Genomic DNA, 144,179 nt, shown 5'->3' with positions numbered 1-144,179 from the left:
TAGGGAAGTTAAGGGAGGAATGACTCCCGCTGGCTGAAAACTGCACATTCAGCAGGGCTTATTTGAGACACCTTAATGGGACACAAACAGCCTCAAAAATACTTTTTCAGTCCCAAACTCGATTTCAAGCTTCAGGCTAAGGCCCTAGAAAGCAAAATCAGGTCTGAGGGATCCAAAGCCAACCAACAGGCCCAGTGTAAATGAGCAGGACCAATTCCTGCCGACTAAAACCCCACCCCAAGGAAGGAGACCATGCGACATAAAACAGGCCCAGGAAACTCAAAAGTTTGTTGACAGCAGGGAGCAAGGGAGGCACAGGTGATGCTGGTTAATTCCTATTCTCCAGGTTTTCCCTGCTTCATGGGTGCATACATCAGTACCTATAGCCGGCACCGGCCAAGGTCGCCCGGGCTCAGGGATAAGAGGTGAAAGGTGAAGAGAGGACGCTCACTTCTTCTCTCCATCACACCCTGAATTTTCACTGTAAGAAGGAAGGGAATGAGGAATGCCTCTATTTCCTGTCTTTCAGAATGGGCAGCCAGTTCTCTTCACCACCCCCAGCTTATATTCTGCTGGAGTGTGTCCTGAACCATTGGGACTGCTTCGATCCTCTGAATCTGGTGGAAGAGTGCCTCACAACCGTCTGCACAGAGGTTTGGCTAAATTATGCTTTACAGCAAGGACTGGCTTGGCCACAGGAAGGGACTATTCATTTCAATACCATCTGGCCGTTGGAACTTTTCTGTAGACGTGAGGATAGATAACCTCAGGCCCCATATGTGAAAGCTTTCTATACCTTGCAAGGCAATCAAGAACTTTGTCAATAACATAGGATTCATCTAGTCCTCTTGTTTGCTGTCTTAGGGAAGGCTGCAAGGAGCAAGCCCAGGGAATTAAATATACAAATCCCAGACGTGCCCCCAGCAGAGAAGCTAACTCCCTCAAGCCCTGCTCCTATAGGTCCACCCCAACCTCCCTGTCCAGCATCAGCCTCTCACTTGCTTCCTCCTAGAAATTGTCACCCTAAACAAGCCCCAGTCTCATCTTGCCCCTCCAACAGGTGCCCAGCGAATTTGGGCCCAGTAAGGTCCAGGTCCCCTTCTCCCTACAAGACTTAAAGCAAATTAAGGGGGATCTTGGCAAGTTTTCAGATGACCCTGAAAAATATATAGAGGCTTTCCAGAAATTCACCCAAATATTTGAACTGTCCTGGAGAAACATTATGTTACTTTTGAATCAGACCCTGACAGACACTGAGAAACAGGCAGCCCTGCAAGCAGCAGACAGATTTGTGGATGAGCTTTGCATCACATATAGCATCCAGGAAGGGGGTGAATATTATCCAACTGGAAGAGAAGAAGTACCAGTGGATGACCCTAAATGAGATCTTGGTGATGAGTTGGAAGACTGGAAGAGGAGAGACTTTCAGGTGTGCATAATGGAGGAGTTATGTAGGATTAAGACCAAACCTCTCAATTACATTAAGTTGTCCGTGATCAACCAGGGATTTGATGAAAATCCCACCACCTTCCTGGAGAGGCTAAGAGAGGCCTTGGTAAATCACACCTCTCTATCTCCTGATTCTGTCGAGGGACAGCTAATCCTAAAGGATACATTTATTACTCAGGCAACTGCTAACGTCAGGAGGAAGCTACAGAAATGGGCCCTGGGACCATATAGTACATTAAAGACCTCCTGAAAGTGGCCACCTTGGTCTTTTATAATAGAGACAGGGAGCCCCAGGAAAGAGAAAGAAGCATTAGTGGCCACCAGGCAAGCCCACAAACCCCAGAATTCCCTGGTTACACTTGTTAACTGCAAACATATGGTAAGAACATCTCATTCTAAACGTTTATGCGCTCCCATACAAGGTTTAAGTTCTTTCACCAGAGTGAAACAGCTAAGAGTACATTGTTGTTTTTAGTATATTTCACTTCTTATCTTTTTAATCTTTAGCACTAAATTCTTTTCTTGTATAATACATGTATTTAGCCTAGGCATACTTAACCTTATAAAACTTTTTTTTTTCTCTCATGCCTAGAAGCCGTCATACTCCAAATGGTCAGGCAACTGGAGCCTTGGGCGATGGCTCCTGTTTGCTAGGAACCCTTATGGGCAATGGCTCCTCTTTGCTAGGAACCCTTAGAGACCTCCGGGAGGAATCTGACTGCCATTTTCCTCAGAACAATGCCACCTGTCAGCAGGAAGCAGCTAAGACTGCTCATCATCATATTCTTTTATTTTTTTTTTTGAGACAGAGTCTCGCTCTGTCGCCCAGGCTGGAGTGCAGTGGCACGATTTTGGCTCACTGCAAGCTCCGCCTCCTGGGTTCACGCCATTCTCCTGCCTCAGCCTCCCGAGTAAATTTTTTGTATTTTTAGTAGAGACGGGATTTCACCTTGTTAGTGAGGATGGTCTCGATCTCCTGACCTCATGATCCGCCCGCCTCGGCCTCCCAAAGTGCTGGGATTACAGGCCTGGGCCACCGCGCCCGGCCGTCCATATTCTAACAGCAGTTACATGTACCAGTTCAGAGGGGGGAAATGATACTGGAGGGGGGTACAGGGAAGTGCTGGGAAATGGAGGGCGTGGTCCCTGGCTAGGGCTCCACCCCCAGGTCTGTGCCCACAGACCTAGGTGAAGACAGTCATTTCTGTTTTCCTGCCCAAATGTTGCATTTCCCAAGACTACCCTGACCCACCATGACCCCATCCTGAGCCTATAAAAACCCCGAGACACTGACAGGCAGAGACACAACTGGCTGGATGTCGAGAGGAACACATCAGTGGAAGAAGACACAGCACTGGACATCAAGAGGATATCTCAACAAGCACTGTCCAGCCCAGCACATTCTGGTCAATAAAGGAGTTATCTTTGAGTTTGAAGAGACTTGTTGAGGTTATCCACCTGAATGAGACAGAAGAGGTCTTCTATTTGCCAGGGCCTGAAATTGTTTTCCTAGGATTAGGGTAATCTCTATTGGTAATCTTAAATAACAAAGAAAAATTTACTTATTAGAAACATTGTTCTTGATGGAGAGGGAAAATATCTTGCCGAAAACAAAACAAAAAAAATTAACTGTAAACAGACAGAACCTCTTTACCTATGCTGTCTATGCTTCTGCTACCAAGTGGCTCTACAGTTGTGGCTCCTGTTTTTAGCTATGATTGTAGGGTTAGTATGTTTATCATGGCATTCTTTTTTATTAGAAAATGGAGAGATGAAAGCAATATTTTTCAATATATTTCTTTTGAATATTTAGATTTTACCAAGGCTTGGAGAAATATAAATCTGAGAAATGAAAAATTTGTGGAGCAGCATACTTGCAGAATTCATTGCTTCTGATTGGTCATGGCTTTTGAAGTTACGGACGTAGAAAGAGTAACAAAATACATTACCATTTAAACCAGAGCAATTCTGAGAGTAAAATAGGGTGCTATTTGTAATTACTTGGAATAGCGTATGTAAATGTATCTCTCCTAGAAAACTGAGAGATGTGGTCATCTGAGTTATCTGAAGAGCATAGTAGATAAAAATCTTGGATTGCTTCCAGAGTTGAAAATTCCAGTGTAGCATCAATTGCCACTGACATCTGAGTTCTCCTACTTGAGCATCAACTCAGAAATCATACACTGTGTAACTAGTACTGACTCACTGCCATCCTGGTAAGGCTAATTTTGTATTTTTAGTAGAAATGGGGTTTCACCATATTTGTCAGGCTGGTCTCGAACTCCTAAGCTCAAGTTATTCACCCATTTCGGCCTCCCAAAGTGATGAGATTACAGGCATAAGCCACCGCACCCGCCCAGCCTATTCATTTGTTTCTAATTCTAGATCTTGAGTCAGTTGGAGTAGTCTTCCTACCTCCAAGGTTTACAATTTTACACATTTTGACATACTTTTATGGCATATATTTTTTCATTTACTTAATAAGATTAGATTTTTAAATTTTTAGATTTTTGAAATTTTGTATAGCATAATATGTGGAGATGAGAGAGAGAGAGAGAGACAGAGAAAGAAAAATAAAAAGATATATTACCCTGGGATCTTAAAAACATAATGAATAGACTTTTATCAAAAGATTAGAGAGGTGCCACTACCATGCCGCATATTATTATTTATATGTGGCTTGATCACTGGATTCCCTTTCCATTAATTTTTCTTTCTTGTCCATTCATATCCCAGATTCAAATTGCTCTGTTAAACCTTAATAATATATTTTGGTATTTCAAGGACTAGTCTCCCCATGTTTACTCGTTTTTCTTTTCCTTCAGTGTTTCCCTTTTATGCTTCTTTTTTCTTTCTTTTTTTTTTTTATTATACTTTAGGTTTTAGGGTACATGTGCACAATGTGCAGGTTTGTTACATATGTATCCATGTGCCATGTTGATTTCCTGCACCCATTAACTCCTCATTTAGCATTAGGTATATCTCCTAATGCTGTCCCTCCCCCCTCCCCCACCCCCACAACAGTCCCCGGAATGTGATGTTCCCCTTCCTGTGTCCATGAGTTCTCATTGTTCAATTCCCACCTATGAGTGAGAACATGCGGTGTTTGGTTTTTTGTCCTTGCGATAGTTTACTGAGAATGATGTTTTCCAGTTTCATCCATGTCCCTACAAAGGACACGAACTCATCATTTTTTATGGCTGCATAGTATTCCATGGTGTATATGTGCCACATTTTCTTAATCCACTCTATCGTTGTTGGACATTTGGGTTGGTTCCAACTCTTTGCTATTGTGAATAGTGCTGCAATAAACATATGTGTGCATGTGTCTTTATAGCAGCATGATTTATAGTCCTTTGGGTATATACCCAGTAATGGGATGGCTGGGTCAAATGGTATTTCTAGTTCTAGATCCCTGAGGAATCCCACACTGACTTCCACAATGGTTGAACTAGTTTACAGTCCCACCAACAGTGTAAAAGTGTTCCTATTTCTCCACATCCTCTCCAGCACCTGTTGTTTCCTGTTTTTTAATGATGGCCATTCTAACTGGTGTGAGATGGTATCTCACTGTGGTTTTGATTTGCATTTCTCTGATGGCCAGTGATGATGAGCATTTCTTCATGTGTTTTTTGGCTGCATAAATGTCTTCTTTTGAGAAGTGTCTGTTAATGTCCTTTGCCCACTTTTTGATGGGGTTGTTTGTTTTTTTCTTGTAAATTTGTTGGAGTTCATTGTAGATTCTGGATATTAGCCCTTTGTCAGATGAGTAGGTTGCAAAAATTTTCTCCCATTCTGTAGGTTGCCTGTTCACTCTGATGGTAGTTTCTTTTGCTGTGCAGAAGCTCTTTAGTTTAATTAGATCCCATTTGTCAATTTTGGCTTTTGTTGCCATTGCTTTTGGTGTTTTAGACCGCTCCTATTCAACATAGTGCTGGAAGTTCTGGCCAGGGCAATCAGGCAGGAGAAGGAAATAAAGGGTATTCAATTAGGAAAAGAGAAAGTCAAACTGTCCCTGTTTGCAGATGACATGATTGTATATCTAGAAAATCCCATTGTCTCAGCCCAAAATCTCCTTAAGCTGATTAGCAACTTCAGCAAAGTCTCAGGATACAAAATCAATGTACAAAAATCACAAGCATTCTTGTACACCAATCACAGACAAACAGAGCCAAATCATGAGTGAACTCCCATTCACAATTGCTTCAAAGAGGATAAAATACCTAGGAATCCAACTTACAAGGGATGTGAAGGACCTCTTCAAGGAGAACTACAAACCACTGCTCAATGAAATAAAAGAGGATACAAACAAATGGAAGAACATTCCATGCTCATGGGTTGGAAGAATCAATATCGTGAAAATGGCCATACTGCCCAAGGTAATTTATAGATTCAATGCCATCCCCATCAAGCTACCAATGACTTTCTTCACAGAATTGGAAAAAACTACTTTAAAGTTCATATGGAACCAAAAAAAAGCCCGCATCGCCAAGTCAATCCTAAGCCAAAAGAACAAAGCTGGAGGCATCACGCTACCTGACTTCAAACTATACTACAAGGCTACAGTAACCAAAACAGCATGGTACTGGTACCACAACAGAGATATAGATCAATGGAACAGAACAGAGCCCTCAGAAATGATGCCGCATATCTACAACTATCTGATCTTTGACAAACCTGACAAAAACAAGAAATGGGGAAAGGATTCCCTATTTAATAAATGGTGCTGGGAAAACTGGCTAGCCATATGTAGAAAGCTGAAACTGGATCCCTTCCTTACACCTTATACAAAAATTAATTCAAGATGGATTAAAGACTTAAATGTTAGACCTAAAACCATTAAAATCCTACAAGAAAACCTAGGCAATACCATTCAGGACATAGGCGTGGGCAAGGACTTCATGTCTATGCTTCTTTTTTCATATGCATATTAGAACCAGTCATTTGAGACACAGTATGTAAAATAACATTAAAAAGTAAAAAGTAAATTAAGGAGAATTGATGTTTTCATGATGTTGAATATAATTACACACAATCTTAGTATGCCTTTTCATTTATTAAAGCCCAACTTTTATGTTTTAAATTTCCTTACATAGGATCTGCACATTTCTTGTTATGTTTATTCCCATGTAATGTTATTTTGCATTACTACTGTCAAAATGTTTATGTAGAAGTTGATTTTATGTTTAGTATCATCCTGATAGAAAATACCGTGAATGATAAAACATTTCTCCCTTTGTCTGTATTTCTCCTAGTACTCTGGTTTCCTCCCACATGCCAAAGTTAGGTGAATGAGCATGTATAGACTGTCTCAGTGGGAGTGACTGTGTGTGTGTGTGTCTGTGTGTGTGTGACTGTGTGTGTGTGTGTGTGTTTGTGAATGTGCTCTACAATGGGATGGTGACCTGTCCAGGGCTGGTGCCCATCTTGCACCCTGAGCTGCCTGGATGGCTTCCAGCACCTGCCACCCTGAACTGGAATAAGCACGAAAATAATTACCTAATTTCGAAATGGTTATTTTTTACATCTATGTATAGCTAAAGTTTATTTTAATGTTGAACATTAGGAGTGTTTGGTTTTGTTTGTTTGTTTGTTTGTTTGTTTGTTTTGAGATGGAGGCTCACTCTGTCACCCAGGCTGGAGTGCAGTGGCGCTATGTTTGGTCTTTGTTTAGAAATGTAGTGATGTTTTTGTGACCAGAAATATGCCTAGGAACTTACCTCTTATTTATATCATTAGCCTATGGTAAAACTTGTTTCACATTGAAGTTGCAGTTTCCAAGAACCTATGGACTAGGATAAGAGAGGCCCTATTGTACTTCGAATATGTGCATTGAGAGATTTTAAGATTATTGAGAAAAAAAATTAGTTTTGTTGTTGTTATTGTTGTTGTTGTCATTACAAGACCTCCTTCTGTTGCCCAGGCTGACATACAGTGTTTCTATACCATAGGCCACTGCAGCCTCCAATGCCTGAACTCAGCTGATCCTCCTGCCTCAGCCTCCAGAGTAGCTGGTACTACAGACACACACCACCCCACCCAGCTTCCTTTTCTTTTAAAAACATCACAATCACAGACATACCTGCACACACTCGTGTTGTCTTAACCGTTTTCTTCTTCTTTTTAAAAATTTAGCTGTTTCATTGCATTTTGTTTCATTGTAATCTGATGTTCTTTCAGCAGCAAAATAATAATTATCTCACTTTTTAAAATCTGGAAATATATTACCCACAAGTAAAGTAAGAATCACAGATTTAGGAAATCTGTTAAAAGCATGTGGAAGAACATAAAATATTCACATTGCCAATGGAATAAAAGGTAATTTATTTCTATTTGATCTTGACAAATAGATACATCTAAATTTCAGAATTCTTTAAACATTTGTTTCCATTTTCCCCCGAATTAGATGAAGACAAGGTAATGAAACTTATCCCAATTTTTCTTAAACTTTACATCTAGAAAATGAGTCAACACCTGTCTCTCAAAAGGAAAAAAAAATGCTCTTTTTAAAAAGAATTAATAGAATAATAAATAATGGTACCAGTTGCCTATTTTTCTATTTTCCCAGTCTTAAAATCAGGGCAAATTCATTTTCCAGTGAACATAATTGACAGTGCATACTGGCACTTTTGGACTGTGGCTTAATCATTATTAGATATCAAAGCTGTGTCTTTTGAGCAGAGGTGGGAGCCAATGGGTTGAACTGCAGCTCAATAAAGCCATTATACAATCAAGCAGTCTACATTCCATAGCACTCCCCCTAGACCAGGAGTCAATTCTTCTGCATTTCTCCTAGCCTGCACTGCTCCCTTTGCTCTAAGGTTGTTAATATAAGGGATGTGGTTTTATGTTTGTACGGACTGACTTTTACATAAGATCTAGTTATTAAAAGTAGCTACCCAATTCTTATTAACTCCATCACTTTAATTTGCAGAGAGAATATCTCCTAATCCTTGGATGAATAATGTCTAATACAGCATGGTTATTGTTTGCTACCCAGAACTTTTGTCACACAGCAGAAAACTGACATCTGCTCTTGTGCCACTCTTATTCCTATATCAGAGTGTTCATTGGCAACTCATTAAAATATCTTTTAAAATTTAAGGTGAAATAAAGACTCTGCCTTTTTTCTTTCTTTCTTTTTTTAACAGGCACAAACTGAGAGAATTTTTTTTTTACCAGCAGATATGCACTGAAAGAAATGTTAAGGAAGATCTGAAGCAGATGTATTACACTATTTCACAGAAACAGGGATCTACACAAAAATACAAAAATGGAATAAATAAAGGTAAAAATGCAACTTGTATCTCTTCATTTTAATTGCTCCAAAAGGAAACTGACTTTTTAAAGCAAAAGAGTAGCAATATCTTTATAGCACATGTAAAAATAAAATGGATGAAAAAACAGCATAAAGGATGAAAGAAAGCATTGTGAATCTATACAATTGTAAGATATTTAACTCCACACACGAAATGGAATACTATTTGAAGGAAGATTCTAATTGTTTAAAGATGTACATGATAAGCCTTAGAACGATATTTAAAACATTTAAAGCGATGAATAAGTCAACGGTATAAGATACATTGAATCTTGAAAAACCTTATTAACCAAAAAAGGGCAGAAAAGAGGAAAAACAGAAAAAAAACAGGAATTAACTACTGAAGTGATATTTTAATACAACTATATCAATAATAACATTGAGCATTAACAGTCTAATAACCAATTAAAAGACAGAAACTGTCAAATTGGATAAAAAAGCAAGACTCAACTATGGGCTACCCACAGAACAAGCCTAATTTAAAAACAAAGGCATAAATTCGTTAAAAGAAAACTGATAAAAACATATATAACATTCAAATAGCAAATTTCAGAAAAAGAACTAAAACTGTTACATTAATTTCAGACAAAGTAAACTTTAGAACGAGAAATTTACCAGGACTGAAAAGAAATACTATACAATGATAAAAGGATCAGCTCTCTAAGAAACATAAAAACCTGAAATGTAAATGAACTAATCACAGAACTTCACAATATATACAGCAAAATTTGACAGAACTGAAAGGAGAAATAGATCTTTCCACATATAATAGGAGACATCAACACCTCTCTCATAGTAATTGATAGAACAAGTATACAGAAAATCAATCTCTCTGCCAATGAAGATTTTTTTCTCATTTACTCAGACATAAAATGTCATGTTATCTTCAATTCCTCCATTCCAATACCTCGTCTCTACCCAAGACTTAAATATTATGTCAGCCTGTTACTTCTCATTGATGGGAATATATGTGACCTCTAAGACTCATGGAAAGTTGGAAATCATATCTTGGGATGATAATAGTACTCATATTTATAAGGGATAAACCACTAACAGATAAATTAATTAGCAATTATTAGAAAACAATGGTTTAATTTTTAAAATAGGACGTTACTCCTCAGTTCATTTCATCAAAATCATTATGGGGACATTGCTATCTATGAAAATATTACTAGGTCTTCCTCATGGAACAGTTGCTTGTGTCCGAAGAAAACTTCACAGAAATTGCATTGACACTAACATTTAAAAAGTTGCCTAAATTTCAAGTCACTTTAAATTGCTCTGTTGACACCAGCAATGTGTTCACATAAGATATGTGAAGGTTCCTCAGCTATCTTTAATAGCATGTCTTGCCAGAGAATAACATTGTCACTTTATTTTTCTTAACTGTATATATCATAAGAGACAGAGCGAAATATTAGATGAAGCTGTTTTTCATTAAACATTTCATTGATGACTCTTGTGGTTTTTTAAGATTTTTTCTTTGTGTGTGTGTGTGTGTGTTTACCTTTTGAAAACAAACTACTAATATAGTACTTTTATTTTGGGAATATGATTTTCTGACGTTTTATGCTTGGAAACAGGTGATAAGTGAGGTAACATCTCTCAGAAATTATTTGTAACTAAAAATTCTAATGATATATCTGTCAAAACAAATTTGAAGAAAATAAAGAACTAACCATATTTTACAGATTTTTAAATATGTGATAAAAATAGTTTATTTCTGAAAGTAGATTTATAGAGTGGTTAAAAATAGAAGAGTTCATAAAACCCAAATCTATTGTTAACCTGGATAGTAGGGAGCAATGGGATAGGTCTTCTCATGGTCTGCCTGAGACTAAGGGAGTTGGTAAGTTCCATGATTCAAGAAAGAGTGCAGGGCAGTCAATTAAGGAAATGAGAATTAAGCAAATGCCTGCCAAATGTGATAGTCCAAATCTACTATGAACGTTTCTAACAATTTGAATGAGAGACGAGCGTGCCTGCATTGGCATGGACAGATATAGAGATGGAGATTAGTGTATAAAGATTGAATTTTTTAGGGGAATCATGCAGAGTGATCTTCCCTGTCAAATGTACTTCTGAGTTTGCTACAGCTGGAAGGGGGAGAATATTGTTCGAGTTTGTAAGATAAAATATCATGGTAAATCAACATTTATTCACATTGCTTAAAAAATCCATCTGTGATTCCAACTCTGCCTTCTCTTCCTACACCTCACTTCATTCTCCAATTATCCTCTCTTGGTCTACTTGAACCCTATGTTCCAACCATTGTCATTATTCACTGTACTTTTATATTATTGCTTAGCAAATACATAGTCATTGTGCAATATTTGGCTTAAGTTTCACACTCACTCCGTGGCCCCTAATTCAGATATAATTGAAAACTCCATGTTCAGTGGCTGCATATATCTAATAAAACTGTTAGGAAAATTATCACACTCATTTATCTGTGTCAAAATCTATTCCTTTTCAAATTTAAGCTGTTTATAATCTAGATATTTAGAAATTGATGTATTTCCTGATTCTGGAGCAATGCCTGGCATATAATAGGTATTTAAATAATACCTGTTGTATACATATATATAGGGCCAAATAAGCAAATTGTTTCTTTATGCTTGGAAACAGAAGCATTGTGAGACTGATAGATGACCTTGGACTAACAGGCAAGTGCCAATGGCTTCAATTTAATTGAAAACTGAAAGAGCTGGCATTTACGGTCTTTAGAGCTCTAAAGTTTCAGGCCCATGTTTTTTCTTATATTTAAATATTTACCTGGTAACATTAACTTAAAAAATTTAAAAAAATAATTAAATATTTTAAAATTACAGTGTAAATATATCAAAACAATACAGTATATATATATATAAATAAAAACTTGCCATTTCCACATGTATAGTACCAATTCTGTTTTATGTTAAGATTAAATTGAATTTTATTTCATTCAATAAACGGTTCTCTTTTACCCAGAAGAGAGCATTAGCTATAAAGTAACCTGTAACTTTTACCTACATCTATGAAGATCTCTACCTTTATAAGTAAAAAAACCATAGTGCTATTTAAATTATTTTATTTCCACAGGTAGAGCAAAGCTAATGTTTAAACTTAATGATACTTCATATCATGATATTGTAAAGGTTTACATTTCACATTATGGGAATCACTAATATATGATTCTCAGTCTCTATTATTATAATGGTTAAGATCCACGATTACTTAAAATAATAGGCTGCAGTTCCCTTGCCTCATTTTGCATAAAAGTTTATCTAACATATTATATTTTTAACTACCAGCATTATATATTTTATGTGCACCTACAGAGATATTATGCATGCATTACCACATTAATGTTCATAAGAGAAGTAGAAATTGTTCAGACACAACTTTTTATACTTGTGTGTTTGAGTGAATGCTGGATATTAAGAAACCTGATACAGCAGGATAAAGTATAATCTGTTGTGTTGCCTTGCACTAATTTGGTCAATTGTGAATATCCAGTGACTTTAGTCAATAGTAAGTATTCAACAGAGTAACAAAAGATTTCCTGTTCTAGAATATAAATTTTATTGTGTATAATTAAGGCAAACCACATGATCTTATGAAATCATATATTATATATATATATATACACACACACATTATATGTATTTTATGTATCATATATTTTATGTGTATATATAATACATGAAATCCATATATATATAATATATAATATATAATATATATATATATATATATATATATATATATATATATATATATATATATATATATATATATATATATAGTTGATATCCTTTGGTTTTTTGATACTTAAACGTTAACAGAATTGGTTTTCATTTTTTGGGGAGCAGTTTCAGAGACATTGTAAGCCTTTGAAAAATAAAAAAAAAAATGGGTCTAGACATATAATATTCCATCCTCTTTGGCTCCTATTTTCTATCCCATCCTCATTTTAAATTATCTGATGCCTATTCTAAATTTTAAAATGTTTGGCTAAACATTACACTAAATATGACTCTTTTGTCATGTTAAGTGTTTACCTTTCATTATTTTAAAGTTATCATTTAACTTTAGTTAAATGGTAGTGGTAGTTTCAAAAATGCAACAGTAACTTTATTTAGAAATTATTTTTAAAGGTCAATTAATAATGAAATCCCTGCTGTTATGAAATAACGTTCTTACCAAAAGGATTTTGTTTTTAATAATAACAGCAACGACACATCCTATGAGTAGGCACTCTTCTAAGCACTTTATATATTGTTAATAATCTTTACAAAACCTATGAGGTATGTACTATTACTGTCTCCATTTCATCTATGAGAAACCTAAGGCATGGAGAAGTTAATTACTTGTGCTAGATTACCCAGCTGCACATCCATGAGCCATACTCTTATTGAAATATGATATCAAAAGTTGATGACTACATAACAGTTTTCATGACACTAAAAAGTATCCCTAACGCATTAAAGACTTAATGGATAACTCAAAACTCTAAAAATTACTAGAAGAAAAAATAGGGGAAAAGCTGCTTGACATTGGTCTTGGCAAATATTTTTTTGGATAGGATCCCCAAATTACAAGGAACTAAAGCAAAACTAAACAAATGAGACTACACCAAACTCAAAACCTTCTACACAGCAAAGGAAACAATTAACAGAGAAGAGACAACCTGCAGTATAGGAGAGAATATCCACAAACCATACACCCGATAAGGGGTGAATATACAAAATATATAAAGAACTCAACTCAATAACAAGAAAACAAGAACTTGATCAGAAAATGGGCAAAGGACCTGAATAGACTCTTCTCAAAAGAAGACACAAATGGCCGTGGGTACCTGGAAAGATGTTCAACATCACTAATCATCAGGTAAATGCAAATCAAAACTGCAATGAGATCTCACTCATGCCTATTAGAACCATTATTATAAAAAAGGCAAGAGATACCACGTGTTGATGAAGATATGAAGAAAAGGTAACCCTTATATACCGTTGACAGGAATGTAAAGTGTTGTGGCTGCTATGGAAAACAGTATGGAAGCTGCTTAAAAACTTAACAAATAGAATTACCATAGGATCCAGCAATTTCACTTCTGCTACACATCTAAAGGAAATTACATCAGTATGCCAAAGAGATGTCTGCACTCTCATGTTTATTGCAGCATCATTCACAATAACCAAGATATAGAATCAATCTGTGTCTATCAACAGATAAATGAACAACATATTACACACACACATCCACACACACACAGGTACACACATGCACATACATAATGGAATAGTATTCAGCCTTAAAAAATGATGATCCCATCATTTACAACAACAGTAACAAATTTGGAAGAAATTATGTTCTGTTAAATGAGCCCAGCACAGAAGGAAAAGTTCTGCATGATCTTATTTATACATGGAAGCTAAAAAGTTGAACTCACAGGAGTAGAGAGCAGAATGGTGGTTACCAGGGCTGGCAAGAGGTAGGGGTGGGGAAGGGGAGTTGTTGGGCAAAGGACACATAACTTCAGTTAGACAGGAGGAATAAGTTCTGGAAATCTATTGTACAGCATTGTGACTATATTCAATAACAACGTAATGTATATAATACTTGAAAATTGCGAAGACAGTAGACCTCAAATGTTTTCACACATACAAAAAAAATGATGTGTGTATGGTGACAAATATATGTTAATTATCTTCATTTAATCATTCTGTGATGCACACATATGTCAAAACATCATATATACCTCATAAATGTATACAGCAAATATAAATAATAACCACTTCTTGACATGTATTTTGGTGAGATTGGCATATCCATTCACTGAACTAACACTGTTGAAGTAGCACTACTTTATTTCATTATAGCTTCAAACTTTTATTTTTGATTCAGGATTTGTTCCGTGGGTATAGTGCATGATGCTGAGGTTCGGGGTATGAATGACTTTGTCACTCAGGTAGTGAGCATAGTACCCAGTAGTTTTTCAATCCTTGACCCACCTCCTTTTCTCCCCATCTAGTAGTCCCCAGTGTTTATTGTTTATATCTTTATGTCCATGTGTACCCAATGTTTAGCTCCCACTTACAAGTAAGAACATGTTATATTTGGTTTTCTGTTACTGAGTTAATTCACTTATGATAATGGCCTCCAGCTGCATCCATGTTGCTGCAAAGGAAATGATTTTATTCTTTTTTATGACTGTGCAGTATTCTATGGTGTATATATATCACATTTTCTCTAAATTCTCCAAGGAAGGACACCTAGGTTGATTCCATGTCTTTGCTATTGTGAATAGTGCTGTGATGAACATGTGAGGGCAGGTGTCTTTTTGCTAGAATGATTTGTTTTCCTTTGGATAATATACCCAGTAATGGGATTGCTGAGTCGAATGGTAGTTCTGTTTTTAGTTCTTTGAGAAATCCCCAAAACGGTTCCCACAGTGGCTGAACTAATTTACATTCCCAGCAGTGTACAAGCATTCCCTTTTCTCTGAAGCCTCACCAGCATCTGTTATTTTTGACTTTTTAATAGCAGCCATTTCAATTGGTGTGAGATGGTATCTCGTTGTAGTTTCGATTTGCATTTATCTAATGATTAGCAATCTTCGGCATTACTTCATGATTGTTGGTCGCTTGTATGTCTTCTTTTGAGGAGTGTGTGTGTGATCATGTTTTTTACCTACTTTTAATGGGGATATTTGGTTTTTGCTCGTTGAATTGTTCAAGTTCCTTATAGATTCAGGATATCAGACCTTTGACAGATTCATAGTTTGTGAATATTTTCTCCTGTTCTGTGGGTTGCCTGTTTACTCTGTTGATAGTCTCTTTTGCTGAAGTAGCACTCTTAAAAATGTCTTTTATACATATATCTTTAAACACTATACTACAGGTGTTACAGCGTGGTCCGTACATCCATTTACTTATAAAAAGACATTCTCAAGCTGTGTTTTGTGAGCCATCTTAATGTTACAATCACCTTTTTTTTTCTATCTGAAACTATCTTCTGTTTATGATGAGAGTTTCTGTTATGCCTATGGATGGTTACTTTTATGTGTCAATCTGGCTAACCCAGTTCTTTGGTAAAACACTAGTCTGGATGTTGCTGTAAAAGTATTTTGTAGACATGATTACCATTTCCAATCAGTTGACTTTACTCTTTATAATGAGGACTATTCTTCATAACATAGGTGTGCCTTATCCAATCAGTTGAAGATTGTGAGAGCAAATTTAAGGTTTGCCAGAAAAGGAGGTGTCCAGCTTCAAGACTGTAATAGAAACACTTCCTGAGCTTCCAGTACTGGCCTGTCCTACAAATCTTCGATTCATCAGCCTCCAGAATCATGTAAGTTAATTGCTTAAAATAATTGCTTAAAATTTCTCTCTCTCTCTGTCTGTCTCTCTGTCTCTCTTTCTCTCTGTCTCTCTGTCTCTCTGTCTCTCTGTCCCTCTCTCTCTCTCTCTTTCAACCACTTCCAGGGTTGAAGCAGTACATTATAAAGATAAAATGAGAACATTATTGAACATTTACTTAGTAATTTTATAGATACAGTATGAAAATAAAACATTTCTCATTTTGAAATCTTGAATTTAGTTTTAGAATTTAACAAACTCATAAAGTTAGAAAAATTGTCTTAAATATTTAAAATAGTGATTGCATTAAGACAATTGCTTTAATTCTGAAGTCTACTATTTTTGAAAGTGGTTCGAGTGGCTTTATCTCTTCCTCAAATTTATTTCCTCTGTATGCAATGTCTTATAAAAGTGACGAGGAAGGGAGTAATTACTGGCACCCAACATTTTGGGGTCCATTAAACTTTTGTCTGTCTCTTCATTCATCTTCTGATCTTATCATTAACATCTCCATGAAGTAAGCTTGACTTAGATTTACTTTCTGGTTTGATTATCTTTTTATTTTATATAGATACCTTTTTCATTAAGAGTTGAAAGTGTTATTGCAGAAAAAAAATACCTGTAGGACTGAAAAGACAAGCATAGCCAACTATATTGATCTTTTAATAAAATTTTACTTAGGTATGCAGGCTCAGAAATTTTTAATGTATTGAATTTCCCTTAACAAGTAGCATTCTATATTTTCATGCCTTGCTCTTCTTTTCTGTTTCTGGCCATGAGGGGAGATTTTAAATCCAGTCAGAAAAAATTTAAATTCCTTCTTAATAACATGAGTCTACTCTATGTGCATTAATTTCAGGGGACACTGGCATTAGTGTTCTCTTAAGGATTAGTAGTCTCTATTTTCCATAATTGAGTTATCCAAAATTGCATTCAAGCAGAAGCAATATTATATCCATCCATGGTAATGTAGGTCTTTTAAGCCATCAAGATATTTTTTAGAGACAAAGCAGAAGAAAAAAACCACCTTAGGTACATTGACATTCTCCTAAGGATAACCAGTATATTTTAAATTGCATCATTGGCTCTATAATTCCATTATTTTAAATAAATATTGCATGTGAAAATGAAACTGGCATAAGATATTACAAGGATATATCACTCAAGGTTTATTCAGGAAACAAATATATGTTTTCTTGTTAACAAGGGTTTAAATGAAATTATGACTTTTGGCAACTGTTAGAAGAACTGGAGAAGAGAAAATTAAGAAAGATACTCCTGCAGATCTGGGTAGTTGCTTCCCAAAGTCTACACTCATGTAGGTCTACATATGTGTAGATCTTGGACCAGACTAGGACAGCTTTAGGAGTATGGCTTGTCTCTGTTTTGCATGGACCAAGAGTGCATGTGAGACAAAAGGAGTTCATGGGAAAATCTGAAATGCTCTCCACAAGGCAGACTGGAAGCTAGGAGATAGTCTGAGAAGCTGCTGACTTTGCATTAAGGGAATTTGTGGAATAAACATCAAAGTTAAACCACTGATGAAGCTTCTGGGTCTAACACCCATGGCCTTACAGGAGTTAAGTTTTACTTCTACCTTCCAAATCTCCAGGAAATTCCCGTCATTGGAAATATCTAACTCAGAACTAAACAGGGAAGAGTGTCCAGGCGTGGATGGAAATGGTGGTCAGAGTGCCATCCTAATCACAGATAACCCATCAAACACAAAAAATGTAGCTGTCTCTTTATATTGTGGTGCACAGAGTTATGAAATATCTAACACAAATGTGAAACCTGGATAATTCTGCCAAAAAGATCTGGAAGTCAGGCTAATTGGGAAATCACAAATAACATCACACTGAGGGAGTTTGTACAGAAGGAATTAAATGAAGCAGAAACCAAGAAAAGCAGATATGAAAAAACAATAATAACCTAGAGAGAAAGTGAAAGAGTGGGAATCAGTCACTTGCGGGACTTGCGTGAAAACTGTGCTCTGGTATCAGGTAAATTTGGTTAGACATTTGGGGCACATTTCTTTTCTTGTCTTATCTGGCAAATGTGGATTTTTGGTTCTTGCAACAAAAAGTGCCCCGACCAGAGAAACTTCCCAGCTAAAATATGCTAATCAATATAAACATTTAAAAATAACATAATTAACTGTTATCCTTATAAAATGAACTGATAAATCAGCATAGCATAGTAAATGCAGACTGTGGAGATAGGATATCTGGATTCAAATTTTATCTCTGTCACTTATTAGCTGTGTGATCCAGATTAGCTGTGTTTTATAAGAGAGTTACCCTATCTATCTGTGCCTCAGCTTCTCCTGTATCAATTTAGGATGCCATTATTGTGAGGTATTAAGAGGATTAAATGAATTACTGTCTGTAGAGCTCTTACAAATGTTCCTAGTAAGTAGTAAGTATATGTTAATGCTTGTTAAGTTAATAATGATGGATAAAGGGATGAACCTTAAAATAGAAAATTATTTTTAAAAATTCTCTCTCTCAATATAACAGAGACCAAGATCCTTACCACAAGTATTCCAGAAAAGACAATCGAAAAAATAATGAATAGTAGGAGATTTCATGGCCACTATCTGTAAATTTCCTTTGCTCTATTGATTCTTCTTTCAATTCTAATGAGTGTGCCATTTAGAAGTAGGCTGCTAAAAGAGGTCTTGGTCAATAAGATTTCTCCCTTCCGTTAATCAATATGGACTATCCAGTTAGAAGTGTTATCAAAATAATAACTGATCTCAACATCGGAAAATCTGGGCTCTTAAATGAAATGATAGTGGAGGTAGTTAAAAAGATCCCATGGACTAATGAGTTCCACAATATGTAATTATTTTCTGTTATTTATCATGAAATTCTAGGTTCTAACTGGATAATACTGATGTCAGTGGACCCTTAGGTGTACTCTGATTAATAATAAAAACAATTGTGTACAACAAATGATTAAATAAATGAACAATAATTCAACATATTCTATGTTCAACAAATGATACCATTCAGTATAAGGCCTTACTTTGTTACTAGATTATAAACGTTTTCCTAAAAGTGAAATTTTAAAGATGTTTTGCGTAGGATTTTGGGTTGTTTTCAGTGGAAGATCTGCCCATGTACCTATCTCACATATTATAGGAACTGACCTACTTTATTATATCTGTTTTTCCTCCTTTCTTTCCTTCTTCCTTTCCTTTCCTTCTTTTCTTTCTTCCTTTCCTCTTCTCTTTCTTCCTTTATTTTTCTTTTCCTTCTTGATTTGTAAGATTGTTAGAGATGCACTCATGTTTCCCAATGAGTAAAGCTACTAATAAATTCGAATAAAATCAGCAGCTTTTGCTCTGTATATTTCATTTTGTTAGTTGAACTGTTTACAAGGTCATTTTTGTTATCGAGTGTTTTTGTTGTGATTCTTTTACTTTATTTCTAATCTTCACTTTAAGTTTCATATTATGATATCAGCATTGCTATACTGGCTTTCATTTTTATTTGCCAATTTTAAAAAATTCCCTATTTTAATTTGTATGTTTTATGTATTTTTTAGATGTTGCCCTTGCAAAGAACATAAAACTAAATTTTTCACTAAGCTAGTTTATATTCAATATCATAGACTACATGGGGGCAGTATCTGCTACATCTACATTGCCACAGTGTTGGGCACCAAAGAAATAATTGAGAAACCTTTGTGGCTTAACCTTTGTTCATTTACCAGAACTACTACCTTCAAATGCAGTCTGTTTTAATCCTTTCATATTCTTTATTAAACTGAAATCTGGCTTCTCTATGGTAAGCGTTTCTCTCTCAAGTGGAGCTACTTTTTTTTTTTAATCTCTCTTGTATATTGACAGTGTGAGCTTAACACACATGAATACTTTTTATACAACAAACACTTTTAGGTATCTATTCTGGGCCTATAGTTATGATAGGTATTATACATTTTAAGTTAAACAAAATCAAAACAGACATTCCTGCTAGAGAGTTGCAATACACCAGGGGAAGGAGACTAAAATAAATCACTACAGTTTGGAATTAATTTTACAGTAAAAGAATCAACAAGGCACTTTATGGGCAGCAGAAAAAAAGGCATCTAGCATCTCCATGCTGTTTTGAATTCTGAATGAGGGTAGGGGATAAAATGGTTAGAGAAGGCTTCACAAAGGAGGTATCACTTATGCTGATTTATAAATAATTAGTGAAATTCCAAAGGACAGACAAAAAGAAGGTATCCCAGAGAAAAAGCCAGTGTATTCAAAGAACATGAGAGACCAGGGAAAGATGTATGAACTGCAGTTGCCAACTTAGAGTTAGATTAAAGACAGTCTTAAAAGCCACATCACTAGGAATGGAATTTGTCTAGCAGTTTGCTTGTACCAGCTTGTGAAATTCAACTCTGTGCATGTCTTTCCAAATTGGCCTTTAATTAGGTAGCTTGAAATTCAACATAACTGGAGTAATTATACTACAAGAATTGGCAAACACTACAAACCAGGGCTTTTTAGCCCAGAGATCCAATTGTTATGTGTCTAATAGCACTCTACTTCCTTAATCATATGTGAAATGAGGAGCCATTAAAAAAATTTAAATCAGGGTATGACACATAGATTTGCATTTCTATTAGTTTCCTATTGCTGCTGTATCAAATTACCACAAATCTAGTGGTTTGAAACACCATACATTTATTTATTGTATTGTCCTGGAGATCTGAATTCTGAAATGGGTCTCAAATGGCTAAAAGCAAGGTGTTGCCAGGGCTGCATTCCTTCTGAAAGCTTTAAGGGAGAATCTTCTTCTATTTTTATTTATTTATTTATTTATTTACCTTTTTCAGCTTCTACAGGCTGACTACATTTCTTGACTCATGTGCTCTTTATTATTCAAAGTCAAAAATGGCTGAAAGAGTCTTTTACATAGCACAGCACTCTGACACTATTCCTTATTCCTTGCACTTACAAGGGCCCTTGTGATTATGTTGGGACCAGCTGAATAATCTGAGATATCTCCCCCATCTCAAGGTCAGCTGATTAGCAAACTCAATTGCATTTGCAAACGTAATTCCTCTTTGCCACATAACACGTATTCACAGGTTCCAGGGATTAGGAGGTGGACATCTTTTGGGGGACAATTATTCTGCCTACTGTCACACTCAGTAACATTTGTTCTGGAAGTGCTATGGAACATGAGGCTTCAAGACCCTAGGTTAAGATATGGCAATACCTACTTGAGACAAGATGAGAGTTTGAACTAAGTTAGTGAAAGTTAAAAAAAAAAAAAAAGGTAATGATAAGTGATGACTTCATCACTGAACATAATAGTATCCGGAAAATAAATGAGCCAAAAGCCTTAATACAATGCAAAACTATATCAACGATGAATGATTGTATTTTCATTTCCATTAAGAGTAAATGTAAAAGTTACGGAGTTTACATTTCGGTAAAATTGCCTATTTTTTATTAGTCAGACTGCAAATCAAAACTGCGGTGCAATAGAGACTTCAAGCAATTTATCAAATCCTAGCAAGTAAAAAGCAGTTATTTCAATTCTTGAAATTTTTCTTTTGTCTATCCTTTTGTTCTAAACATTCTTTGCACAGCTTTGAAATAAGTAACGGTTGATGGGAGAGACAAATATTGCTATGTCTTTATATCTTGACTGTAAAGCCCACTGTTAAGAAGAATTCATACTAGCCTTCACTGGCATCTAGAGCTTGCATAATAGCCTACATGTCTTGTATCTCCAACAAAATGCACAAACTGCTAATAAAACTGTTATGGAAATAAAATGTTTGCCATTGATGTAAGAAGACACAATTATATATATTGGTAAAATAATGAGATAAAGTAACTTAGCTCTTGCTAAGAAAACTTGTTGCTAGCTCTCACCAGTAAAAAGAGGAAAGGATTACATTATGCCTATTCCTTATAATCAGTGAAAAACAAATGGTTGCTTTATAGTAAAAAATTTGCCAGTTGTAGTATTGCTGAACTTTGTAAAGTGATTAATGGTGACTATAGCACTGGCACAAAGTAGATGTTCAACAAACTTTTATTGAACAAATAAAACTGGAACAAAGTTTAAATCTTTCTCAAAAATGGAAAGCTAGATAAATGTTTATTGATAACTCTTATAATTCTACACATTCATATTTGTGAACATATACATTCTGCCAGCGCACACTGAAGTGAGCCACAGCTATCTCTACAAGTGCCACAGCGCTTCCAAATTTTCTTCTTACTGCCATTCTTTGCCTCCTTAAATTCAGAGAGTATCACATTATTCCTGGTAAAATCAATATACAATCAATCACTCCTCTACCAAAAACCCTTTAGTGACTTCCTATTTCACTGAGAATAAAGTTCCCTCTCCTTGCTCCCCAGGGCTCAACATGACTGCCACCTGTGTAGATATCTGACGTCAGAGGAGGCTTCCACTCACTGACACCATCTTCCAGTTGTACCAACATTTTTTTTATTATTATTCCTGAGACAATTTACCTTTTCCCCCATCTTTTAGGCCTCGTCACTTGCTGCTACTCCTTCCTGGAACATGCTACCCCGAAATTTTTGCCCTGTCATCTCTGGAGAGAGGCCTTCCCTGACCACCTTGACTAAAGTAATCCTCGTCCTTCCCACCATGCCACGGTATACCCTCAATTCGCACTTGTCATTGAGCTCTTATGTCTACGTACATCTCAATTTCCTGTTTTTGTTTCTCTGCTTTATTGTTCTCACCTTCATTAAAAGCTAAGCACCATAACAGCAAGTTTAATATTTCTTTGTTTTTATTGTGCTATCTCCAATAATTTCACTATGGCATGGCTCAGGGTAAGTCTTCAGTGAATATTTCTTGTACAACTGAAAGCATAGATTACTTTTAAATTTAAGTCCAATATACACAGTGGTATGCATATGCAATTAAATTACATTTTCTGATATGTCTAGGGCTGACAACACACAGTCACCACCCCTAAACTATTACATGAACAACACTCCCATTCACTGTTTGTTCAGACAAAATATAAAGCATTTTTACTCATTTTACTCTCTCCCACAACATCTAAACTTTAGCAAATTCTGTTGGCTCTGCCTTCAAAATATATCGCAAATCTGACAGACCTCATGTTTCACTTCTAGTAACTTAATCCAAGGTGACTCCTTTCTCTTCAAGACTTCCATGAATTTTTTTTTAAGTCAAACATTTAATTTTTAGCCATGTTAGTTTTGAGAGGGCTATAGGACATTTATGTAGACATACCATGTGGGAAAAAATTTATAAAAGACAGGTGCAGGGCAGAATACAGTGAAATATAAAGCTGGGAATTTTCAGCATGTAGATGGTGTTAAAGACATGTCTGGATATATTTGAATAGGGAGTTTAAATGGACACGATACTAGAGTTGAAGGCTGAATGGAAGAGTTTGGAAAGAGAAGGTGGTCTGAGAAAAACAAAAAAAGCATGAGAAGTCAGAGTCAGTGAGATTTGAGGAACACCAACAAAAATGTATTCACCTAGTCACCAAAATTAGGAAGAAGTTCAAAAGGGAGGAATTAATCAACTCTATCACGTGGCACTGAGAGAACAACTAAGATGAGGGCTGAACATTGAGCCTTGGATTTAGCAGCCCTGAAAACAAGCATTTCAATTTAGTGATGAGAGTAAAAGTTTAAGCAGAATGAGTTCAAGAGAACATTAGAGGAGATAAATCACAGCAGATTGTAGGGAAAACCCTTATAAGAACCTTCACATAAATGGGGTCAGAGGTAGGCGGTGGCTTTTGCAGGGTCATATGAATACTTAAAAATATTTAGGTTTGGGTTAGATTTATTCTTCAATCCAGAGAATTCATTTCAGAGGACTTCATGATTGGGGTACACAGCATTGTTCTTTATAAGAGCTTATTAATATTTCTTAATTATAATAGTATGATTTTGAAGTCATATTTTATTTTGAAGAACTATATATTTTTACAGATGGAATAAAGGTTCTATAAAATAATTTTACATATATTTTAAAATTCAACTAAGTCAGACTCCTATCTCTCTCATCCAAATCAAAATGAAAATTAGTACTACAGTAGATAAAAACACAACTCAAATGTATTATATTACCTACTCTATCTTCCCTTTATGGTGATGGGACATTATTATGGGGAAGATGTCTTCACTGTTACCTTCTCCAATTGACTAATGAAGAAATAATCTGTAATTCCCCTATCTACTCATTCCATCTCTTCCTCATGTATTTAATACCCTAAAGTTTAATTGTTCTTGCTTTCTCTGTGTATTTTAGGGTTAAGCACTTTATTAAACAAAAGCTTCATGTTGCTCTTTTAATATTGATAATAATTATGTTTCTCACATCTATATAAGGGGCAAGAATTGCCTTTTTAATAGTCTAACACAATTTGGTAAAGCTCAATTAACCAATAATGCTATTAATCCTAATTAACAATTCATATTAGTCATTTTCAGTAGATTTATTTTTGCAACAAAATTTTTATTGTGATTATCGGATAAAACAGTGATGCCAAAAGGGTTTCTATCATCATCTAATAGTTTAATTAAATGGAGATTTACTAAACCCCTACTGTTAGTAAACTCTCACTGAAGTGAGCCTGAGTCAGCTGAGAGAATCTTCCTTTTTAGGAATATATTGCTCTTATGTTAGTCAGTATAAGCTAGACTGTAATTGATTGAGTGGCGGATTACAAAAATGGCTACACTTTACCACCACTCCCAAACCATGCACCTTTGCACTGTAGTTCTGTAACTCTTTTAATTAAAAAGAGTTCATTTCTCCACTCCTTGGATCTGGGATGACCTTTTGAACTCCTTTGCCAAGAGAATGGTGGCAGATTAACAGTGTTCAAGTTTCACACCTAGATTTCAGGAGGTCTTGGGTTGTTTTATTTTTTCCCCCTTCCTTCTCCTTGAACCCTACCCTGGGGCGGTGTAAATAATCCTATACTGGCTTTCTTAGGTTAGGAGACCATGCAAAACAGAGACAAGCCATACTCCTAAAGCTGTCCTAGTCTAGCCATTTTACACAGCCTAGTGAATGACTAGAAATACGTGAGGGTGCCTAGCCAGTATCAGTGGAGCCTAAGTAACTTCAGATCAGCAGACCTGGTCAGTTGACTCATGGAATCCTAAGCAATGGAAAATTGTTGTTTTAAGCCAATAAGTGTTTGCAGTGTTTGTCAAGCAGAAAAAAGTTAACTGATTCAGGTGGAAATCCAAAATAAAGGGATAAATTACTGAAATCTTATTGAGATGCCTTAAGACATTTTCAAAAATGTCAGTGAGGGCATGTCCTTCAGGAGCTTCTAAAACCAATGATCTGAAGATGTTAGGAATCTTTCTGGGGACTTGGCTTTGCCATTCTCTCTTATGAGACCTGGTGGAAGGACGGTGACTTAGCCAACTTTAATATTTGTCCATTTGTGTACTGGCCAAATAAGGCCAAGAATATATTGTACAAAAGGACTGTTCTTTGAGAACCACCACTAAGGAAGAGAATTGCCAGAAAAAGAGGTTTAGGAAAGACATATTTTCTAAAATTTATTTGCTGTATAAAACCAAGCAAGAGTTAAAAAAAAAATTCCCAATAAGTATCATTCATCAATTTTATATTTAAAAGACAATTATTTGGCAAATTTTGGTTACATGTATACCTACACTTACAGACAAAAATCAAACCTTTAAATCTATTGTCTGTTTCTGAAAAACATCTGAATTAATATTATCACTTGGTGATTTCATCAGTGATAATGGATGGGAGTTGCTTGTGCCAATACAATCCTGGGCAAATTGAGGATGATAATTCTCAAAAAAGTAAGGCTTTATTAGATTTGGTGGTTATGAAAAGATGCATTTTATGTATTTTGAGTTAATTCTGAAATTGTTTGAGTACTAAGTCTAGAAAATAATATGATGAAGTGTAGATACGTATTTATACTTGGGAGAGTTTATTTCATATTTTTTTCAAATGATCAATTTCATCTACTGTCTTTATTTTACAGGATATCTTTATAAATTTATGTGAATTTTGAATCACTTGAAGAGTGGATCCTGACAGGGATGTAACAAAAATTCAAGGCATTTATGTAGTTTAATGCTATAACTAACTTAAGCATATAAATTTATCAAATTAATAGAGACACAATATCACTTAATATTGCTTTCTTCTCCATGAATACTTTTTGTTTATCTCTGTTAATAGTCCAAATATAAAGAAACCATTGAATTGAAGACCAAAACACATATCCATCAAGCAACTGTGGATAAAAAACAAATGCAGTTTTCAAACTAATGGACTTTCTACTCTGTCACTGAGTTTTACATTTTCTTTTTGCTTTGAGCATTATTTGGATTACAAATGAACAAGTATTTCTCGCAAAGTATATTTTAAATATTATATTTAAATAAATGTTAGTTTTTGAAAATAAACCGGTATCATTAATTTAGTGTGACCTCCTAATTAACAGGTGCATATCTAAGTCATTCAATATAAGGAAATAACTGAAGATGCTTCTTTCTTGCAAGAATCATGTTTCATAGATTATGACTCCTAGATATGGAAGTTATCTTGAAATTAATCTGTTTTAACACTCATATTTGAATCACAAGACCATCTTTTCTACTATGTAGTCAAATAGTGGAGTAGAATCAATGATAGGGAACTTAAGATTTCCCAAATCATAATATCGGTTCTCTGAAAAATTGTTAGCTTGTTTTCATATGGAATGCAAATAGGATTTTGTTACACTGACTCATTGATCCTGCTTTTAATCCTAGGTATGTATAATTTATCTTCTCTTGACATTAGACATTACTATTTAAAGACAACTACTATATCCCTGTAAGATTCTTCTTGTCCCACATTAACAATGGTTATTTAATGACATGATTTTGAAGCTAGCTATTGGCTGTATTTACAGTTTTTCTTCACAAATTTTGGAATTTCTGACTTCTAAATGTTGGAATTCCTCAGAGTAACATCCTAGGGACTGCATTCTCCCCACTATATTTTCTTTCCCTTGGGATTTCATTTGTTGTTTTGTGTATTGTGACTCCCAAACATCTATATTTCACCACTATCCTCAAACTTTTAAAATCATATATTGAAAGATTATTTAAAAGCATCGCACATAAATACTTCAGAGCTAATATATACAAAAATGAAAATCATCACCTTGCAAAACAAAAACAAAACAAAATAACTCCCAAATTATCTTTTTGTCTCCAATGTCTTAAAAAATGGAAAAATAATCAACTGTACTGATTTTGGAAGAAAAAAAGGGGGTCACTATGTTTTATTTTTCTTCTTCACTTTTAAAATTAAATCTATCACCAAATAATATCACTACTATACTACTTAGAGTATTTTAAAACCAAATCTATCTATTTACGTGGCTACCACTGTAGTTCATGCTGCCACCATTTTTACCCGTGACTATTGAAATAGTCTTTAAACATATATTTGTGAACCTTCCAATTCACTTTCCCTAAAACAACCCGAGTGATCTCAAGAGGCAGATTTTATCAATTGTTTATCCTGCTCAAAAACCTTTAATGGGATCACATAGTCTCCCTTAACCTGGGCCACAAGGCTTGCCATGATCTTGTAGCTCATCCTTTTTCTCACTAGGTTCAATTCTCAAGGAAGCTTTTTAGATTTCTTGAAAGTGATAGACTGTTTTTTGTTTTGAACATTTATACATTCTATTGCCTCCCTCTGTCTGGAACACTCCTCACCTGCTTAATTTATCTTACTTATTCTTCAGTACTATTTGACACTGAGAACTTCCCTTCTTAGCTTTGAAGACAATTTCTTTGATATTCATGAAACCATTTTCCTACTTTTTTTCCCATTGAGCTTTCAGCAGATGAGAAAACAATGTCCCTACCTCCATGGGTCGTAGATTTTCTTTGTCTCAAGTTCTCTGATATTTTGTAATGAAACACTTTTATTAGGATTTATATTAATTTATCAGCCTGGGGACTTTATGGGGGCTTTTATTATTTACTGTTTTATTTTATTTTATTTTATTTTGAGATGGAGTCTTGCTCCTTCCCCCAGGCTGGAGTGCAATGGCGCGATCTCAGCTCACTGCAACCTCTGCCTCCTGGGTTCAAGCGATTCTCCTGCCTCAGCCTCCCGAGTAGCTGGAATTACAGGCATGCACCACCATGCCTGGCTAATTATTGTATTTTTAGTAGAGACTGGGTTTCTCCATGTTGGCCAGACAGGTCTTGAACTCCTGACCTCAAGTGATTCGCCTGCCTCGGCCTCCCAAAGGGCTGAGATTACAGGCATGAGCCACCATGCCCGGCCTGACAGGGACTTTTAATGTGAAAACTAATGTCATATAGTTCTCAGTGAATTTTTTCACTGATGATTTTTGTCCCTTGATTTTCTCTATTATTTAATGCTGGAAATTCTGTTATCAAGAGAATGGACCTGAAGGACTATTCCTCCTATCTTCTTATCTGTTTGATGCTATTATTCATATCTTAGTTATTTTGTTCTGTTTTCTGAGAGATTTCCTAAACATTACATTTCAAAACTTCTACTGAGTTTTAAATTTCATTTATCACATGTATTCATGACCTCCTCTGTCTTCCGCATAGTTTTTTTCATAGCATTGTTTCTGTTTTATGGAAGCATTATTTACTAATAATTATAATTATGGATACTCATACAAGCTCCCCCACCCCCCGGCCCCAGTTATATGGTTTGGTCATGATATTTTTTGTTACAAGCTTCCCTTAGATGTTTGGTAAGACTTGGTTTTATGTCCATGATCAAAGCTGAAAGACTAAACTACTGATGTTTGAAAGCATTTTTTTCTCTCTCTTTTTATGGATATGTAGGTGGTTTGAAGGTGCCAGTTAAACTTAAGACTCAATGCAGGCAGATCTGGGTAGGAGAATTATTAGGAAATCTCCAGTGTCTATGTCTTTAACTCTTTCCTATTGAGCTGCTAATGTTCCTCAGAAAGTACCCTTTCAATCTCTTGACTGCAGAGTAAAGATTGGGTGTACGTTGTTCCAGAGGCTCAGTGGAGAAAGAAGGCTGCGGAGTAGAAGGAGACTCCATATGCAGCTTATTTAGAGTTCCCTAATTTCCCTACTTTAAGCAGAATATTTATGCCTTCAACTGTGCTGGTGACTCCATTTTAATAGTCTCTGTTTTTTCTCTTCTAAAGAGAAAATGTTCTATTCTTTTGGTATAAGAGAAGGAAAACATTGCAGCAGAGAGCCACAGGGAAAGGTATTTGCATCTGGTGAAAAGCCATAACCACAAATGTAAACATTTTTCTGATTTCTATCAACATAAATTAGCTTTAGCTACACTTGAACTTTAATTACATAAAATTATAAAATGTGCATTTGTGTGGTTCTGGCTTCTTTCACTAAAAATCATGTTCTGAGTTTCACTCAGATTATTATGTCATCAGCCCATTCTTTCTTTACATTTAAGAGTTTTAATTTTTTATTTTCAAATTTTTATTTTACAGCAATTTCAAACTTACATAAAACTGTAAATAGCCTGGGGAGTTCCTATTTACCCTTATCCACCTTTTTTGGTTGTTAACATTCCTCAGAACTGCAGTACAACTTTTGAAACCAACACATTATCATTTGTACGGTATTCTTAAATTACCTACAGATCTTATACAGACCCTACTAGTTGTCTTCTTAGTGTATTCTTGTTGGTCCAGGATCAACTCCATTGTCTTCTGGCCTCCATGGCTTCTGATAAGAAAAGAAGATTGTTGTAATTTTTTTTTTTTCTTTTTTCTTTTGAGACAAGAGTTTTGCTCTTGTCGCCCAGGCTGGAATGCAATGGCTCACTGCAACCTCCATTTCCTGGGTTCAAGCGATTCTCCTGCCTCAGCCTCCCGAGTAGCTGGGATTACAGGCTCCAGCCACCATGCCCGGCTATTTTTTTGTGTTTTTAGTAGAGATGGGGTTTGACCATGTTGGCCAGGCTGGTCTTGAACTCCTGACCTCAGGTGATCCACCGGCCTAGACCCCCCAAAGTGCTGGGATTACAGGTGTGAGCCACTGTGCCTGGCCCAATTGTTGTAATTCTAATCCCTGTTTATCTTCATGTAATTTTTTTCCCTCTGCCTGGCTTCAAAATTGTCTCTACCTTTTGTGTTTGGTAGTTTTAATATAATGTACTTAGGGCTTTGTGGTGGTGGTGGTGGTGATATTTATCTTGCATGGTGTCCTCCGAGCTTTTCAGATCTGTAATATGGTGCCTGACATTATTTCGGAAAATTCTGGCCATTATTTCTTCAAATATTTCTTTAATCCATTCTCTTATTCTCTTTTCCTTTCTTTCCTTTCTTTTTTTTTTCCTTCTTGGATTCTAATTGCAGGCGTGGTAGATCGATTGATACTGTCTTACAACTCTTGGGTGTTCTGTTCTTGTAATTGTTCATCGTTTTTACATTTTATGTTTCAGTTTGGATAATTAATACTGACCTGTCTTCAAGTACACTGATTCTTTCCTAGGTGCCTTAAAGTCTACTGATGAGCCTGTCAGTGGCATGCTTTTTCACTGTATCTTTTGCTATTTCTAGTATTTCCATTGACTCTCTCTCATATTTACCATCTCTCTCCTGAATATTTCATCGATGTATAGAGACTCTCCATCCTTCACACTAGACCCCTTTACATATTAGCCACTATTATTTTTAACATACCTAATATATTCAACATCTGGTTCTTCTCCAAATAAGTGTTTATGTTCTGTCTTTTGACAGTGGGCTGTTCATTTTCTTGCTTTTTTGTGTTTGTCTCGTAGTTGTTTTTTAAATGCTGGACATTGTGTGAAAAACAATGGAGACTGAATTTTGCAGCATTTGTGCATGAAAATGGGTGTATCTCTTCCTCTCCTAGATTTTTAATGTGTGTTACTGAATCAGTCAATTCCAGAGTTGAGCTGGCTTTGATATTTGAGTGGAGATGGTTAACTTCTATGCATCCACTATGAGCTCTTCCAGCATTACCTGTGGCTAGGATGGAGGCTTGATTGCTTCAGATTTTTCCTTCAATGTTATTGTCTCATGGTGAACTTTTAACCTTCCCTGTGTACTGATGCATCCAAGGGAAGCTCCATGTACTTGCCTCTCCACCAGTGATAGACTGCTGCCATGGCATATGGCCACATTTACTAGCATGCTGGGGAGTCACATGGGCTCTCTGTTGTCCTGGTCTAGTCTGGGTCACTGACATGACCCGTATGCCTCAGTCTCAGGGATATGGCTTTTTCAGTGATACTGCCTGATATAGTTTGGATATTTCACCTTCTAAATTTCAGGTTGAAATGTGATTTCCAATGTTGGAGGTGAGGCCTAGTGGGAGGTGTTTGGATCATGGAGGTAGATCTTTCACGAATGGCTTGGTGCCCTTCTACTGATAGTGAGTCTATGTGACAGCTGGTTATTTGAAAAGAGCCTGGCATGTCGCTTGCTCCCTCTCTTGCAATGTGACACACTGGCTCCTGCTTTGCTTTTCACCATGATCGTACTCTTCCTGGGTCCTTCACCAGATGCCGATGCCGGCCCCATCCTTCTTATACAGCCTGCAGAACCATGAGCCAAATAAACCTGTTTTCTTCATAAATTACCCAGTCTCAGGTGTTCCTTGACAGCCATGCACAATGGACTAATACACTGCCCTTCCTCTCATGGGAGTCAAATTTTGCCTTTGTGGTAATTCTGGTGTAGTGGAGGGTTTTTTGCCTTTCCCCCCAGGAGTAGGAAATCTCTAAGGTTACTTACAGAAGATCCTCAGACCAGGATCCTTTCTTGCCTCTCTGCTTGTGGTAACAATGTTCGGTTTTAACTTCTCTCTTGTCTTTAGTTCCCTTCCCCTGGCCACAAGGAATCTTCATGTGTGCTCACAGAGAGTGCTGTCCTTCCTCAGTGGCTTAATGATTTGTTGTGCAGAGAACAACTGTCTTCAGCCATTTGTCTTTCCTTTTGTGGCATCCCCTTCTGTTTTTCAGCCCTGTGCCACAGGAAAGCTTTCTTCAGTTCCCTGCCCTACCTCCAGTCATTCTCCTGAGTCCTGGTAGCAGTCTGTAGAAAAAAAGTCTGCACAGGGGACCTCACTCCTTTTGTATCTGAAGCTTAAACTGGTTCTATATTCTTCTGCTAGGCCACTTTCAACCTTTAGCACATTTTTAATTATTTAGCTAAGTCCTTTTTATCTACTGATAAGGCACTTGTTTCTTTGGCTCATGCTCTGCCAAGGTAAACCAGTGCTTGTGTTTCCCCTCTCCTTGGAGGAGCCAAGCTTTGTGTTTAGAAAAACTGCAGGCTACTTGGCTGTTTTGCAGCCTCGGCAAACTGATGAGTCAAAGAAAATGTATAATTTTGTAGTTTTTCAGCTTTTTTCTGGTTGTTAGGATAGTAATAACTATCTTTCCAGCTTTCTAAATCTTGGTGGAAATAGGAGCCAAAAAGGTAATTTTGTGGCTTACTCCACGTGGTTTCCTAGAGGACCCCAACAGAACTGAGCCCCTGCTCCCCACAGCAATATTCCCGCTCCTCAAAACCCCTGCATTGCCTTTTCTTGTTTTCTTATCTTACTTTCTCTACTCTTCATATCTTCTTCCTGGGATTGTCACCTAAATAAAATTACCACCACTATGGTCCTTTTTAAATACTTTGTTCTAGGGGAAACTCAAAATAAGACATATCTGTTTCACTGCTTTACAAAACTTAGTTTTCTTCAGAACTCAGGTTAAAACAGCACTAAAAAAAATTGTGCTCATAAAAAAAAAAAACCTAAGGTTTTCGTTGCATTTAACTGTTCTCTCTTCCCTGCCCCTACCCTCTCTCTCTCTATTGAAAGAAGGAAATGGAAATTTTTAAAAAAAGTATTTTAATGTGGTATGGGGCATAATATATAATCTCTGCATATAATTTCTACTATTTAAGTAAATAAACCTATCTTTTATTCTCCACATATCTTTCTATATCCCCGATAATTCTAATGCATTTTTTAAAACCATATGAATAAAAAATGTTTGACTTAATACCAGCAATATTTTTAATAAGCTATCATTATAACAATGCTGTAAAGTTGTTTGCTGCATACATTGTCCTGCCTTGTTATTTTTGAACTTGTCTACTGTTTCTTATTTCATTGTCTTTTGAACATTTGTCACCAATTATGTTTTCCTTTGTTTAAAATGAGTCATATGTAAAGAACTTGTAGAACATGTTTCTGGATTAAATAGGGATTTCATTTAGCCATAATGCACATACTTTAAAAACAACCGTTTCCACCAAGTTCTCTCATGAATAGCTAAATCAGAAAAGACTATGCATTAGGACAAACATATATCACTTTTTCTATCATTTCTTGAGATTTTGAGAGCAAGTGAATAAATTTGATTTTAGGCGTTACATTATTAGACAAGGGGCTCAGAACTCAACACTTTATGTGAAGTTCCCTGGTCTTGAAAATATAGTCCTATTTTGTAAGAAAAGAACTTCTCAGAAGGTGATTAATGCATTTTAACTTAAGGTAGATCCTAAAAGCCCCAGGAATAGATTCTGTCTGGGGCTTAATATTCTATTCCTTAACTTAGTTAAAAATAAGCAGTGAGAAATAAACTTAAAGAACTTTCTATAAGATTTTTGGGAATTTTCTCCTTTATATTAACACTCTGATTTCAATCTAAGTTTCCTCAGGAGTGAATATTTTAAGATTTAGAAAATATTCCCACCGATTTCTAATTTAAAATAGTGTATGATCTATAACAATCAATGAAACCTTACCAGATTATGGCTGAATCTTTCATTTGAATATTGCCTTAAATCATAATACAATTTTAATATTAGCCTATTTATAAAAATATTAAAGACAGCACCTTATTTTATTTTGCTTGGTTTAGCTTATGAAGAAAACACAACCATTTTTAGGAATAATATTTGGGGACGGAGGGGCCAAGATGGCTGACTAGAAACAACTGTGGTCAGAGGCTCCTACTGAGAAGAACGAGAATGATTAGTGAATCCCACACTGGCAACTGAGGTATCCAGCTTCTCTCAGTGGCACTGACTAGGCAGTTGGTTCGACCCTCGGAGAGTGAGGAGAAGCAGGGTGGTGCAACGGCCCACCTGGGAGCCACATGAGGCCAGGGGAGCTCCCATCCCCAGCCAAGGGAGGTGGTGAGTGATCGTGCTACCCTGCCCAGGAAAGCATGCTTTTTCCACAGGTCTCTGCAATCTGTGGACCAGGTGAGCCCCCTCATGAGCTCATGCCACCAGGACCTTGAGTCCCAAGCACAGAGCTGTGTGGATTCTGGGCAGCCACTTGGCTGAAGACTGCCGAAGACTACCAAGTTCCTAGGGGGAGGGATGGGCATCATCGCTGTGGTTGCTTCCTGCCTAAGGTGACTGAGCTCCCTGGGGGAGGGGTAGCAGCCATCACTGCAGCTCAAGTCAGCCGTTTTTTTCTCTACCGGTGCTGGGGAGACTGGATGGTTTGGACCCAGGAGGAGTCCCCCACAGCGCAGCACAGCAGCTGTGGAAGATCGTGGCCAGACTGCCTCTTTAGGCCAGACCCTGACCCATCCCCTCCTCACCAGGTGGGGCTTCCCTGCAGGAATTTTAGCAACTCCAGCCAGGGTTTTAGTGATAGAACTCTGAGCTCCCTGGAACCTGAGCCCCTGTTGGGAGGGGCAGCTGCTGTCTCTGCAAATCAGCAGACTTTCCCCGTGCTGGCTCTGAAAAATCCAGGCAGTCCAGATGAATGGGATTCCCCCAGCATAGTGCACCTCCTCCACCAAGGGGCAGCCAGAATCCTTCCTGAAGCAGGTCCCTGATCCTTTGCTTCCTGACTGGGTGAGACCACCTAAAAGGGGTTGCCAGACACCTTATATAGGAATGTTCCCACTGACATCAGGTCGAACTGTTTTTGTTTGCAGATGACATGATCCTATATCTAGAAAACCCCATGTTTTCAGCCCAAAAGCTTCTTAAGCTGATAAGCAACTTCAGCAAAGTTTCAGAACACAAAATCAAGCAAAAATCACAAGCATTTCTATACACCAACAGTAGAAATGCAGACAGCCAAATCATGAATGAACTCCCATTCACAATTGCTACAAAGAAAATAAAATACCTAGGAATACAGCTCTCAAGGGAAGTGAAGAACCTCTTCAAAGAGAACTACAAACCACTCCTCAAGGGAATCAGAGAGGACACAAACAAATAAAAAAAAATCCCATGCTCATAAATAGAAAGAATGAATATCATGAAAATGACCATATTGGCTAAAGTAATTTATAGATTAAATGCTATTTCCATTAAACTACCCTTGACATTCTTCACAAAATTAGAAAAAAACCTACTTTTAAATTCATATGGAACCATAAAATAGGATTGCATAGCCTATGCAATCCTAAGCAAAAAGAAAACAAAGCTTGAGGCATCACGCTACCTGACTTCAAAACATACTACAAGGCAACAGTGGCGAAAAAGCATGGTACTAGTACAAAAACAGACACATAGATAAATGGAACAGAATGAAGATCTCAGAAATAAGACTACACATCTACAACCATCTGATTTTTTTGACAATCCTGGCAAAAACAAGCAATGGGGAAATGATTCCCTATTTAATAAATTGTGCTGGGAAAACTGGCTAGCCATATGCTGAAAATTGAATCTGGACCCCATCCTACACCTTATACAAAAATTAACTCAAAGTGGATAAAAGACTTAAATGTAAGAACCAAAACTATAAAAAACCCTGGAAGACAACCTAGCCAATACCACTCAGGAAATAGGCACTGTCAAAGATTTCAAGATGAAAACACCAAAGCAATTGCAACAAAAGCAAAAATTGACAAATGGGATCTAATTAAACTAAAGAGCTTCTATACAGCAAAAAAAAAAAAAAAAAAAAAAAAAAAAAAAGTAACACTAAATGGAGAGACATCCTACAGAATGAAAGAAAATCTTTTCTACAATCTGTCTATCTGACAAAGGTCTAATATCTAGAATCTACAAGTAACTTAAACAAATTTACAAGAAAAAAAAAACAACCCCATTAAAAAGTGGGCAAAGGACATGAACAGACATTTCTCATAAGAAGACATTTATATGGTCAACAACATATGAAAAAAAGTTTAACATCACTGATCATTAGAAAAATGTAAATCAAAACCAGTCAGAATGGTGATTATTAAAATGTCAAGAAACAACAGATGCTGGTGAGGCTGTGGAGAAATAGGAACCCTTTCACACTGTTGGTGGGAATGTAAATTAGTTCAACCATTGTGGAAGACAGTATGGTGATTCCTAAAAGACTTAGAACCAGAAATACTGTTTGACCCAGCATCCCCATTACTGGGTATATACCCAAATGAATATAAATCATTCTATTCTAAAGATGCATGCATGTGTGTGTTCATTGTAGTGCTATCGTAAATAGCAAAGACATGGAATCAACTCAAATGCCCATCAATCATAGACTGGATAAAGAAACTGTGGTACCTATACACCACAGAATACGATGAAGCCATAAAAAGAAACAAGATCATGTCCTTTGCAGGGATATGAATGGAGCTGGAAGCCATTATCCTCAGCAAACTAATGCCGGAACAGAAAGCCAAACACCACATGAGAACACATAGACATAGGGAGGGGAACAACATACACTGGGGCCTGTTGTGGGGGGAGGTTAGTTGGAGGGAGACGATCAGGATAAATAGCTAATGCGGGTCTGAATACCTAGGTGATGGGTTGACAGGTGCAGCAGACCACCATGGCATAGGTTTACCTATTTAACAAACCTGCACGTCCTGCGTATGTATCCCAGAATTTAAAATAGAAATATCCATTCAATAAGTAAGTGTTCAAAGAACTAAAAGAATGTATTCTTGAATGTGTGAGTCTTTAAAATAGTGATAGGAATATAAATAATTTTAACTGGTATAAGATTAGTCTTACACCAGTCTAATCTCTAGATTAAAATTCCAGATGCTTAATGGATAGCTCTATTGGAATATCTCATAGCTCAAAACCAATAATGATAATGAAGCCTTAAGATTGTATTTATATAAAAAAGAATAGATTTATGACTCCAGAAAAATGTTAAATTATCTTTCTGCTCATACAGTATACAAAGAAGTATTGTTGCCTAACAAATGTGAGTTTTTATAAATATTCAATACAATTTCTCTTTAAAGAAATTTTAGTAGCTCCTTGCCAGTGCTCTAGGAAGTATCTCAATGTTGTATAGTACCTATGAGTTGGGTTTCAAGCCTGGTTCTGTCAAGTGTCCTCTGGAAAGTTGAAGGCCTAGTGCCTATATGGATCTAACATACAATTGTTTTGAGAATTGAGTTATTACATATAAGCCTTCTATATAAATGATTGGAACATATGAAAGTGGTCAACTTATGCTAGCTTTAATAATTTTAATATAATATTAATGCAATTTAAAGTTATGTTATGTGTCTTACATACAGATATCAACAGTGTTTCGGAAAGCAAAATTCATTTTAATGTGTATAGAAAGAACAAGAAAACAGAAAAGTTTATCAACTCCTAAAGAATCCATTCAATTGCTATCGAACAAATATACATTGTGTCTACCATGTGCTTAGGAAAGTGGAAGGTTTCTAATGGCCAAAACACAAAGATCCTGATGGAATCAAGTTTGAATTTGAGCAGGTGAGGCAGACAATGCCAAATAAACATAAGATAATTATCTTATCTGCATGTCAGAAAGGGGCAAGTGTTATAGAAAAGAAAATTAAGGTGTCCGATGGTATGAAGGTTAAGAACTGGGTGTGGGCTCGGGTGAGATTTTTTAAAAGGTGGTCACTACAGATATTTTCAGAAGGGTTTTTTGAGCAAAGAATTGTAGATGGGGAAGGGATTAGCCATGTGGGTATCAGGCAAATTTGCCATGCACAGGAAGAAGCCAGTGCAAAGGCCCTGTGGTAACAGCAAGCATAATATAATAGGAGGCCTACATGGCTGGACTTGAGTGAGTGAAGAGGAATCATGTGGGGCCCTCTCTGACTAGTTTAAACTCCCAAAATCTTTTTCTTAATTGTCAGCAATGAAGGCAGCGGAGGAGCAAGATGGCTGAAGGCTCCACTGATTTTCCCCTCACCAGAAAATGAATGTATCAACTAACTACATAAAAAAAAGCACCATCGTAAGAATAAAAAATCAGAGGAGCATTCAAAGTGCCTGGTTTCAACTTCATATCACTGAAAGAGGCACTGGAAGAAGGTAGGAAAGAGAGTCTTGGGTCACCGACACCACTCCTCCCCGATTCTGCAACAGTGGCTGTATGGCACAGAGAGACAATCTGTGCTCTTGGGAGAGAGAGAACACAGCAATTGTTAGATACTACCTTTGACTCACTGCTATTCTGTCACAGCAGAAAGCAAAACTGGCTGAACTCAGCTGATGTGCACCCACAGAGGAAGTATTTAAACCAGCCTAGAGAGGAATCGCCCATTCCCGCAGTTGGAACTTGAGTTCCAGGAAGCATCATCACCGTGGCCTAAAGTGTTCTGGGGTGCTACAAAACTTGAAAGGTGGTCTAGGAGACAAGGGCTGCAACTCATAGGTAAGTTCAAGTGCTTAAATGGGTTCAGAGTCGGTGGATTTGGGGGGCATAAGACCTACTGAGACAACTGCCAGGGTGCTAAAAAAATGTTACCTATAGATAAACAAGGATAAGAATTACATGCAAGCAAGAAAAGAGTAGAATGAAATATTTAAAGTGTTGAGAAAAAGAAAACACTAACCTAGAATGCTCTATCCAATGAAATCAACCTATAGACATGATGAAAAATACATTGATAGTGGAAACTGAAAATGGCGTAGCACCTGTGGAAAATAGTTTGACAGTGTCCCAAAGAGTTAAACATAGAATCACCGTATATCCCAGCAGTTCTACTTTTAGGTATATACCCAAAGGAATTGAAAGCAAGGTCTCAAAAAATACTTACATACAGTGATTATAGCTGGGGCTGCACAGCTCACAGCTCCAAAAGAGACTCCTTCCTTTTGCTTGTGTAGAGGAGATGGAAGAGTAAAGAGAACTTTGTCTTGCATCTTGGATACTGGCTCAGCCACAGCAGGACAGAACACCAGTCACAGTTGTGAGGCCATCTCTCCAGGCCCTAGCTCCCACATGAAATTTCTAGATACATCCTGATCTAGAAAGGAAACTGCTAACTTGAAGAGAAGAGCCCATTTCAGACAGGAGCCATTACCTGCTGACTAGGGAGCTCTTAGGCCCTGAATAGCCAGCATCAATACCTAAGTAGTAAACTGTGGGCCTTGGGTGAGACTCTGAGACTCGCTGGCTTCATGTGAGACTCAGCATATTCCCAGCTGTGGTGGCTATGAGGTGAGTTCCTTCTGCTTGAGAGAAACAGGGGGAAAAGGATTGAGGACTTTTTATTGCACGTTAGGTACCAGCTTGGCCACAGGTATAGCACCAAGTGGGCTCTTGGAGTTCCTTATTCCAGGCCTTGGGTCTTGGACATTCAGAGGGAAGCTTACTGCTATGAAAGGAGAGTCCCAAGTGAGGTAGCATTTACAAGCTGACTGGAGATTCCTGGGGCCTGAGGAGAACACGGGCAGTAGCATGGCAGTACTCCCTGTGGGTCTGTGGTGGTGGCGGCCATGAGGTGAGGCTCCTTTGCCTGTGAAAAGGAGAGGGAAACGTGGGAAGAACTGCATCTCATGGTTTGAGTGCCAGCTCAGCCACAGTACAACAGGACACCAGGTCAGTACAACAGGATACCAGGTAGACTTCTGAGGCTTTTGACTATAGTCCCTGGCTCCCTTAGGGCAACTCTGGACCCACCTGGGGCCTGGGGAAACTCATCAACCTGAAGGGAAGGACGCGAGCTGATTGTAGATCCGTAGGGCCCTGAATAAATACAGGCAATACCCAAGTTGTGGTTATAGTGGGCCTTGGGCAAGACCCACTGCTATCCTGGCTTTAGGCCTGACACAGCCCAGTCCCAGTGGTGGTGGTCACAGAGCTTCTTGTGTCAACCCATCCCCAGCTTCATGTGTTTCATTACAAAGAGAGAGACTCCACTTGTTTAGGAGAAAAAAGGGAAGAGAACAAGAGTTTCTGCCTGGTTACCCAGATCTTACACACGACCACCAAGGTGGTACCTTTACAAGTCTGCAAAAACCACAGCATTACTGGGCTTGAGATGCCCCCCAGTATGAGTTAGATCACAACATCTAAGCCCTTTCAAATACCTGGAAAGCCTTCCTAAGAAGAACAAGTGCAAATAAGCCAGGACTGTGAAAACTACAATAAATAAATAACTCTTCAGTGCCCAGACACAGATGATCATCCACAAGCATCAAGCTATCCAGGAAAACATGACTTCAACAAATTAGCTAAATAAGGCACCAGTGACCAATCCTGGAGAAACAGAGATATGTGACCTTTCAGACAGAGAATTCAAAATAGCTGCTTTGAGGAAACTCAAAGAAGTTCAAGATAACACAGAGAAGGAATTCAGAATTCTATCAGATAAATGTAACAAATAGAAACAATTAAAAAGAATCAAGTGGAAATTCTGGAACTGAAAAATTCAATTGACATACCACAGATAGCATTCGTTTTTTAATAGCAGGATTGACCAAGCACAAAAAAGCACTAGTGTGCTTGAGGACAGGCCATTTGAAAATACACAGTCAGAGGAGACAAAAGAAAAAAACAATTAAGCACATCTAGAGGATCCAGAAAATAGCCTCAAAAGGGTGAATTTAAGAGTTATTGGCATTAAAGAAAAAGTAGAGAAAAGACGTAAGAGTGGCAAGTTTATCCTAAGGAATAATTACAGAGGACTTTCCAAACCTAGAGAAAGAAATTAATACCCATGTACAAGAAGATGATAGAATACCAAGCAGATTTAACCCAAATAAGACTACCTCAAGGCATTTAATAATAAAATTCCCAGAAGTCAAGGATAAAGAAAAGATTCTAAAAATAGCAAGGAAAAAGAGACAAATAACATACAATGGTCTGGCTGCAAACTTTTCAGTGGAAACCTTATAGACCAGGAGAGAGCAGCATGACATACTTAAAGTACTGAAAGAAAAAAAAAAATGTTTACCCTAGAATAATAAATACATATTTCAAACATGAAGGAGAAATAAAGAATTTCTCAGAGAAATGAAAGCTGAGCTCAACTCCAGACCTGTCATAGAAGAAGTGTTAGAAGGAGTACGTAAATCAGAAAGGAAAGGACGTTAATGAACAATAAGAAACCATTTGAAGGCACAAAACTCACTGCTAAGTACACGAAAAACACAGAATATTATAATGTTGTAACTGTAGTGTATTAACTAGTCTTAAGTAGAAAGACTAAATGATGAACCAATAAAAAATAACTGTAACAACTTTTCAAGATATAGATAGTACAATAGGATATAAACAAAACAATAAAAAGTTAAGAAGTGGAGGTACAATGTTAAAGTACAATGTTAAGGTTTAGAGCTTTTATTAGTTTTCTTTTTGCTTGTTTGTTTCTTTATCCAAACAATGCTAAGTTGTTATCAGCTTAAAATAACGGGTTATAAGATAGTATATACAAGCCTCATGGTAACCTCAAATCAAAAAACATACAATGAATACACACACAAAAAAAGAAGCAAGAAATTAAATACCAGAGGAGAAAAAGACCATAGAACAATCAGAAAAAAATAACAAAATGCCAATAATAACATTGAATGTGAATGGACTAAACTTAAATCAAAAAACACCACGTGGCTGAATCGATGAAATAATAACCAGTGACCAATTGCCTAGAAGAAACACACTTCACCTGTAAAGATACACATAGCCAGAAAATAAATGGATGGAAAAAGATATTACATGCCAGTAGAAACCAAAACAAAGAGTAGTAGTAGTTATACTTCTATCAGGCAAAATAGATTTCAAGACAAAACTATAAGAAGAGACAAATAAGGCCACTATGTAATGACAAAGCAGTCAATTCCGCAAGAAAATATAAAAGTGTACATATATATTTACCCAACCCTGGAGCACCCATTATCAAATAATAATATCTAATAATATTATTAGATAATATCTGGGCAAAATATCTAGTGCAAAATAATGAGAACCCTGAAATATGACTTTATGTAAGAGATGAGCCTGTAAATGTGAGAAAAGTCTTGGGTAGAGAGTTTGGAGGATAAACATAGTTAAGGAGCAAAGGTTGATGTGTTGCCTCCAAAGGTGATGCAAATATTAAAGCAAATATTTTTAGAGCTAAAGCAAGAAATAGACCCCAAAACAATAATAGGGGGAGACTTCAACACCCCACTTTCAGCAATGAACTGATCTTCCAGACAGAAAATCAACAAAGAAACTTGATAGTTAATTCTCACTATAGAACCAATGGATCTAATAGACATTTGCAGAACATTTCGTCTGACGGCTGCAGAATACACTTTCCTCTCCTCAGCAGATTGATCATTTTTAAGGGTTATGTTAAGTCAAAAAAACAAGTTTTAAAACATTCAAAAAAATTAAAATAATATTTAGCATCTCCCTTGACCACAGTGGAATAAAACTAGAAATCAGTAACAAGAGGAATTTTGGTAACTATACAAACACATGCAAATTAAACAATACGATCCTGAATGACCAGTGGGTCAATGAAGACATGAAGAAGAAAATTGAAAATTTTCTTAGTTGTCAGCAAGTTGAGGGAAACATTTTAATAAAAAGAATTAAAGCTGTATATTTTAAAAAATATATTTTAACATTCAGTTTTGCTTGTAAGTCGCATGGAACTTAGAAACCACCGTCTCTACTAAAAATACAAAAAAATTAGCCGGGCGAGGTGGCGGGCGCCCGTGGTCCCAGCTACGCGGGAGGCTGAGGCAGGAGAATGGCGTGAACCCCGGGGGGCAGAGCCTGCAGTGAGCTGAGATCGCGCCACTGCACTCCAGCCTGGGCGACAGCGAGACTCCGTCTCAAAAAAAAAAAAAAGAAACCACCTGCCATTCTTATTTTAAAAAGTCGTATTTCCGTTTTTGTCCCTAAGTGATTAGGGGTTAATAAGATTTGCTTTCTTACCACCATGTCCCTTAATGAATATATATTAAAACAAACTTTCTTCTCTCTCAAACCATGTTTTTTTGGTTTTTGTTTTTGTTTCTGTTTTTTTCAGAATTTCCTATTTGTAATGTCATCACTTTTCTCTCTGGTCCATAAGAATAGAGCAACATACTTGTCTTTTGCTCTTCTGTCTACCTTAATCCTCTTACCTATTTAGTCATTAAGACTCGCCTTTTTCCCTTTAAAAACAGCCTCTTCATTCCTATTGCTAATTACTTGGTTCAAGTTCTTATCCCTTATAATACAACTATATTATAACGTTCATATGACCTCCTGGCTTCCAGCTCCTAATTTATTTTTTATACCACGTTCACATTAATTGGGGTGAGTGATAAATTTCTCCATTAAACTGTTTCAGCAGGATAAATCGGTAACTCTGGAGTATGGGGTTACATCTGCCCTTGAATCTTTTCCTCCATCAACCCCATCTTGTCTGTCCCATATTAATTGAGTAGTAATTTAGCCTAGGCTTCAAATAGGGCTAATTGCATGTTAACATGCACCAGCATGGTATTTTTAGTGGGCTCTCAATACTGTTAAACCAACATGCTCACTTTTTTTATGTGTCTGACAAGCAGCAGCTAAAGTAGTAAGAACCCTGAAATATGACTTTACGTAAGAGATGAGCTTGTAAAGGTGAGAAAAGTCTTAGAGTGGGGAGTTTGCAGGATAACTGTGGTTAAGGAGTGAAGGTTGATGCATTGCCTCCAAAGATGATAAGGTCATCTTTCAGTGAAACAAACAAACAAAACAAACAAACAAAAGTGTGCAAGTGTTTCAGAGTAATAGGGAACATGATTTTTTTCTAACAAAGGCTAAACTACATTTGTTTGCAGTAATTATATGAATAAAATATGTAGAACATCCCATTGCTTTAACTATCAGAGATAAAAACATCAATTCTGTGAAAAGGAAAATCAAGAATAAAAAAGTACAGTTGTATTATTACCATATTTCACGTAAGCTTATCCAAAGTTCGATCATGTGTCTAAAGAAAAAGTAGGAAAGAACTAAAAATCAACTTAATTACAGACAAATTTATTTTCCATTCATGTTAGAGGGAAATTAGGTTAAAACAAATCCAGGATTTTCTCGGTATAACATTTTTTTGCCCCAGGTATTCACTAATTCAGTCCTCTGAAATTTAACAAAGGATTTATAACCATCTAATTGTGTTATATAAGTACAGTTATAAGTTGAATGACTTGGTGAGCCAGAATAACGTCACAGAAGACAAGGTTAAGCCACATGGCCCAGATCCGAGAATCAGCTCAGTGCAATTTTAGGTAAGTCATTTCACCTTGGCAGATTTAACTGACTTTACATTTGAATGATTACGTTAGCTAGTTGATCTCTAGGGCCCAAGTCTATAGAAAGAAAAGTCCTCGAGAACAAAGAAGTAGAAAAAGAAATGTGCATATACATATATATATATATATGTATATACACATACACACACATACACACACACATATACATACACACACGTGTGTATATATATTTATGTACATTATATCCATTCCATTGAAATGCCCCATAATTCAATTTGAAAGTAAATCGTGGCTCACTCATTTCAATTATTTGTATTAGATCAAGAATTTGTGGATATGCGTTCAGAGAAAACATCCCAAGGTCACTCTTGCATGCAATGTTCACTTTATATGAAATCAAAACAATAATTTAAGGAGCTCCAGAGGTATACAAGTTCATTACAAAAATTCACTTCATTGCATTTGTTAGAACTAAAAACAAGAAAAGCCGAAAGTTCCTGCAGAAGCTTAATTTCTGAGATGCTAAATGCACATGCACATCTGTTCTATCTTTTTCCTATCCTATCAACATGCTCATAATTGAGTTACTACCTTAAATTCAGTATGGCATGTATATTCATTCGAAGTCATCTCTTTCTCTCCAACAAAAGAATATAGTATATATCATTGACTTCTGTGTTAATTATTAAGTTAAATACACTAATAATAGACACGTAAAGAGGAGAGTTTTTAAAATTAAGGTAAAAACATGCTCAAATATTGTATTTCTGACTATATCACAAGACCAGAACATTATTTTAAAAATATTTCAATATATGTTTTAAATGCTTCTAGGAATATGTAGCCTAAGACTATCTCAATTTCCCTCTCGGCTCCCTGTGGATAAGATTCAAACAGGAAACGCAGAGTAAATTTAAAATAATTTGGTCCCAAATTTATCCCACTTATGCAAAAGGCAGAATCCCAAGATGGCCCCATTGAACTTCATTCCCTGGTATTATAACCATGATTGGGTTATGTTATGTGACAAATGCATTTTTTCAGATGTAATTAGGGTTACTAATCAATTGACCTTAAAAGCAGAGTTTTCTCTGAATGATAATAAAGGAAATCAGAAATCGATATGCACGAACGATATGCTGAGAGAGAGAGAGAGAGAGAGAGAGAGAGAGAGAGAGGCAGAGACCGAGAGAGATTCCATTGCTGGCTGAAAGATGAAGTTCACATAGAAAGGACCTGAGTGGTCTCTATAAAAGTTGAGGGTGATCCCCAGTTGATACTCAAGAAAAACCTAAGGACCTTGGTTCTACAACAGAGTTTCACTAGATACTGCCAGTTACTTGAATGAGCTGGAAGTACATTCTTCCCCAGTGCTTCCAGATGTGAGTCCTCTTCAGTAACACCTGGTTCTAAACCTTGTGAGACCTTAGATAGTCAGCAATGGCTACACAGACTTTTCATTTAGAGAACAGTGCAATAATAAATGAATGAATTTTTAAGGTCCTAAATTGATGATAATTTGTCATGCAACAATAGAGAATGAATATCATTTCTAACGCCTCAGGGTAATATCACACATGAAAATAAATTTAAAGTGGATTTAAAACCTTAGTGGAGAAACAAAGATCTGGAATTTTTAGAAAAAAAATTATATAAAATATATCTTTAAGAACTCAGACAAAAAGAAGATATATTAAAGAAATAGCTTAGAAAGCAAAAACCACAAATAAAATCACTAGTAAATTTGGCTACATTAAAAATTTCACAGAAATGACCCCTATACAAAGTGAAAAAATCAGTTATGCACAGCAAGAAGATAAAACATACATTACTTCAAAGGATCATTAAAGTATTACTACATGGCAAATAGAAAAAAAAAAGACAAATTCTCAAGAAAATGTCAGTCCAATAGAAAAGTGTAAAAATCATGTAAAAAGAGAAACTAAAAGAAAATGAGATAGCATATATATATATATATATATACACATATACATGTATACACACATATATATGTATATACATACGCATGTTCAATCTCACGAGCAATTAGAGAAAGGCAAATAATTTTAAAGGGTAATATATTATTTCATGCTCATCATATTAACCAGCAAAGTTGAAGGTTTTTGATGCAAAGCATTGGTCTGGATATCAAATAAAGAGAAATTGTATATACTTATTTTGAGCCTAAATTGCTGTAATTATTTTAATATCTAATTTGAGAATAGCTAATAATATTAAAGATGCTGATTCCTCACTTGTCAACAATCTTATTTCTAGATTACTCCCAAGAAATACTTTTGCACATGCTCATGTGGAAAAATGAGAAACACTGCAACTTTATTTCCACTAGTAAAAGCTGCACAGTTTAAATTGTGATCTTCCAGCAGGATGTGTGCCATTGGTGTGATGTTAAGGTACTGGTACTAGAAGTGGTTAATTTTTAGTAACTGAAGTATAAAATTTTGAATTTCTAGATAAATTATTTTTGGTACTATATAAGCTATCCTTTCTCATTTTCTCTTTAACTTCAGTTCCCCTAACAGTAATATGCACGCATGTGCACACATACACACACACACACACACACACACGATACTCTCATTAATTTCTCATTTTCCAGGCAAATAAATTACCTCTGTGACATCAAATAAATGAAATTTAAAAGTGTGTTTTGGGAAAGACTTCCTTTATTATTAATAACTTGTTAAGTTACTACAAATTTATAATAGGGCTTTCTTCTTTCCCTATCTTATACACAAAAGATAAAACATGATAGTAGAAAAGGGTTACATTGGCCATTATTTGGATAATCCTTAAAGTGTTGCAGACTATGATTCATGAGAGTAATAGCAATTTTGGTTTAACAAGCTCCACTTTTTAGCAACTCAAAAATTGTTAGCACAATATTGTTATTGAGTCAGAGACTTACAGAAGAAAAGCAAAGAAAGCATTGAAAAAGAAATATCATTAAATGCAAATAATTAACTCTATTTATCCTGAGAATGTTTTATTAGCTGAATCAGTTTAACTTAGATAAAATTCAGAGATGGAATCTTTATATGCTACTTAATTTTTAAAACTATTTTCATTGGGTGTTGTTTGGTGAGGTACTTAACATTTGTTTTATGAAATTTTCCATTATTGGAAATGATGGAATAGATGTACTTCTTACTATTTCTCCTACTAAGTACAGCTAAAAACCCAGAGTATTATATAAGTTTATATACAAAAGAATCATAAGATGATTTGAATGGTGCTGAAAAAAGTCAGAGACTAGGATTTCAGGCCCTTGCAAATGATATGGTAACCAGTACCCTGAGTTTTTATTAAGACACATGTAAGCCATACTGGGTACTAGAAAAGTCAGGGACATGGAAATACAAAATGACACAGCCCTCAAGCTGTCACTTGAGCTATGTGGGGAGCCTAAACTCTATCCCCATCCAGCATTCTTGAAGCAACTCTCCCCTTCCTAACTTCAGTGGTGTCAGAGGAGACTGAATGAAAAGTTGGAACTCTCATTACCTCTACCAGTAACGATCCCAACTCATACAGTGTCAATGGAGGCAATGGTGGGAGAAGTAAAGAAAGGCCCTTTCTGCTTCAGAGTCAGGGAGGTTTCTAAAAAGGCCTAGAAGAGAGTCTGAAATGTTACCCCAGCTCAGGCTCAGCAGTGATAAGGGCCACCGTTCTTCCCCTTTGGGTATAAATGGAGGCTAAGTGGGAACCCTGGACTTCCACTTTCATCTTGAAATTATGAGGCAGCTTCATGCTTTGAAACAAATTTGTAAAAAACAGACTGTGTCATAAATAGAAAACATTAGCAAAAAAATAGAAGATATAAAGAAGAACCAAATAGAAACTTTAGTACAGAAGACATACAATAATAGAAATTCTACAATCCAATGGATGGATTAAACAGCAGAATGAATGAGACAGAGGAAAGCATCACTGAACAGGAAGATAGAATAATAGGAATTGCTCAGTCTGAACAAGAGAAAATACACTGGAAAAAAATTAACAGAGTCTGAGGGACATGTGAGACTGTAACAAAAAATATGAAATCCCAGAAGGCAAACAGAAAGAGGATGGGGCTCAAAATATACTAAAACTTCTTCAATTTGATAAAGTACATAATCTACGGGTGAAGGAGCTGAGTGAAATCCTAACAGAATAATCAAATGCAAGACACATCATTGTTAAACTTCTGAAAGTTGAAGAAAAAAATGTTACCAGTAGCCAGAAAATATACATTAGTAATAAAGGGAAAATCCAAGATGTGATCAAATGAAGGAAAACTAGGAGAATTTGTTACCAAGTGATATACTCTAAGATAGTAGCTTTAAAAAGTTATTTATTTAAAGAGAGGAAATGATAAAATCATTGGAAAATCAAAAAGAATACTGTAAACAAGCATATGAATAAATTCAATATGACTCATCGAATTTCTAAATTATACTTGCTGGTTAAAGCAGAAAATTATAATATTGCCTAATGGAATTCTAAATGTAAGCAGTAGAAATATTTAAGACAATTATATTATAATGAAAGAGGTTAAAGACACATAAAGGAAAGTAAGCTGTCTATATTTTACTCCAACAGGTAAAATACTGATACCAATACACTGTGATGATATTTTATGTATGTGTGTTTGTGTATAAATGCAATAAGTATATATATATAATACCTAGAGCAACTGCTAAGCAGCTATACAAAAAAATACTCAAAACCAAAATTGTTCAAGTAACCCACAAAAAGGCAAGAATAAGAAAACAATGAGAACAAACAGAAAACAAACAAAAAGTGGCAGATTTAAGTCCTATCAATAATTATATTAAATGTAAATGGTGGAAATATTCAGGTAAAAGAGAATGTCACAGTGATTAATAACATGACTGAACTAAATGCTATCTGTACAGAAAACTCACTTTAAATATAATTATACACCCAGCTTAAAAGTACAAATATGATAAAAAATGGATTGTAAAAATATTAACTCAAATGAAATAGCAATGGTTACATTAATGCCAAACAAAGTAGACACCAAAGAAAATTACAAGACAGAAAGAGACATAAAACCTAGTAAGATCAATTCAAAAAACAGCAATCTTAAATGTGTATGAACCAAAGTGCTGCAAAAATATGTGAAGAAATAACTTATAGAACAGAAATTTTTAAAAAATGACTAATCCACAATTATAACCTAAGATTCCAACATCCTTCTCTCAATAATTATTGGCAAAACTAATCTCTCTGGAATTAAGAAAATCAGTAAGGAGAGAGAAGAATTCAACATTATCATCACCCAACAGTATATAATCAACATTATACAATATTCCAACCACAAATATCAGAATACACATTCTGTTTAAGTATCTATGCAACAAATGCCAAGATATACCATAGCCTAGTGAAGAAAGCAAACCTCAACACTTCTAAAACATTTGAAATCATTCAGAGAATATTCTCCAGCTACAATGGAATCAGGCTAGGAATGAATAATAGAAAACAGGGAAATCCCCAAACACTTAGAAATTAAACCACTTACCCCTAAATAATCCACTAGTCAAAGAGGAAGTCTCAAAGGAAAATTTTTTAAATACATTTAGGTGAACACAAATAAAAATAAAACCTATTCAAATTTTGGGGACACAATGAAAACAGCGCTGAGAAGAAATTTTATAGCACTCAATGCTTACACTAAAAAGAAAACAAGAAAAAAATCTCAAATTGATAATCTAAACTTGCATTTGAAGAAACAAACAAAAGAAGAGGTAAACTAAACCCAAAGCAAGCAGAAAGAACGGAAAAATAAGTATAACAGCAGAAATCAATGAAACTGAAAACTAAAAACAATACAAAAAATAACAAAAAAAAACCCTGGCTTTTTGAAAAGATCAATAAAATTACCAAACATCTAGCAAAACTGACCAAAAAAATGAGAGAAGATGGAAATTAACAATTTCAAGATTGAAACTAGGGCTGTAGAGGTTCTGCAGATAGCAGAAGCATAATAAGGTAATAATACAAACCATCCTATATACTTAGATGAAATAAATGAATTCCTCAAAAACAAAACTATTATCAAGACAGCCAGTATGAAATAGATGTTTTAAATAGCTCTATAACTATTAAATAAATTATTCTAAGGAAAAATAAAACTGCCTCTAATTGAAGACAAGGTAGCTGTGTAGGAAATCCCCAAGAATTTATAAAAGTAAATCCTAAAATTAATAAGTGAGTTATTTGGAGGCCGAGACAGGTGGATCACGAGGTCAGGAGTTCGAGATCAGCCTGACCAACATGGTGAAACCCTGTCTCTAGTAAAAACACAAAAATTAGCCGGGCATGGTGGTGCACGCCTGTAACCCCAGCTACTCAGGAGGCTGAGGCAGGAGAATTGCTTGGACCCGGGAGGCAGAGGTTTCAGTGAGCCGAGATTGCACCACTGCACTCCAGCATGGGTGACAGGGTGAGAGTCCGTCTCAAAAAAAAAGTCAGTTAAACAAGACCACTGGATAAAAGATTAATATCCAAAAGTAAATTGTATTTCTATATATTTCCAGGCAACATTTACAATTATCCAAAAATTAAATACTTATATGTGAATCTAAGAAACAATACAGGAATTATACAAATTTATACAATTGTTTAACTAGATAATGCTCAGGAAAGAGAGCAAAGAAAACATAAATATTGAAGAATTATTGTGTTTATAGATTTGAAGACTCGATAAGTAAAAATGTTAATTTTCTCCAAACTGATTTACAGGCATAAAACAATTTCTAGCAAAACTCTAGCAAGATTTTTAAAGTACAGTCAGATTATTTTAAAATTTATATGAAAAGGGAAAGGAAGTTGATTAGAAAAATATATTTTAAAGAAGGATAAAGTGAAAGAAATCAGTCTACCCAATTTCACTACTTATTAAATAGCCACAGTAATCAAAACTGTCTGGTAATCATGGTGGAATACATACTTAGACCACAGAAACAAAGCAGAGAATTCAGATATAAATCCGTATACATAAAGCGAAGTGATTTTTGACAAAAGTTCAAAAGCAAATTATGGAAGAAAAGATAATCTTTGCAACAAATGGTACTGAAGTAATTGTATGTCCATAAGGGGACAAGTGAGCTTTTACTTAAATCTCAACTTATACAATAGTCCAAAGTAGATTATAAACTTAATATAAAACTTTTAGAACAAAATACAGGATAAAAAGTTCAGAACATAGAGCTCAGTGAAGAATTTTTATTCATAACTCTGAAATCACAATTCATAACATAAAAATATCTGCACGTTCAACTATCAAAATTATCCTTTTTCATTAAAGATTCTGTTAAAAGAATTTTTAAAAAGCTGAAAACAGAGAAAAAATTGCAAACTAACTAATAAGATACTCGTATCTAGGATGTATAAAGAACTCTCAAAACTCAAGAGTAAAAAAAAAAAAATCTAATTATAAAAGTCAGGAAGGGACATTTTACCAATAATGATATATAAATTACAAATAAGCACATGAAAAATCCTTTATTATCAATAGCCATTAATGAAATTCAAATTAAAGCCATAATGAGATATTGCTACATGTATATTCTGACAACTAAAATAAAATATAGATACAATACCAAATGATGTGGAAGATGTAAAGGAACTTGACCTCTAATACATTCTTTGTGGGAATGCAAAATGATACAGCCACTCTGGAAAATGGTTGGGCAGGCTTCTTAAAACCACTGAACATATACTTACCAATGCCCAATGATTATAGTTCTAAACATTTATCCCAGATGAAAGAAAACATAGGTCCCCACAACCTGTACATGAATGCTCATACTAGCTTCATTTGTAGTAGCAAAAATCTGGACACAATCAACGTGTCTTTTAATTGGTGAGTGTTTAAACAAACTATGCTCTATAAATACCATGGAATTTTACTCAGCAGTGTAAAAGAATAGGCAATTGATTCATGCAGTAATTTAGATGGGTCTCAAGGTCATTATAGAAGTTTAAAAAAAACCTCAAAAGGTCACATACTACGTGTTTCCATATATATAACATTCTTGAAATGACAAAATGATGAAAGAAAACATATTAGTGGTGGTTGAGTGTTAGGAATAGTAAGGGTAAGTGAGTAAGAGTGACTATAAACAGGTAGCAGGAGGGAGACATGGTTGTGATGAAATAGCAATAGTTCTGTGTCTTGATTTTGGTGGTGATTATACAAGTCTACACATGTGATCAACTGACATTGAACTATATACACACATTATACCCAGTCTCAGTTTTCTGGTATTCCTATTGTATTTTATGTATACAAGATGAACCCATGAGTGAGGTCCCATACCCGAGAACTCTATGTACTTCTGTGTAACTTTCTGTGACTATATAATCATTTCAAAATAATGTCAGCTATATCTCAAGCCCTCCTCTGGAGTCTAGGGTTACAGAAATAAGTAAATCAATGAATCTTGTTCTCAGTAGGCTTACTCACATTGTAATGAGAGAAACAGACAACAAGCAACGTATAAAATACACACTATATTAGTGAGCAGTATTAAGTAAAAAAATAGAATGGTGGGATAAAGAATTTCAGGGAGTAGTTGATGGGTTAAGCTTTCAAGAAGATCATCCTGAAAAATTTGAAATGAAAGCATTTGCATAAACACTCAAAGGAGAAAGGTATAAGGATATCTAAACTTTGAAGGAACAGCAAGTGCAAAAAGCACTGAGGATGAAGTGTGCCTGGGTTGCTGGAGAAACCGGCCCTGGACTGACTCTAAGGCAGTCATCTGCTTATTCTGCTCCAGCCAGAATCATTTATTGAGTACCATTTGTTTCTAATATAAGAAATCAAGTGATTCAGGTTAAAATACTGCAAATTAGGGAAATGAGGGTATGTTAGGCAAATTATTCAGGCAAAACCCGACCACTCAAATCACTTTCTAGCAGGTTAAAATGTACCTACATTCTCGCACTTTATTTTAGTTAAAATGCAAATAATTATCTTGTAATTTTTAAGACTTACTTTGTTATTTCTTTTTTAAATACAATATCCTTGGATAGTTTGGGGCTCAGTGAAATCAGTTTTGATTAGAGACAGAAGAGACCTTCCACTAAAATAGTGGGCTCTCTGTTCAGCAGGAGATCAGGGGCTTCATGGAGAAACATGGACAAATTGTTCAATTCGCACAGAGCTGGCCTTGACTTATAATATGATTTATTATATCCAGTGGATAGTAGTCTAGTTCTCCAGTTTCCATTGCCTATATAGACATGGTCCTTGAGAAAAACTGTCAAATAGCTTTATTTTTAAAGAAAAATTACTTGAAGAAAACCCACTGAAGCAACAGAATTTGACAATACAAGTACAAACATGGTTTCATAATAGTTATTCTGCTTACGTATTAGGTTGGTGCAAAAGTCATCGCGGTTTTTGTCATTAAAAGTGATGGCAAAAACCGCGATGACTTTTGCACCACAATAAGTTGATTGCCCCCAAACAAAGGTGGTTATGTGAAGGGAACAGATGATTTAAATGGCCCCAGTCAATCCACATTGCATCAATATTACACCTGGTAATAAAATTTATCATCAATTCCATACGTTTCTTCTAAGTTAAACAAGTCATGCTTGCAGCTATAGACTAAGAAGGCATTTCACCTTGAACTTGCGCTGAGGAAGAACTCTAGTGTGTAAACTATAAGACATTGAGATGTAATCTATCTTTTGAGTCACATCAGCTAGTTAATTCCATCACAAGTGAAATGACCTAAACTAATCTCACACCAACATTCCAATGGCAATACAACTTTAATCAGGTCAATTTTTCCATTCCCTATTACTTAGCCCAAACAGCCAAGTTAGTGATTCATGTCACCGTCAGCATCTCCACAAACAATTGCAGCTGCATTCATTTTAACTGGATACTCAAAAAGCCTACTGTGTCCTTATCCATTGTAATTTTTTCCATTTTTATGCCTCTGCTAATTTGAAATAGCCTCCAGTTAAATTTAGGTAAAACACACCTTAAAGACATTGATTGTCTTTTCTGCAAAATCTGCTCTTATTTTAATTGATACCCAGGTTATAGAACTGACACATTATACAAAGCAGCCTGAGCCTGACAGTCAGTACTGGAGAGACTCCCAGGGACCTCCTTACACCTGCTCTGTTCACCTTCCTATGCTTTGGCTGCTCAAAGTTCCAGACTGACTTAGCTTTACAGCTACCCCGTCCTTGATCCGTTTATGCTTGGCCCTAAATTGTTAATTTCTGCACGATGGAACTTCCAGAGTGTGCTTCTATGCACTGAGGGGGTGACTGACTACATCAGATAAGGTGGGTTGGGGGTTATTAAAATGTATATTCTCCAAGACACCAATTCGGAACATTAAAAATCAGAAATCCTAGAGTCTGTGTATCTAAATATGTTCCAGGTGATTTTCAGAATCAGCTGCGCTTGACTTCTGCTGCATAGGGTGTTCAGTATGCTGAACTCCAACTTGCCTACTTGCCTCCATGATTATACTAAATTCAATGCACTTGTTTTCACTCCCCTCCCTTTCCTAGGTTTTACATTTCAAACATCATTGTAAATATCAGTATCTGTGGGTTTTTTTCTTAGACCCAACTTGATATCCTGTTGCTATGTGCTGGCAGAATCTCTATACTTATTCAATGATAGCATTTATTGCATTTTCACTTATTCTGGAATTCGCTTATTTATCTTGTTTAAACGCAGTTAACTATTGTAGGCCGCTAAGCAGCACAGCAATGTGCATTGGACAAATGGAATAAATAATGAATAAACCAATCAGAGCATATATTCTCTCCTGAAATGAAACAGAGTTTTCCTACCTACCTTTGTTGCTCTTTACTTGATCTTTAATCTCTTTGCTGTTCCTACAGTTTCAGTATATAACCATTGTTAGAGGTGACAGCATGCTGGCAGCCCTTACAGCCCTTGCTCGCTCTGGGCACCTCCTCGGCCTTGGCACCCACTCTGGCCGCACTTGAGAAGCCCTTCAGCCCGCCGCTGCACTGTGGTAGCCCCTTTCTGGGCTGGCCAAGGCTAGAGCCGGCTCCCTCAGCTTGCGGGGAGGCGTGGAGGGAGAGGCACCGACGGGAACTGGAGCTGCGCGCGGTGCTTGCGGGCCAGCGCGAGTTCCAGGTGGGCGTGGGCTCGGCGGACTCCGCACTTCGAGCTGCCGGCCAGCCCCGCCGGCCCGGGGCAATGAGAGGCTTAGCACCTGGGATCGCAGCTGCTGTGCTCGACTTCTTGCCGGGCCTTAGCTGCCTCCCAGCGGGGGCAGGGCTCGAGACCTGCAGCCCGCCATGCCTGAGCCTCCCCCCGACCGCCGTGGGCTCTTGCGCCTCCGGAGCCTCCCGGACGAGCGCCGCCCCCTGCTCCAGGGCGCCCAGTCCCATCCACAACCCAAGGGCTGAGGAGTGCCGGCGCACAGCACGGGACTGGCAGGCAGCTCCACCTGCAGCCCCGGTGCAGGATCCACTGGGTGAAGCCAGCTGGGCTCCTGAGTCTGGTGGGGACTTGGAGAACATTTATGTCTAGCTAAGGGATTGTAAATACACCAATTGGCACTCTGAATCTAGCTCAAGGTTTGTAAACACACCAATCAGCACCCTGTGTCTAGCTCAGGGTTTGCGAATGCACCAGTGGACACTCTGTATCTAGCTACTCTGGTGGGGACTTGGAGAACCTTTATGTCTAGCTAAGGGATTGTAAAAACACTAATCTGGCACCCTGTCAAAACGGACCAATCAGCTCTCTGTAAAACAGACCAATCGGCTCTCTGTAAAATGGACCAATCAGCAGGATGTTGGGGGGGCCAGATAAGAATAAAAGCAGGCTGCGGGAGCCAGCAGTGGCAACACGCTCAGGTCCCTTTCCACACTGTGGGAGTGTTGTTCTTTCGCTTTTTGCAATAAATCTTATTGCTGCTCACTCTTTGGGTCCACACTGCCTTTATGAGCTGTAACACTTACCACTAAGGTCTGCAGCTTCTTTCCTGAGGCCAGCGAGACCACGAACCCACAGGGAGGAACGAACAACTTCAGACGTGCTGCCTTAAGAGCTGTAACACTCACTGCGAAGGTCTGCAGCTTCACTCCTGAAGCCAGCAAGACCATGAACCCACCAGAAGGAAGAAACTCCAAACACATCCGAACATCAGAAGGCACAAACTCCAGACACACCGCCTTTAAGACCTGTAACATTCACCACGAGGGTCCACGGCTTCATTCTTGAAGTCAGTGAGACCAAGAACCCACCAATTCTGGACACAGTTCTAGCATCAGTTTCTACCCTGCCAAGTCTAGTAATAATTTTTCTGAGATTTTTACAATTCTTCAACTTCCTCTGTTATAATACCCTTTTTTAGTATTTAATGTTAGCCCTCAGTAGGTTGGGTTTGCTTGGAATTCCCTATTCATTCGGATTTTAAAATCCTGTATTTCTCCAAATGCTAGTTAGAATGTTTCATTTGTAATTCTAGATGCTTAGGATCATTTGATTCGCTGTGTCTTTCAGTGTAACTGATCTCAACACCACAATCCAAACCACATTTCCATTCCAGAGTTGCCAGGAATTTTTGGAACATACTAACGTGGTGCTAACACCATTGCTTTTTCATGAGTCTTTCCTGATCTCCCCAGTATTGATTTGTAAGATATTGTATAACTACTGTGTGTACTTTTCTAGGCTTAATAAAATATGATCTTTCTTCTTTTGGCCATCATAATTCTTTATACATTGCTATGCTATTAACTGAAATATTTTGAATTATTTATGTGCTTGTCAAATTCTCTAACCAAACCAATATAATTTTGTCTCAACCAACAATCTGGGAATTAATGTAAGAACTCTCCGGGTGAAACATAGTAAAGGTAAGTGAAAATAGTATGCAGTATTTTGGGATTGCTTGTGGAGCTGTACAACTATCAATATGCCTGAAGTTTTACTTTTTATCAATTCTAATTTAATTGGCTCGAATCACAGTATTACCACTTCCTAATTATTTAATCCTGAACAACAGCATTAGTTTCTTCTATCTTAATATTTTTACTTTGTAAAATTGAGTTAGTAATAGATCCCTTCATTGGTTTGTTATGTTAAGAAAGTAAAAATATTTAATTAAAATATGATACTAATATATGAGGTACTCAATAAATAGTCCCTGTCATCATCATAATTGCCAGGATTATCACCATTATGTAGATAAAAAGACTCAATTAAATTTTAGTAAATTGGAGTACTATAACTGAACTGGGCAACAGTGATCTCTGGCATGAAGTAGAGGTTTGGCTCTAGGCATTTTCCTGGATTTCTCTATGTTTTGGATTCTTATAATAATTACAATAGAGGCCATTGAAGAAATTGGGTACAACTCCCTCAGATACAGCAACCAAATATGGATAATACACAGAAGAAACAGCAAGACTTTTGCACTAGCACAAGCACACGGTCATGAGGCCATCCACACATTTTAAGGCTTCTAAGCAACAATGTTTGTAAAAGTACAAAACTGGAAATATAAAACCACTAGCACATACATCATAATAAATTATATTTAGGAACTGCATTCTATCGATGTGTAGAAATATTATAAATTCATAAAAAGTAATTTTAAAATTTACATTTCTAACGTGAAACAAATTGTCCTGTATATTTTAGTTAAGTGCTGTAAAGTAATACGTATATTTATGTCCTCATTTCTGGATAAAATTAGGTATTAATGCAAATTATATTACCACATAAATACAATTTCTTGAATAATATACAGTTCATTGATGTATGTAGTTATTTCTGGGAGATGGATGATGAAAGACTTCCACTTTTTAAGGTATATCTTTTATAACATTATATTTTTGCATGAAAAAAGTGTCATTTTTGTACATTTAATAAGAAGATTTAAATGGCCTAAAGGGGAACATTATAATTATATTAATAGAGTGGATGTTTTCCTAGGTGTAACTTTTTAATCAGAGGTGGTAAAATGAGAAGTGGGGGAAAGTTGTTGCAGATCATTTACCTAGGTCATTTCTTAGTTTTTCTCTTCTATGTAATTATGTAATATTTTTGTCTTCTATGTAATATTACAAAATATCCTATGTAATTATGGTATGTCTATACACTAGAGGGAATGTTCTTTCTATGCTTAGAACACATCAAGCTTCTGAAAGCCCAGTGCATTATTTACTGCACTCCATAGCCAATGATCTTCAACAAGGAGCCAAGAACATGCAATGGGAAAAGGATAATCTTTTCAACAAATATTTAGATACTGGATATTCACATGCAAAAGAATAAAATGTGCCCTAATAACTTACACAGAAATAAACTCCAACTGGATTAAAAGATGTAAATGTAAGAGCTGAACTTGCAAAACTCTTAGAAGAAAACAGGGAAAAAGTCTTATGACACTGATTCTGGTAATGACATTCTGGTTACGATCACAAAAGTACGAGAAACAGAGGCAAAAATAGACGAATGGGGCTACTTCAACACTTCAAACTAAAAAGCTTCTGTACACCATAGAAAGCAATCAACAAAGTGAAAAGGCAACCTACAGAATAGAAGAAAATGTATGTAAACAAATATTTGGATATTTGTGTTAATATCCAAAATACACTAAAAATTTCTGCAACTCAATAACAACAAAATAACTTGATTTAAAAATTGGCAAAATATTTGAATAGACATTTCTCTGAAGAATACATACAAATAACCAACAGATATGAGAAAAATGCTCTACATCACTAATTATCAGGGAAATGCAAATCAAAACCACAGTAAGATAACACTTTACATGTGTTATAAAGGCTACTGTTTTAAAAAGATACCAAGTTTTAATGAGGATGAGGAGAAATTGGAATCCTTATACACTGTTGATAGGAATGAAAAATTGTACAGCTGCTATGGAAAATATTATGTAGTTTCCTAAAAATTTTAAATAAAATTACTGCAGGATCCAGTAATCCAACTTTTGGGTATATATCCAAAATAATTAAAAAGAAAATATCAAAGATATATGTACACTCCTGTTTATTGTAGTACTGTTCACAACAGCCAAGATATGGAAACAGCATGAATATCTATCAATAGAATAAGTGGATAAACAAGATATTGTATATACCTACAATAAACTATTATTCAGCTTTAAAAATAAAAGAAATCCTGCCATATGCGACAGCATGGATAAACCTGGAGGACCTCATGTTAAGTAATATAAACCAATCTCCAAACCAGTCTATAAATACTGCATGATTCCTCTTCCATCAGATATGTAAACTAATCCAACTCAGGGAAACGGAGTAATAGGGCAGTTGGCAGTGCTAGGGCTGAGGGGAAATGGTGGAGGGTTGATCTTCAGTGGCTTTCAAGATTCAGCTATGTAAGATGAGCAAGTTCTAGAGATTTGCTGTGCAATCTTGTGCTTGTATTTAACAATACTGTATTGTGTACCTACGAATTTGTTAAGAAGGTAGATCTCAAGTTAAGTGTTCTTACCACCATGACAGCAACAACAGAAGGAAAACATCATTCTCAGTAAACTATCGCAAGGACAAAAAAACCAAACACCGCATGTTCTCACTCATAGGTGGGAATTGAACAATGAGAACTCATGGACACAGGAAGGGGAACAGCACACTCCGGGGACTGTTGTGGGGTGGGGGGAGGGGGGAGGGACAGCATTAGGAGATATACCTAATGCTAAATGACGAGTTAATGGGTGCAGGAAATCAACATGGCACATGGATACATATGTAACAAACCTGCACATTGTGCACATGTACCCTAAAACCTAAAGTATAATAATAAAAAAAAGTGGGTGCTATGGTAGAGGAATAAACCAAAGAAGTTTAAAAATGAAAAAAAAAAAAAAAAAAAAAAAGAAAACAGAAAGCCATTTCCACTCATTCCTGGAAAGGTTTTCATATGATTCTGCCTACCTGATGACTGTTCTCATCACCGTCCCCAGCTCTTCTTACCAATCTGGTCAGAACTGAGGGGATGAAGAGAAAGCTACATTTAGATAAACGGGGTAAAACTGCTCTCTAAAAATTAAATTCAAGAAATAATAAATAACATGGTTAGTCTTGAAAATAGAAACACATCTTAGAAAATAAAGCCATCAATCTTGTCAGATGTAAGAGAGGCAGAAGACCATTGATTTAGTAATGGGGTCAGAATTTATAACTTAATTGTTTAAGTCTGAAGGGCATTTTTGTTATTGTTGTTTGCTTTTATAAAAGCAGTTAAGTTTCCTCTATTGCAGGACTTTCTCCTTAGTTCAGCTAAAAACCAGGTTCTTGTCACATGAGCAGAAAATATTAGTCTTGTGGACAGCTAGAAGGGTGAGAAAAATGGAATTTATTGGACAAAAATGGAAAAAGAGAAAAACTTTCAGCAGAGTGAGAGGGAAGCCTGTTAACTGGCTTCTGCCTCACCATGCAGGAATGCATGAGGCCAGGCTTCTCTCCTCTGCAAACGGTGTGAACTTCCCTGGCTCCACCCCATTCTCCCAGGGCAAGACCAGTCGGAGGTTCTCTGGGGAGCCCTTTTTACTTGGCTGTGTCATTCCCCACTCTAAAGAAGTAAAAGCAAGGATAAGGACAAAGACTAATCTTAACTGCTTCCTGCTTACAAGGGGCACTGTTTTGGGAAAACAGCAGTCATAGTTCTCTAAGAGGCCTATTTAAGGATCTCAGGCAAAAGGGGCCATTGTCCAAAGCTCCAGTTGCATGACCCTTTGGAACCTGATGGCCTGAAAGTCAGAAGTGACTAACTGGATTATTAGAAAACATGGATCAAAATGAAACAAGGGTGAGGTGAGGACAGCTCAAAGATCCCCAGGCCTTTTACCAGTTTACACAGGCAGAGGGAGGCCAAAGGCCCGATTGGTTAAAAAAAAAAAAAAAAAAGAAATAAAAAAAAAAAACAACTTTTATCCTTTTGCTGGCATATCATGCTTCTGGGTTCCCTTCCCCTGAGCCCAATCCTAAGCCAACCAGTTTAAGGTTTGGGAAATTAACCCTTTCTAGATTGGAGGCTGCATCTGAGGAGAATGTCCCTTAGTATGGAGACACAATTACCTATCTGTGAAGAGAAGACAGAAGAGGGAAAGGAAAAAAGAAGGTGTTTTTTCAAAGGAGTCACAGAGGTTCAAGATACATTCAAAAGGGGTACAGACTGGATGAATGGCTACCCATCTAGAAAGAGGAGAACAGGCATCCCTGGTTCCTTTTTTTTTCCCTAACAAATACCTGGGGTATGTGAGGGAGGGAAAGCGAGGCACTCCTTCTTTCCTCCCTCCTTGTCTCCTTGGTTCCTGGCAACCTCGACAGGGTGCCACCCATGGATGTTAAAGCAATTTTCACTCATGTTAACAGGGGTGGGCGTATCTGCTCTTACTCACATACACCCTACCTCACCTGCTGTCAGCAGCCTTGAATTCCCTAGACCTCATTTATGCCATGGGTAGGAGTGTGGCCTTTATCCGTGAAATGAGAAGCTTGGCTTAATTGGCAGGAATCAGCTATGCTCAACTGTGCAATGCCTGTAACTATCATTATCATCTGCCTCTGGATACCTCAGATCCAGTTTTCTTTCCTAGGGCTCTGACCCAAATCTTGGAATTGTGTTTGAGACAAAAATGTGTCTCAGGGGGATTGCATGGACTACTTACCATTAGCCGAATGCTACGGTGAAGCTGTGGAATTGAGTCCTCTTCCAATAAGAGAGAGAAAAGGATGTCTTGTGACACAGAGATAACTGGTGGCTATAGTTATTCTTACTAAGATTTGGGTGCATGGTACTTGACTTTGGTTAGCTCCCTTGGTCTTACTTTCCCAGAAAGGAAACCTCCAGATTATGGCACCCTATTTATTCCCGTCATCTGGCAGGATTTGCAGGATAATTGCTCAGAACAAGAATATTGATCCAGATTTTTACATTACCCATCCCTCTTGTGCCTTCTGAGCTGCAGCCAGAGATTGCTGGTTGGTTCACAGGGATAAGCAGGGTTAGTCTAAAGTGTAGGCAGAAACTTAAAAACAACTAATGAGCTTAGAATTTAATGACACTTGTATAATAAGCTCTGAAACAAAATTTCTCTCTCTCCAGTCCTCATTTTTGCTAAAAAAGATATCATGATAGGACTGAGTTGTTTGCAAAACAGATATTCGTCTTTTACTTGGCCTGATTATTTGCATGAAGTGAAGCAAGAATAATTATCTCTACATAGGCCTTTTAGATTGGCTTTGATGGAACACTGTTCGACAGGGAATCTCAGATAAGACCTCTTAAAGCAGAGCCCAGCCATGGGTTTGTATCCTCCAATACCTGAGAGTTGTGTGATCCTCTCCTCTTCAAATCTCAAGAAAAATTTGGAGTTCCTGACCCTGTTAGAAAGTGACATTCTTGGGTCGGGCGCGGTGGCTCACGCTTGTAATCCCAGCACTTTGGGAGGCCGAGGCGGGCGGATCACGAGGTCAGGAGATCGAGACCACGGTGAAACCCCGTCTCTATTAAAAATACAAAAAATTAGCCGGGCGTGGTGGTGGGCGCCTGTAGTCCCAGCTACTTGGAGAGGCTGAGGCAGGAGAATGGCGTGAACCTGGGAGGCGGAGCTTGCAGTGAGCCGAGATTGCGCCACTGCACTCCAGCCTGGGCGACAGAGCGAGACTCTGTCTCAAAAAAAAAAAAAAAAAAAAAAAAAAAGAAAGTGACATTCTTTACTGACTACGGGTCAGAAACCCTGTATAGGGACTGTACAGGCTAAGGTATGAGGTTGTTTTTTTCTCAAGTGGCTTTTGTCAGCTCTGCAAATTGAGCTTGACTCCTTAAAGGGAAGAATACCCTTCCTGTCATAGCCTTGGTAAAACAATTAGTTCCTCCAATTGTGTCCTGTTGCAAAAGAAAAGTAGATTCTTATTGCACTGTTGGCAAACAACTCTATTGCCGTAAGTTAAGAATACTCACATTTAGTTTTCAAATTCTAGAGGAACCAGGCAGACAGAAAAAACATGACCCAAATTTTGTTCACAGGAGTATAACTTACTTAATTATTAAAGGCCATAAATTGTTCAAAATAAGTTTTTTTGACTCTGAAAAACAAAACAGGATCAATAATGTTCCAAACAAATGTCAAAACGATTGCTTTGGCTTTCTGAGTTCAGTCCATTTAGATAACTCTTATTTTGCTTGATATTCGTGAACATTTCATCTCTTCATGAGTCCTGTACGTTTTTTCTTTATTCCAATGTCATAACCTTCGAAGTTATCAGAAATCCATGTTTGAGAGCACCCGTCAATGTTCTGTAGCTTATTATAAACCACCTTTTTAAAAGGATCCAAACAAGAAAACAATTGTCTATGAATAACAAAATGTCCATGGTAGTTACAGGTAGAAACACAATTGACAAAGAAGTTTGGTTATCTCCGTGGTTTACAATAACCTAACATAACAACCTGAATTATGATTGACAGCATATACTCAGACATTAGAATTTTAGAAATCCCATAAAATTTCAGAACATATATTAATATTATTCACCAAAATAAAGTCTAAAGAATATTGAACACCATTTTGGCAACCCCATGTACCTAAACATGTTATATAATTCTGTTTACCTCTCTTTTCTGGATTCTCCAGGGACCCTTCTCAGGTATCTGAAAAGCCAGGTGTCAGGAAAGACAATTTCGAAACTGAAGTTTTATTTTTGGAAGCCTGTTAAATATGATAGAGTTGTGAAACACTTGATACTATGCAATAAAATTCCAGTTGACTGTAAGTTATTTCTTTTGCCAAAACAATGACTAAGAAATTTTTAAAAAGCAAAAAAACCCTTTGGAAATTTTGCTAAAGAGCAGATCAGGGCCTTAAGAGTACCTTGTGCTTTTATTTTAATGCTCAATTTACAGAAAAAACATGTAATATCCTTTTGAATTTAGTCAATATGTTCACACACAGAATATTTGCAAGATTAATTTTTACAATCCTTCCACCACTTGTTTGAACTTTTAGCTTTATCTTATCTAATTTTACACATTTTTTAAACCCTAGGCAAGTATTTACACTTTTTTTTTTTTTTTTAGATGAAGTCTCGATCTGTCACCCAGGTTTGAGTGCAGTGGTGCAATCTCGGCTCACTGCAACCTCCTCCTCCCAGATTCAAGCGATTCTCCTGCCTCAGCCTCTGGAGTAGCTGGGACTACAGACATGTGCCACCATGTCCAGAAATTTTTTTTATTTTATTTTTAGTAGAGATGGGGTTTCACTGTGTTAGCCACAATGGTCTCGATCTCCTGACCTCGTCATCCACCCTCCTTGGTGTCCCAAAGTGCTGGGATTACAGGCATGAGCCACTGCACCCGGCCAGTATTCACATTTTTATGCCTTCTTATAATCTTTTATTAAAAACACATTTTACTGTTCTTACAGACCTCACATGTAAATCTATTTCCAGGAGTCTCAATTGCATGTCAGAATGGTAACTTTTAGCAATTTTTAACTTTAATGTAAAACATAGTAAGTGTTTTGATTGTGTGCTAGGTGCAGCCAAGGTTTGACTCCTTCCAGCATAATTAAGGTTGTGGTTAATTCCATATGTCCCCAGGCCTTAGCAAGTTGAACAGTTCTCAAAAACCAAAAAGCAGTTTATAACCTCAAAACACTTATAAACTTTGCATCTGACCTGCAAAAATTAGTCCACCTATTTATATTTTGATGACATCTGCATTTTACCAATAATCTTTAAGGCCATTTTTATTTCTTAAGGATTAAAGTCACATGAACTGAAAGGTACCACAGCTTTTATATTCCCCTTAAAAAATATTTGATCCAAGCACTTGTCTTCCTTTATGCCAAATTAATTAGGCCTCTTTTTATAGACATCACATACACAACACATATACAACTACACAGACAGGCAGAAGAATTTAATATAATTTAAAACATTTAAAACAGTTGCCATAAGACGTTTGATCATGGGGAGAGGGCTCTATCTGCTTTTAATTTTAGGGGTTCCATGAGGAAACCAAAGGTCTCTCCCCTCTCATGTGTGCAGTAAAAGTGGCAAGGAAAAATTGAGAAAAATAATACAGTTGACTGAAAAAAAATCCTTTTTCCAGCAAAACAAGGTCCAATAAAAAGAAAAATTAAAGGCTTTTTACATATAACTATTAACTTGGATATCTACTTCTAATTAAGCTGAGAGCTTCTTAAGAAAATCCTTTTATCTCCCTTATTACCCAACAAGTTGTCAATATTTCTGGCTGTTCGTGAAGGGGAAGGAAATCAACAAATAGCAAAAGGTCATGCAGATATCAAATCAGATAGGACTGATTTTCTAAGCCAGAATTGAATCCTGGATGCAAAGAAGCTGACAGGGTTTGGCTGCATCCCTATCCAAATCTCAATTTGAATTGTATCTCCCAGAATTGCCATGTGTTGTGAGAGGGACCCAGGGGGAGGTAATTTAATCATGGGGCCGATCTTTCCAGTGCTATTCTTGTGATAGTGAATAAGTCTCATGAGATCTGATGGGTTTATCAAGGGTTTCTGTTTTTGCCTCTCCTTCATTTTTCTCTAGCCACTGCCATGTAAGAAGTGCCTTTCACCTCCCACCATGATTCTGAGGCCTCCCCAGGCATGTGGAACTGTAAGTCCATTAAATCTCTTTTTCTTCCCAGTCTCAGGTATGCCTTTATCAGCAGCCTGTAAACAGACTAATACAGAGGCTAAACAAAGCCTTGCCACAGGGTTACAGGCCACGCCCCTGGATGTAAAACAAGATGGAGGCCTGCAGCAAATTTTGCTATGGACCATATAGAAAGACATGCAAAGCACAGGAGGTTGGCTACACCTTGAGACCAGCTTCACAAATCCTTTTTCACAATTAAAATTAAAACTCTACAGAGAATATGAACCATGGTCCCAATCATTCTTGGCCCACCAAAATGTCTTCCAAAGGAAAAAACTCATTTAAAAGTTACCTGCTGACAGGGTAGAGAAACAGATTCTTGGAATGAATTTCTTATTCATACGCAAGCGGTTTCTCTACCAGGAAGGAAAGCTTAATTGCTGTGGGATGGAGCTGAATTCCCAGGACTGGGGAGAGGGAGGCCCCCAAGTGTGTGGTGGGAAACACCAGAGAGTTGCAGGGGCCCTTGTGTCATGTGTCCCAGCCCTGGCAGGGAGGGGAGGGTGGTGGAAAGCCACCCATCTGTCCCGAAAAAGGAAGGAAACAGCCGTGGAAAGACTGGGTTGGACTGAGGTCAACATTCATAACCCCCAGGAGCAATGGGCAGTGGCAGCATAGTTTACCCTCAGAAGAAGTCCGAGGGAAAAGAGGCTTAGAAGCAAAAAAGAAAAAGATTTTGTTGGTTTGCATCTCACTAACCCTTTCTCAAGTCCCATGTTGGGTGCCAAAATGTTTCAGGACTTTCTCCTTAGTTCAGTTAAAAACCAGGTTCTTGTCAGATAACGTGGAAAGATTAGGTTCATGGACACATAGAAGGGTGAGAAAAATGGAATTTATTGGGTGAAAATGAAAAAGGAGAAAAATTTTGCTAAAAGTGACAGGGAAACCTGTTAACCAGCTCTCACCCCACCACACAGGAACTCAGAAGGCTGGGCTCCTCCCCTCTGCAAATGGTGTGAACTTCCATAGCTTTTCCCAGTGCACATGCCAGTTGGAGGTTCTCTGGGGAGCCCTTTTTACTTGGCTGTCCCACCTTTCTTTTCCACATTTTGTCTCTAATTCCCAGTTATTTTTAATTACCAGTATCAGTAACTCTAACATAAATTTGCATGGCTATCATTACCTTTTGTTGTCTCTCTCTAGGAATAGTTATGGTGATTTTACCTATGCTTACAGAACACTTACTAATAATAATCTTTTTATTGTTCTTTTGGTTTTGACTTGGTCCTCTTGGAAGATAGCAAAATAGATTTAGAACCAAGAGGTTGATTGGGGATGAGACCTTTTGATAGTTAAGCATTATTGTGGATAATTGTCTGTGATGGTGTTTCATTCAGGATGATATCAACATGGTAAATTTTGAGTAAAGAAGATTGACTTCCAAAATATCAGTGGACCTCATCTAATCAGCTGAAGCCTTTAATAAAACACAGACTGACCTCCCCTGAGAAGGAATTCGGCCAGCAGTGAGCCACTGGATTTGAACTGAGGCATTGGCTCTCAGTTATCCAGACTGCCAGTCCATGCTGCAGATTTTGGGCTTGCTGGACTCCATAATCATGTGAACCAATTCTGTAAAACACCCTACACCCTCCACACATTCTCCCTTTTCCATTGTCCACTCTGAATTCCACTCAACTTATCCTATTACTTCTACTTGTGTCAGTTATTTACTATATGATATGACCCAAAGTTTTTATTTCTGGGGCATCTGTAACCCTGGAACACATGATTTTATCTGACTAGATTTCTTGCACTTGTGCACTTACAGTCACAGCCATGCCAGAGAGTACCAAGAACACCCACTGTTTTCCTCCCTACCGCCACATGTAGCAGTAGCCCTACTTCTTTCTGCGTTCAGGGCTAATTACTTCTTACATGATTGTGACCTTTCAGCAGCCAGAGCTTGTTGTGCAATGAAATCCTGGTTATATTCCCTAATAACAGCTTACCACCTTCTGGTGATCAGGACATGTAACCCTGCAGAACCCAGAACTGTGCAGATGGAAAGCACAAAGTCTCCCATTGGCACATTGTTAATGATGATAACTGGGACCACCCCAGCTTTCACATGTTAGTTCTACTACCTGTGCATTCTTCCCACTGGGGACACAATGCCATAGAGACAATGGCACTCCATTCTTGCTAATGCTTCAGCTGTACCCTCAGAAGATTATTCCAATTCTCTACCAGACTGCAGCTTCTAAATAGTGGAATATGTGATACAAAAAATATCTCATGGTAATGGGCCCACTCCCACACATGCTTCACTATGAACTGAGTCTTTGGTCAGATGTTATGTGGATTCTAATACCTATGGTTCAGTTACCCCTTAAGATCCAGATAATGGTTTTGGCTCAAGCTTTGCAGGCAGAAATGTTAAACTCATTTTATAAATAAGCATCTATTTTTAATAAACCTATCAGGATACAAGATATCCAATATAACAAGCTTGCTACCAAATAGACTGTTGGTCTTTGAGTAAGAGCTAAATATTAGAGGGTCAGTTTTAATCTCTGCTACTGTTAGATTAGAAATCCAGAGTTAGAAGCTTTTTTTTTTTTTTGGAGACGGAGTCTTGCTCTGTCGCCCAGGCTGGAGTGCAGTGGCGCGATCTCGGCTCACTGCAAGCTCCGCCTCCCGGGTTCACGCCATTCTCCTGCCTCAGCCTCTCCGAGTAGCTGGGACTACAGGTGCCCGCCACCACGCCTGGCTAATTTTTTGTATTTTTAATAGAGACGGGGTTTCACCGTGGTCTCGATCTCCTGACCTCGTGATCCGCCCGCCTCGGCCTCCCAAAGTGCTGGGATTACAAGCGTGAGCCACCGCACCCGGCCGAGTTAGAAGCTTTTATGTCAAACTTGGTAAATGAGAGTCTGTGTTTTTGAGCCCATCTGAAGCCTCCACATAGCCAATGTGACCAGCTCTGCTACACTTAGAGTTGAGAAGGTAGTCAATAGAACATGACATTACTAGGCATAATAGATGGACAGTTAATAAGAGTGCCGATGGAAAGAAGGTAAAGAGGTAAACAAGAATCAGAAAGATTTCTAAATCCCAGACCTTGGTTAGTTTGGAATCTTATTACCTATTCAAAGAAGAGGTGGCCAAGACCTCAAGAGGAAGAATTCAGTTATTTCCCAAAAAGACTCAAAGTCATTTTTTAGATCGCTGTACTCTTAACATTTTGAGGATGATTAGGTGCAGGATTGGAATTGGAGATACAGACGTGATATGTCCTGTTAAAGTGGGAGCCAGAAGTCTAAAATCAGTTTGACTGAGAAAGTGTTGGTGGGCTGGTTCTTTCAGGAAGCTCTCGGAATAGAATCTTTTTTCCTGCCTTTTCTTGTTTCTAGATGCTGCTTGAACTCCTTGGCTCATGTTTCTTTTCTCAAATTAGCCCAACTTCTTGCTTCTGTCATTATATCTGGTACTTTCATCAAATCTCTCTTTGTATGGTTCCGGTCAGGACACTGTGATTACATTTAGGGTCTACATTGTTTATTCAACTCTATGAGAGATTACACAATTCACATGTAATCTCTCATCCTGAAGATATTTAACTTAATCACATATGAAAAGTCCTTTTTGCCACAGAAGGTAATATTCATGGGTTCTATGGATTAGAGGATGACTGTATTTGGGTGCCTTTATTCAGCCTACCACAGAATTATTACTTCCCAGGATCCATAGAGTACATCCCCATGACATAGGAATTGACAATTTCACAAAGCACAAAATGTGCAACTTTAAAGGAAATTTTGATACATAGCATTATCTTAAAACTATATGTCCATTTAAGGACATCAACAATAGGTTAGATAAATAAATTGGGATATATTGAAGCAATGTAAAATATACAGCAATTAAGGTAACAATCTGAAACAATAGAAAAGAATAGGGGAATAGGGTGAATCTCAAAAACATAACATTCAACAAACATGCCAAACACGTAAGATTAAATTCAAAAAGGCTATATTTACCTATTGCTCGAAAATAGTCAAAATAATCTACTGAATTAAAAATCAGCAGTAATTTCTAAAGAGTCCACCAAAAAAAACTTCACAAACGATTGCACCTAATAAACAAATTTAGCAAAGATAGAACGTACAAAATCAACACATAAAATTCAGTTGTATGTTTAAACTATAACAATAAAACAATTTGAAAATAACATTGGGAAAAAAATTCCTTTTTCAATTACATCCAAAAGAGTGAAATTTCTAGGAATAAACTTGACCAAGGATGTGCAAAACTATTACACTGAAAATTGCAAAACAACTTTGAAAAGAATTAATGATCTAAATAAGTGGAAAGGCTTACATTTATGGGTTAGAAGATTTATTATTAAGATGGCAATGCTACTTAAAGTGACCTACAGAGTTACTGAAATTCCAATCAAAATCTCAATAAGCTTTTTCTCTTTGCAGAAATGAAAGAGTCAAACCTCAGATTCACATGAAATTGCAAGAAGACCCAAATAGCTAACGAAATATTGAACAAGAAGAACAAAGCTAGAGGACATATTCTTTCTAATATCAACATTCTTATTACAAAGCTACAGAAATTCAAACAGTGTGGTACTTGACTAAGGATGGAAGTACTGTATAGATCAATGGAATAGAATTAAGAGTTCAGAAATATACCCATACATAAATGGCCAATAGATTCTAGCAAATATGCCATGAGAATTCAATGGGGAAAAGATAGTTTCTTCAAAAAATGGTGATGGGACAAACAACTGGATATCCATATATAAAAAATATAGATATATGCCCACACACAATATACAAAATCAACTCAAAATAGGCTGGTAACTTAAATATAGAATCAAATTATATAACATTTAAAAGAAAACATGCAAGTAAACTTTTATGACCTTTGATTTGGTACAAGATTTTCTGATATGACATCAAAAGTACAAACAAAAAAATCACTGAAAAATTGGACTTCATCAAATTTAAAAACTTTGTGAATTCAAGAACATTATCAAGAAAGAGAAAATAGAGCCTACAAAATGGGGAAAATATTTTCATATTATATATCTGATGAGAGACTAGTATCTAGATATATAAAGAACTCTTACAACTATACACAAACAACTTAATTAAAAATAGACAAAAGACTTAAATAGAAATTTCTCCAAAAAACATATGCAAAGGGCAAACAAGCAAATAAAATGATACTCAATGTCATTAGTCATTAGGGAAATGCAAATCAAAACTACAATAAATTAGGACTTTATGCTCTTTAAGATAGCAATAACAACAACCACAAAACTACAGAAAATAAGTGTTGGTTAGTGCGAGGAACTTTAAACACTTGTGCATTGTTGGTAGAAATGTAAAATAATGCAATTACTATGGAAAATAGTTTGACAGTTTTCCAAAAAGTTAAATATAGATTTACCATATAACCCAGCAGTTATATTCATGGATATATACCCAAAAGAACTAGTTACGGAGATTCAAAAAATACTTGCACACAAATGTTTATGGCAGCACCATACCCAATAGCCAAAAGGTGGGAGCAACCTAAATAGCCATCAACAAATAGATAACAATAACAAATAAATAGATAACTACAACAAATAAGTAGATGTGGCATACAGATATATACAGTCTACCCTTGAACAACACGTTTGGACTCCAAGAGTCCATTAATGTGCAGCTATTCTACTGCCTCTGTCACCCATGCAACAAGACCAACCTCTCCTTTTCCTACTCTTACTCAACCTACTCAATGTGAAGATGAGAATAAAGACCTTTATAATAATCCACTTCTATTTAATGAATAATAAATATATTTTCTCTTTCTTATGATTGCCTTAATAGCTTGTCTTCTTTCTAGCTTATTTTATTGTAAGAATACAGTTGTATAATATGTACAATATACAAAGTATGTGTTAATCATCTGTTTATGTTAACAGTAAGCTTTTCAGTTAACAGTAGCTCATTAGTCGTTAATTTGGTGGGGAGTCAAAAGATATATGCAGATTTTTGACTGCACAGGGGGTCAGTGCCCCAACCCCTATGTTGTTCAAGAGTCAACTGTATATATAATAGAATATTATTCAGATATGAAAAGGGAAGACTGCCACACTGATAAATACTACAACATGGATGAATCTCAAAAGCTTCATGCTAAGTGAAAGAAGATAGACACGAAAGGTCACATGGTGTGTGAGTCCATGGGAAATAACCAGAATAGATAAATCCACAAAGAGAGAAAACAGTTTGGAAATATCCAGAATAGATAAATCCACAGAGAGGGAAAACAGAGAGAAATACCCAGAATAGATAAATCCACAGAGAGAGAAACCAGCTTGGAAATATCCAGAATAGATAAATCCACAGAGAGGGAAAACAGAGAGAAATACCCAGAATAGATAAATCCACAGAGAGAGAAAACAGCTTGGAAATATCCAGAATAGATAAATCCACAGACAGAGAAAACAGAGAGAAATACCCAGAATAGATAAATCCACACAGAGAGAAAACAGCTTGGAAATATCCAGAATAGATAAATGCACTGACAGAGAAAACAGAGAGAAATACCCAGAATAGATATATCCACAGAGAGAGAAAACAACTTGGAAATATCCAGAATAGATAAATACACAGTGAGAGAAAACAGTCCCAGTAGTTATCAGGGACTGGAGAGAGGGAAGAATGAGACGTGACTACTTCATGGATACAAGGTTTTCTCTGGGGGTGATGCAAATATTTTGACATCTGATAAAGGGGGTGGTAGCACAGCATTGTGAATGTACTAATTGCCACTGAATTGTGCATTTTAAAGTGATTGATTTTATATGGAGCAAATTTCACTTTAATTATAAAGAGTGAATAAACTTTTAGAAGCTAACCTTGGGAGAAGGTAGAGACTGGAAGGGGTCACAAGAAAGGCTTCTGGGATGTTGGTAAGTACTCTGTTTCTAAAATTGGTTACTGGTTTTTAGAAAAATCAATTCGTAAAATTCTTCAAGTTCTATGCTAATGATATGTGCACTTTTCTATGTAAGTGTTTACCTAAATAAAATAAAATGCTCATTTTTACAAAAAGAAAATATTCTGAAGTATGTATGGCCATTTTTCATTTAAGCAGCATTGTACAGTATACTACAACCAGTAACTGTGGCACATATGCTGTTAAGCCCTGAAATTATTACGGCAAATCCTAAACTCTTTCCATTGCATTATGCCTTAGAGCTCACAACAGACCCCTGAGACTACTTTATCATCCAAAAATTTTATACTGAGCATTTTTCTCAGTCTGACACTAAAAAAACCAAGACAGTTTTTGTTCTTGCAGTTTGCAAATTACTAATAACCGTTGCTTATGAAAAAACTGCATTAACAAATTCATGTCCAAGTGTTGGCTGACGTCAAATATTATGGATGTTAAAAAGAAACAACAGGATACCAACTGATCTTAAGACAATATAAAACAAACTCGGATATTGATTAATGTATTAAATTGCTAATTAGTCTTCTATCCACTGTTTCTGCAGAGCTAGAAAATGTTAAATTTTCTCTCCCTAATGGATTATCACCTTGTCTTGTCTCCAAATGCCTTACGATTATTTTTTGGGTAGCTCAATTATTCTATTATTTTTGTTTGACTTAGAAAACAGAACTAAGCAATATAGCTAATTGAAAATCTAAACATGAAAGGTACATCTTACAAAATACACTGCCACTCTCCCAATTGAGCACCTTGCTTTCTCATTAATGAGGTTGTTTAGATGGATGTGCTATCGGATTAGCAGGACCCTCTTTGTTTCCCTTTGTGTTGATTTTCACAATACCATCTTAGTTGGTAATTTCCCATTTTTCCCCGAGGCTGCTCAGCAAAACAGAAAAGCTGACAACTTTCTTGAAATATTTGTATAAATCCATCTATTTTTTCATTGCACCTGTCACATATCTGCCTAAAGGTATGCAACCGCAACTCTCTTAAAATGTTATGCCTTAGGCCAGCATATTTGTGTGGTGATCAGTGGGGTGTCTCCCAAGAGAGATAGTCACCTAGTTTCTAATTTGTGCTCCTACACAATCAGCTTGTGGGACACAAAGACACACATTCACACACAGTTGATTATATATATATATAAATATTTATGTTTCTGTGATTGTGGAATCTATCCATCCATCCATCCATCATCTCTTTTGAAAATCTTGTACTTTTTATGTGGTATGGATGCCAGTGGAATGCTATGGTGTTTTTACATACTACTCACCTGTTACCCACAAATAGTAGGCATGAAGAAAAAACATCAACTATTACCAGGTGGATTTTAAATGCCATGTCTATGTGGTGATTAAAACAATTCACATTTAGCACTGTTTGAGTAGTATGGCAACCAGATTGCTCGTACAGGTCAATTTTACATTTTTATATATTAATAAAAACTATTAATACTATATGCTAGTGTCTGTAACATTAGATTTTCAAGAACTCAACAATCAAAGTCTCTGAAGACAGAGAGTTTTATTCCCTCTCTTTTATTTTCCACTGTATTCCAAAAGTTTGGAACAGTGCTTGGCAGGTAGTAGGGACTCAATATTATTTGTTTAATATGTAAACAAATCCACACATAATTAAAGTTAAGTGTGAATAATTTTTTAAGTTACATGTTTATCTATATAAACTACTACACAAAAATATAAATCAATGAGTTAAATATAATATTGATGTGAACTGTAAATAATACACACACATCATTAGTATTTAAATATAAAATTGAGAGACTATGTACAAGTACCACTATTCTTTAGGATCCCTGGTCTCTTTACTAACACTTAGAACAGTATCTGAAAATTTTTAACACTCAGCAAATGGATTCTACAAAGACCTGCTACAGCCAAACAAATTATATCCATCTTTATTTCACTAAGCCCACACAAATGTTCTTGCCTCCTTCAGTCTGAAAGATGAAACCTGGTGTGGCAATGCAGGATATCAGATTTGTTTCACTGATGTAATTTTGGGAGATAAAGAGGAATCAAGAAAAAGAAACCAAATTACATCCTAGTTAAAGAAAACTATACATTGAAAATGCTCTCCCATTTTTTATAGCTCCTAATACAGCTATGACTACATTCCAAAGCTATAAAATAAAACAGATATGTTTTATTTTATTCTTTTATTGCGTCTTCAGATTTTTCAATAGAGTGAGTCTCATATCTATATTGAATTTTATTAATGGAAACCAAACACATTTGAAATGCACTGTCTCTGAATGGCTTGCTCCATTCATTCAGCCATATTAACTGAAGATAACACCAAGAACAGCATTATCCACAATAGATTTATTCTCAGTTCAATTTAATAAAAGAGTTACAAAACTTTAAACATACTCATGGATCATCCCTGCTAGAAGCTACAATACTTTGGAGGAAAAATGGATACAAAATAAATATTTGTCATAGTTCATCTCTAAAAAGTTACAACATTTTGGGAAAAATAACACATTGAGTACTTTAAAAATTACAGAAAAATCTAAAAATGCAGCAAGAAAGTATTAACTTGAATATAATTAAATGCTAAAGTATATATCATAAACAAATTCTAAGACTAGCTAGGAGAAAGATAAATGCTACCTGGTGTTGCAGAAGGAAGCTTCTTGAAGGTGGTAGAAAACTATAATGGGCATTTTTAGAAGTTGAAAAACTGAGATGGAGCTGTAAATCCTAAAGGCCTACAAAAGATAAAATAAGCATTTTAGCTGTGAGAAATCATCGCTCTTAAAATACAAACTTTTTGGAATCCTATTGTTACAGGAAAGGGGTCCAGATTCAGACCTCCAATAGAGAGTTCTTGGATCTCACGCAAGAAAGAATTCACAGTGAGTCCATAGAGTAAAGGGAAAGCAAGTCTATTTAGAAAGTAAAGGAATAAAAGAATGGCTACTCCATAGACAGAGAAGCCCCAGGGGCTGTTGGTTGCCCATTTTTATGGTTATTTCTTGATATGCTAAACAAGAGGTGGATTATTCATGCCTCCCTTTTTTAGACCATGTAGCATAACTTTCTGACATTGTCATGCCATTTGTAAACTGTCAAAGTGATGGTCGAGAATGTAGCAGTGAGGACAACCAGAGGTCACTCTCATCACCATCTTGGTTTGGGTGAGTTTTATCTGGCTTCTTTACTGCAAACTGTTTTATCAGCAAGGTCCTTATTACCTGTTCTTGTGCCGACCTCCTGTCTCATCTTGTGACTTACACTGTCTTAACCATCTGGGAATGCAGCCCAGTAGGTCTTAGCCTCATTTTACACAGCCCCTATTCAAGATGTAGTTGCCCTGGTTCAAACAACTCTGACATTATTAAAGCACCAAGTATTTAGCGCTCCCTGGCATGACTTCTCTGTACTGTGCTGTAGAACTCAAAATATAGATAGGTAGAAGGGGAACAACAGTTGTAGGCTATAACCTCTGCATCTAACCAGTGATTCTCATAAACTCTTTCAAAACAAACTAATGAAGAGCTTTATGTTAGCGATGACTTGGTCCATTTTTTGTTGCTATAACAGAATACTTATGATTTGGTAATTTACAAAGAATAGAGGAGGATTTCTTACAGTTTTGGATTCTGGGAAGCGCAAAGTCCAGGGCACTGCTTCTGGCAAGGGACTTCTTTCAATGTCATTCATGGCAGAAGGCAGAAGGGCAAGAAAGTACATTAGAGAGAGCAATATAATTGAACTTGAACTCACTTTCATGACAAGCCCACTCTCAAAATAAGGAACACACTCCCTCAATAACAACTTTAATCCATTCATGAAGGAAGCGCCCTCATGACCTAATCTCCTTTGAACGTCCCACCTCTCAATACTGTTGCATTGGAGATTAAGTTTCCAGCACATGCCTTTTGGCAGGCACATTCAAACAATAGCAGCAGTGTGTTCATAAAGCTATATATGCATCTCACATACTTTATGTATTTGAAGATCTCTGAAAATGCTGACTTTAAAGACCAAGCTATAGATAACATCCATATTAGGAGGCAAAAATCAGGAATCATACAAATTAACATTCTGTATATAATTACAATATGTTGGAGTAGATGCTGATTTATCTATAGAATTTCTTAATTTGATTCCTGTGATTAAATCAAAGATCATGAAATTTAAGCATGCTTGGATAGTTAAAATTTAGTTCCGTATTTACAGTTATCACTGAGCAAAAGTTATGTCAAATCTATCAGCAAAAATTTTGGAAAGTTTCTTATCTTAATAATTCAAATATTTGTGAAGTTTTCTTCCTTCATCAACCATTCCTAGAACATACTAATACAATTACTTACTGTTCCACTGATAATAAGATATAAACTTGCTTTTCTTCTAAAGAGTATTTACTCAAAAAAGCAATCGACAACATTAAAGGTAATGTTTAACAGTGGTCACTTATTATCTCACTATTGTAACAATCACTGATTGCAAATTGTGTAGTCAGCATGTACCTGTGTTGCCTTGAAAAATTCCCTTTTTTCTCCCATTTTAAAAACTACTAATGATAAGCATTTTAAAGATGCTCAGCAGGATTCATAGTAATCAGTGTAACAATGATGACTTAGCTAAATGTATTTTTGTAGATTAATGTGTAGCATTATTGAATTTTAATTTGTCTCCCTTTCTGATTTGTAATATATTTCCATATTATATTTTAAAAATTACCTTATCACAGGTTGATTTCTCTAAGAAGTACATGCTGAAATGAAGTTAAGAGTACAAAATATTTATTGGAGAGTAGTAACACAGAGGAGACACAGGATTTGGCAGAAATACTAAACCATGGTGAAGACCTGCTAAAGTCTGTTTGTCCAAAGGGGAGCTCTAAAGTAAATATGAGCCATGAAGGGAGGCCCACACTGGATGGAAACGGCCAAGCCCTTTTACAACCACCTTCTCCTTCAGACACTGCCTGCAATTCACCCTGGGAAAGCAAAACCTCAACTGTTTCTGCCTCATTCAGTCTTTGTCAGTGCCCTAAGAAGATTGAGATTTGAGCTTGTAACTGTTGAAGCAAAACCTAAAGCGGTTAATAATGGGAATTTGTCACAACTATCTTAACACAAATATAAAATATTTGCATGAACTGTAATAATCTTTTATTTATAAATTAAAAATTTATCGATAAAATACAGATTTCAATAACATTAGTAAAAAATCTTTTCACTTCTCTTAAGTAATTCAGAATAGATCATTTTTCATTTCAGTTCCTACACTTGATCCTTAGAAGAAAAAAAACCTATTTTTTTATATAATGCAAACACTTTAGTTTAACATAAACAAGATGAAAGGAAGACTGGCTGAGAAAAAAAACTCTAAAACCTATCTAGCATATTCAGAAGATAATTCATGCCTTTAAGATCATTTAAGTAGTACATCGCCTTTAGTTATAAAGAGAAATGTGAAACTATTTTTACAATTAATTACATTTGTCAGCAGGAAATAAAATGTATTCAAAATTGACCTGTATATGAGTGATGGTTGTAACAGAGTTATTGATTTTTCCTGTTGGGAAATGCCCTCCAAAACTGGCATCATCTTTTCAAGTAAACTCAAAATCCGGACAATGTCTTCAAAGGTAGGCATGTTGTTAACAATGGTTCCTGCTGTTTTCTATGACTGGGCAGTAATATCCTCTATAACATTAGCCCCTGGAAATTAAAATGTCCTTTATTGAAAACATAGAAGTCTGTCAAAATGCTGTTTTTTGATTACGAACACTGCTAATCCTATAAAACGGCTTCTTCCTCTCACCTAATCACTACAATTACGCCTCTAAACTAACAGAAAGATACCAAATTTAATCTCTGATAAAGTATCACGGTGACTAAAATGGGAATTAATTTACTTGCAAGGGAGTAGAGAGAATATACTGTATTTTGGACATTGCGCATGCTAAATTCTGTCTTAAAGTAATTTAAGAAATAAAATTTATGAAAATTCTTCTGGGAATAAATATTACACAGTGGACTTCAAAGAGAAATTCCTTGCTGTGAGTCATAGGCATATACAAAGGACTATTTGAAACTGCCTTAAATGAATCTTATTTAGGGAGAATTACAGACTAGAAGAAAATACGAGATCAGAATTTGGAGGATGCTTGGAGAACAAATATTTGCATATAAACAGAGGTTCAAATAATTGCAAATCAATTATCTCTGGGAATTGTGAAAACTTCTCTGAGGAAAAGAGTGCTGGCTTGGGTACTAAACTCTGTAGTTTTTCCTTGCTCTATTTGTATTTGTTCATGCCAAAATCACACTGCCTAAGCTAGTGAGGCTTTAAAGTAGGTCTTCATACCTGGTGTCTTTTTCACGATTGGCAGGTTTCCATATACATTTTGGAATTAGCTTTTCAATTTCTAAAAGAGACCTGCCAAGATTTTGATCAATACTTTATTGAATTTATAGATAATGTTTGGGAAAGATGATATCTTTACATGTTGTAGGTTTCCAAACCATGAACACAGCCTGCCTCATAGAGATAATATTATTTTCTTTAATTATTACAGCTGTGTGTGTATGTGTTCTAAACTTAATTTCAGATATATTTCTTAGCATATGAGTTTTCTTATTATTCTAAATTGTATCTCCAAAGACGGGAAGAAAAAGAATTGCAATGACTACTACTAAGAAAGGATATAGTCTAGGGAATGTATAAAGAACTCTTATAAATGAATAAGAAAAAAGCAGCCATGCCTAAGGAAAAATGAGCAATGTACTTGAACAGAAAATCATTAAAAGGATATTCACGTGGTCAGTAAGTACAGGAAAATGTGTTCAACCTCATTAGTCTTAATGGAAATAAAAATTAAAACCATAAATAGATACCACTACATATTTGCCAGATGACACACAATGACAAGTATTTGTAAGCATGTAATGAAAATTCAAATACACTGCTAATCAGTGCAAATTTATATAACAACTTTGGAGAATTACTTGGTCTGACATACTAAAGTTGGTCATGTTCATATGGTTCATTAGCATCCCACATTCCATTGGCAAGGAGGTCAGCAAAAAATCACTAACTTTTTTTGTTTTTTTGTTTGTTTTTGTTTTTGACGGAGTCTCCCTATGTAGCCCAGGCTGGAGTGCAGTGGTGTGATCTCAGCTCACTGCAACCTCCGCCTCCCAGGATCAAGGGATTCTCCTGCCTCAGCGTCCTGAGTAGCTGTGAATACAGGCCCCTGCCACCACGCCCAGCTAATTTTTTGTATTTTTAGTAGAGACGGGGTTTCACCGTGTTAGCCAGGATGGTCTCGATCTCCTGACCTCCTTATCTGCCTGCCTCGGCCTCCCAAACGGCTGGGATTACAGGCATGAGCCACCGTGCCTGGCCGACTAAACTACTTTTAAAGTACCACCTTTTAGAGTTTATCAGGTGATAAACTCTACATACTCTCTCTCATACATAATTCTGCATCAGTTAGAATCCAGCCAGGACACATAAACCATACCAGTAACTTACATATGAAAAATTTTAATACAAAAATATATTAATTGGGAACAGAGGAATAGCTACCAACGGCTGATTATGAAAGGGCTGAGAGAATGCAAGGAAGAAACAAACAAGGGAAAGAGGCTCCTTTCCCAAGGCTGAGACGGAATCCTTCTTGGAGAGGGTGAGTGATAGCACACTGATGCTGGAGACTTTTACTGAGTTGCCAGGACAGAGCTGTTCTGCAGCCCTGGGGCCAACACTGACAAGTAGAAAACCAATGAGATAGTAAAGATGGTACCCTGGGTTGTACCTTGCTAGAGCTGGCTCACGGCTAGCAGATAATGCGAGATGAGCAGGAAGCTTCTACTTGGTTGCTGACAGGCTAAGGCTGGTCAGAAGGAAACCATGGGGCAGATTGTCAAACAAAGGTTGCTGGAGGGCAAACACACACTGGCATACAGGCCACTGGCAGCCACACAGCCTAGCATAAAGGGAATAAGCATCCAGAGCCAGGAGACAAATACCCTTCCTCCAGCATCATTGACTGAGCAAGGTTAACATTGTGCCAGCTGCCCAAAAAGAAATGTTTAATGATTCCTGCTCCAGCATCACAAAACGGGCAAATGAAGGTAGATTTGGAGATCAGGGGCAACAAATCAATACTAGGCTTAATGAGGAGTTGGGTTACTTACCATGAGAATTTCTGAAATAAGCTAATATAATTTAGAGGATCTAAGTCAAGAGGTATGGATGTTGATCTTGAGAGTACTGTACTAAGTTAAATATAGGCCTGGATATTAACTGGGAAACACTCTCCCAGAAAGCAGGATTAAAACCCCTGCTAGGAACACCTGGAATTAGTCTGAAGACCCTGTTACAGTGGCTCCCTTGAAGCTTGAAGGCAATGATGGTCTAATGTACATGAAGACAAGATACCAAAACTGCCTAATAAGAATAATGAGAAAAGGATTGGAAGACTGATGAGGTGATAATGATAACATTAACTTATGACAAGAGCTCAGACAACCTACCTCCTTATAATGTTCTCCAGGTGAAATCAGAGGCAAAAAAAAAAAAAAGGCAACCAGGATGCCTTGATGCACACAGATGTGATGGTAGCTGCTCATAGAAGTGAGACGGAGCTGCCTGGGATGATAGTGCTCACCAAAATGCTAGTATTAGCCAATAAAATAGAAAAGTATAAGCTTTCAGTTATTATCCAGATATTAGCAATCCTACACACAGAGATATTTGAGGAAAAAGCCTCATCCCATGCAATAAAGACCTTGAAAACATCACAGTAATTATATACTACAAACATTCTACAATATTTCCTTAGACGGATCTGTAGAAGTTTAAACTAGAACTTTAGTCTGGAGAATGATAATTATCCAGTCCTGAATATATTTGAATATGTGATCAGAGTTTACCCTGAAAGTTGGTTACCCCAAGTGTCTGCCAACTACGGAAATTAGGTAAGTCCTAAGCCCATCTCACCATGTATACAATGAGTCTGTGTCCACAAACCGTGCTACTTTACACAGTCTCTGAGTGCATATTTTGGCTGGGTAATACCTAATAGCTGGCAAGTGTTCATATTGTTTTCCTGTCCTTTAGAGTAAGAAACAATATAAAACATGCCTGAAAGTGTCAATCCCCCGCTTCCATCTAAGATAGCAAATCAGCAGTAGCTCTACTGAAATTTGGGATAAAATACAGAGAGAGGTTTACACTGCAATCAACTGTTAAAGGATGCAAAGGTAATAGTTTTACTTACATCTCCATTTAATTCACTTGTTTAGACCTTTCAAAAAACTACATGGAATTGACAGGGCTAATGCTGAGCTATTGGGAACTTAGCTAAGACGTATTGCAGCTACTTTTAGCATCAATAGGGAGTTTCAAAAGCATTTAACTTGTATATAAAAAGACAGCAGTGAAAATTCACTGCCTTGTACTCATGGTCATGTTAAATCTTTCCTTTGTCACAATACAGTTTAAAGAGACATTGACCCTCATAATATTCCACAACATCTCATGCTGGTCTAGGTATTAATGAGATGATGATCATGGGACCTGATAAACAGAACATGGCGTGTGTCCTGGATAGCAAAATGTGTGCATTTTTAAGGTTGTGAGAATTGTTGGTATCCTGAGATATTTCTTCCAAAGTTAAGGGCAAAATTATGCATAACACATCTCCTACCCAACATCATTTAGTGAAGAAAGAGGTTCAGAGTTTGGTAGAATAATTTGGAGACAACCTATACGACTCCTGAAAAAACCTATTGTATTAGTACTTTTCCACACTGCTATAAAGAACTACCAGAGACTGGGTGATTTATAAAGAAAAGAGGTTGAATTGACTCATAGTTCCACGTGGCTAGGGAGGCCTCAGGAAACTTACAATCATGGCAGAAGGGGAAGGGGAAGCAAGGCATATCTTACATGGTGGCAGGAAAGAGAGAGAGAGACCGCAAAGGCGGAAATGCTACACTTTTAAACCATCAGATCTTGTTGAGAACTCACTCACTATCACAAGAACAGCATGGAGGAACCATCCCCATTATCCAATCACCTCCCACCAGGCCCCACCCTTGACACACAGGGACTACAATTTGAGATGAGATTTGGGTGGGGACACAAAGACCAACCGTAACATTCCACCCCTATGATCCAATCATCCCCCACCAGTCCCCACCCTTGACACACAGGGACTACATTTGAGATGAGATTTGGTGGGGACATAAAGACAAACCATATCATTCCACCTCTGGCCCATCTCAAATCTCATGTCCTTCTCACATTTCAAAACATGATTATGCCTTCCCAACAGTCCCCCAAAGTCTTAACTCATTCCAGTATTAACTCAAAAGTACATTTCCAAAGTCTCATCTGAGACAAGCCAAGTCCCTTCCACCTATGAGCCTGTAAAACCAAAAACAAGGTAGTTACTTCCAAGATAAAATGTGGGTATAGGCATTGGGTAAATGATCCCATTCCAAATGGGAGAAATTGGCCAAAACAAAGAGGCCACACACCCATGCAAGTCCAAAACCTGGCAGCACTGTCAGTCATTGAATCTTAAAGCTCCAAAATAATCTCTTTTGACTCCATGTCTCACATCCAGGGCACACTGATGCAACAGGTTGGCTCCCAAGGCCTTGGGCAGTTTCATCCCTATGTCTCCACAGGGTACAGCCCCCATGGCTGCTTTTACAGGCTAGCATTAAGTGCCTACAGCTTTTCCAGGTGCACAATGTAAGCTGTAGGTGGACATATCATTCGGGGTCTGGAGGATGGTGGCCCTTTTCTCACAGCTCCAATAGGCAGTGCCCCAGGGGGGACTCTGTGGTGGGGGAGGGTACGCGAAGTCCACATTTCCTGTCTACATTGCACTAGCAGAGATTCTCCATGAGGGCTCTGCCCCTGCAGCAAGCCTCTGCCTGGACATCCAGCCATTTTCATACATCTTCTGAAATCTAAGTGGAGGTTCCCAAACCTCAATTCTAGCCTTCTGCACACCTGCAGGCCCAACACCATGTGGAATCTGCCAAGGCTTGGGGCTTGCAAGTTCTGAAACAATGGTCCAAGCTGTAACTTGGCCCCTTGTAGCCACAGCTGGAGCTAAAGCAACTGGGACTCAGAGTGCCATGTCCCAAGAGTGCGCAGAGCAACAGAACCCTGGTTTTGGCCCATAAAACCATTTTTCCCTTCTAGGCCTTTGGGTCTGTGATGGGAGGGGCTGTCAAGAAGATCTCTGAAATGCCCTGGAAACATTTTCCCTATTGTCTTATCTGTTAACATTCTCTCCTTGTTACTTTTGCAAATTTCTGTAGCAGGCTTGAATTTCTCCCAGAAAATGGGTGTTTCTTTTCTATCACATGGTCAGGCTGCAAATTTTCCAAACTGTTATGCTCTGCTTTCAACCATCTCTTTCTTCACACATATGAACATACACTTTTAGAAATAGCCAAGTCACCTATTGAATGCTTTGCAGCTTAGACATTTCTTCCACCAGATACTCTAAATCATCTCTCTGAAGTTCACAGTTCCACAGATCTCTAGGGTACAAGCAAAATGCTGCCAGTTTATTTGCTAAAGCATAGCAAGAGTCAGATTTACTCCAGTTCCCAATAATTCCTCATCTCCATCTGAGATCACCTCATCCTGGAGTTCATTGTCCATATCACAATCAGCATGTTGGTCCAAACCATTCAACAAGTCTCTAGGAAGTTCCAAACTTTCCCCCATTTTCCTTTCTTCTTCTAGGCCCTCCAAGCTGTTCCAACCTCTTCTTGTTACCCAGTTTCAAAGTTGCTTCCACATTTTCAGGTATCTTTATATCAATGGCCCACTCCTGGTATCAATTTCCTGTTTTAGTCAATTTTCATACTGCTATAAAGAACTACCTGAGACTGAGTAATTTATAAAGAAAAGAGGTTTAATTGACTCACAGTTCCTCATGGCTGGGGAGGCCTCAGGAAACTTACAATCATGGCAGAAGGTGAAGGGGAAGCAAGGCATATCTTACATAGTGGCAAGGGAGAGAGAGAGACAGAGAGAGAGAGAAAAGGGGGCGGGGGAAGTGCCACACTTTTAAACCATCAGTTCCCATGAGAACTCACTATTATGAGAACAACATGGAGGCAACTTCCCCCACGATCCCATCACCTCACACCAGGTTTCTTCTACAAGATGTGGGGATTATACTTCAAGATGACGTTTGGGTTAGGACACAGAGTCAAATCGTATCAGCCATTTATTATGCAACTTGCAAGACTTCCAATTTGAGTAGGACCAAGATCAAGAAAGAGATATGATGGCATTAGATCTGTGTATTAAGCTTCCATACATCTTGAACAGTGTTACCTGCAGATCTAATAATTACAAACATATTCATGGTAGAGAAAGAATCCATTTGAGGTCTCTGGAAAGCCCAAAGGGGAGAGTTGTAGTTCAAGTGAACACAATTCTAAAGCAAGAATTAGACATTTACATAAAAGATATATATATACATAATCCCTTTAAAAAATAGTTTCTTACATGCTACTGGACACTGGTAGGGATAGAGCAACTGACAATGAACTAGCAAGTGAGCATGCAAATAGAGCTGCATGTCATGAGTTAGGTCAGATCCAACAATATATATACTTAGGCATGCAAAGGAGCCACCCATCAAATGATGGAAATGATACACTTGAGGTAAGGATGAAGGAAATCTGAAGAATGTTGAAAATTGAATAAAAAAGTGGCCCATCCTCCTCTGTCACCTACCTTGACTATATCAATGCACTCTCACTACTCATGTTTATGACCGTAATAGAAACTTCTCCATAAGCAACTACCATAGGAGTTACAAACGCAAGCATGGTGTATGGCAGAATTGGCTTGATATTTTGTGGCAGTCAAAAATGTGTTACACAAAACCTAAGTGAGAGTATAGGAAGAGATTCTGTGTTAGCAGAGTCTAGAGTAACACATTGATTATTCACATTGCATGTATTGAAAAGCAGGATATACTCAGACTTCTATGCAGTGTTGAAATGGCTTTTTTGGTTGGGCCAGGGGGCTAAACACAGAAATATTGGATACTGCAGACAAGGTCTAGGGAGAACATACATGGATGGATCTATGGCCATGGGGACAGTATGTCTGCATCCCTGCAAACCATATTGCAGTGGACGTGGAAAATGCTGCCCCCAGATGCCATGAAACAGTTGCTAGATGCCAGCCATTCATGATTTGCCTGTGTCTGAGAGCACCTAACTCAGGGCACTCACACCCTAAGTTTAATCCTCTCCAGAATTACTCATACTGCGTCTGTAGCTAAGATAATTCTGATGGGCTAAACAACCATTGAGAGGGATTCAAATGGCTGGCACCAATTAAAGGACTGGCTGGAACAGGTCTTTGATTAAAGGTGTAGCTGACCAGTTTCTATGGTGATCAATACCAAGAAAAATCACCAAGCAATTACTTATTCCAAGTATAATTTATACTCAGATATAAATGGCACCTAAAATGGTAGTTTAAAATGTGTTGTCAAATTGTTTGACACGTTTTTTTAAAACATACAACTTTAGAGAAGGATGAGAGTGGAAGTGGACGAGGACTCAAATACACAAATGATGTATCCTTGATGGAGTAAAATATGAATTAATATTTAAACAAAGAATTTATACAAGCTGTGTTCAGTGTGAAAAACCCCAAGGAAGTCTCTTAACAAATATGAATAGAACCATTGCACTTAGAAGGGAAGTTCAATTGTGTCCCACAGAATGTAGGGTCCCTGAAGAATTAAGTCTTCATTTTTGCTTCATACTCATCTCTAACTCCTTGTTCACTGGGATTTAGACACAATGACCTCTTTCCTATTTCATAACCATGCCAAGAGTTTTTGTGGTTGCTATTCCTCTGCTGGAAGATCTTTCTCTCAGAAACTCATATGGCTTCCTTCCTCACCTCCTGTTGATACAGACATAAATTTCTCACTGAGACCTTTCCTGACCACTGTATCTAAAATTGAGTACCCTCTCTACTCCCTTCTCCCTTTTCCCTCTTTTATTTATTCCCATAAGTACGGATTACTGTCTGGCATGCTTTGTGCTTTTCTAATGCATCTTGTTTAATGCAACTTGTTTCCCCACAAAAAGTAAGGGTTACCTTGTCTCTTCTCATCTCTTGAAAGTTGGCCTACCAGAAAAGCAATAGGCTGTTTTTTCCCAAGTGCTTAGAGCAATCAAACCTGCTAAATAGAAAGCCTTGAATTGCAGCCCACAATTGTGTCACACATGGGGTTGTTGGCCATCTCTCTCTTTGAAATGATTGGCACTGATTTAGAAGGAGAGGGTTGAAGTAAAACCAATGGTATGTCAAATTGCTCTCATATTCTGGCCCCTGAGCAGTCTATGGAGATGTGCACATAGTTTGAAATCTCCACAGTTAAGAGTCTGGTGTTCACCTTGGCCAGATCTTTTCCCTACCCTACTGTAAAAATGGTCAAGAGGGCACCTAAGTAACCACTAATGATCCTTGCCCTATGGATCTGGTATATGTACTGTTTGGCTATTTTTTTCTTTCTTTGTGGAATAACTTATTAGAATGAATTCATGGATTTTTACAACTTTTTATTCAGTGCTGTATCCCTAGAACCTAGGAAAATGCCTGTAGACAGAAAGGTTTAATAAAAAATTGTGACTGCATTCATATAGCCTGTAGAGCTCCAGCCTGATGATGGCCACCATAGGACATGCTTAATAATACTTGGTGAATGATGGATTCATCTTAATAGTACCAGAAATGGCAGAAAAAGGAAGGGTCAAACAGAATACCAAGGTATAAGTATAAGGTAATGCAACAGAAGTCAGGGTGGGATAAATTTTCAAATGAAAGAAGCAATAAAATCCCCAGAACTATAAAGACAATAACGAGAATAAGGATTGAGAATACTGCGGTTTGAGAGGAAAAAAAATAAATTACTAGGGTCTTCTAAGAAAATTTTTTAGTGTTAGATATGAATTCTTGTCATGTTTCATGTGACTAAGAAGGAAAAGTCTAGACACAACAAAAATTCAGGAATGTAAAATGGAGTTAGCATTTAGCATGCACCTGTTAAATCAAATGTTGTATAGGTGCTTTATATACAATATGTCATTTTAATCTTTTCCATATCCTGTAACAATAGTTATTATTCCCAATTCAGCTGAATCTGAAAGAAATTGCAAAGGTTTTGAAGTTTGTATGTAACAGAACCAAGATTTAAACCCAGATTGGCTAAATACCCACCAGAGGGGATATAAACAGATCAAAGGAATGGAGGTTTATTTTTAACATAGAGGCTGACTGTGACTATTTGGCTTTACAAAAGAAAGAGTTCATGGGAAAAAATAAAAATGAAGCTTCTAAGAAATGAAATATTTATTGTTATGATAAAAATAATAGTCTAACTAGTAATAGACTAATCTAGATTTTATGGAAAAAGAAATGGCACAAAAGAAAGAGTTAATATTTTTTATGGTCAAGGACACTGTGTCTTCTGAGTGTGTATTTGCCTTTTAGTATTATGTAATCTTAGGTAAAATACTTTCTCCTTCTTATATCTCAGTTTCCACATCTACATAAATGAAACCAGTATTGATTTTAGTTATTATAAAGATGAAATAAATTAATACATGTAAAGCATATAGAAGAGTAACTGACATCCAGAAAACACTACTTCTGTTAGCTATTGTTAAAATATGGAGACACAGCAAGGACATATTGTAAACTATTATTTTAATTTTTGGCAAAGTTTGTATCATGAAGCTATTTTAGGAATATGCTCAAAGAGAGCTTACCATGATCTACTACAGATAAGGAAATTGGGGGATTGAAGGATCTTGTTATTCTCTAGACCATATTAAAAAAAGAAACAAACCTAAGCTTCTAAGTATATGCTAGTCTGTTTTAGCATTGTTACCAATGAATTAAAATAGTACAAATTTCACTTTCTTACTTAGTACTCCTCTGGCCTTCATTCAAAGCTGCTTAGGTCTCTCCTCCTTCGACGTGGATCAAAATTAACTTATATTAGTTACCTATTGGTGCACAACAAATGACCTCTAAATTTCACAATAATAAGCACACTTATTATTTCTGTCTCTGTGAACACGGAATCAGAGAGCATCTTGACTGGGTCCTCTGACTCTGGGTTCCTTACAAGTGGGATTGCTAGATTGCAAAGAAAATATAAAATGTCCAATTAATAGAAATTCCGGCAAACAATGAATAATTTTTAGTGTATAACACAAATATTGCATACTTAAGAAATTATTGTTTATGTGAAAGTCAAATTTAACTGCACATCTGTTTAACTGACAATCTCATGAGGCTGTAATCAATTCAAGGTTTAAAGGGTAGTAAGTACTGTTTCCTAGATTACTCACAACATTGTTAGTAGGATTTAGTTCCTTGTGGGCTGTTCAATAGAGATCTTAGTTCCTCATGAGTTGTTGGCTGGAGACCTCTTTAAATTCCTTGTCCTTCAGGCCTTTCCATAGATCATCTAACAATCCAGAAACTGGCATTTATTGGGGCAAACAAGCAAGAGAGCAGAAAATAATTTCTGGAAGGGAGAGTGTACTAGCAAGACGAAATTCAAAGTTTTTTTATAACTTAATCATGGAAGTGGCATCTCATCATTTTGCCATATTCTTTTGGATACAAAACTATAACTTAATCATAGAAGTGGCATCTCATAACTTTGCCATATTCTTTTGGCTACAAGACCTATGTCCAGCCCATACTCAAGGGGAAGAAATTACATGGGGAAAAAAATACCAGGAGCTGAAGAATCACTGGGGCCATGTCAGGAGCGACCTATCACATCATTCATTTAATCTCTCACTGTATCCTTCTCTCTTCTCTCTCTCTGTATTTCTCTCTCTCTCTTTCTCTCCCTCTCACGCGCGCACACACACACACACAAACACACACACACACACACACGTTTACAAAGAAAGCAATAATTAGGCTTTTTCTCCCACAATTCTACTTAAATTGTTTTGTCAAAATCACCAGTACTTTCCACGTTGCTCAACCCAAAGGTCAAGCCTCAGTCTTCATCTTTCTTGAACTGTCAGAAACATTTCAAATAATGGATTAATAATTCCTCCTTGATACACTTTCCTCACTTGCTTTCCAAAACATCACATCCTGTTTTCTCATTAGTCTCTCCTTAACCTTTTCTTCTATAATATCCTCTAATTCACCAACTTCAAATTTTGTAACACCCCAAGACAGTCCTTGGTCCTGACCATTTCTAAATTTATATATCTAGGCGAAACCTTGACACTTATTTATCTAATGGTTCAATGTCTCTACTAGGATGTGGAATGAGAATCACAAGATAACAAATTCAAATCTGAACTGCTGATCTTCCTCCACTAAAAAGTGATCTATCCATAGCCTTCCTTGTATCAGTTAAAGACAACCCCATCCTTGAACTACTCACAAAAATCCAAAAACTTTTGATATGGTTCTTTGTTTCTGTATTAGTCTGTTCACGCACTGCTGTAAAGACATATCTGAGAATGGGAAATTTATCAAGAAAAGAAGTGTAATTGTCTCACAGTTCCACAGGCTGTACAGGAGGCATGGCTGGGAAAGCCTCAGGAAACTTACAATCATGGCAGAAAGTGAAGGGGAAGCAAGCACATCTTCACATGGTGACAAGAGAGACACAGCGAACAGGGAAGTGCTACACACTTTTAAACAACCAGATCTCATGAAAATTCACTATCACAAGAACAGTCAGGGGGAAATCCACCACCATGACCTGATCACCTCCCACCAGGTCTCTCCTCCAACACCTGATCATAATTCAACATGAGATTGGGGTGGGGATACAGAGCCAAACCATATCACTTTCTAACTCACAACTTTTCTCTGAGAAATTCAGTTATCTCTAACATTCAACTCCCTCAACACTGATGACCATAATTCAACATGAGATTTTTGGGGAATCCAGAGCCAAACTATATCACTTTTTAACTCAAGTCTTATCTCTGTTAAACATGGGTGTCTCTAACAAAATTCGGTTGTCGAAATGAAGGAAACGTCTGACCACCATTTCTCACCATCTTATTCTACCACAACCTTGATCCAAGGCATGATTATCTCCAATGTAGGTTGCTTTAATAGGCTTCTAACTGGTTATCACCTTTTTCCCTTCAGTCCATTATTAACACCACAGTCAAAATAATTCCTGAAAAGTGGAAATCAGACCACGTTATGTCCCAAGTGTCTCATCTCACTAAGAGTAAAATCAACAGTCTTTACCATAGTTTACATTGCCTTGTGTGAGCCATCTTACCTCATCTCCAACCTATCTCCAGCTGTCTATACTACTCCAGTCACACTAGTCACCCATTGATTCCTGGAGCAAACCAAGCACATCCTTGTCATAGAGTTTTTCTATTGGATATTTTTCTGTCTGCTCTCCTTCCAGAAATCTGCATGGCTAACCTCATCATTTCATACAAACTCTTAAGCATTTCTTTTTAAATGAGGCCTACACAAACGACCAAACACAAAAGAGCATCAGGCCCTTACCTCTACAACCCAGACTCCACCTTTTCTATTCTTATTTTATAAATTACAATATATTCTAGCACATAATTTAACTTACCTGTTTTTTATTATGTTTATTGTCTGTCTATGACTGCTATAATTAAAGCGTTGTGAAGGCATAATGTTTGTCTGTTTTTTAAACTGATGTTTCCCAAACACCTAAGAAGTGTCTGGCACATGGAATGTGTTTTATCAATATTTGTTAAATAAGTGATAAATGAATGAATAAATGAATATTACATTTCTTTTTTATCCTATGAGATTTCAAACACACAAAGAGGAGACTCTAGATTTTTAATTATTTGTATCCTTCTTGATACTTAACACAGCAATGTGAAAATGTCTACATCAAATTACAAAATCTTTAAGATGATGTCTATATATTGACCTAAATTTCAAGCATTGCAGTATCATTCTTTTTGGTCTGTAATAATCCTATTGACTTCAAAGTTAGTTTATCAAAGTAGTTCTATAATGGGAAAGTTTGGGCTATCAAGTGTTTTTGGCATATCAAATGGGAAAAGCCAATTTAGAAAGGCATCCTAAAATAAGTGAATAAAATTTGAAATTCAAACTCATGAGTTATGAAATCAATTATTTACGAAGGGAACACTTTTGATTTATATTTCATTTCCATTATATTATCTAATGTCAATCTAGTTTTATCATATCACTTAGTTCAGGCATTACCTTGATTCAAATATATAATTCTCCATGTCAAAAAACCACAAACTTTAGCTTTGAAAAGAAAAACTTCCATCCAGAAGCAAGCCTAAATTAAAATGAAAATATTTTGACATATTTTGCATAGCACTTTCTGCCTCCCTCTCTCTCTTTTCTCTCTCTGGAATCCATTCATACCAAAGTTCCAATATGCTGAATTGTGTTACAGTATATTAATTCTAGTACCCTCCCTAAAAGCTTAACTATATGTAGTAGAGAGACATTGATGTCAGAATTGTGATACAACACAACTCTTCTCTGTCACCATTGTTTCACCCCATTCATTTTTGTGTGTGTGTCAGCATGTACATCCTGGTGATTTTATCCTTACCATGTCCTGGAGTCAAATAATTTCAATATTTTTTATCTAGTTCCTTCAAAGATAACACTGATTTACACATAACTAGTTTTTTTTTTTTTTTTTTTGAGACAGAGTCTCGCACTGTCGCCCAGGCTGGGGTGCAGTGGTGCAATCTCGGCTCACTGCAGGCTCCATCCCCCGGGGTTCATGCCATTCTCCTGCCTCAGCCTCCCGCGTAGCTGGGACTACAGGTGCCCGCCACCTCGCCCAGCTAATTTTTTTTTTTTTGTATTTTTTAGTAGAGACGGGGTTTCACCGTGTTAGCCAGGATGGTCTCCATCTCCTGACCTCGTGATCTGCCCGCCTCGGCCTCCCAAAGTGCTGGGATTACAGGCGTGAGCCACCGCGCCCGGCCCACATAACTAGTTTTTAAATGACATGAAGTTGGGAAGGATAGCAAAACAGAGAAGACAGATCAAAATTGAAATACTATGAAATTTAATAGGGATTTGAAGGCAAAGTTCAAACGCGAGATGGCAAAGACTGATGTATGGAAAACATAACTTACGGAATTTAGTTCACTGCATATTTGGGTCAAAATATTAAATAAATGACACAAATAGAACTTAGACCACTTTGAAGATGGTATTGTATATAAGAGGAGAAATAATTGTCACTCTTCTTGGTAATTCCTAGATCATATTTTAAATGTTTAGGCTTGTAGGATTTTAGGAATTGATGGCAAATACAGAAAATACAGAAGAGAATAAGTTAAGTGAGGTTGTTTGTAATGATGTAATTGAAAAATAGTTGAAGAAATGAGAAAACTCATGAAAAAAGAATACTTGAAGGAAGAAAATGATCTCTAAAAATACTTAAATTTTTACAATATGAGGAAAAGAATAATGTTTTTTAGGTTGGTCCAGAAAATAAAATTAGATCCAATTATTGCAAGTTATAGAAAAACAAATATGGTTTAGTATAAGGAGGCACTAGGTCCTTAACAATTAGAGTTAGAAATCTGTGGAATAAGCTTTACCATCAGTTGTTTTCATCCTTTGAGGTATTAATAAAAGTTTAGACTGTCATTTGTTTAGAGACAATTTTCTAATACATTGATGAATGGACTAGGTAGCCCCTTAAGAGCATTTAAACTCTAATGTACTCTGATGCCACTGTCTCATGTTGAACCCTTAACTTTAGCCATAATCCCCTAGATCCTAAGTTTTATGGTCCTCAAAGACTGAACTCGATTCTTTTCCATTCGCTGTGGCTTCATTTTTCTTGGCATCATCACCATTTGTTTCTTCTGATAATCCTTTTGAAAATTCACTTGCTTCTCCACTTAGCTTGGACAAGATGATTAAAATTCAATCTGCTCTCACTAACTATGCTGAAATATTTTCTCTTTTAATTTTATTTGTTAGTGTTTTCCAATACCCATTGCCTGCACTCTAACTACAACAGTACTGATATAAAAATCGGGGGTAAGAATAGTTAAGACAGACTTTGCCAACAGATTGTTGGAAGATTTTAAAGACCACATGTTTTCCTCCTCAACTATGGAATGCAAACTATGTCAAAAAAGTTGAATCAGCCAAAATATCTTTCATAAACAAAAGAGCTTTTAGTAGCCTTTCACAAAGTCTAACCTCTTCCAACATAACTCTTGAGCCTCTATCTTCAGTGGTAGAAAAAAGGTAGAAGAAACTTAATTTAATAAGGCAGCTTGATGCTGCCTGCTATATCTCTGTGGTCCAAACCGTCTGTGCACTCTGTTCTGTATCCCAGTAGGCAACCCTTTCTCCAGATCCATACCAAATCCTGATCCCCTAAATATATTAATTGGATAAGATAAAAACAAGAAACAGATATAATTCCGATTTTACAAAAGCCCAAAAGTATTCCAACTGTGTTTGTTCTTAGGTTCATTGGCATGTTTCATTTTGAATGGCCTACATTTTTTCTATAACTTATGTATTTAAAAATGATAATTTGAAGACGTTTTTATCATTAAATGCTTCCTCACAGTAAATGAGGGAAGAAACTACTTTACAATATCTGGACCTACCAAGTTCATTACTAAGGTTTCTTTGGCTGTAAATTCTTAAATATTAAATGCTTTATATATTTTCTTATCTGCACCAATCTTGCCAGTCCCTAGACAGTGGTAAATAAACTTGCTTCTGTCTCTTTCCTACTTTGAGCTTTGGCACTCTGAAAAATACAGTTTTATAATGATACCGATTGGCTCCAATCACTCCACCATATTTTTATGCAAATCAGCCTTTGGCTCTAACTTTTCTCTTGGCTCTCAGTGAAGGTGTTTGCGTGCCCCTCAATGTTATTGATATCTTGTTAATTTTGCATTGTTGTCACTGGATGTAAGCTTTGTTTCTACTCTTCCTAATGGCGTCACTCACTCATATCTATTTTTTAAGAAAATTTGAGTGTATTCAATAAGACTTCCTTCAACTGCTCTTCATTCCTCAGCAACAGGTATTTGTATCTCTATTCTTCTAAGGAAAATACTTGTTTTTTGTTCAGTTTGTTGTTGTTGTTGTTCTTTAGACCGCAAAGATTTTCTTCTGTAAATCATTCTATGATTCTATTTTTTTTTTAATACTTTAAGTTCTAGGGTACATGTGCACAACGTGCAGGTTTGTTACATATGTATCCATGTGCCATGTTGGTGTGCTGCACCCATTAACTCGTCATTTACATTAGGTATGTCTCCTAATGCTATCCCTCCCCCCTCCTCCCACCCCATGACAAGCCTGATGTCCATTTGTTCCCCACCGTGTCCAAGTGTTCCCCACTGTGTTCAAGTGTTCTCATTGTTCAATTCCCACCTATGAGTGAGAACATGTGATATTTGGTTTTCTGTCCTTGCGATAGTTTGTTCAGAATGACGGTTTCCAGCTTCAACCATGTCCCTACAAAGGACAAGAACTCATCCTTTTTTATGGCTGCATAGTATTCCATGGTATATATGTGCCACATTTTCTTAATCCAGTCTATCATTGATGGACATTTGGGTTGGTTCCAAGTCTTTGCTATTGTGAATAGTGCCACAATGAACATACTGTGCATGTGTCTTCATAGCAGCATGACTTATAATACTTTGGGTATATACCCAGTAATGGGATGGCTGGGTCAAATGGTATTTCTAGTTCTAGATCCTTGAGGAATCGCCACACTGTCTTCAACAATGGTGGAACTAGTTTACAGTCCCACCAACAGTGTAAAAGTGTTCCTATTTCTCCACATCCTCTCCAGCACCTGTTGTTTCCTGACTTTTTAATGATCACCATTCTAACTGGTGTGAGATGGTATGTCATTGTGGTTTTGATTTGTATTTCTCTGATGGCCAGTGATGATGAGCAATTTTTCATGTGTCTGTTGGCTGCATAAATGTCTTCTTTTGAGAAGTGTCTGTTCATATCCTTTGCCCACTTTTTGATGGGGTTGCTTGATTTTTTCTTGTAAATTTGTTTAAGTTCTTTGTAGATTCTAGATATTAGCCCATTAGCAGATGGGTAGATTGCAAAAATTTTCTCCCATTCTGTACGTTGCCTATTCACTCTGATGGTAGTTTCTTTTCCTGTGTAGAATCTCTTTAGTTTAATTAGATCCCATTTGTCAATTTTGGCTTTTGTTGCCATTGCTTTTGGTGTTTTAGTCATGAAGTCCTTGGCCATGCCTATGTCCTGAATGGTATTGCCTAGGTTTTCTTCTAGGATTTTTATGGTTTTAGGTCTAACATTTAAGTCTTTAATCCATCTTGAATTAATTTTTGTATAAGGTGTAAGGAAGGGATCCAGTTTCAGCTTTCTACATATGGCTAGCCAGTTTTCCCAGCACCATTTATTAAATTGGGAATCCTTTCCACATTTCTTGTTTTTGTCAGATTTGTCAAAGATCAGATGGTTGTAGATGTGTGGTATTATTTCCGGGGGCTCTGTTCTCCTTCATTGGTCTATACCTCTGTTTTGGTACAAGTACCATGCTGTTTTGTTTACTGTAGCCTTGTAGTATAGTTTGAAGTCAGGTAGCGTGATGCTTCTAGCTTTGTTCTTTTGGCTTAGGATTGTCTTGGCAATGCAGGCTCTTTTTTGGTTCCATATGAACTTTATAGTTTTTCCCAATTCTGTGAAGAAAGTCATTGGTAGCTTCATGGGGATGGCATTAAATTTATAAATTACCTTGGGCAGTATGGTCATTTTCACAATATTGATTCTTCCTATCCATGAGCATGGAATGTTAATTCATTTGTTTGTGTCCTCTTTTATTTAGTTGAGCAGTGGTTTGTAGCTCTCCTGGAAGAGGTCCTTCACATCCCTTGTAAATTGGATTCCAGGTATTTTATTCTCTTTGAAGCAATTGTGAATGGAATTTCACTCATGATTTGGCTCTATGTCTGTTTTTGGTGTATAGGAATGCTTGGGAGTTTTTGCACATTGATTTTGTATCCTGAGACTTTGCTGAAGTTGCTTAACAACTTCAGGAGATTTCGGGCTGAGATGATGGGGTTTTCTAAATATATAATCATGTCATCTGCAAACAGGGATAATTTGACTTCCTCTTTTCCTAATTGAATACTCTTTATTTATTTCTCTTCCCTGATTGTCCTGGCCAGAACTTCCAAAACTATGTTGAATAGGAGTGGTAAGACAGGGCATCCCTGTCTTGTGCCAGTTTTCAAAGGGAATGCTTCCAGCTTTTGCCAATTCAGTATGATATTGGCTGTGGGTTTGTCATAAATAGCTCTTATTATTTTGAAATACATCCCATCAACACCTAGTTTATTGAAAGTTTTTAGCATGAAAGGCTGTTGAATTTTGTTGAAGGCCTTTTCTGTGTCTATTGACATAATCATGTGGTTTTTGTCTTTGGTTCTGTTTATATGATGGATTAGGTTTATTGATTTGCATATGTTGAACCAGCCTTGCATCCCAGGGATGAAGCCAACTTCATCGTTGTGGATAAGCTTTTTGATGTGCTGCTGCATTTGGTTTGCCAGTATTTTATTGAGGAATTTGCATTGATGTTCATCAGAGATATTGGTCTAAAATTCTCTTTTTTGTTGTGACTCTGCCAGGCTTTGGTATCAGGATGATGTTGGCTTCATAAAATGAATTAGGGAGGATTCCCTCTTTTTCTATTGATGGGAATAGTTTCAGAAGGAATGGTACCAGCTCCTCTTTGTAGCTCTGGTAGAATTCGGCTGTGAATCCGTCTGGTCCTGGACTTTTTTTGGTTGGTAGTCTATTAATTATTGCCTCAATTTCAGAGCCTGTTATTGGTCTGTTGAGAGATTCAACTTCTTCCTGGTTTAGTTTTGGGAGGGTGTATGTGTCGAGGAATTTACCCATTTCTTCTAGATTTTCTAGTTTATTTGCATAGAGGTGTTTATAGTATTGTCCAATGGTAGTTTGTATTTCTGTGGGATTGGTGGTGATATCCCCTTTATCATTTTTTATTGCGTCTATTTGATTCTTCTCTCTTTTCTTTTTCATTAGTCTTGCTAGCAGTCTATCAATTTTGTTGATCTTTTCAAAAAACCAGCTCCTGGATTCATTGATGTTTTTTAAATTTTTTTTTATTATACTTTAAGTTTTAGGCTACATGTGCACAACATGCAGGTTACATATGTATTCACTGATTTTTTGAAGGGTTTTTTTGTGTCTCTATCTTGTTCAGTTCTGCTCTGATCTTAGTTATTTCTTGCCTTCTGCTAGCTTTTGAATGTGTTTGCACTTGCTCCTATAGTTCTTTTAATTGTGATGTTAGGGTGTCAATTTTAGATCTTTCCTGCTTTCTCTTGTGGGGATTTAGTGCTACAAATTTCCCTCTACACACTGCTTTAAATGTGTCCCAGAGATTCTGGTATGTTGTGTCTTTGTTCTTACAGGTTTCAAAGAACATATTTATTTCTGCCTTCATTTCATTATGTACCCAGTAGTCATTCAGGAGCAGATTGTTCAGTTTCCATGTGAGTTTCTTGAGTGAGTTTCTTAATCCTGAGTTCTAGTTTGATTGCACTGTGTTCTAAGAGACAGTTTGTTATAATTTCTGTTCTTTTACATTTGCTGAGGAGTGCTTTACTTCCAACTATGTGGTCAGTTTTGGAATAAGTGTGATGTGGTGCTGAGAAGAATGTATATTTTGTTGATTTGGGGTAGAGAGTTCTGTAGATGTCTATTAGGTCTGCTTGGTGCAGAGCTGAGTTCAATTCCTGGATATCCTTGTTAACTTTCTGTCTCGTTGGTCTGTCTAATGTTGACAGTGGTGTGTTAAAGTCTCCCATTATTATTGTGTGGGAGTCTAAGTCTCTTTGTAGGTCTCTAAGGACTTGCTTTATGAATCTGGGTGCTCCTGTATTGGGTGTATATAGGATAGTTAGGTCTTCTTGTTGAATTGATCCCTTTACCATTATGTAATGGCCTTCTTTGTCGCTTTTGATCTTTGTTGGTTTAAAGTCTGTTTTATCAGAGACTTGGATTGCAAACCCTGCTATTTTTTGTTTTCCATTTGCTTGGTACATCATCCTCCATCCCTTTATTTTGAGCCTATGTGTGTCTCTGCACGTGAGATGGGTTTCCTGAATACAGCACACTGATGGGTCTTGACTCTTTATCCAATTTGCCAGTCTGTGTCTTTTAATTGGAGCATTTAGCCCATTTACACTTAAGGTTAATATTGTTATGTGTGAATTTGATCCTGTCATTATGATATTAGCTGGTTATTTTGCTTTTTAATTGATGCAGTTTCTTCCTAGCCTCAATGGTCTTTACAATTTGGCATGTTTTTGCAGTGGCTGGTACTGGTTGTTCCTTTCCATGTTTAGTGCTTCCTTCAGGAGCTCTTGTAAGGCAGGCCTGGTGGTGACAAAATCTCTCAGCATTTGTTTGTCTGTAAAGGATTTTATTTCTCCTTCACTTATGAAGCTTAGTTTGGCTGGATATGAAATTCTGGGTTGAAAATTCTTTTCTTTAAGAATGTTGAATATTGGCCTCCAATCCCTTCTGGCTTGTAGAGTTTCTGCCAAGAGATCAGCTGTTAGTCTCATGGGCTTCCCTTTGTGGGTAACCTGAGCTTTCTCTCTGGCTGCCCTTAACATTTTTTCCTTCATTTCAACTTTGGTGAATCTGACAATTATGTGTCTTGGAGTTGCTCTTCTTGAGGAGTATCTTTGTGGTGTTCTCTGTATTTCCTGAATTTGAATGTTGGTCTGCCTTGCTAGGTTGGGGAAGTTCTCCTGGATAATACCCTGAAGAGTGTTTTCCAACTTGGTTCCATTCTCCACGTCACTTTCAGGTACACCAGTCAGACATAGATTTGTTCTTTTCACATAGTCCCATATTTCTTAGAGGCTTTGTTCGTTTCTTTTTACTGTTTTCTCTCTAAACTTCTCTTCTCACTTCATTTCATTCATTTGATCTTCAATCACTGATACGCTTTCTTCCACTTGATCAAATCAGCTACTGAAGCTTGTGCATTCATCACGTAGTTCTCGTGCCATGGTTTTCAGCTCCATCAGGTCATTTAAGGACTTCTCTACACTGTTTATTCTAGTTAGCCATTCGTCTAATCTTTTTTCAAGGTTTTAAGCTTCTTTGTGATGGGTTCAAACATCCTCCTTTAGCTCGGATAAGTTTGTCATTACCCATCGTCTGAAACCTTCTTCTCTCAACTTGTCAAAGTCATTCTCCATCCAGCTTTGTTTTATTGCTGGCGAGGAGATGTGTTCCTTTGGAGGAGAAGAGGCGCTCTGATTTTTAGAATTTTCAGCTTTTCTGCTCTGGCTTCTCCCCATCTTTGTGGTTTTATCTACCTTTGGTCTTCGATGATGGCAACGTACAGATGGGGTTTTGGTGTGCATGTCCTTTCTGTTTGTTAGTTTTCCTTCTAACAGTCAGAACCCTCAGCTGTCAGTCTGTTGGAGTTTGCTGGAGGTCCACTCCAGACCCTGTTTGCCTGGGTATCACCAGCGGAGTCTGCAGAACAGCAAATATTGCAGAATGGCAAATGTTGCTCTCTGATCCTTCTTCTGGAAGCTTCATCTCAGAGGGGCACCTGGGTGTATGAGGTGTCAGTTGGCCCCTACTGGGAGGTGTCTCCCAGTTAGGCTACTTGAGGGTCAGGGACCCACTTGAGGAGGCAGTCTGTACGTTCTTAGGTCTCAAACTCTGTGCTGGGAAAAGCACTACTGTCTTCAAAGTTCAGCTGGAAATGCAGAAATCATTCATCTTCTTTATTGCTCATGCTGGGAGCTGCAGACTGGAGGTGTTCCTATTTGACCATCTTGGAATCTCTCTCTCTGATTCTATTCTATGGTAAATCCCTGGATTAGGTCATTAGAAATGCTGATAATGAGAAGTTCAACTTTTTTTTTTTTTTTTGAGATGGAGTCTCCTTCTGTTGCCCAGGCTGGAGTGCAGTGGCACTATCTTGGCTCACTGCAACCTCCACTTTCTGGGTTCAAGTGATTTGTCTGCCTCAGACTCCAGATTAGCTGGGACTACAGGTGCGTGCCACCACGCCTGGCTAATTTTTGTAGTATTAGTAGAGACGGGGTTTCACCATATTGACCAGGCTGGTCTGGAAATCCTGACCTCTTGATCTGCCCGCCTTGGCCTCCCAAAGAGCTGGGATTATAGACGTGAGCCGCCACACCCAGCCTGTTTTTGTTTCTGTTGTGTTTTTTTCTTCCTAGTTATTTGCCCTTAAGATTTTAAAAACAGTTTAACTCTTGCTTTTATTCAAGTCTATATTCTATGTCTTGGTCCTACTGATTTTCTCCATTATATTCTTCCCTGACTAGTTATGAGGTAGGAAATACATTTTCTGACTTGTCTTTATTGTAGTACTATAAGGAACACAGACTATGTTGTTAAATTATCTGCTTCACTTCCAGCTCTACCTCATTCTATGTGTTCCCAGGAACTTTAATTCATGAGGCATCCTTTTCTCACTTGTAAAAAAGAGATAGTAGTCTTTTCAGGATTAAATGAACACAGGTAGCAAACTTAAAGACATCTGGAACATATTGAATGTGTGCTAGCCATTGCTAACTTCATTAGTACTCATAAAACGAGTTTATATTAAATCTTATAAAAAATTTTATGTGTGTAATTGTAATTCTTCATTGTTTATTTCAAAATGTAAAATCTAGGGAAAAATGCAAACAATGAGAAATTCGGCTTTTTTATCCTAGTTATTTGCCCTTAAAGATTATAATGACTGGCTGTAGAAAATAAATATATTCATTAGAAAAATTCTGTTGTTGAGTATATACAGTAGTGAATAATATTTGAACATTGATAAAGAATTTCTAAATATTAACTAGGAGGTAAAATATCAAAGAGCTGCTCACTTTCTGGACATCTAGCTGTTCATAACTTTAATGTTTTTCTAGGTCCCAATAAATAATTTAAGCTATAGCTGGGTAAATGCATAGGAAATAAAAAGTAGGATGTCTAAGTAAAGTTTTAAAAATTAATATAATAGGTAAAGTATTTTTCCACAACTTTTAAGGTAAAAATCTAAACATTAAACACATATACACATATGTAGATATGTAAATATACATGATTAATTTTACTTATCATTTATAAAATATGATAAATGAATTACACTTTTTAAATTATTTTCAAATGCACCATAAACTGAAATTTATATAACTTAAAATTATTAAGAAATAAAAATTAAATGAACATGCATATTTTCATGTTGTCTATCTTCAATTTTATTAATTTTCTAAGGCAATTTTAATCTTTCAAACTTTAGGTAATTTAGCTACACTTTAAATTTTGTCTATGTATTTGTGTTTTGTTGTTAATATTATCATCTTTAATTTAAGTAATCTAATCCATGTGTATTCTATTGGAAACACAGGTTTGAATGATACTAATTTTTTGAAATATGTTCATCTTTATGTTATTATTTCCCAGTACTTCAAGTAGATATCATTTTTCTTATTTTATACAGTCAATGTTTAGATTTATCCACCATTGCCTTTTGCCCCATTTCACCTCATATTTTACTTCACATTTATTTTTGAAATCATTTTACTTCCTGAAATGCTTCTTTTTGAGAATTTTAATTTGTAAGCCTCTACAAATATAACTTTCTGAAGTTTTGTTGTATGTATTGCTTGAGAATATCATTATTTTACACTTATTCTTAAAAAATTGATTTTGCTGGCTTGAAAGCTATGTTCTGCCAGCACGATGTACAGGTACAACTCTACCTCTCTGTTACTTCATTTGTTGCCATTGCAAAATCAACTGCCTGTCTATAATTGTCAGTTCTGTGTAGTGAATCTGTCTTTTCTCTGTAGTCACTTTGATCTTCTTATTTGTTTTTGGTGATTTGAAGTTTTATTACCAACTCTCTAGATATATGTCACTTTTCTTTGCGTGTTAAGGATATTTAATATACTTTTTTTTCTGAGAATATCTGTTCATCTTTATTTTTAATAGGTGCTTATTTTTACTTCTTGATTTTTTGAAATTTGTTTACATTTTACGGAAGTACATGCTTTGTCTTATGTAAGTCCCAAATTTTTGTATTAGTTTTCTTTTTTTACTTTCTACATTTTCCAGAAGGCATGAAAATGTGGAACTTAATAAAAAAAGAAAACTAAAAATTTTCTCCTTTATTATAATAAGAAAAATGCACATTAAACTATATAGTATTTTTCATCTACTTCACAGTAATACAGAAGTTGGATGATGCATTCTGTTTACAAGACTGGATGGAAACAAAAACACGCTTACATTGCTGGTAGGAGTGGAAAGGACAGTATCCCAAATGGTTGGAAATTGGCAATATGTAGCAGAATCAGTGTGGCCATAACTTTAACTACACATCAGTCAACTAATATTACAACAATGCTGCTTAACAATAAGAATGCAAAACTTAGCAATTTAAAGCAATGAACATTTATTTTTCTCATTTATTTATTTATTTTTCTCACATTATGTGCATTGGCTGTGGCTGTTACATCTTCAAGCTGTTGATTTTCTCAGTTTAGCACAGGCTGTGTATTGAGTTTATATCTGCTCTATGAGTGCTTCAGTTTTCATTAACTAAAACCTACCCAAGGCATATTCTCATGGAGAATCACCAATCACAGTAGACAAGCTAAATTGTGTAATTCCATTTAAAGCTTCTGCTTGCATAATCTCTGCTCACATTCCATTGATCAAAGCAAATCACAGGGCTAGTCCCAAAGTAATAGAGGCAGGGAAGTATTCTCCGATCCAAGGAAAAAGAAAGAGGGAGAGATGAACCAATGTTTGCTGAATAGAATCCAATTTATCAAAATATGCCCTCTTGTTCACACATATTCACCTTCTTCCAGCATGAAAAATTCTAGGTCTGGGAAAGGTCAGCTTTGGGCATCTTGTAGTGCCAAGAAGCAAATAATTGCTCTAAGACTACTGCATTTATAATAAAAGGATGTAGAAGTCAGAATGGAAGAGTTCTGCCTGGGCCTCCAGATGTGATGCAACACCATTTGTAATTTTTTTCCAGTCCAATATGTAATCTGAATACAATCAAGACAGACCTAACTTCCAGTTTTCAGGAAATATAGAGGATAAAAGAACAAGTTAAATGACAAAAATGAAGAAACCAGCAGACACAAGAATTTGTTACATGTTATAAGAAAATGAATCTGTATTCTTCAAAAAGTCAATGTTACTTGAAAGAATTAAGTGCTTCTAGATTTAAAAGTTGTAGCAACCAAATGCAGTGTGGATTCTTGTTGGTGTAGGGACAATAGAAACTAATTTGGATGACAATGTAATAGAATTGGAAATTAATTATTAGTCAATATTGGCAAATTACTATCAATTTGTAAATATATAGAAACAGTATTGTAATGGTATAGAAGACAATTATATTCTTAGTAAATACAGGCCAGGAAATTTAGGGTTGAAGTTTCATGATGTCTTCAAATTATTTTTAAATGATTCTGTATATATTTATAGAGAGAAAGTGAGATGAAAAATAGAGGTACATATAGTTAATATTTCTTAAATCTAGATGGAGGAAATACTAATGTTATTATAATCAGTCTTTCTCCTCTTTTCTCCTCTTTTGAAATATTTCAAATAAAAATTGAGGGAATAAAAAAATTAAAATATAGCTGGCCTGATACAAACCACTGTCTCAAGCATTTCTATGTATCTTCCCTGATTGTGTATACAGAATCTTCAGGATTTAAGACAACTTGGGCCTGGTTTAGACTGTGCTTCTGATGGAGAGGTGTTCTATTCTACTGGAAGTGTGTTTAAAAATATATAGAATGTTTGCATCATGATAAAACATCTTAGTACATGTCCTTAGGGTTTGGCTAATACATCAAACTTAGAAAAGAATACTAATAAAATTTGTATTCCTTTTTCTTCCATAATTTATGTCTCAAAAATCATGATTATTTATAGGAATATTGATCTACTTAGTTTCCTAAATTGTCTAATTAAACCTGTCTTATTTGCTTTTTCAAAAAATTCTTTACCAGGAAAAATAGAGCCTTTCTCCTAATTCTGTAGGGAAATGAGTAGTCTCACAGTGTCAGTCCTTCCTGCTATTTTTCAGGGTTTTCTTTGTCTGTATGTTAATTTTTTCTGAATGAGTTTTTTGCTTCAAGAAAATAATTACTAGAATGTCCATAAATAATAGCCTTTTCATCTTTCACCTTCTTATTTCTTGGCATTTGTCTGTTCCCAAAAGATACTTAAAGACTGAGCATGATCTGGGTTCCTGCCACGTATATTAATTAATAGATAATTTAAAAATGCATACTTCAACATATAGACTAATTTATCATCATTGCCAAACATGCAAAATATCAAAAAATTGTATATACACACAAATCCTAAATATTTTTTTTAAACTGCTTTACTTACTGTGAAATTAACTGGAACAATTCGATCCAAAAATTGCCGTTAAGTCATTTCTCTCATTAAAAGCATTAAAATACATTGCATGTATTTTATCATCATCACTAAAATTAAAGTTTATAACAGAATAAACTAACACAAAGGAAAAAACAAATACTAGTCTCAAAAACACTGAATATGTGACTGAATGAAATACACAAATGAATTTTGGAATATAAGTAACAATTTCAATGCTTTGCAATTTATGTATACAATTTACCCAGTAAAATTCTAAGAACTCTCTATAGCCTAATCTAAAATAAATGGAAATACATATTTAAGGACATGCAGTACATCAATACTAAATATCAATATAAACAGATATACTTACTTCAAATATGTACTTAAAATTATTTTACACATCATTTAAAAACAAATTTTTGAGAAGAGGAAAAAGAAATAGGAGGAAGGCCAGGCGCGGTGGCTCACGCCTGTAATCCCAACACTTTGGGAGGCCAAGGTGGGTAGATCACGATGTCAGGAGATCGAGACCATCCTGGCTAACACGGTGAAACCCTGTCTCTACTAAAAAAAATACAAAAAGTCAGCCGTGGTGGCGGGCGCCTGTAGTCCCATCTACTCGGAGAGGCTGAGGCAGGAGAATGGCGTGAACCCGGGAGGCGGAGCTTGCAGTGAGCCAAGATGCGCAACTGCACTCCAGCCTGGGCGACAGAGCGAGACTCCGAGTCTCAAAAAAAAAAAAAAAAAAGAAAAAAAGAAAAAAAAAGAAGTAGGGGGAAGAGAAAGGGGAGAAGAATAAGAAAGAAAATATGCACATAGACCTCCTTGTGGATGTTGTATGTACTGCATAGGTTGCCAAGGACAAACTTTCCCTTCATGTTATCTCATGCTGGGTAATTCTGTAGAAAAAACAGCCGATACTGTAAAAAATATGAAATTTTGTCTCAATTTTTTAGAAATTTCTGGAGCATAGACTGTAATAGATTTGATCAATCTGTTGATATTGCACTGCAAGATTGAAAGACTAATAAAGTCATATTTGGAAAGGCATCTGAGTTCCATGAAAGGTATGGAACATAATAAATATTGCCAAGTACTCTGGCTTGGATATCAGTAACAAGTAGAAGTGGTAAATTTCCTTTAAACTCATCTATTAATGCTAAAATCATATATTCTTCTTTAAAGTATGTTTTATTAATAAAGAAGCAAAAGCCAAATGCTTGCAAGTGAAATAGATGTGTTAATATTCATCTAAGCTGATACATCTATTCTTTAATTCCAATTTTAAAAATTTGTCTGTATATATTAAACAGCAAGTATTATCAAAGTTCAAAGAAAAAACTAAAAAATATCAACTATTTTTCATTGCTGAAAGACTATTAAAATCTAACTAAACCTCTATATTTGAGAGTTGTAAACACAAGATCCAAAGAAATAAAACTGGAACACAGCCATATGATTAGAAACAGAAATGGAACAAGTATTGTTTCAGCCGTGCTCTCTTCATTCGGGTAATAGATAACAGCGACTACTATGAGCTGCGCACACTGCTAGGGATACACAAACAATCCTGCACTCAAAATGCCACAGTGTAGAGAGTGAATTTCTCTAGAAATAATTATGCCAAAGTGCAGTAATTATTGTAGGTAAGTATGTTTGGTTGAAGCACCACTTTACACGTGTGTTAGTTTTGTCTGGAGAATGAATATAATATCCTAGGTATCCTTTGAGAGGCTTCGTCAATGCAACTACACCTTGAAAAAAGAAAAGTCATTAAGTGATGATGGAAAGACTTCCTAGACAGGAAAAAGAGTACGAGACAGGCGGTGTCCGTGATAGTACAAGTCATACTCAGGGAATATTAGTATTAATACTTAAAAGTACATAGGAGGGAGGCTGAGCTTGAGATCAGTTGAGGCCGAATTACAAAGGTTTTTGAATGTGACGATGAAGAGATAGTTTTTGATTTTGTGCACAATGGAAAGTCACAAGACTTATGCACAGAAGGATAAGAGGATCAAGTTTGTAGTTTGGAAAGACATCTTTAGTAACAAGAAAAAGAACTGGTTAAGAGACATATTAGAATGTTATTACCTATTTATGAAGAGAAATGCTAATGTAGATCTTCATTAGATCAATCAGGTTGAGATTTAAGACATAGCATTGAGAAACAAGTTGCAGGAAGAAAAGTAACAAACTGTTCATATAAATGAGAGGGAAGGAGTATCACAGTATTGTTAGGATTGACCAGATGAATAACAGAACTATAGTAAAAGGTGAAGTTTCGACAGAAAAGTCATATGTTTAGTATTGTATATACTGTGTTTGAAATTTCTGAGTCACATCTATTTGGGGAAGTCTGATAGGAAGCTAATTATAGACATTTAGGACACAGGAGGAAGGTCTGAGCTGCAGGCATATATTGGGAAGAAGTTAGAATATAATTAGAAATGAAGATCCCTTGAAGAAAGGAAGATGGGAAGGAAGGAGGAAAGACAAAAAAAAAGAGAAAAGAGATAAAAGAGCTACGTTAAAAAAATTTCTACAACTGAAAGTATGGAAAAATACAATTTAATTGAAATTCAATTTTATTTAAATCTACCACACTATGTTTTCCAAATTAAAACCTATGGCTAAGTGCCTTCCTATCTTGTCATAGAGCTAACAAAGGTAGGATACTTATGGTATTATATTACGTATCTGGAAAAAAAACATAATGTAAACTAAATGAGTATACTAAAAAATTAGACTTAACATATTTTACTTTTTAATTTAGCTTGTTAAATAATAATGCTCATTTCATCCACATTTCTCTCAAAGAACACCCTTTCTGGACAACAATAAGTGCATTTTGTTATAATAGAAAGAAAAAAACACCTCGTAGAAAGGGAAGATGGTTAGTGTTAGAATGACAAACGGTCTGATTCACCACCCAACAAAAAAAAAAAATGAATTTTTTTCTCATCAAAATACAGTCTTTCATTACTCAGTCATTTACTACAAGGTATCTTTTTTGGTAGAGCACATGTCAAAAACTCATTAAAATGCATGAACGAATATAACAAGATTGTCACATCAGATATTCTCTTCTCCATGAGTACACCAAATGAAAAACTTCAAGAATAAAGTTGCAGTATATATCTATAAATACTTCTAAGTTAAAAAAAAAATCTTCTGTTCCTAAGCCATGCCATAGTTGACATAAAAAATAAAGTCCAATGTTTTATCTATTTCGAATGAAAACTTTTGCTTAATTTTTCTCTGCAAATTTTGCTTCGATTTCTTAGGTACAAATAATCACTTTCCCCATACTAATCTTCTGAAGGAATTCTTATAAAATTAATCTGAAAATTACAGACATAAAAAGCTAATGATATTAAAGCAATTTCCTAATACTCAGGATTATTACTCATTGTTAAAATGATAGGATGATAATGATAAAATGAACCTCCATGAAAAATATTTAAATGCACATTATGAAGAGCTGGGGTAAGACTCATTGTCACATCTTAACAAGATGCAGCAAGATGCAGCTTTCGCCAATTTCCTCTACCTTTTTTTTTAATATACTTTAAGTTCTGGGGTACATGTGTAGAACGTGTAGTTTTGTTACACAGGTATACACGTGCCATGGTGGTTTTGCTGCACCATCAACCCATCACCTGTATGAGGTATTTCTCCTAATGCTATCCCTCACCTAGCTCCCTATCCTCCAACAGGCCCCGGTGTGTGATGTTCCCCACCCTGTGTCCATGTGTTCTCATTGTTCAACTCCCACTTACGAGTGAGAACATGAAGTGTTTGGTTTTCTGATCTTGTGCTAGTTTGCTGAGAATGAGGGTTTCCAGCTTCATCTATGACCATGCAAAGGACATGAACTCATCCATTTTTTATGGCTGCACAGTATTCCATGGTGTATATGTGGGCAAAGGATATGAACAGACACTTTCTTCTAACTTTTAAGAGCAACTCAAGCAGAATTTATCACGGGAGCCTATGGATGTAGTTTTAGATACCTGGTTGCCCTACTCTTCCACTAGACTTTAAGTAAAATGGAAGAAGAAAGTATATTGTGTTCCTGACACCAAGCACATTACCACAGCTGATAGTACTGAGTCCACACACACTGGCTGAATGAATGCAGGGACTTACGAAGCAGCTTGAGACTTGGGGAATCTCAGTATTCTCCCTGTACTACAATTACTAATTTGTCAAGCAAGGAAGTAGGATTTAAAAAAATGGGAAAGCATCTCCCTGTACTTCACAGAAATTTAATTATAATTCTGATCATGAAATCTTGATTGTTAGAGAAAATTTTAATATACAAATTTAAAGAAAATTGGTCTAAATTTCCTTCTTCATAGGAAGTTAAATCTGTGAAGAATGAGAGTTAGGAGAAAAATAACTACTACTTAATGGAATTATGATTGGTATTGCATTGACTTTATAAATTCTATTGTTTTACAAGACTAGCCAATGTTAGCTATGCAATAGTAGGAATATTAAATACATACTTAATATGTATTATCTATTTCTATCTTTGTGTCTCTATGAAGTTGTTACGGATGAGAAAACTGAGCCACTTGGACATTAAACAACCTGCCTGAGGTTACCCAACTGGAAACATTAATATGCAAAATAACAATGGTATCCCAGGTTGTATTTTTTCATTCTTAAAAATATTACAATAAAATATAGGAAAACAAGGTTATTCTTTACCATATGTTACTTTTTATGGGGGAGGAGGAATTTTGATTAAATTTCCTATGAATAGTTGGATTTGAGTGTTAACATTCTGAGTTGGAGAAATTCTAAAATAAACGTCTCTACTTAGGTGTATTTAGCAGCTAAAGGGTTTAATTGTCTCAGTTGTCAAGATTAAATTTCAGCTTTCTGATTTTGGACCTTAAACCTGGATATGTTCCTGGTTTTGTTGAGGAGCAATGAAGTTCGTGGTACACGATCTGAGTGTGAAGGTCGGATATTCTACCTGGTGTATTGGTGATAATAACACTAGATATATATTGAACAAAGAATTTGATTGTAATGACTACAGAGGAGCAACATACTTTTTCTTTTCATTTCTTTTCTTGAGTCACATTTAATTTTATTGTATTGTTTTTTCATTGTTGTTCTCTGATTTTTTCCATCTTCCCTAATTTTAATTATTGTATTTCTTTTCTATTTTTCAATTCCTTATTTTTCACACTCATTTTATATTTTAGCTAAACAAATTTTTTCTACTTTTATTATTTTTCTCTTTTTAAAATTTTATCCTCAGCATTTCTCAATTTTTCTTTTCATTATTTTGTTTCACTTATTTACATGCATAAATTCACTTTTATGGAAAAAATCCCTATTTGAGACATTTTTAAATATTGCATAAGTAAAAACTCTAAAGAAAATAAAGTACAATTTGAGCATATAAACATTCATATCTGAAGAAAAACATAAAAAGGTAACATATATGACAATAATTTTCTTAATAAAGTGCAGCTGTTTACAAATAGAAAATAAATAACTTTAACTCTGTATGATATGGTAATCAACATATGTATAAGGTGCTCATAGAAAAAAATTACAAACAAAGAAATACTCTATCAAGCTTTGACCTGTGCCTGTGAGTCAGGAAATGTTTCAAATCTCTGCTTGTGTTAGCTTATCTAGTCCCTGCAACAGCCAATGTAATGAAGACATACATTTTTTAAATGTGCCATAAAACAACAAATAGTAACAACCAATGCACTTGAACTTTTAAGGAAAACAGATGGAATCGTGTTACACGAGAATCCAAAGCAGATGGGATGAAGGAAAACAGAGGCAGAATACACAAAGTAGACACAAGCAATTTCAGAGCAGGAGGACAACCTGAGCTCTTTGGGATGAAAATGAAGAACAGGTGAGACAGTCACTCCTCTTCTCTTAAAAATAGCTAATAAACATATGAGGCCATATCAGATTTTCATCATAATTGGAGAAATCTAAAGTAAAACTAGATGTCATTTATCACCTCCTAAATTGTTGACATTGAAAAAATATGTTTAATAGTGTTAGCGAGGATTCGTTCATTCACAGTGCTAATGTAAATTGGCACACACTTTAGAGAGCTATTTAATGACATGAATCTAAAACGAGTGTCGTGTTCTTTACCTTGGCCAATTACTTGAAATGAACGTTATAAACAGATTTAAAGAAGTTTGCAAAGAACCAAACATGAGTTAGTTATTTGTAAATTTTAGATAATAGTAAAAAACATATTTAAAAATATTATTTACCATAGGGGACTTGTTAAACAAATGATGGAGAATCCATCTAATAAGATATGTTTCTTGCATATCATTCAAGCTTAATAATAGAATACTGTCATTTCTAGATAACCATCTTATTTTATTTTTGAGAAATTGTCATGTTAAAATTTATAATTTCTAACATGCAGATACTAAGCATTGAAAAAGAGGTAGGAATATCGGAACAATTCTAACAGTTTTTCATCCCTTGCTCAGAAATGACAGAAAATGTTGTGATAATAATGATAACAAGGCTAAGAACATATATGGAGTTATGCCATACTTATGCCATCATTAATTTATATAATACTTTAACAATATTTTGATGTTGGTACATGCATTAACTGTGCCATAAAGTAAACAATGTGGCTATTTAGTATAATATCAATTGTGTGTGAATTGGATGGAATTATATTAATAGAGAAATAAAAACAGTTGAAAATACAAAAAGAAAACCCAAAGTCTTCATCATAGATAAGAAAAATCTCCACTCCACGTTCAGCAAACATAAATGTAAATGGCAAAGTACAACAGGACGTTCTTTAGCAACCTTCAAGAAAGTAAATAAAATAAATAAAGAATACCTGAGTCAGCTGGAATATACAAATACACACACACACACACACACACGCACATATACATATAAACATATATACATATACATACACTATATATGTATATATGTGTATATATATACACACACGTCTGTATCTTACAGATTAAAATCTTATGAGCCCCTTACCACTCAGGCAGAACTCATGTCCCTGAGAACTTTCCTACCTTTTATAGCAATAAGGCTTAAAATAGGTAAAAATAGCTGTGAAAAAGAGTGAGATTGACATTCCATATATAGGAAGTTGACTTTATGACATTATTCCCTATCCGTAGTCAAATTATGCAAAGTGTTTAATCCCAGGAGAAGAACCTGAGTCTTTTTTCTCTGTTTAAAGAAAAGTAAGTTGTCAAGAAAGACTATGGCAAATAACTACAGACGATTGCACCACAGAGTGAAGCCCTTCTCATTCTGCCAAGTTATAGGTCTCTCATCACTCAGATAAGACAAAGCTTTTCACGTCTCAAAACAAGCCTACATTTAGAGAGATTCTGACCAACTCTATTATTTCTTTGCTCTAAAACTAAAGTAATATATAACGAAGAAATTGAAATGAATAATCACAGTATACTTAACAAAAGCCTGGAATGTAAAAGAAAATGATTGTGGTTAAAAGATTAGGGGACAAAAAAAGGAAAATAAGCAATAATTTGAAGGAAACGAAGATGATTCAGTGTAGAAAATAAGCTTTAAAACTTTTTAAAAAATTAATTGGAACCCATAAGGTCGAGACAGCTCCAGTGTTCTGTGCTCCTAGGTAAACAAACAAGAACCCAACTTGGAGTAGCTTAACCGATCAGAAACTTCCAATTAACATCTAACTGAAGAAGGCTACTGTTCCACTTTAACCAATCAAATACTTTCTCTCTCTGGCTTTTGAGAACACTTTGTACAATTTTTCCCCTTGTGCACTTTCAGGGGAGCCCTGAGCCACTTATGCTCTAGTGCTGCCCAGTTTGTGAATTGACATTATGCTCAAAGAAACTTTAAAATTTTAATGTGCCTAAGTTTATGTTTTAACAAGACAATGAAACAAGAAAAACAAAATATTAAGTACAATATTCTATAAAAGTAAAAAAAAGGCTTATTTAAACAACAACAAATAAAATATTTAAAAAGGAATAAATATAGCACAAGAAATAATTGTTTAAATGATATAATCAAAGATAATATACAGATAAATGGAATATCACCTAGATGTCAACTATTTCTCTCAAATATACAAGCAAAATCAAAAGTGATAGAGATCAAGAGGAAAACAAAATAATCATATAAGCTTAACCAAAGTCATAGGGTAACTTTCCATGAATAACTAAAATAATATAAAAGAGATGAAATAATCAGATATAATAATAGCAGAACATTCCAAAAACTCAAGGTATATGCCTGTGCTTCAATTCAAACAGTCAGATTAGAATCAAGAAAGAAAAAAGAAACAAAATCCCAAATCAAAGTTTTTTTCAAAATTTTAAATCAAAGACAAATTGAATAATTAAAAGCTTCCACAGAAAACGAACATCCAAAATAATCCCAAACAAAGAAATGAAAGAGAAACAAAATGACATCAAGTTTCTCAACAATGTCATTTAATGCGGGGATTATATATAAAAAGAATACTTTAAATAAAACATTTATTTTGGGCCGGGCGCGGTGGCTCACGCTTGTAATCCCAGCACTTTGGGAGGCTGAGGGGGGCGGATCACGAGGTCAGGAGATCGAGACCACGGTGAAACCCTGTCTCTACTAAAAATACAAAAAAATTAGCTGGACGTGGTGGCGGGCGCCTGTAGTCCCAGCTACTCGGAGAGGCTGAGGCAGGAGAATGGTGTGAACCCAGGAGGCGGAGCTTGCAGTGAGCCGAGATTGCGTCACTGCACTCCAGCCTAGGCAACAGAGCGAGACTCCGTCTCACAAAAAAAAAAAAAACAAACATTTATTTTGAATCAGGAATCCAGCATCAGTTGGGAGGTTCAAGATGACTGAGTAGAAGCAGCTAGTATGCACAAATCTCATGGAGAAGAAACAAAGTGGAGAGTAAAGAGCAGCACTTCAAGAGAATCATCTAAGGGACTTCGTCAGAATTCACCGTGGAATGGGGGAACCCACAGAGAACAGAGAGAAGTTAGGCAGTCACTGACCTGAAACCAGCGTGGGGCCAGAAGAAGCTCTCTAACATGGGGAAAGGATGAGTAAGTGAAAGTCCCCAAGAAATCTACACTTCCCACATGCACCTTCACAATCCTGGGTATGCGCACATCTCCCAACCCCATCCCCCAGGCCTCTAGACCAACACAAAGGGCCTCCTGGCATTTTTTTTTTTTTTATGATGTTATCTCACTCTGTCGCCCAGGCTGGAGTGCAATGGCATGGTCTCGGCTCACTGCAACCTCTGCCTCCCGGGTTCAAGCGATTCTCCCACCTCAGCCTCCCAAGTAGCTGGAACAATAGGCACGTGCCACCACACCCGGCTAATTCTTGTATTTTTAGCAGAAATGGGGTTTCACTCTGTTGGCCAGACTGGTCTCAAACTCCTGACCTCGTGATCCGCCTGCCTCAGGCTCCCAAAGTGCTGGGATTACAGGCGTGAGTCACCGCATCTGGCCCTTCTGGCATTTTTTGCATTGGCACTACTCAAGCTCATGTGGAGCCCACAGGACTTGGATCCCTGAGCAGCCTGACACCAGCTTCCACAGCCCCAGTAGAGGATGTAGTCATGGTGCAGAGGAGTAGTCACAATGCCCTGCTCTTCCTTGCTCAGACTTCCACTGCAGTGACCTTGCTGCCACCTAAACTCTGCTGGTGGGCACAGCCCAGCATTCCCCTGGAGAAACTTACAGATGACAAACTGTGAGACTTCTGTCCCACTTCTGAGTCAGGCAAGGCTAGGCTCAGGTTTCCAGCTCAGCAGTCCCACTCCTTTGTGAACATTGCGGTGGGTAATGACTCTGCATTCCCCTGGGACAAAACTCCCAGACATAACAGACAATGCTTGGCACCTTCGAGTGATCCCAACAGTGAAGTTCATCATCATTTGGATGGGAGAGAAGAGCAAGTGTGTCACATGCCCCATAGCTGCTAGTCTTCATTATGCAGCTGAGGATTTCTGCCCTCTCCAGTGAAAGGCCCATAGAACAACTACCTGGCTGAACATTTAACATGTAGTATTTCCATAAACTCCCAACACCTAAGAATTCCACTTGCCTCTGCCTGAGAGGTTGGTTGATGACTCGGGGACTAGCTCAGCTGCCCCCACAACACAGCCAGCTCCTGAACTTGGGGCTAGCCTGACCCCAATCCAGCCCCTTTATGACTCATACATGCAGTCCAGCGAGCCATCTAGGAGCCTGGGAACTAGAGAACTACCTATCCCATCCTAAGTCTGCTGGCGCCTGACCACATTTCTCAGGGCCTGAGTTTACACCAACCCAAGCAGCTGACACCACCACAACCAACACCCATTCACATGGGTCCAAAGGTGGATCCCCCTCCCTGTGCTTCACAAAAAGCAGCAGTACTGCCACATTGGAAAACAGGTGAGATTTAAACCTATCTGTATCAAGTTGAGTGACGAGATTATGTTCTAAAATCACTCCCACAGAGAGCTGCAAAATAGGCATTTCCTGTGGCTCTCAACCACCTTATGGACCAGAGGTAGACTGTAATGTGTGTCTGAACTGGGAGTTATGAGCCTTGAAACAAGGGTGTGATAGGGAAACAGATTGTATTGCTGAATATCTAGAATAGGAAGCCAGTGCAGCCTCCTCACTCCTCCTGCAGAGACCTCAGCACATTTCACCAGGAGCTCACTCCCAGTCACCGTTGTTAGGGCTGGTGCCTGCATTCTCCATTGGGATATTCATGGGCAAACCAGGAGATCCAGCTCCCTCACCACTACCCCCATGGGACAGGAAGCTCAGGACACAGGCACCCCACTGTCCAGCCCTTCACCTGAAATAACAGAAGGTGCCTGATATAAAACAAAGATCAGGTCAATACCCAACTTCTCGTACAGCAGCTGGCTCTTATCTGCAAATATCATCTACTGGCCTGTAGGTCAAACTGCACAGCCGAATACAAAACCTGCTGATAGAAGTGCACAGGACTACAAAAGCAAAGTTAAAAGACTCAACCCAACAGACCCCTCTCCAGATGAGAAGGAATTAGCATAAGAATTCTACCACCATTAAAACTCTGAACTTACGACCACCAAAGGCTCACTCTAGCTCTCCTGCAATGGTCGCTAGTCTAAATGGAGGCATAATATGTCAGGTGGAGAATTCAAAGCATGAATTGCAGGAAAACTCAACAATATCCAAGATAAGCTTGAAAATAAACACAAAGAAACCTGTAAAACAATTCAGGAAATAAAGGAAGAGGTAAAGATCTTACAAAGAAAGCATTCAGAGCTGCCAGAACTGAATAACTCACTTAAGGAACCTCAAAATGCAATTGAAAGTTTTATCAATAGACTAAATCAAGCAGAATAAAGAATTTTAGAAATTGAAAATTGGTCTTTCAAACTAACCCAGTCAGAAAAAAATAAAGAACTAAGAATTTTAAAACTTGAACAATGTATGCAGGAAATATGGGATTATGTAAAGCAACCAAACTAAGAATTATTGGCACTACAGGGAGAGAGCAAGATAAAAAGTAAGCAATCCAAAAAATGTACTTGAGAGAACAATTTTTAAAAAATTTTCCTAACTTTGCTAGAGACGTAGACACCCAGATACAAGAAATTCAGATAACGCCTATTAGAAACTATACAAAACAAACATCACCAAAGCATATAGTCAGTCAACTGTCTAAGGTCAAAACTAAATTTTAAAAAATCTTAAAAGCAGCTAGAGAAAAAGATCAGACTACATAAAAAGGGAACCCCATCAGGCTAACAGCACACTTCTCAGCAGAAACCCTGCAAGCCAGAAGACCTTTTGGGGGGACCTATTTTCCGCATCCTCAAAGATCTTCAACAATGAATTTCATACCCTGCCAAACTAAGCTTCATAAGTGAAGGAGAAATAAAATCTTTTTCAGACAGGCAATCACTAAAGGAATTCATTACCACTAAACCAGTCTTACGAGAGATCATTAAAGGAGTTCTAAACATGGAGATGAAAGAGCAATGTCCACTACCACAAAACCACAGCTAAGTGCATAGCCCACAAACACTTTAAAGCAACTACACAATAGGAAACACAAAATAAACAGCTAACAAGTTTGTGACAGAATCAAAACCTTACATATCAATATTAACGGTTAATGTAAATGGTCTTAACAACCTACTTAAAAGGCACAAAGTGAAAAATTGGATAAGAAAACAAGACCCATCCATCTGCTGTCTTCAAGAGACCAAGCTCACATTTTTTTCATCTGCACATGGTACATACTTTAAGACTACCACATGCTTTGCTGTAAAACAAGTCTCAGAAAATTCAAAATATATTCATACCTACTATATTTTGAAACCACAGTGGAATAAAAATACATATCAATAGAATCTCTTAAAACTATAATAACATAGAAATCACACAACTTGCTCGTTTGAGTAAACAACAAAATTAAGGCAGAAAATTTAAAAAAAACTTAGAAAAAAAAACAGAGAAAGACCCACAGAAATCTCTGGGACACAGCTAATGCAGTGTTAAGAGGAAAGTTTATAGCACTGAATGCCTATTTCAAGAAGTGAGAAAGACCTAAAATTAGCAATCTAATGGAGGAATGAGAAACACAAGAACAAACTAATCACTAAGCTAGCAGAGTATAAGAATCAACCAAAATTAGAGCAGAACTGAATGAGATTGAGATTCCAAAATACATAAAAAGGAGCAATGAAGCCAAAAGCTTGTTGTTTAAAAGAATCAACAAAATTGATAGATCACTAAGTAAATTAAGAAAGAAAAAAGACAGAAGATCCAAATAAGCACAATTAGAAATGACAAAGGTTACACTGCAACCAATCCCACAGAAACACAAAAGATCCTCAGAGATTATTATAAACACTTCTATGCACACAAACTAGAAAATCTAGAGAATATGGATACGTTTCTGGAAACACATGATCTCCCAAGACTGAGCCAGGAAGAAATCGAAACCCTAGACAGGCCAAAATCAAGTTCAGAATTTGAATCAGTAATAAAAAAATCTACTAACCAAAAAGAGTCCTGGACCAGATGACTTCACAGCCAAATTCTACCAGATGTACAAAAAGAGCTGGTACCTATTCTTCTGAAACTATTCCAAGAAGTAGAGGTGGAGAGCTTCCTCCCTAACTCCCCTTCTACAAAGGCACAATCACTCTCAATTCAAAATCTGGCAAAGACATAACAAAACAAAACAAAAAAAGGAAACTACAGGCTAATTCACAAAACACTAGCTAACCAAATCGAGAAACACATCAAAAAGTTAATTCACCATGATCAAGTAGACCTTACTCCTGGGATGCAGGCCCAGTTATACCACACAAATCAATAAATGTGATTCACCACCTAAACAGAATTAAAAGCAAAAGCTAAAAGCTGTATGATTATCTCAATAGATACAGAAAAAGCTTTTCATAAAATCCAACATCCCTTCATATGTTCCTCCTTCAACAGCCTGGGCCTAAAAATAGTAAGAGCCATCTATGTCAAATCCACAGCCAACAAGAAAAAGCTGGACTCATTCCCCTTTGAACTAGAATATGACAGGGATGACCACTCCCACCACTTCTACTAGAAGTACTATGTTGCGAGAGAAAGAAATAAAAGGCATCCAAATAAGAAAAGAAGAACTCAAATTATCGTTCTTCACTGATATGATTCTATACCTAGAAAACCCTAACGTTTTCACCAAAAGGTTCCTGGATCTGATAAACAATTTCAATAAAGTTTCAGGATACAAAATCAACATACAATTATCAGTTGCATTTCTACACACCAATAATATTCAAGATGCGAATCAAATCAAGAATACAATCACACCAACGATAGCCACACACATCCCCTTGGCATACATCTAACCAAGGAGGTGAAAGATCTCTACAAGGAGAATTATAAAACACTGCTGAAATAAATCATAGGCAATACAAGCAAATAGAAAAATATCCACTGCTCATGGATCAAAAGAATCAATATGTTTTAAATGTTCAAACGGCCCAAAGCAATTTACAGAGTCAACACTATTCCTATCAACCTACCAACATTATTTTTAACAGAATCGGGGGAAAAAAAGGATTCTAAAATTCATGTGGAACTCAAAAGGAGCCTGAATAGCCAAAACAACTCTGAGAAAAAGGAACAAAGCCAGTGGTATTACACTACCTGACTTCAAACTATACTGCAAGACTATAGTAACCAAAACAGCATGGTACTGATACAAAAACAAACACATATATCAACGGAACAGGACAGAGAACCCATGAATAAAGCTATACACCTGCAATCATCTGGTCATTGACAAAGTCAACAATAACAAGCAATGGGGAAAGGACTTTTATATGTACTGGGAAACCACAAAATTTGCATGACTTGCCTTTTTGTCATATTCAGTTTATCACAATTATGGTGGCCTGAAACAGATTGCAGGGAAGAATATTGCCAAGGTGGAATATGAGTCATGTTTAATTATGAATCAACCATTCCAGATTTATAAAGAATGTTACTGGATATGGAAATGAAGACTGGCTCCATGGTTTGAATGTATCCTCTCCAAAATTTAGGTTTTGAAACTTAATGGCCAATGATAGTATTAAGAAATGGTGCCTTTAAGAGGTGATTAAGCCGTGAAAACTCCTCCCTGGTGAATGGAATTAAGACTCTTATAAATAAGGCTTCATGCAGCCGGCTTTCTTCCCCCTCTGCCTCTCATCATGTGCAAACACGTGGAGTATACAGTGTTCCATAAGCCATCTTGGATCTTGGAAACAGAGATCAGACCCTCATGAGACAATGATCCTGCTAGTGCCTTTATCTTGGACTTCCTATCTTCCAGAACTGTGAAAAATAAATTTTTGTTCTTTACAAATTACCCAGTTGGTGATATTTTGTTATAGCAGCACAAAATGGACCACAACAAATGAGTTTCAAATTTTTTACTAGAAGCATGTTTTAAATATGAAACAAACTTGTTTGTGGCAAAATTTTGAGCAACCAGTGAAGCATAAGATAAAATAACCTACTTTAAACTAATAGCAGAAAGACATCCTAACCATGTGACATAGAGGCTGTGAAACATTAACAATAGTGTCGTCATAATGAATATTTCTTTGCAGGTTTCCAACTATTACTATCAACATAAAAGCTAAGGATGGAGAATATTTAAAGACAAAAATGTAAATGCTATCAATTTTATGTAAATGCACCACTGACAAATCACAGAAGCTAAAACTTAGTGAGGAGAGGCAAAAGCAAAGATTGAGGCACTGAAAACGTTATTTTAAAAGGCGAAGAGGGCACGGTGGCTCACGCCTGTAATCCCAGCATTTTGGGAGGCCATGGTGGGCAGTTCACTTGAGGCCAGGAGTTCGACACCAGCCTATCCAACATAGGGAAATCACATCACTATTAAAAATATTTAAAAAAAAATGTAGCTGAGTGTTGTGCACGTTGGCAATCCCAGCTACCCAGGAGGTTGAGACATGAGAATTCCTTGAACCTAGAAGGTGGAGGTTGCAGTGAGCTGAGATTGCCCGCTACACTCCAGCCTGGGTGACAGAGCAAGACTGTCTCAAAATAAAATAAAAGGTGAAGAGCAAAAATATTCAGTGTAAAGCTCAGGCTATAAGAAAATGGTTTAAATAAATCATAAAAGAATTAAAGTATAAAGATGGTGCTATAATTATATCATTAATTAAGGACTGGTGTCTATGAGGTGAATTACTATAAATTATAACAAAAATAAAATTTTGAACATTTAAAAATCACATAAGCATATTGTTAAAAAAATACAGAAACACTGTTATATACATATTTTTGCTTGTATTATATAGGTTAATGGTAGGAAAGTTTAGGTTTATTGCTTGTTATTTATTTACCCTATGCTTTTTGATATTTTACCATATTTATGTATAACTTTAATAGATGTTTTAAATAAATTGAGGTGAAGAAGTGGTATTCTGGTACATAACCTTTTATTAAATAAAGGTTGTAAGTAGGAGATGGGCAGTAAGTAAGTGTTAAGGAGGAAAAAAGGGAGCCAGAGGGGAAGGAAACAAGCCCTGTTGGGAACTCAGTAACGAGGGAAGGAGTGCAGAAAGATGACCAGAAGGGTGAACAAAATTCCTGAGAAGACATAAAAGAAAAGAGCCTAACCACCAAGGCAAGATCCAATCTCTGATAAAAGAAGAAACATTTACTCTATTACGAACGAGAGAAGAATAAAAGACAAAGGCTATTAAAAATATGTTATTAAATAAATTTCATGATGATGAAAAAACCATTCTGACTTCTTTTTTTTTATAAAGCACATTTATCAGTTAATTTTATTATATTCTCACGAGTCCATTACATAACTATTATTATAATGAACATTTTACAGATGAGGAAACCAAGACTTAGAAACACTTTCTTTTAAATTTAATTAAATTTTGAGATAAGGTCTTCCACTGTCACCCAGGCTGGAGTACAGTGAGTACAGTGAGTCATCATGGCTCACTGCAGCCTTGATATCCTGGGCTCAAGTGATTCTCTCATCTCAGCTTCCTGAGTAGCTGGGACTACAGACGCGTGCCACCATCATTCTTTTTAACTATTTATTGTTTTTTTCTGCCAACCCAGGTGCTACTGATGGTACGTCAGTTAATCAGATGTTATAATTTAATTGCTGATTATGTTGTTCTTTAATAATTTCGTTGGTTCTTCCATAAAAGCCAGAGTTCCTGTATGTGTCTCAGTTGTTTTGCATTCTGACAACTTCTAATGTAACTTTCAGGAAGCCAGGCCGTATGTACACTGTCAAGACGTCGTGTCCAGTGGATGAATATTAAATAATTGTTGTTTAAATTAAAACAGCAAGCCTATTAGAGATTTGCAGTATAAAGTTTGCCACACAATCCTAGGCTCAGTGTTTCACCAGCTTGAAATAAAAACTAGAATTATGGAAAACTGCTGACATTAAGATTGGTTACCAAGAACAATCCTATGTTACTTCTAAGCCAAAGGTACTGATGTTACTCTTTTCATTTTTCTTTTCTGTTTCCTCTTGAATGCACTATATAGTTTAATTCATTTCTGACTGACAGAAAGAAATTTCAATAAATTATGATTGCTACTTTATGAATTTTCAGAACATCTGAGTAATGTAAAATGATATATTTCAACAGGGAAAATGTTTCAGGTACTGTGGAGACATTTTCAATAGTTTAGAGGGTTGATGAAAAATGATATTTCAAAGACATTTCAGCATGAAATATCCTTCAGAAAATGACTGCTCAAGTGAAAATTTCTCTCTATATAACTAAGATAACTTTCTTTTGGGGTCATCTAGAAAAAAAGATAATCTGGAAAAGACTTGTATGCGATGTAAATATTAACTATGCTTTTTTTCAAAAGTAGTTTTTAATCCCAGTAGAAGTCATAGAAAAGAGAAATGGTTTTACTTTTCTCTTTATGGTAATGTGGGCTAACTACAATTATTTATTTCTATTATTGTTCAAAAGGGAAATAGAGGAGACAGAGTGAACCTGGATATTTCTGCCTTATGTTACTGTGTCAGTCTTGCCAGCACATATGATAACGGAGTATCTTGTGTGACCACATTAAAGGGAAAAGTTAAGGTCAGACCCAGTACTGCGTTGTTTATTCTGAGTGAAGTGGATCCTGGGCAGTTGCTATACACACTTTCCTGACTGAGAGTTGCATATCATAACTGAGAAAGAGCATAGGAGCAGTAGCAGTGGAAGATTGTGACGTCTGGCTATTATGAATCAGTTTTTGAACGTATTAGGAGTCAATTGTAATGACACTATTTACTAAAAACTTTTCAAAGTTTAGTTTGTATATATACAAAACTATATTGTATTGATTACAGAGAACAAATCTTCAACTTAACACATGACAATAAAAATGTGCATTCTAGGCGGGGTGCGGTGGCTCACGCCTGTAATCCCAGCACTTCAGGAGGCCGAGGCGGGTGGATCACGAGGTCAGGAGATCCAGGCCACCCTGACTCACACGGTGAAACCCCATCTCTACTAAAAGTACAAAAAATTAGTCGGGTGTGGTGGCGGGCACCTGTAGTCCCAGCTACTAGGGAGGCAGAGGCAGGAGAATGGTGTGAATCCGGGAGGCGGAGCTTGCAGTGAGCCGAGATCACGCCACTGCACTCCAGCCTGGGCGACGGAGCGAGACTCCGTCTCAAAAAAATAAATAAATAAAAATTAAAAAATTTAAAAAAAAAAGCACATTCTAGCTTCCAGAATAATTTCTCATTGAATACGTAGTTCTCAAAACAAAAATGTAATACTTCTAGGCTCTTCAAAGCCCCACTGGAAATCATTGCATTATGTTTACTTGTGTTTTAATTTCCAATTTATATGAAGTTATGAGACTAGAATTTCTACCTCTTTTAAGAAATTTTTTAAAATAAGATCGCTTATAATCAACAAAAAGTAAAGAAGTATGATTACTATCATTTAGCCATTTGTCTATTGAATTATTCCAAAGTTTAATAAATCAACTAACAAACAAGCAATATATGTGTCAAAGAAATTGCTTTTGATATGCAAACAGCAAATAATACATATGTATAGTAGCATTAAGTTTGCTGGCCCCCTGCTGTAAGCCCTTATGCTGCCTGGGGATAATTGTCTTTTCCAATATGAGTTGCAAGAAATCTGCTTGAATGTGCTCTGCTGGGCTTCTAGAATATCGTGTGTGCTCATAATGTAGACAATTCTTGGGAAACAGATGAATTCACTGTGTTATAGTTACCAAGTTTTCACCTTATAAATTTGCTAGGAGCAAAGAGTTGTCGATTTCTCTAAGGGTAGAAGGTTGCAAATAAAACAAGAAAATATGTGTTGTCACTTTAATGTTTTTCAAATCATTGATGGAAATCTATCATACTGATTGTTTTAGTTCTAAAGCAATACCACTGTTTAATAAAAGAGAATGGCTCATTATGTCTCATTTGATGTATCCTCAAGAGATTAAATAATTTAGGCGAAATAATAATATAAAGGCTGAATATTTTCTTAAATTAAAAACTAAGCAGGAGGCCAAGGCGGGAGGATCACGAGGTCAGGAGATCGAGACCATCCCGGCTAACACAGTGAAACCCCTTCTCTACTAAAAACACAAAAAAATTAGCCAGGCATGGTGGCGGGCACCTGTAGTCCCAGCTACTCGGGAGGCTGAAGCAGGAGAATGGCACGAACCTGGGAGGCGGAGCTTGCAGTGAGCCGAGATGACGCCACTGCACTCCAGCCTGGGCGACAGAGCGAGAGTCCCTCTCAGAAAAACAAACAAACAAACAAACAAACAAAAAACTAAGCAATGAAATTCCCAGACTCTTTTTTTTTTTTTTTTTTTTTTTTTTTTTGAGACGGAGTCTCGCTCTGTCGCCCAGGCTGGAGTGCAGTGGCGCGATCTCAGCTCACTGCAAGCTCTGCCTCCTGGGTTCACGCCATTCTCCTGCCTCAGCCTCTCCGAGTAGCTGGGACTATAGGCGCCCGCCACCACGCCCGGCTAATTTTTTGTATTTTTAGTAGAGACGGGGTTTCACCGTGGTCTCGATCTCCTGACCTTGTGATCCGCCCGCCTCGGCCTCCCAAAGTGCTGGGATTACAAGCGTGAGCCACCGCGCCCGGCCGAAATTCCCAGACTCTTAAAGTATGTCTAGCAATGGTTCATTAAGGGTTAGAGAAGATTTAAAAAGAAGCAGTGTTAAAAATTTGGGGGATGGGCCGGGCACGGTGGCTCACACCTGTAATCAGCACTTTGGGAGGCTGAGGCTGGCGGGGCGGATCACCAGAGGTCAGGAGTTCAAGACAAGCCTGACCAACATACAATGAAACCCCTCTCTACTAAAAATACAAAAAAATTAGCCAAGGGTGGTAGCGGGCGCCTGTAATCCCAGCTTCTAGGGAGGCTGAGGCAGGAGAATTGCTTGAACTTGGGAGGCGGAGGTTGCAGTGAGCTGAGATCCCGCCATGGCACTCCAGCCTGGGCAGCAGAGTGAGACTTCATCTCAAAAAAAAAATAAATAAATAAAATAAAACAAAAATAAATAAATAAAAATAAAAATAAATTAGAGGGATGAAGAAAAATACTTGAAGTGCTTCCATGACAAACTGAATGAAATAACTATATCATGAGATATAAAATTGGTAGGAATGTGTCAAACTGCCATTTTGAGAAATTATTTCATTTTATTTATGTGTATAAATTAAATATACTAAGTTAAATTAAAAAGAATTCTAGACCAGAAGTTAAAAAATAATTCTAACATTTTGGCATATAGAATATAAATCATAGGGCTTCCTCTTCAACTTTTGTGTACTTGAAAAATATCTTATGAGAGCAAGAAAGCTGTCCAAGTACTTAGAAAATGAAAACACTGGATCAAAGAATATTATCTTAAATGAGAGAAACTGAGTTGCTTGCCAAAAATAAATTAATAAAGAGATTATGTGTGTCATCTTTTACAGGCAATTGAGAGTCAGAGAGAGAGAGAGAGAGAGAGAACAACTACAGAATGTGAAATTCTAAGAAAGAAAAACTCAACACTCTTCCAGCCCTTCTCCCCATCTGTCTCTGAAGGAACATAAGAGCCTAAACCGATGCCATCTACTAGTTGAATAGATATCGGTGCAGGGGGAGGTCAAAGGTGGTTATCAGTGGCAGAAGAGAGGGACTGCTTATTCTGGAGCCCTTTGGCCAGAACTTTCGATACTTTGCTGCATATTAGAATCAACTAGGGAGCTATAAGAAGTACCGATGTCTAGGTTCCATGTCTAGAAATTCTGATTTCATCGCCTTTCTGGGTATGATCTGAGCATTGGATATTTTAAAGAATAACTGGGCTATTTTAACATGCAAACAAATTAGAGAACCACTGTTTAAGGCAGAAGGTTTACTTTCCTAACTCCTGCAGGGTCTAGTAGAGAACCTTGCGAATCCTTTTGGGAAAGAGTTTTATCAGTCACCTTCATGCTGATGCCTCTAGCATGGCTCACCAATTCTATGAACACTAAGATAAAGAGCTGCCCTGGAAGACTAGATTTTTAGTTTTTGTTTCTGAAGACGGTAGGAAAAATTGGCATATCAAAATTAGTGATAACCCTCAAGAGAAGAAATGATGGTATTTTCACCACCTTATGGCCTGGATCTTATCAACATGCTTTACCAAAATGATCACAGGAAGACAAAAGATAAACAAAGAGAAACGCACACATCAGAAAAGCAGAAACATAACAGACGAAAATCAAGATAAATATCTAGGACAAAGGGATGCCTTTTTAATTAGAACTGAAGGAAAAGTCTGAATAAAACTTAGAATATTCAGGGATATGCATAGATGTGTAAAATGTATAGATATGTTTAGATATGTAAAGCACACACACACACAAAAGACTTTACAGAATTTTTCACTGTTTTAAATAAAATTTCCATAGATGAACTGAAAAGAAGGTTGACATTGCTGAGAGCACAATTAGTGGTGGTCTGGAATATCAAGTGCTGAATAAATTGCATAGTTCAAATTAAGAGAGAGAGGGGGAAGGAGGAGAGGGAGAGACAGAGAGGGAACATGAAACATAGTGATACATCATGAAGGAAAAACTATGAAACAAATCTGAAACGAGAATCAGACCAAGATGAACATAAAGATAATTTCCAAAGGGTCGTTCTCAAAGAGTTCTCCAAAAGGGAAAAAATAAAATTGGAGAGAACAGGTCAAATGCTGTTAACCTGCTTCTTTTAGTTTTGCTCGAGTCTATAATAATACATTATTTTAACTCTTTGGGATTGGAAAACCCTTAGCCAAGTCCCAATATGCGACATACTCACGGAGATGATCCTCCCATGTGCTCCCTGAATGAAGGCTAGAACTACTGTTATGGACAGAATGTTGTTTCCCCCAAATTTATATGTTCGTCTCAACTCACGATGTCACTATATTTGGAGGTAGAGCCTTTAAGCAGGTAATTATGGTTAAATGAGATAAGGCTAAGGCCCAAATCTGATAGGACCGGTGTCCCTCTAAGAAGAGCAAGAGGGCCGCATGCACAGAGGAAAGATCATGAGGATACAGACAGAGGAGGCCATCTCCAAGGCAGGAAAAGAGGCCTTACCAGAAACCAATCTTGAAAGCACCTTGATCTTGGACTTCTAGCCTCCAAAACTGTGAGAAAATTTCTATTGTTTGAACCACCCAGTCTCTGGCACTTTGTATGGCAGCCTGAGCTGACTAATAGAACCAGCAACCTACTGCCCTCTAGAACAGAAGCCTGCAAACTTCCGTCTGCAAAGAGCTAGATGGTAACTATTTTCAGCTTTGTATGCCATAAGATAACGTGTCAACTAGTCAACTCTGCTATAGTATTGTGAAAATAGCCACAGACAATATGTAAATAAATGCCTGTAGCTATGCTCTAATAAAACTTTAACTGCAAAACGTTTCTACACTGCTGGTGGGAATGTAAAGTAGTACAACCACTGTGGAAAACAGTGTGGAGATTCCTTAAAGAACTAAAGGTAGAACTACCATTTGATCCAGCAATCCCACTACTGGGTATCTACCCAGAGGAAAAGAACTTATTACATAAAAAAGGTACTTGCACATGCATGTTTATAGCAGCGCAATTCACAATTGCAAAATATGGAACCAGCCCAAATGCCCATCAATTGCAAAAATATGGAACCAGCAAAAATGCCCATCAATAAATGAGTGGATAAAGAAATTGTGGTATATATACCATAGTATATACACAGAGGAAAAGTCGTGTGTGTGTGTGTGTGTGTGTGTGTGTGTGTGTGTGTGTATGAGTATGAGATGGAATGCTGCTCAGCCATAAAAAGGAATGAATTAAGAACATTTACTGCAACCTGGATGGGATTGGAGACAATTATTCTAAATGGAGTAACTCAGAAATGGAAAACCAAACATCATATGTTCTCACTCATAATTTGGAGCTAAGCTATAAGGATGCAAAGGCATAAAAATGATACAATGAACTTCGGGGACTCAGGGGAAAAGGTGGGAAATCTCACAAATTACCAAAAGAACTTACTCATGTAACCAAATACCACCTGTTCCTCCAAAATCTACAGAAAAAAAAAAACTTTAATTACAAAATGGGCAGTAGGCTAGGGCTGTAGTTTGCTAACCCCTATTCAAAAACCATCACTTTGGCTGGGTGCGGTGGCTCATGCCTGTAATTCCAGCACTTTGGGAGGCCAAGACAGGCAGATCTCTTGAGGTCAGGAGTTTGAGACCAGCCTGGCCAACATAGTGAAACCTTGTCCCTACTAAAAATACAAATAATTAGCTGGGTTTGGTGGCACACACCTGTAATCCCAGCTCCTCAGGAGGCTGAGGCAGGAGAATCACTCGAACTGGGAAGGCCGAGGTTGCAGTGAGCCACGATTGACCCACTGCACTCCAGCTTCGGTGACAGAGAGAGACTGTCTCAAAAACAAACAAACAAAAAACCATCTCTTGGTAATAATGCCTTAAATCAATAAATCTCAAGAATTTGCTTCCAGCAGATACCTGGAATCCTATTCTTAATATTATCAAGAGAACATGAATATTCTCATACTAATAAATGTTGATAAACACTAAATGAATGCGAACCTTTCATTGTGTCTCTCTTACGTCCTGATCTGGAATAGTTTTCTTTCATAACTGCTCTGTAACATAACTTAAGCCGCCAATTATTCTTCTACAAAATATCCAAACAGTGGCTTCTAATCCACACACACAATTTCTGTCGCTCTTAAGAACCACCCTTGACCAACTATGTCTAAAACAAGTGGAATTTTGCCGATTCGCTGCTTCTAAAGCCCTTACGCATGTTCTTCTCATTTTCCCAAGTTGGAATACTCCTTCAGAGCCTTCTCCTGTCTGGAATTCTCAAATAAAGGCTTTAGAAGGCTTATGCTGTCCTTTCTCCAGTGATAGGAATTTCCACAGATATTCCTGAAGGAATATTAGTCCCAAACATCTCAGAGACACTCTAGATTGATTTATTGTCTTGTAAAGACTTTCTTGTCACAAACGCCCAATTCCTGGTGTCAAAAGCCTAACCACCCTTTATTGCTGTTAAATCCCCATGCCTATAACCTGGGCTAGGGCAGATTGGCAAAGGAAGAATCAGAAGAATCTGGGATTGAATGACATTCACTTTTTTATCTCTGTAGGTTAATTGTATCTATTATATGTACTGTATTAGTCAAGGTTCTCCAGAGGGACAGAACTGATAGGATATATGTATGTATGAAAGGAAGTTTATTAGGGAGAATTTGCTCACATGATCATAAGGCAAAGTCCCACAACTGGTCTGCAAGCTTAGGAAGAAAGAAGCCAGTAGTGGCTCTGTCCTAGTCCAAAAGCCTCGAAAGCAGGGGAAGCCAACAATGCAGCCATCACTCTGTTGCTGAAGGCCCGAAAGCCCCTCTGCAAGCCATTGGTGTAAGTCCCACAGTCCAAAGGCTAGAGAAGCGGGAGTCTGATGTCCAAGGGCAGGAGGAGCAGGAGGAAACATCCAGCATGGCAAAAAGAAGGAAGCCAAGAGGCCCAGCAAGCAAAGTGATTCTACCTTCTTCTGCCAACTTTATTGTTGTTGTGCTGGCAGCCGATTGGATGGTGCCCACCTGCATTGAGGGTGAGTCTTCCTCTCCCAATCCACAGATGCAAATGTCAGTCTCCTCTGGCAACACCTTCACAGACACACTCAGAAACGATACTTTACCAGCCATTTAGGCATCCTTCAATCCAGTCAAGTTGACACCTAATATTAACCATTGCACATACCCAATCTAGCATATTTCTTCAACATAAATCAGCCTGTAGTGTACCAGGCCTTCAATAAATATTTATTAAATGAATACATTGTAAGCACAGTTTCATGTTTGAAATGATGTAAGGTCTGTAGTCCAGGAAAGATCACTTTGCATCTTGAAATAACTCAAGCACAACTGCTGCTGGAAATAGAAATTTTTAGCACAGACAACATTTCTGTCGGCCATGTATTCTTCTAAGAGACAGGACACACACACACACATATATATGTCTCAGAACAAAACATGTTACACTTTTGGATTTTTGCCATTTTTGATAAGTGAGAAATTATATCTTAGTGTTTTAATTTGCATTTTGCAATTAAGACTGAAATTAATCATCTTCATAGTTTAAGGGCCATATACATATATATATATATATATATAGAGAGAGAGAGAGAGAGAGAGAGACAGTCTGATATCTCTCTACAAATGTTTATAAATCAATGCTCTTATTATTGCAAAAAATGCTGCAATGAACCACCTTGTATATATTTCACATCATCCACAGGGAGGCAGGCATAGTTTCCAACTCCTTGCTTCCTCCGTTTAATAGGATTAGATGCTCAAGCACTGCCCCCTGTTACTGTGCATTGCTTCCCAGTGGGCAGAATATAAATCACTGCCCTGATAACTTTGGTCTTAGCCATATTACTTCTTTGTCTGATGGAACATGGGCAGAAGTAACACTGTCCTAATACCAAGCAGAAACTTGCAGAAGCCCTTGTTGTTCCCCTTTAGCTTCTGACTCCTGCCATAAAAACAGCATTTCCCAGGTAGCAGGTGCCACTTCAGCCCTAGTCTAGCAATAAGAAGGCATCAGACAAATCAAAAGCTGGCCTGCAGCCCTCATGTAATAGAAGCAATAAATAAATGCGTTTGTTGTAAATCACTGAGATCTCCAGCCTGTTGATTGCTGCAACAAAACTGAGTCTCAGAGTTAGGCTATATTCCCAGAGCTGGGATGGTTGTGTCAAAGGGTAAATGCAATTTTTATTTTGATAGATATCGCCAAATGTTTTTCCATAGGAATAATACCACTTTGCCCTACAATAACATATCAGAGTGTCTGTCTCCCCAGAGCCTCTGTAACAGAACGTGTTAAACGTTTGGATTTTTGCCATTTTGATAAGTGAGAAATTATATCTTAGTGTTGTTTTAATTTGCATTTTTGCAATTGAGACTGAGATTAATCATCTTCATAGTTTAAGGGCCAAATATATATATATATATATATATATTATTTTTTTAAACTCTCTGTTAATAAATTTGCCCATTTTTCAGTTGGATTGGTAGTATTTTCTTCTCAGTACCTAGATGCTCTCTCTGTAGTAAGATTAACTCTTTACAGTATGATTGGCAAGCATTTTTCCTATTTATACCTTGTCATATGATGTAGCTTACAGTTTTTTCCATTAAATTCAATGATGCTTTGTTTTACTTCAAATACCTAAATCTGTGTATCCTCCTGTGGGTGAAATTGAGCAGAAATCAGTGAGGTCTCTCCAAGGTATCACCAAATGATGGAGGATAGCAAATGAGGTAAGTTTATTTGATAGAACTGTTTGCTTGGTGTATTCTACCAAGTTAAGTCCATTTATTAAATGTGCTATACACTTCACTATTTACAGATATGGTGTATCTGTACACCATGGTGCACAGATATTGATAATTCGTACCTATTAAGAATCAAGATTATTTGTTTCATGAATTTAAAAAAATCCCTGTAGAATACATGCTAAGAAAACATGATCTTAGCTGATTCTAAAAAGAATAAGACATAAATTATTTTATGTGAATAAATAAGAACTAACACAAAATAATCAAAAACTCAAAAAATGCTTCTAAGTAGCACATTGCAACAGAATAACCTGTGTTATTTCAAATATTTTTGCTAGTTTGTACTAAAAAAGAAAAGTTGCACAGTGTTTAAGTTGGGATTGGAAATTATTCATCATCAGTTTAAATAGATGCAATGTATTATTAGTTTTTAGTAAGAGATAAATATTTTAAATAACCTTCTATAGACAGTTACATGGACAAGTTTAAATTATGTTAGACATGATCTGTGCATACATTCCCCTATCTGCAACTGAATTCATTACTCTGTAATTAGAGTCATTCACTTGTCAATTTCTGGAGAATATTTTTTAATAACCCATAACAAAAAACTTTGCTGAGACTTAGCAAATATACCTCTTAATTATAATGTTAATCTTTCACCTTGACACACCTCGAATAAATCAATACACTCAGAAAGATTTGTGAAGACTGAAATGTTGTTCATTTTAATATGTCTCTGCCAATAAATGTTTTAGATAAAATGTTTTAATCTTATTACACTCTTTATTATATATGTTTGTCAAAACCTGGACCTACAGATTTACCTCATTCAATTTGGAAATGCCAGTCATATAACCTAATTGGCAAAGCCAGTCAATATTTTCAAACTAATCAGCAGATCAGAATTCCTTCTGTCACAGAAAGTCTGACTTCATTTCTCAACTTAAATAAGCATATTAATATGAATTCCTATGACAACCATCGCATTTCTGAATTCCAGTTATAAGATAGATAAGACAGACACTTCCCATGATATGTTCAATAGATGAAATAGTGTGCTGCCATCTTCAATATTTCTTACTGAAACTACTTTGTTTCACCTTCATGGGATTCTCTCAGGAGTGAGTAATTTTGTGACAATAGCTGGTGAATGGAAGAACAAGGTTTCCAAATGAACATTGCCAGTTTCTCTGCTGTCCTACTCTAATATTTATTCAAATCCCAACGTATTACTCTTTCTAAGGCCGTTTTAGAAACAAGAAGGCATCTTATGCAGAGACAACAATGTTGCCTTAATTAAAGTATTCTTTCTGGACAAAAAACAAACAAACAAAAAAACACCAAAAAACCTGTTTCTCCGTTTTACACCAGAGTCTTTTTTTTTGTTTTACTTTGTTTATGTGTTTATTTATTTTTGTAAAGTGAGAAAAAGGGAAAGGAAACAAGTATTATGCCTCTTTGTATGGCACAATCTCAGGCTGAAACATTTTACGAAAAAGCAGGATAGCATTTGAAGTTCTAGAATCCAATTGACTTAAAATGCTCTTCTATGTAGCCTGTGGAATGTATTTCTGCACTGCAAAAATTATCTGTGCCCCAGATTACCTGTGAAGAGGAAAAAATTCCTATCTCGTCCAGACAGAGAATTTTTCAGTCGTGAAAATGGATACTGAATCAAATTATTTGTTTTAGAAAATAAATAAGGAGATAGTTCTTACACGTTAGTTTTGAGGAGGAAATCTGTCCTGGTCTTATTCAGAGAGGGGAGTGATCCTAGATTGTGGAAAATCCTTGACGATAAGTATCTGGCACACTGACTAACCTAACTGGAACTCCTAGGACTTGAGCCATTGAGTTTTTTGAGATAGATTTCAGATTAATAAAAAATGGATGGCAGAAAATATAGAGAGAAGCTTTAAATCTGATGATTTGGAGAATACAGTGGACCCAATTGAAAATGAGTTTTAAAATATACCAAAGAAGCCTTAAAAAATCTGGAGACATACAAATGGTCAACAGGTATATGAAAAAATGCTCAACGCCACTCATCATCAGAGAAATGTAAATCAAAACCACAAGGAGATATCATCTCATCCCAGTGAAAATGGCTATTATCAAAAAGCCAAAAAAATAACAAATGCTGGTGAGGATGTGGAGTAAAAGGAACTCATGTACACTATCAGAGGAGGGAATGTACATTAGTAGAGCAATTATGGAAAAGAGTATGGCGCTTTCTTTAAAAACTAAAAATACGAACACCATTTGATGCAGCAATCTCTCTGCTGTATGTATACCTAACAGTAAGTGCATTGGTATATCAAAGAGATATCTGCAGTCTCATGTTTATTGCGGCACTATTCACAATTGTCAAGATATGGAATCAACCTAAATGTCCATCAGCAGAAGAATAAAGAAAATATGGTACATATACACAATGGGATATTACATGGCCATAAAAAGCAATAAAGTTCTGTCACTTGCAACAACAAAAATAGAACCGGAGGTCATAACGTTAAGTGAAATAAGCCAGGCACAGAAAGAAAAATACCACGTTTTCACTCACAAATGGGAGGTAAAAAAAATTAGTCTCATGGAAGTAGAGAGGAGAATGGTGGTTACCAGAGGTTGGGAAGAATGGAGGTGAAGGCAAGATGAAGACAGAATGGCTAATGGGTACAAAAATACAATTAGATAGAAGAAATAATTTTAGTCACAGTTAATGTGGCTACAGTTAATAACAACTTGTTCTGTATTTCAAATCGGCCAAAAGAGAGGATTTGTAATATTCTCAATATTAAGAAGTGACAAAATTTTGAGGCGATAGATATCCTAATTATCCTGATTTGATCATTACATATTGTGTGCATATATGAAAATATCACATGTAACCAATAAATATGTACAATTATTATGTATCAATAAATTTAAAGAAGCAAATTCTAGACACTTGCTTACAGAGTGCATTGCTTGGCAAACGGTTTATTTCACTGTAATAAAGTATCTCACAATGCATGTCTCAAGAAACACGCTCAGATTTAGCTTTAAAATGTGTGTATGTAAATCCTTCAAAAATTTATTTAAAACACAGGAAATTTTAGGGTAATTTATAGACATTGCCAAACACCAATGCAGTCTTAGTGAAATTTGCAACATTAATATATCAGGTATTTCTAGAACATTAAGAAAGGATTGGAGTAGAAAGTAATTTTGAAGACTTCTATCCCAGTCTCTGTTTTTCTAAAATAAACTTAACCTCTCCTTGTAGAGAAAAGACATTGTGGTTAATGTAATTCAATGCAACTCAACATGACTATGTGTCCTAAGACAGAGCCTATAACATTGAGTCAGACTGTGGGAAGGTTTTGTGCCTTCCCGAAACGGAAACAATTAGTTATCAGAAACAAATGATGCTTTCCAGAAATTTGACACCAGACTCCCCGGCATTTAAGTGTCAGTGAAGACACAATGCCAAGATGCTTCAATAATCATATTGCTTTTATGTTGAGATTAAAACCTGAAGAAATGGCTGATTGGTACCTTTCACATCTTACATTCATGCTAGATGAATGACACGTCACTCTGACTACATATCTGAGACATTTATAAAAGGCTTTAGGAATTTTTTTTTTAATCATAAAGGTTTACAAATCAGTCTTGTAAATCTCTTTCAGGGATTGAATTTATACCTAACCTGGAAAAGTTGGTATAGAGTGTTCTGGTAAGGAGATACTTAAATTTAAGAAGCATGTACATGGGCTATTAAAACAGGTATATGCAGAGGCAATGCTGAATGACACTCCACTCCAAGCTCATTCTGATAGAATTGGACTTTGTTTTCACTTTTTTCAATTACTGAAAATGATGAAGGCAGTGGAGTGGGAACAAGTAACATAGGGTTTCCATTAATCACAGGAACCAGAAACAAAAATCGTCCAGCCCCAGAGCAAAACAAATCCGAAATTATCCTGATAGTCAAGATTCCTGACTGGGTCATTGCAGGATTTCAATAGTATTAGTATAGTTGTCATCAGAACATGTAGAAAACACCAGATAGGCAAATGGGCCCTCTTACTAACAATAATACTAGAGAAATAATAGGACGTATGTATATGGAGATTACAATGTGCCGGGCACTTTCTAAGCATTTTTATATAATCCTTGCAACAACACTATGAAGTGGGTACAAACATGGGTGTGCTTCTGAATCTGCTGATGGTATGATGACCTCATGCACATCCAGAGAAACTGTGTCACAAAGTAGATGACTTAGACCTCTAAGAAAATGTGAAATACCCTTGTTAAGTTACTGAGAACAAATATTTCAGAAATAATCACTATTTAGGGATGTACAAATGCCCCTCTTTGCTTATGAGGAAGGTGTGTAGTGTACGGTTGCCAATGTTCCCCAAAAGAGCCTACTGGTGGTCAAACAGAAGGCAGACCTGTTTAGGCAGCTCTTGATAAAATGGAGAGAAGTGGAGGCTCTTCTGTTTCTATAACTGAGCATACGAGGAAATTTTAAAGCCTTTTTCTTGGATATATGGCCTGGATCTTGGAGATGAAAGAGAATGAGTTCAAAGGTCATTCAGCGAACCAGTGGAAGGCTCAAGGTTGGCCAGGCACATTCTTGCTGTGTACCTAATGCTGCTGAACAGATTCTATTGTATCCCACCTCAGTAAGGAAGACCACAAACACAAGCAGAGAAACACCCCTGCCCAAATGATAGAGCCCAGAAAATTAGGAAAGGGTGAGGACTATAAGCTGAAACATCAGCTTACAGCAATGCCAAAATTAAACACATGTTTTTCTGTATTGAACCAACTATAGCTGCTCTCCTTCAGAGGTTGTTGATGCCCTTTTTCTAATGATGTCCTATAAAGTGGCACCATTTCTGATAAGCTTAATTAGTATGTTTGGGAAAACTTTTAGTGTCACAGTCTTTGGAGCCTTGACAAAGACCCTGTTACTGAGTTGACCTCAAATAGACAACCTGGCTTGAGCAATCAGCATTTCACTGACAGCAGATTGGGCTATGAATCAGATATTCATCTGCAAATTTTTCTAAACATTTCAACTTCTGAGGAGCTTTTTAAAAATACCAATACCGACTGGGTGTGGTGGTTCACACCTGTAATTCCCAGAACTTTGGGAGGCGGAGGCGTGTGGTTCACTTGAGGTCAGGAGTTCAAGACCAGCCTGGCCAACATGGTGAAACCATGTCTCTACTATAAATACAAAAATTAGCTAGGCATGGTGGCATGTGCCTGTAATCCCAGCTACTCTGGAGGCTGAGACAGGAGAATCACTTAAACATGGGAAACAGAGGTTGCAGTGAGCTGAGATTGTGCCACTGCACTCCAGCCTGGGCAACAGAGACTACATCTAAAAAACAAACAAACAAACAACCAAAAACCCCAGTACCTTGGTACCTTGGATTTGCTCTGAATTAATGAAATCAGAATTTTTTGTGGAAAAGGAAAAGGCATTCCTATGATGTTAGAGTTTCCCATATGAATCCAACACACAGTTAGGGTTGGGAAATTCTGGTTCAGCAGATATATTCGAAGAACGCCAGAGTTGTGTTAACATAAGATAAATCAGGATGAGTACTAGGTGGGCAGCCAAGTATGTTTACCAAAAAATCCTTTCAATTACATCCCGCCATGAAAGTGACTAAAGAGACAGCCACGTCTTTGCCCACGATAGACCTTTTCCTTAATATTAAAATATAATAGGTCTATAGTTATTCTTATTTTTTGTTCCAGGTATTTATTCAAATTTTTAACATCTTCAAAGGTCATTTATTCAACAAGTTTAACCATTAATGGTGTAAAAAGAAAATTAAACAAGTGAAATTGATCATAAAATTGCTATTAAATATAATTCACTTAGAGAATTATAAAGTTATAGAACTTATGCCAATTACACATGGAAGAAGACTTAAGCCATCACTAAAAGATTATCTATACTTGTTTTGCATTTAGTTCTTAAAAAGAAAATTTGGTCACCTTGTTTGTTTGTTTGTCTTTTTACCACATTAGGAAATAACCAACAACTTAGAAGGCAGAGTAGAAGTCTAACAGAATCAGGGACAGTGACAACAAATAGAAGCTATGTCTGACATACTGATAAAGAGGAAAAAGACATAAAAAGCATTAATATGGATAAAATGATTAAAAACATAGTAAATGTTCCAAGCTGAATGAATTATAATGTTCTACAGGCTTGTGTTCTTGTGGTTTGATTGTGTTATATTGTAAAATACTTTTCATCATCAAAAAATCATAAATTACGTTCAGCATTTTTCTGTATTAAGAGAGAAACTATGCAGGTTATTTGAGAAAAAAAATCCAAAATAGGCAAATTTTGATATTTTTCAGAAAAAAAATCTTTTGAAAACTTCCCTTTATATCCCTTCTAAGTGCTGATTAATGCTAAATGAAAAAAGCCTTATTGTATTTTTAGAAATATCACTGAAAACTGTATATTGCTACAATAGAGATTTTATGTATGTCTGATCGATTTTCTATGCAATTTTTTAAATGTTTTACATACATGTTTGTTATTTTAATAAAATTCCAGCAAAACATATTTATGCAATAAAATATTTCTAAAACATATAAAATAAGTTGAATGTCACGCTTTTTAAAATATATTAAAATTAATTTTAGTTTGTTGATTATTGGCTTGTTTTTACACATGTAAAACTATTTCTAGCTTAAATTAATTTTGAAAAAAGTTTTATTTGGAAAAAATAAAAAGGTTAAAATATTTAAAATGCTTTTTATATTTAAACAATCCTTCAAACAATTATAATATTAAGCTATTAACTACTCTTTAATCAAATATCTTAAATGAATTGTATATAGCCTTTATTTGCCTAGAGATTAATCAAAATACAAATAGGTTTCAAATATTTTAAGGTTTGTGTTAATTTTTTAATTGAAATTAAAATAAGATCAGAAAAGAAAATGAATTCTTTTGGGAATAGGGCTGATTACGAAGGTTGGAAAACTGCTGTGTGAATGATACAAAGATTTAGGTGGTGCAATTTTTGAGATATAAAAAAATGAGGACTTTTTTTGCCTTTAAAAAAATGTGGAACTCTTCAAATGTCAAGTATTATCAAAAGATTTAAAGCTAAAAACCCTTCTTTACACCTTCCCAATATAAGTATATAAATTAATGGATAAGTCATTGATAAATATTTACCTAATTTTGACTAAATATGGTTTGCTGTAGTACAAAATAGTTTATTACATTTATGCTTATTTTCTTATATAACTTAGGAGTTAAGCTCAGGAGTTAATAACTTAATTATATTTCAATATATAAATTTCTATGAAGTTAATGCTCCAACTAGCCAAACACTGTGGTTTTTTGTTTCGTTTTGTTTTTGGTTTAGTATTCTTTAAATGTTTTATTCCAAACGTTCAAACGCATAGCATTATTTGCTACTTTACTTCCTACAATGCTCTCTAATAGAGCTTTTTGTCAGACTATTCTCAGACTGACTGGTATTAATGCTTTCCAAAGGTGGATCCCATTTTTCATGTACTTCTTTTCCTAAGATTTCTTCCTTGTTTTGGTGACAGATATCCTAAGATATATGAGATATAAATGTCCTGTGTTTTGTGTGTCTAAAACTATCTTTTTATTTGACCATTGTATTTTACTAAGATTTGACAGTCTAGAAATCTAGGTTAGAATTAACCTTAGTAAAAATTTCAAAGGCATTTTTTCCATTGCCTTCTGGTACTCAAAATATTTTTATTATTATTTATCAATTTGCAACTTGGTTTGCTTTTCTGAAAATTTTTAACAAATATATCTTTATCCTATTCTAATACTTCATGACATTTTGTTTAACTCTGAATTATTTTTTATTTCTTGTTTGATCTTTTCTCATCCATAAACTCACTTAAGACAGACATACACAGAAAGCAAATTCGGGAAATACGAGAAATTTGAAGGCAAAGAGAACTAGGTGTTACGTAAAACAAAAGTGATAATTTGAGCATGAAAATATTTGCTGCTTAGAAGTGACAGATCCCAAAACACCACAAAGAAACAATCTATAATGTTCCTGAGGAGTGATTTAAAATCAGTGCAAAGGTCACAAATATGAAGTCATTAAACCTGAATTATATGCTAACTTGAACCAGATGAAGCTCACAGAATTACATACTTGTTAGTTGAGAGAATCTCTAAACTGAACAACGTCAGTTGTTAGAATAGAATGTTCTGGTATTATTTTAAAAGATAGTGACATTAAAATCTCTCAATTAACTACCCTATTCCTTTTATTTTCCTATGACAATTGCAAAGTCTTTCAACACAGAACATTTTCCTTGGGTTGCTTTGAACTTGTATTTTCTTTTTCTTTTAGGAAAAAATAAGTTTGCAAAGGGCAAACTTTTCAAAGAACTATGTCATCAGCATATTTGCATCTTTTAAAACACAAATTTATTGCCTGTTTTCTAATAGATATATATGCACACTGTTATAAGTGTATACCAAATAGCAGACAATTAAAAATTGTGTTCCATTCAAACACCTGACATTGAGTTGTGCATGTTATACATCATTATTCTGGGTTGAAGAAGGGTTACACATTAATCACTGAAACAATGCTTTTCCAAACAAGATGTAACTGGAATTTTACTCTGATATAGCTTTATAAGAAATAAATAAATTGAATATTCTTTAAATATTAAAATATTTGAGTAGTATGATGGTATTTCTAAGAACACAATTTATACAGAATTTAATAAAAATTATATTCAGTATACAACTTCTCTCGTAGCACATGTTATATCACTATTAAAGATATTGCTATTGAAAGAAGTTTAACTTCAAACTATCAAAGAACAAAATACAATGAAATTTTTCTCTAATATTCAAATATTTAATCCTCTCAAATAGAACTGATGAAATTTTAAAGTAAATTAGTTTAACATGTTCATATTAATACATGGTAAATTCATACCACAAATCTAGTGGATATAATCCAGTAGTAGAGGCAATGGATACAATTTAAAACTTACCAAAATGGCATTTTGATAATAATACAGGAAAGTACAAGAGTACTCATACAGTGATGTGCTAAAAAAGAAAGAAATAAAACTTTTTTCTTATTATATACCCGTAATATAGGCATCAGTATTTCAACAAGTATGAATTCCATTCTCACTATCTTATAGTCAATTTGAGATATGGGGAGTCTCACATAAATCATAGGAGGAAACAGTAACAGTCCTTGGGCTAGAATGCTGTTTCTACTCTGCTGATTAAATACTGTATTTCTCCAATTCCCTAACTGGACAGTGTCATTTTTAACATGAGTATATAATTATCAATAAAGGAAATAAGGGTGACATTATAGATATTAAATAGACAAAAACAATACAAAAGACAATAAAATTGAAGACGGGAATATAAGGAGCATCATTTCACTGGTTTAATGAATGCTTTCTGTTTACATGGCAATCTTGAAAATAGCCCGAAAATTCTCTACAGCATTTTAACTTCCTTATAAAACTCAAGATCTGTGTTTTTTCAGCTACAGACTAAAAGTGCAAAATAAAACCAGCAGCATTAGGAAGACAGTAACTACCGTATAGATGACTAAATATTACAAATATTTCATTAAAAGTAAACCAATCATTTCCCAGGAAACATTTTAGTTTGTTGTTTTGTATGTCCTGGTGATGGAATTTTTAAAATCAAGATTTCCTGATTTGTTTTTTAATAGTAATTTGGTTCTCATTTTATTTTAAAAGCACCTTCCTTAAATCTATAACTAAAACTATGAAAAGCAATCTGTACAGTATTTATTTTTTGACTCAAAATAAATAGTAAAATCATAACCTACCTAGTAAGATTCAACCCATTTTTAAAGCATAGTACAAAGTCTTCCCTTTTACAACTACGTACTTTGTTTTAGTATGCTGATCATTGCAACATCTGTTATCAAACTACATGAAGACTATATTACTGGAGTAATCTGAGATCGTTTAGGACATGGCTGTTGTTCTTATTAGTTCTCTTCAACATTGTAAACCATTTCATCCATATTTCATATTGATTATTTAAAATCTTAAATGATGCCAACACTCATCCATAGGATCACTTAATAAGACTATGTCTATTACCACAATTATGAAACATCATCAGTGCCATTATCCACTCTTGACTTTTCTACTCAATATCATACATTTTTAAAATGCTCTCACACTGCATAATTAACAACATTCCAATTTCAGTTTCTTCCCATTCATTAGATTTGGGCTTTTCTCATAAAACAGAAAAGGCAGATCTTCATGCATACTGGCATATAAGAATGCTTTAGAAATTAGTGAGAGATTGATATTTTCTGACTCTTCTGTGTTGTATTTCTATCCCCCAAATAAAACAGCATTCATGCTTAATTGACACCTATGATAAAGTCATCATTTTTAAATAGTAGTCATCTGAAGTTGTTCTCAAAGTGCCTTATTGTTACATACTTTGTTACTAATGGATTTTATTGGCAAATCAACCTTAGAGTAATTCATCCTAAAATCTGATTTTTAGTGTCTGGTATGGGGAACAAACAAGTAGAAATATTGTTCTTCAGGGAATAAAGGGATTGTATGTTTTAAATGTTGAACTCTAAGCATTAAAATATCAGCCTTTAGCATGCTAATATTCATCATAAATCTCCAAGAAAGAGCTAAAATGTGAAGCATTGTCCAAAAATTTAGGACACAGAAGCTCTTTGAGTTGGTGTTTTTATTCTCATATAGATGTACACACACTTTTAAAGAACTAATGTTCAGAGAACTACACTTTGGAAAACCTAATCTGAAAAATATTACAGCAGGGATTTTGACCTGTATTCAGTAGACTTTATCCACAAGTGGGTCTTAAGGGATCCAAAATGCTCCATGTCGTGATATTTCCATGCAATGTTTGTTCTTTGATTTTTCTTTGATGTCCAACATGATAACAAACTGTGGCTGTTGAACTACATGTAACAAGTAGAAGGTAAAATGTATACACTGCAGCAAATGCAGAGAAGAAACAAGATACACAAAAGTCTTTGATGAGTTCCCCTTTTTCCAAAAGCACTCATTTGTTTTGAATCTTTTTCTATTACAGAAAGCACTGGAATTTCTCTTTCTTCAACTAAATTTCTTCACCTGAAGGAAGGTACTTATGATCAGTTGGCATCAATGAAGCATCCTCAAGAAATGTAAGAAAATGACCACTGGTTCTCAGGTTGTATCTACAGGAGAGAATAAATAGAGACAAAACATTTCTCCCCCTCGGAACACCTCAGGACCTTGTCTCAATGTCTTAGGTGTTACTTGGAAGGCCTCTGTGTCTGTCTGTAACCCCCTAACAGCCTAGGACCCTGGTTACAGAAGATTTTTAATAGAGTACTGGAAGAATTCCAGGTAATATATGAATACTGCTTAGCAAGGACAATTAAACTTTCAAAAAAATGAATTTTTTCTACTGGTGTTTTGAAATTTCAATTAAATTGCAATTAAAAGATATACAACATAGAAGCAACTCCACATTTACAAATTCTACGCTCTAACATTGTACACATAATTGTGTTAGGGTATGTTTTTTCTGATAAAAAGAGAATGGCATTCTACAAATAATCAGTCTTGAGTACTCAGCAAAGGCACTGAGATAGTCTTAAGTATGAACATATTATAGTGCTAAGAAATACAATAGAAGGCCAAGCTAATTAGCTGATTTCTACATTGGGGAATGCTCAGGTACACCCAAATGTACTGTCAATATATTCATAGACTCATAGCTTATCTTAAAAAAATAGGCTAAAGCCGGGCGCAGTGGCTCATGCCTGTTATCCCAGCACTTTGGGAGGCTGAGGCGGGCGGATCATGAGGTCAGAAGATCGAGACCATCCTGGCCAAC

This window comes from Nomascus leucogenys, chromosome 13 (genome assembly GCF_006542625.1).
Source record: "Nomascus leucogenys isolate Asia chromosome 13, Asia_NLE_v1, whole genome shotgun sequence".
Classification (NCBI taxonomy): Eukaryota; Metazoa; Chordata; class Mammalia; order Primates; family Hylobatidae; genus Nomascus; species Nomascus leucogenys.
This window is presented reverse-complemented; position numbering follows the sequence as displayed.